The following is a 142,567-nucleotide window of genomic DNA, read 5'->3' as shown; positions in this document are numbered from 1 at the left end:
CATCCTGGCTCACGTCCTGCCTGCACCAAGTGAGCAGATATGGCACAAGTTACTTAGCTGCTCCCATCTCAATCTCGTCTAAAGCACTGACAGGCTCAGCTTCTGCCTCAAAGGCCGCCCTGAAGGCTGAATTGAGACAAGACCTGTAAAACGCCGGGCACAATGCCGGCCCCTGCGGGGCGTTCAGTAAACTGCGGGCCGTTACCCATTATCCTGATGGTCGCTGCCGTATTTGGAAACTGGGAGCAAAGCAGTGACCGTGTAAGGAATATTTTCCTAAGGAACATTTTCCCGTGCTGTGGTTCAGAGGAACCCCCCACGGGGCCTCCAAGAGCGAAGAGGACAATGTTGGCACTTTCATACGCAAATGGAGGGAATGTGAAAGGGGGCACCATTCTGCAGAACTGCCTGGCAGTTTCCAATTGAGCCAACCTGACCCAGAAACATACCAGAGTCCGTTCCTCACAGAAATCAGTGCCTCTTGGCACTGAAACACATGACAAGAATATCCTCGGCAGCAGGAAGTTGAAAACAACAGCAATGCCTGTCAAGAGGGGAAGGGATAAAGGGCAGTTTTTCACACAATGAGACATCACACTGTATCGACTGTGAAAAACTCCAACTATATGCAACCACATGAAAAGAATCTCACAGACATAATGATGATCAAGAGATAGATATACCGACAGCACACAGTGGGTTCAACACTCAGATCTATGCTGATGGTCTAAACAGGGGCTACCTCACGGAAGGGGCTGTCGAGGGCATGAGACCCTGATAAGGTGCTGGAGATATTCTACAGTGGCCCCCCTTATCTGCGGGGGATTTGTACCAAGACCTCCCGTGGATCCCTGAAATGATGGGTAGTATCAATCCTGTATATACTATGTTTTGTCCCTGTACATACATACCTAAAGTTTAATTTATACATTTGGCACATAAGAGATTAACAAAAAAACTAATAATAAAATAGAACAATTTTAACAAACGCTGGAATAAAAGTTACACGAATGTGGTCTCTATCCGAAAATATCTTATTGTACGCCACTCACCCTTCTTGTGGTGCTGTGAGATGATAAAACGCCCACATGAGGAGACGAAGGGAGGTGAATGACGCAGGCGTGCGACACAGCATTAGGCTACTATTGACCTTCTACTGATATATCAGAAGGACCATCACCTGCTTTTGGACCGTGGTTGCCCACGGGTAACTGAAACCGCAGAAAGCGAAACCACAGATCAGGGGCACTGTGGTATATATTAGCGTAACGGTGGTGATGTGGGTTTATACGTATACAAAGATTCGTCAAGCTGACCTCTTAAGGCTTTTAAGCAACACAGCATATGAGTTATATCTCATTCAAAAAGTTCAAGAAAATAATCATTAATGGGAGGTATGGAGCAAAAATGTAGACATCTCTCGCAAGAATGAGACAACTTTGGGGCACCTGGGTGGCTCAGTTGGTTAAGCATCCGACTTTGGCTCAGGTCACAATCTCACTGTTCATGGGTTCGAGCCCCATGTCAGGCTCTGTGCTGACTTCTCAGAGCCTGGAATCTGCCTCAGACTCTGTGTCTCCCTCTCTCTCTGCCCCTTCCCCCGCTCGTGCTCTGTCTCTCTCTCTCTCTCAAAAAATGAATACACATTTAAAAAAAAAAAAAAAAAGAATGAGACAACTTTTCCAAGATTGGTTATACAGGGAAAGTGGAGTTGATGCCAGTGTGCAGACACGGGAGAGGCATAAGCCTTTGTAATTTACTTTCCCTAAGTGTGAGGCAACCGAGCATATTTTTATGTTGAGCAGAGATTAGATAAAGTTGAAGAGGCAGAAAATACGTGAAGAAGCAAGTGCCCTAAAAAGGTGTGATCTGGACTTAGTGCAGGAACTAAGGTCGAGCTCCACGAGGGGGCAGGATGGGGAGGTTCACACAGAGATTTCTATCCATGTATAAGGGTTGGAGATCAAGCAACAGAAGAACACAGACGACTTTCACCATGAAAATGTGCTGAGACATCACTGGTGGGTGGGGGGGCCGGTGAAGGTCTAGAACAAGGTCCAAGTGGCTGGGGGAGCCAGTGTGGGAGGCAGCACAGATCAGAGGCATGCAGCAGACGTAGGGAGACCGGCTGGACTTAGGTGTGTGGGGACAGGTCAGCGGTAGCAGGGGAGGCAGTGGAGACGCGTGCGTGAAATGGACAGGATGTCTGGATGTGGGGGCTGGTGGAGACGGAAGGGTTGAGGAGTGACTTAAAGTGGCACCCAGCCTTCTGACCTGCACGGGAGGTGGGAGGAGAGGGAAAAATCAAGAGCTCCCTCTCAGGCATGGTGAGCTGAAGTGTCTTGTGCACATTCGCAGACGTGAGACCGGGGACACGGGCGAAGGTGTGGAACAGACTCTGAAGGGCTGAACGGACCAAGGGACCACGAGAGGGGAGAGCCTGGCTCTGCGGTGGCACCAGTCAGCACACCTGATGTCCCGAGGGCCTCAGCGGCCCACGTTTGGGGAAGAGGTGAAGTGTTGGCGAAGTGTTACCTTGACGCTTAAGCGAACAGGAGGGGTGCTAAGATATGGAGCCCAGGAGTGCTTCTGAGTGTCTAATGGACCCTTGGAGAATGGTGGAGAAGGTGGCAAAGGGTGAGACGCAGAGGACAGCTAGTCTCCTCGCGCTTCAGAAGACAGCCTGAACTACTATCATGATTCACGAGGACGCATACTGTGACGTGAGCAGCACTAACAGCTTACCTTTGCTGAGCCATTCGTGCCCTGTAGGTCAGGGCCAGTGTGAACCAGCGTCACATGCAATCTGGTACGTCCTCAAACAATCCAGTGATATAGAAACTATTATTGCCAGCAGTTTTCAGGAGCAGACTACACTCACCAAACCATTGGCTCCTCTCCACGGACACACAGCTCAGCCTCATTTCCCAGAGCCAGGCACCGAAGTGCAGCCAGATCGAATGTGATGAGAAATAGTGGGTATGACCCCTCCCTTTCTTCTCTGATTTCCCCTCTGCTAGCTGGAAGGAGGCAGGACAACCCGGAAGTCTCATGTTGACGACAGGAGGTAGCTGGGTCCCTGAGTAACTGTGTGGCACACAGCTACAGGTGGACCCACACAGTCCTTCGGTGAGAAAAGTACTTTTCATATGCTGAGCCCCCAAGATTCTGGAATACACCTGTTAGAGCAGCTGAGTTACAGTGGCTGAACTTACATGAAGGCACTGTGAGATGACGCACCTTTCTTGTGGCCACAGGGTTGTGGCATGTCACAGCTAGTTTTTAAGCCCGAGCAACCAGAGCCAAGAGCCCGAACTTCTTACTTAATAGGCCCCACACCTCCCCAGGAGTGCTGGACATTGTGATGGGGTGCCGGGAACGGGTGGAAAGACCTCAGATTACAAGGCTCCGTGCATCCTAAGCCTTGAGAGAGGCCACAACAGTAAAACTTCCACAAACTCCAGGGACAGTCTACTCTGCCGTCTACAAGCTGCCAGGACCCCCACCTGGCCAGCTGTTGGCACCCACCTGGGCAATTGCTAGAGGAGAGGCCTCTCTGCAGTGTCCATAACTCTGGGCTCCGCTCCAGTGGGTAGATCTGCTCTGGTTTGGGTAGAGGACAGCCTGTTTACGGAGAAAGAAAGAGGACGTGGAGATTCTGGTGAGAAGAAATAAATCTAGACTGGGACATCAGAATTTGGAGAAGGCCTCAGAATGAAGCTGCTCCCATCCATGCAAATAAAATGATGTGACCTGGAAACCAGCTGCATAAAACACTGTCATTGGGCCCCATAGCATCGGCATTACCATAGCATCGGTAGACATTAGCATCGGCTCCACAGAATGCACCAATTCCCTTTGATCCCCATCCTGTAGAATCGCAATGCTGTTTAGACCTATCTCCTGAAGGTGCTTTCTAATTAATCCAGTCAGGGGCCTCGACCTCCCTGTGCGTCAGCCAATACCTGGTGAGCTTTGCTGCTACTACTGCCTAATTGACACAAAATATCTGGGGTGAGGCCTGGGCATCAGGAGATTTTAAACACGTCCCAGGATGATGGCACCCCACCTAGTAGGTTCATTTCACCAGTGGCATCTCTGATCATAGACAGTCAGGTAGGCAGAGTGGCTGGGTACTCTGAGCAGAGAGATAGGTTATTCCAGGCAGAAAGACTAGAATGCAAATACAGGAATAAGGACAACAAATAGAATACAGTGACAGATATGGTAAATATTAACCCCTCTGTATCAATATCACTTGGATCGTCTGGTTTTTTTCTAAATGCTCCAATTATAAGACAGAGATGGTCAGAATGGATAAAAAAAATAAGACCCAACTATAGATCGTCTATAAAAAACCCACTGTAAATAAAAAGATACATGTTGAAAGTAAATGGATGGAGGAAAATATACTAATACGTTATCAGAATACGCTAACACTAGTCAAAAGAAAGCAGGCAGACCTGTATTAATTTCAGACAGGGCAGACCTCAAAGCAAGGAAAATTACCAGGGATGAAGAAAGCATTATGTAATGATAAACGGGTTAGTTTGCTAAGAAGACATAAAATTCCTTAATCTGTATGTGTCTGCCATCAAACTATATGAGGCAAAAACTGATAGAATGACAAGGAGAAATAGATGAATCCCCTATCAAAGTTGGAGACTACACTACTCCTCTACCAGAAATGGACAGATCCGGGGCGCCTGGGTGACTTAGTTGGTTGAGTGTCCGACTCTTGGTTTCTGCTCAGGTCATGATCTCGCAGTTTCAGGATTTTGAGCCCTGTGTCAGGCTCTGCGTTGCAGTGTGAAGCCTGCTTGAGATTCTCTCTCTCTCCCTCTCTCTCTGCCCCGCTGTCTCAGCAACCTCAGCCCAAGGAGGCTGAAACAGTGACAGGGGGATGTGAGCAGGAGGCCTCAATCCTCAGGAAACACGGGCCAGAGAGAGAGACAGACTTGATGACGCTAGACGGCGCTTCAGGAACCACTAAAAACAAAAAACTGGGACTCCCACTCAGTTGTGTGGTCAAATAGGGATGCTTGCACAGACATAAATGGCATCTACTCTCCTCAACATTTCACAAAAGAACGAACCTGTGCCACCAAAAACTGCAGGAGAGCTTTTCGCAACAAAGAGGGGTCTTTGAAACTGAACAGATTAAGCTTTAGAGGGACTCGTTGCAGTGGCCCTATTTTCTCACTTGCCGAAGATGGCATGTCGGCAGAATTAAGCGAATGAAGAGGAACAGTATCTGCATACAAGAAGAGCAGAGACACGGAACATGGGGCCTCACACCGCAAGGACTGGGCGACCGCTTCCTGCTGCCAAACAGCTGTGGCAGAAAAAAACCACTGTGAAAAGACAGAGACACAAGCAGACCCACGGAGAGGTCAGGACGAAAGCCCCGGAAGCCAGGGCATAATCGTGCTTCTCAAAGTTGCTGGATCAGTCCCTCAAGGGGCCCAGCTGGCATTCCTTCCTGTGGGTTCCGTGAGACACCTCCATTTCCTCCCAACACACCCTTCTTTGGCTGTGACCAAAAGCCAACTATGTTCTCGCCTCACCCTCCCTCCCACACAGAAGCCCAGGCAGGAAGAGGGGAGTCTAGAAAATCACCGAAGCTGTGGGGAGGAGGGAGGCAGGCTACAGAGGCCTTGTCGACCAGCCAGGCCTGGAGCCAGAGAGTGGAGGGAAGGAGGTGATGGGGCTCCCACACGGCAGGAGGAGGGAGGCCTCACCCAGAGAGACCAGGAGCCTGCAGGTTTCCAGCATCACCTCCTGGTACAGGGTCCTCTGGGCAGGGTCCAGCTGCCCCCACTCCTCCTGGGTAAAAGTCACAGCCACATCGTCGAAGGTCACCAGCATCTGAAAAGTCAAATAGAGGCAGCTGTGTTTGTCCTAGGGCTACTGACGGGAACCAGAGCCCATCTCTCTTGATGGCGAGGGAGCAGAGAGACCAAACGGCCACTGAGGGTTGAGCTCTGTGCTGGCCTCAAGGACTCCGAGATGCTGCTTTGCCTTGATTACAACAGCGCGGGAGCCAGGAGCCTCCCACGTGGGAGCCCAGGGAGAATGACGCAAGGTCAGGACCTTCCTGTGTGGACTGTGAGACACAGCATGGCAAGGGCTCTGAGACGCCAGACGAATGGGAGAGCATTGAAAATAGCAGCAATGATAATTACAGAATAATCCCCGAGACTTACTGGTCTCCACAGTGTGCCTGCCTCATGCAGACGCTCTGCCTGTCTCCTTAAAGGGAACAAAAGTCATACTCCTGAGGTGTGAATCCTCTTAAAATCAACACTTGCCTGGCAAGTGTTACTTGGGAGCCTCAATTCCTGGGTCAATACAGTAATTATCACTCGGTGGTAGTAGTTTTGAAAATTAATGAAAAAAAGATATTCGTAAAAGAAGCACTGGACGACTGACCACAGCCTGAGGTCGTATCATTATCACCCTCATGCCAGTCAGGGCCCTAAGTTTACACGTGGTATGAGCAGAGGCAGGATTTGAATTGAGGTCCCTCTGGTCTACGGTCTAACTGCACAATCTTGACACTCCTCCATTAGCAAAGGAGTTAATGCAGATGTGAAGGATTTCACATAAATACCCAGTCACACTCATTTTGGCAAACATTGAACATAATTTCTGTGGACAAGGGCAGAGGAGCGAGCTCATCATCAGCCACCTTACAGGACAGTCACCTGAGGTGGTGGCACCTGCTTGGGAAGTGGCAGGGCCTGGATCAGGTGCCAATGCCTTCTGCTCCTCAGACTGCCAGGGAGAATCCACAATGAGCCATCGTTTCTTTTTCCTACTGGAATCTTCTTTCCTTTCCTTTGGCGACTCTGCCGGAACTCAAACCCGCCTGCCTGGGTCCTCACGGCACCCATCCCTGAGGAAAGATTACTTCAGGCCCAGAGAACGGAAGCTGCTGAGGACGATGCAAGCAGGCTGCGGCCATGAGAACAGCCTCCGATTTACCACTGTCTGTCCTGGCAGAGTGTATGATGGAACGGTCAGCAAATGATCACAGAGGCTGGCCCTCCCAGGGTAGGTCTCGACAGATGGGGACGGGGGGCCATGGAAATCACACAGGTCTTCTGGGGACTCCTGAAACAAATATACCTTTTTTTGTCCACACGCTTCTACCTGCTGAAATGCCATATTCCCACCTTCCGCCCAAACTGCCTACTCCAAGGAAGCCTGCTTGGCTTGCAATGTTTCCGTGTCACTGCCAGGTATCCCTATATGCGTTTTGTACAGAAGGGGGTAAAAATACAGGCTGTGGTGGCTGACACACTGATTGTTTCTGCTACTTAAGAGCAGCAGTGAGGGGCGCCTGGGTGTCTGCCGGTTGAGAGTCTGACTTCAACTCAGGTCATGATCTCAAGGTTTGTGAGTTTGCACCCCACATCTGGCTTGCTGCTGTCAGCGCGGACCCCACTTCGAATCCTCTGTCCCCCTCTCTGCCCCTCCCTGGCTCGCACTCTCTCTCTCTCTCTCAAACATAAGTAAAACATTAAAAAGAAAAAAGAGCTGCAGTGAATTTGGGCAAATAACTGAACTCTCTAAGCCTCAGCTGTTTTCATGCAAAACAGCAATAATAACAGAACTTAACTCAGAGGAGGTGAGGATTAAAAGAGGTGAAATGTTAGGTGTGCCCTTCAACCCACAGCAAAAATTAACCAAGGCCAGCGATTATGGTTCCTCTGCCACTGTTTTCTCTTTGCTCCCACAACATCCCAGACATATTCCACCAGGAACCCTTATTTAATTTTGCCAGGTTTCCTACACAAAAATGCCAGATGATGGGCAAGCAGGGAAGGGGCCACTTCGGCCTGAACTGCTGGGACAGTTCTGTCCAAATGCGTGACATCTGAGCAGAGGCCAGAAGGATGTGAAAGGAAGACCCCCCCCCCCCACCCCCCGCCAGAGTCAAAGGGGCAGAATCGCGGGCACAGGGCAGGGCTGGGGGATGAACTCAGCATGGTCAGGCTGGTGTGTCCGGAGAACCGCGCCCCCGGGGAAGAAGGCAAGGTCGAGGAGGTCGGCGGGAGGGCCGGGTGGGCACCTGCAGGTCCCCGGGCGGGCTGGATCTGTGAGTGACGGACGCCCGCGGAAGGAAGCATCACTTTCACCTTCCAGGCACTGACCAAACACTTGTCGGAACTCCGGCACTGCCGCAGGACTACGGACAATAAAACGGCAAGCTAGCGACGCGCGCTGTACACAAACGACAGGGAGAAAAGGCAAGCGAACGGCTTCCTAGCCTCCGGCTGCCCAGGAGCCCTCTCTGCAGCAGACAGGCTGCAATACCCACAGCGTCGTCCACTCACCCGCGCAGGGGCCATCCACGCCGCCGCCATCGTGGGACCCTGTGCACAGAGCGGGGCCCGGGGAGGGGGTGGCGGCCGAGGGGCCCCAGAGCGGGGCGACCTCGGCTGGCGGTCTCACTCCCAGCCTCAGCTTCCCCGCTGTGAAGCGCGCTCGAGGCCCAGGGCTGCAGGGACAGCAGGCGCTCACGTGACACCCCGTTATAGAGAATGAGGGGCGGGTATCAGGCTCGTACAAGGACGCGGAGGTAAGACCCACGCTCCACACCGCCTTCTCCGCTCGCGCCTCATAAAGGTGCCCTGCACACCACTGCTCGAAGCCGCACAGACCGGTACGACCCACCCGGCACCGGCGGATGACGTTCGCCTCCACGGAGCAGGAAGTCCTGCCCCCGCCGGGGCGGGCCGCAGGAAACGCCCCTGTCCTGGGCTGTCATTGGCCCAGCTCGCGCGCGGACACGCGGTGTACAGCCTTCTGGGAATTGTGGTTTTGTCCCTGAAAGCAGCGGCGGTGGGAAGCTTCCCGAGCCTGTCTCCTCCAGTGGAAGAGTGCGCGAGGCCGAGTACCGCCTCAGACCTGCATCTTCACAGTGGGGCCGAGGGACGGGCGCGAAACGGTCCCTCACGTGCCCGGGGAAATCGAGGCTCCGGGGGCCGGGACGTCCGCATGGGGTCGGGGCACGTGACACGTCGGGGACCGAGGTCTTCGGCTCAGCTCGGGACTTCCCCGTGTTCCTCACCTCCTCGCGATCCTCCTGGAGGGAGCCGGGCACACAAGCCTTAAGAGTAGCGAGCGCCAGGACGCGGACGCCAGAAGCCCTCCCTCCCACGCGGCGCATGCGCATCGCCTGGCCCCTCGCGGGCTCTGTCCAGCACCAGCTGCACGTGCTGTGGGGCCTTGACGCCCGCTGGTGAGCGAGGCCGGAGGTGGACGCAGGGGTCGAGCACCGGCACTTTCACCTGTGTCTCATCGCTGGCCCAGGGGTCGTGCATGGATCTGCAAATTCGGGAGTTGTTAGCGAACAGGGTTATCTCCAGTCTCAAGAAAAGCCTGAGAATAGAGAAAGGAATGGGCAGGGGCGAACCCAGAACCAACCTGGCATTAAATAGGTGCAGACAACAAACCAACAGTCATGTTAGGAATGCTAACAATACTTCGAGAATATATTACAAAAAACTTAAAAGTCATCGTTGGTTACTTATTTGTGTGTGTGTGTGTGTGTGTGTGTGTGTGTGTGTGTGTTTTCTTGTGACAAGGTGAGAAAATAAAACTCAGCTTCCAATGAATATACACACAGTTATAAAAATGGAAACAGACCCTGCTGTTCTGTCACAATTACTAAACACATCACCAAGGAGTAGACCTCCACATTATTTTTCCCCCATGTGTAAAAAAGGGAATCACAACACACAGATTTCTTTCTTTTTAAATGCTTGTTTACTTTTGAGAGAGAGAGAGACAGAGCAAGCAAGGGAGGGGCAGAAAGAGAGAGAGAGAATCCCAAGCACCCTCTGTGCTGTTAGCCCAGTGCGGGGCTTGATCTCACGAACCAAGAGATCGTGACCTGAGCCGAAATCCAGCCAGAGACTTAATCGACTGAGCTACCCTGGCACCCCAACACACATATTTCTTGTAAGTACTTATGTTTATTTGTTTTTTAAAGAAACAAGAATCAGTAGTGCTCTTACATAAATGGGTACAGGGAGATAAGAGAAACCTTCCTACAGAATTCCGAGTAACATATAGATCGCCTTATTTCAGATGGTGGAGTTTGATTCCCTTGAATTGGCTGGACTTAGTGACTAAGGATGAAAAGAAGAAAAGGGTAAGTTGACAGCAGAGGAAATGGGTAGACACCACCCTTACCGAGTGAGCAAGGTTAGCAGCATTAGTGATGTCCTGCTGACACCATGTACCACATAGTATGATGCAACAAAACTGTTCACTACTGTGATGTCCTTCCCCCAGACTCACCACTTTACTCATAAAAAAATCAGATAAGTGCAAATTGAGGAACATTGTATAAAATATCCAACGAAAACTCATCAAAAGTGTTGGGATCGTGAAAAACAAGTGTAACAAAGTAACTTGATTAAGTGCAACCTGGTGTCCTGGAATGGGATCTTGCAACACAAGGACATTAGTGGAGGAAAAAAAAATGGTAAAATCCAAATAATTTGTAAACAATGTTATATGAATGTCAATTTCTTAGCTTTGACAAATGTACCATATATCTGCATAATACATGAGGTGAAGCTGGGGTGGAAGTTATATATAATGGGAAATACATACTTGCCACTTTACAGTAAATCTAAAATTATTTAAAAATAAAAACTTAAAAATAAAAAAGAGCAAGGAGGGACTTCTAGCTTGACAACAGGAGTAGTTATGTGGACTCATTCCCTAGTGAAACTGGTGGAAAAAATTTAAGCGAACAAAAACCAAAACATACAAGATTTAATATCTCTGGAAATGGATGTACAACAACAAGGTTATACAACGAATGAAGAACATTTATTCAAGATGATCTGTAATTCTGTAAAAACAGTGCGAGTCTGCGGTTTTTGAACTGAGACATTTAATCTCCTTCAACCTTCCCAGTTCAGGGAGATAGAAAATCCACTACAGTGGTGCAGATGAGAGCGCAGGGATCCCTCACTCCCAACTCCCACTCGGAGAGTTATCTTCCAGGAGGGCCAGGAGGTCAGCATCTCTCATCCTGCCCCCAGCTACTTGTTGTTAAGGTGAAGTTCCTGGCCAGTATGGTCCCCAGAGGTCTCTTTTAGCAGGTCGCCACTTCTAGGCTGGAGGTTCCGCCTTGGGCACCATGCCTCTGAGAATACTGGTCCACTCTCATTTTTGTGCCAGCTGAATGGAAGGATTTCCACACTCCAAGACGGCAGCTGAAAAGAGTTGAGGCCTCTTCCCACTCACCCCACCTCAAATGGGGGTGTCAGACAGAAGTGGGACATTGTCCCCACTCCCAGTTCAAGAGTGCTGACTTAGTCATTTTGCTCTGGGGAAGCAGAGAAACTGGGAAGAGAAATTTGGGAGTAGCCAGCCTGGGGAAGAACAAATATCCAACAACATAGGAACCCAAGAAGCTTGAATACTTTTGGTTCAGGCTGTAGAGCAATTTCCCCCAGAACTTTGCTGAAAGCAGTTCTGGAACTCTGTCCTTGAACCCCGTGAATGGTCTCTGTAGCTCTCTGTCGGTGGGAAAACTCACCAACTCCCAGATTTTTCCTGTCCAGGAATGTGTTATGTGCCATGACCCTGGAATTCTGTAATCTGCTTCGTGTTCGTCCCCTGTCATTTTAGGGGGAATAGTCCTCTAACAGGTGTCCACTCCAGTCAGCTCTTCCTTCCATTCCTTGTAGAATCTCTCCTGTTCTCTTGAAACCAGGAGCACAAACATATCTTTTTTTTTTCCCCCAATGTTTATTTATTTTTCAGAGAGGACAGAGAGAGAGGGAGACACAGAATCCAAAGCAGGCTCCAGTCTCTGAGCTGTCGGCAGAGCCCAATGTGGGGCTTGAACTCACAAACTGCGAGATCATGACCTGAGCTGAAGTTGGATGCTTAACTGACTGAGCCAGCTAGGTGCCCCAGGAGCACAAACATATCTTACTCTCAAACAATGACTCTTACCCAGGGACTACAGTTCCCTGTGAGTCACAGGCTAGTTCCTGGGAGCATAGAAAGGGAACGAGTAGATCAACAACCAATAGTCCTAACAATGGTGCCAAGGGACCAGGAGCATTTAGTAGCCTAATGGTAAAATCCACTCAACATTTGCTCTACAGATACTTCCAAGAGAAGGTGAGAGAAGGCACTTTGCAAAATGCTGTGAAGGATATAGTGTTGAGTCACTCACACCTGGATTGTAGACAGATGGTCCAGGGCGATGAGACTCAGTTCATGTCAACCATTACCTCCTCACAGAGGTTTCTCCATATCTCTCAAATTTAAATTAGTCCTCCACCCCAACATCACTCTTCTCTCTTGTCCCTCATAACGATTTGAAAAAAAATATATATATAGACATATATTTGATCAATATTTATTGAGTGCCCATTTTTTGGACAGGCACTGCCCTACACAATGGGGACACATATATACCAAAAAATAATGCATTCCTGTTCTAGAGGATCTTTCATCGTAACAACTAATAGTTTAAAAACAAGAACAATGAAAAACCTAAACAATATAGGTTGGACGGGGGGAGTGCTGTGGAAACAGGAAAGTGTAGAGCAGATGAGAAATCGTGGGAGAGTAGAATGAAAGCAGTTTTGCAGCACTAAGTAACATGGTTGGGACAAGTCTAATGAGACATTTATTATCTAAGCACAGACTCTGAGGAGGGAAGGAGTCCTTATCTGAAGAAACAGGGTGTCACACAGAGAACACCTACGACAAGGAAATTGAAGGGGGAGAGCCCTGAGAGCCTGAAGAGGGGCAAGAATGTGGCCAGAGCTGCACCTGCAGGGGTTCGAGTGAGAGGAGAGGAGCCAGAGAGAGAAATGGAGACGCTGGGGTGCCTTGGACTACACAGGAGGTTGGAATACACTTCCTGCGTGCTCTAGAATGTACCCAGGGACTGGTTGATCTCGTGCAGTAGCATACACAGACCTGAAAATGATTATCATGAAGGAAGTTTATTCCTACAGATCCATAGGCTCAGGATGCAGGGCACATGATTCAGGGTCTCCTGGAGACCAGGATGGGTCAGGAGGCAGAAGTGGAGGACAAAATGTGGTTCCGAGCTTTTGTATTTTGCACAAAGGAAAGGCAAGGCAGGGCAGGGGAGACAGCTTAGGATTGGCTAGTTTGAATACTACTAGCAGGCTTTAGAGCAGGAGGGCTGTCCTGATTTGTCTGGTCCCAGGATCTGGGATGATCCACACAGAATACTGTTTCCTGAAGTGAAAGAGCCAGAAGGAGGAGGTGGTTCCCCTTAGTGTCTTTGTATTGTCTAATTTGCATATGAAAGGCAAGTCCACACCAGTAGTTTCCTACTTCTAAGGACTGGTTATCCTGGGAGGAGGCCGCCTGCCTGCCATGAGCAAGGCCCCAAATTTAGAGCATCAAGAATACAGACAAGCAAATCCCCGCTGTGAAATGGGTAGTTATGGCAGGGTTTTAAGTAAAGTATTGATGTCATCTGATTCATGTTGCAAAAAGATTACTCTGGGTGCTGCATGGGAGTTAGGCTATGGAAAGGGGAGGAGAGGGGGAAGATCTGTTGGAAAGTTCTCACTGCATTCCCCCGTGGGTAAGGATGATGATGTAAGGTAGTGACAGCGGGGGTTGTTTATCACACACACTTGATCAGAAAGGAAAAGTAACCAAATTAGTACAAAAATATGGACATGACAAAACTACCCAAAACAATCTACATATTCAATGCAATCCCTATCAAAATAACACCAGCATTCTTCACAGAGCTAGAACAAACAATCCTAAAATGTGTATGGAACCAGAAAAGACCCCGAATAGCCAAAGCAATCTTGAGAAAGAAAACCAAAGCAGGAGTCATCACAATCCTGGACTTCAAGATGTAATACAAAGCTGTAATCATCAAGATAGTATGGTACTGGCACAAAAACAGACACTCAGATTAATGGAACTGAATAGAGAATCCAAAAATGGACTCACAAACATATGGGCAACTCATCTTTGACAAAGCAGGAAAGAATATCCAATGGAATAAAGACAGTCTCTTCAGCAAGTGGTGCTGGGAAAACTGGACAGCAACATGCAGAAGAATGAAACTGAACCACTTTCTTACACCATACAGAAAAAATAAACTCAAAATGGATGAAAGACCTAAATGGAAGACAGGAAGCCATCAAAATCCTCGAGGAGAAAGCAGGCAAAAACCTCTTGGATCTTGGCCGCAGCAACTTCTTACTCAACACATCTCCGGAGGCAAGGGAAACAGAAGCAAAAATGAACTATTGGGACCTCATCAAAATAAAAAGCTTCTGCACAGCAGAGGAAACAATCAACAAAACTAAAAGGCAACCGACAGAATGAGAAAAGATATTTGCAAATGATATATCAGATAAAGGGTTAGTATCCAAAATCTATAAGGAATGTATCAAACACCCAAAAAACAAAAAATCCAGGGAAGAAATGGGCAAAAGACATGAATAGACACTTCTCCAACGAAGACATCCAGATGGCCAACTGACACATGAAAAAATGCTCAACATCACTCATCAGGGAAATACAAATCAAAACCACAACGAGATACCACCTCACACCTGTCAGAATGGCTAACATTAACAATCCAGGAAACAACAGATGTTGGCAAAGATGCGGACAGAGCAGATCTCTTTTGTACTGCTGGTGGGAATGCAAACTGGTGCAGCCACTATGGAAAACGGTATGGAGTTCCTCAAAAAATTAAAAATAGAACCACCATATGACCCAGCAATTGCACTACTAGGTATTTATTCAAAGGACACATGTATGCTGTTTCAAAGAGACACATGCACCCCAATGTTTATAGCAGCACTATCAACAATAGCCAAAGTATGGAAAGAGCCCAAATGTCCATCGATGGATGAATGGATAAAGAAGATGTGGTATATACATACAATGGAGTATTACTTGGCAATCAAAGGAATGAAATCTTGCCATCTGCTACTACATAGATGGAACTAAAGGGTATTATGCTAAGCGAAATTAGAAAAAGACAAATATATGACTTCACTCATATGAGGACTTTAAGACACAGAACAGATGAACACAAGGGAAGAAAAAATAATATAAAAACAGGGAGGGGGGCAAAACATAAAAGACTCTTAAGTATGGAGAACAAACAGAGGGTTACTGGAGGGGTTGTGGGAGGGGAGATGGGCTAAATAGGTAAGGAGCATTAAGGAATCTACTCCTGAAATAACTGTTGCACTATATGCTAATTTGGATGTAAATTAAAAAAACTTTTTTAAAATATGGACATGAACATAATGGTTTCACAGTATGGATTGTTATTTTAATCCATCCATACCCTACACTGCCTCCTTCAAATGGTTATTAGCACATTTCTGATGACACTACCGTTTTCCTGTCACAGAAATACTTCACTACATAGAGATGCTCAGGCTGATAGCACCGTTTTGGTCACAGAGCCTAGGCCAGGGGCCAGCAGGGCGGACTGAGCAGAAATGCGCCAACTGAACAGGCTTTGGCTGCTCAAGTGCTACACATCCCAAAGGACCGGCCCCTGCCCAGCTCTGGGAAGACAATCTAAGTGCTTGACATCTGGCCTGGGAAGTGATCTTACGCCTGAATCTGCAGGCCCCGCTCGCTGCATCCGTTTGACCAGATGATGGACGCGGACGGTGCGACTCACGGGAATGGTGGCTTTTGTAGGCCTGAGGCTCTGGGACACACTGTATCTCTGCCTTCTGCAGACCCCCGGAGTACCCACGGTCAGTCGCGAAGGTGCGGCGTGCCTCAGTAAGAAACCCCGGCATTAAAGCTTCGGTGAGCTTCCCTCATTGGCGATGCCTGAACATACTGTCACCTTTGCCGAAAGAATTAAGCCTTGTGAGACTGTGCCGGGACGGGACACCTGAACGCTGGTGCTCAGTCTCCCTGGACCTTACCCTTTAGTGACCTTGGCCTGTGTCCCGCGCTGTCACAGGCAGGAACCGTGTTACAGCTGTTCTGAGTGAAGCACATCCTCCTAGCACACCATCAAGCCTGAAGGTGGCTCTGGGGAGCAGAGAACAGTATGGACCCGTGCCATGATCTAGAAGCACGTTCCGGTCAAGGCTCGCCGAGGAAATGCTATTTGAGATGAGAGGTGAGGGATAAGCGTGCCCTCGCTGGGCAAAGTGGGGAGGAAGAGCCCATGGCAGGCAGAGGAGTGAAGGGAGGCAGGGAGTGAAAAGAGGCCAGCGTCGTGCAAGAGGTAGGAAATGAGGCCCGTCCCCCACCAGGGAAGGCCCCGTGGATCGGCCACGTGAAGGATTCGGGGTTTACCCCAGGAGTGGAGGGGAGTCGTGGAACGTTTTAGGGGGAGGGGGCGGGTGAGCGGCCCGTGACCAAATCGGAGCCGGATCTCTGGCGTCAGTGTGGACAACGGATCGCCGAGGACACAGGTGGACCCAGCTGGAAAAGCAGGAGCCGAGGTGTCAGGTGACGTCTGCAGGCAGCAGGCAGCAGGCAGCGGATCGCAGAGCCACGAGCTCCCGGGCGGGAAAACTTCACAGCGCAGACACGCGCTTGACACACAGATACCAGAAACGGAAGCGGAATAAATAGGGACTCGAAACTAGTCACCCAGCGCTAAGAGCGAGGTCAGGAGGCACAGCAGGCAGTCCTACTAGAGGGCCCAGGCTCTGGACTCCGCTCCAAGAGGACAAAACGACTCGCCCGTCTACAGTCTAGCGCAGACCCTTCAGTTGCGACACGTGTAACCTACCTGTGAGCAAGCAGGTCGTTAGCCCTCACAACTCAAGGGTGACATCGTGGAGCGTTCCAGAGGCACCCCCGCCCCGCATCCCACAGCGGAGACAGGAAAGGCCGCCTGTGAGAACAGAGGGAGCCGCACACGCCCCCGAGGCCAGCTTCCCAAGGTCTCCAGCATCACGCCTGTAGGGCGCCCTCCCAGCTGGAGCCCGAGGCTCCCACCGCCTCCCACTCACACGGACACATACGTCACCTTGACGAAGCCTGCCAACACCACAGTCTTTAATCTCAAGTTATGCACATTTAATGATGCAGAGATCATGACCACATAGTTGATTTGTTTTTTGAAGCCAAAGGCTACAAGTTTCAACAGCGGGAACAAAGAATAAATATGAAATCACTGACATATGTGCAATAGAAATACATAGCATTGACCTGGCCATTATGTCTTTGTTGAAATCAAGGCAAAAGAGGGAATATTTGTAAGTCATATCACCTGAGGCCATATCTATACGGAGACAAGAGCCTTTCTCACCAGTCTCTGTACTTTGTAATCACTAAATTAAACCCTCCTTTGTGAGAATATCCACTGTGACTTCGTTTATATGTATATAAGTCTTCAACTCAAAGCTAGGACTTCATTGCAGCACACTGTATTTGTTTAATGCTTATAAAAGGTATTTGAGTTTACTCAGCTTTTTAGTACCATTCATGTCACTGTGAAGAAGAGTTAATAGAACAGGCCCAAGGCCACTGTCCTTTAGTCAAAGGACAACTTTGCCAAAGTTTGCCCTTGACTGGAGCTTGGGACCTTGTATTTCAGGAGGTTTCCTAGAATTTGCAGAAATGACAGGTGGCTCAGTGTGCCTGTGGTTGGTGTAAACAATGTGGCTTATGCTGGTGAACTGCTATCCTTCTGCAGGTCTAGAATTCGGGCTACATTTTAGAGAAAGAGTGCCCAATGAAAACCCTAGGCATGGACTTTCTAATGTGCTTCCCTAGTAGACATTTCACAGATGCTGTCATAACACATTGATGGAATGAACGTGAGTGCACTGGAACTCCCGAGGAACTTTAGTCCTTCTCCCTTGTCTGAGTTTGCTGTATATCCTTTTGCTGTAATAAACTGTAGCCGTTGAGTATATGCTGAGTCCTTCCTAATAAATCATTACCCCCGGGGTAGCCCGCAGGACTTTCAACACCACCATTCGTTCAGACTTTTCAAGTCTTAGAGATCTGGCCATAAAGGCCCATGTGGGTTCTCTCCGAGGTCAACGTATGCTATATATTGTGCCAACTATACACACAGCTTTGCATAAACACTGTGTGAGGGACCCAAACACTGTTAATAAAGATACACTGCTGTGTGTGACCATTCACTAAGACACACGTACATTAAATGTCTACTAAGGAAAATAAAAGGTAAAGACAACAAAAGGAGACACTGGCTGGACACTGGGATGATGAAAGAAAAATGGCTACAATGGAAGCAGCTCGGGCAAGAGGACGGAACACAGTGGGATTCACAGAGATATTTCGCAGGCACCTGAAACACGATGTGCAAAACTAAGTGCCTCCCGTAGCCCTCTTCTACCTCCCTGCTACCTCAAACCCAGAGGTTTTCCGTCATTTCCTAGAATAGGCTATGCAGCCGATAAGAATAAGTTTGGTTTATCTCACTCAACCTGAAGGGATGGCCAAGGTGTACAGTCAAAAGAGAAAAGGGGATTTTGAGCATAATTTGATCCATTTAGTAAAAATGATGACCAGGAAAACAAAGACTTATCCTGTAAGAAGGAATATAGGAAAGGATATGGACATGGACCCTACAGACACCCTAACTGACCTCAAATCTCTAATCTCATACTTCCTACCTGAATGTAGAACTCTGGGTAAATTCCTTCACCTTTCTGTGCCTTAGTTTTCTGATCTGTAAAATGGGGAGAACATCACCTACCACGGAACTGTTGCAAAGGCTAAGAGTTGCTGTGTGTCAAACACTGCCAACGATGACTGATACACAGGAACACACCATGTCTGCTTGCTGTCAGGATCATTATGGGTGCATCCTCGTGGTGACGGTCACAGCCGCGTGACACACGCACACAGGCTCAGTAGGTAGGAATACCGACAAGGTGTGGAACGATGACCAGAAACATTCAACCTGGAGACAAGGACGTGGGGGAACTCTGTGATCACTGAGAGTAAAATGCCTCGGGGGCAGGGGATTAACTCACTCAGGGATCCTCTCACAAGTGAGAAAGCAATGGCAACGCACGGATCCTGAGAAGCACAACTGTTTAATAGACGGAAGAAGACAAAGGGCCTCTGAAGAAGGGCAGGAAGTCACAGAAACCAGGAAAGTGCCTTCAAGTCAAAGAGGTGGGCAGCAGTAAAAGGCCCAATAACAGACTGGGGGCGGGGGGAAGCGTGGGAGCACAAGAGGGAACTCTGTGAGACTTGCTTCAGTCAGGTGCCAGTGGTGGAGGCCAGACACCGGACAGAACTGTTGCACAGGGTGTGTCTGGGAGAGAGAAGGGCAGAACTCACCAGGCACGTGGGGCAGGAAGTGTGTGTGTCGGGGGGTGAGACTAGAGACTGGAACACAGGCATGGATTAAGAGGATAGAAAGGGATTAAGAGGGAGAAGTTAAAGACCAAGCGGTGAGGGTCTAAATTCGAACAGGTCCTAGACAAGCTGGGGATTGGGGGATGTGTCCAACCACGAAGAGCAAGAGTGACCCCTAGAGAGAAGAGACCTCTTTCCCCTTTGAGGCTCTGCAGGTATCTCCTGCTTTTCAGAAGTTCACTTACACTGCATTGCTTTTACAAAGACCTACATTAGCAACCTGTTTTCACTAAGCGAAAGAAACCCAACAAGGATTTTCACTTTTACCGGAAAAGGTGAAAAGCATTCGTTTATGTAGAGACAGCACACACCCCGAGCAGCAAGACTGGAACCACCAACCTCCTTCCCCAGGAACTATGCCATCTCAGCATTCAGCCACCATAGCTGTGAACTGTGTCTGTGAGCATTCCGGCTTTATCTCGATTTATTTTGTGCATCTGTGACCAAGATGTCCTAAGAAAAGCCTAAGAGGAGTTATTGTTGGGGTCTGGGAATGCTAAAAATGTTTTTCCATATAAATTAATGGTAATTGCTTCTTCACATTATACAGATCACTCACTCTTATGTTTCAGTGTCTGTTCTCAGAAATATTTATGGAAACCAGCACAGAAGACTGCAGGCCTTTCCTTCCTCCATACAGTTCGAGATTTCTATTCCAACTCAAGATAAACCACCAGAAAATATGACTTTGGACTACACAATTTTGCCTATTTTCTCAGAGTCCTTCTTTGGTACTACAAACTAGGCAGAGAAATAGAAGACGTATAAAAGAAACAAAGAGAAATGAAAACAATTGAAAAATTCAAAAACCAAAATGAAAATTCACTGGGTGAGCTCAATACTACATTAGATAGGAGAGAGGAAAGATTCAGTGAGCTCAAAGAGATCAATGGAAATTAATCAACCTAAGCAACAAGGAGAAAGCAGAGTGGGGTGAGGGAGTAGGAGTCCGAGGACCTTCTGGGACAAGAATAAAAGATCTACCACTCATGTTATTAGAGTCCTAAAGGAGAGGAGAAAGTGTGTGGCTGAAAAAATGTTTGAAGAATTAATACCTAAAAATCTCGCCAACTGGCAAAGGGCATATACGTCATTGGATTCAAAGAGCTAAGCAAACACCAAACAGAATAAACCCCTCAAAATTTCATGCCAGGTTATATCATGATCAAACTTCTGAACTCTATATGCAATAAAAAACCACTCTGAAAACAGCTTGACAGAAAGATGCATTACAGACAGAACAATGGGTCAAAATGGCAGACTTCTCATCTGCAACCAAGAACAGAAGGAAATAACATGCTTTTCAAGTACTAAAAAAGTGCTGACTCCAAATACTATATCCCACAAAAATATCCTACTAGAATGAAGGAGACTGAGACATTTATAGAAAAAGGAAAACAAAAACATTTGTCATTAGAAGACCTACCTGATTACAGATGATCCCTGACTTACAATGGTTTCATGATTTTTTCACCTTATGATATTGTGAAAGTAATACGCATTCAGCAGAAACTGTACTTCCAAATCCAAATTTTGATTTTTTTTCTCTGATTAATAAAATGCAGTGTGATACTTTCTTTTGGTGCTGGGAGCAGCCACATCTCCCAGTCAGCCCTACAATCACAAGGGTAAACTACTGAAACTCTACATCATACTGTGTTGCCGGCGTTTGGGGACATTGTGTTTTGTGTTTTCGCATCCCATCATGTCTACAAAACACCCATCTGTGTCTCCTTCTTCTGGGAAGCAATTACTCTACGAGAAGAGGAAGGCAATTACTCTTGAGATGAAACTCAATTGCCTAGCATGAAGCAAGTCTTCGTATGTGTTAGGACTTTCTCAATCAACAGTCAGCCATGTTAATGGTCAGTATTGGTTAAATCCATTGTCATCACAAAGAAAAGAGAGGGGCCAACTGGTAACATGGAGAAATTACTTGTCACATGGATAGAAGACCAAATACAGAAGCGCATACTGCTGACATTGCCAATCCAGGCTAATGCAAGAAGTCTTTTCAATCCACTAGAAGAGCATGCTAATGGTCCTACGCATGCAAATGTTCACAGAAAGTCATAAGAGTTCCAATGCTTCAAGAGTCACCATAATTTTCATAATATTTAGGTCAGCAGTGAGGCAGCAAGCGCCACTACTCACGGTGCTGAAGCTTTTAAGAAAGAGCTGCATAGGATACTTGTGGATAAGAAATACTTGCCAGAACAAATATTTGATGTCAGTAAAACGAGCTTGTTCTGGAAGTATATGCTGGGGCACACATACATTCGTCAAAAGCCCGAGACAGTGCCAGGATTCAAGGCACTACAAGGCCATGTAATGCTGCTTTTGGGTGTTAATGTTGCATATTTCAAATTAAAAGCCTTTTCTACTCTACCACTCAGAGAACCCTAGAGTATTCAAGAATGTGAGCAAGTATATGCTTCCCATTTATTATCACCATAACAAGAAAACCTGGATCACATTAGCAGTGTTTAAAGACTGGTTTTTGAACTGCTTTATTCCACAGTCAAGAGAATATTGTAGGCAAGACAACATCGCACCCATTCAAGATTCTTCTGATCTAATACTTGAGGTCATCCCCGGTATTTCAGGGACATGCATCCTGGTATAAAGATTGTGTATCTGCCACCAAACACAACTGCAGTCAATCAATGAACCAAGGTTAAACAGCTATGTTCAAAGTATACTATTTATGTCATTTATGCTGGCTGTTGAGTGACTGAATCTAGCCAAGTTTGGGGAAGGTTTTTCACATTCTAAATGCTATCCAGAACATCACTACAGGAAGAGTCACATAGCAATGCTCGAAAGAAGAAAGTTTTGAAGATATGTGAACACATTCAAAGACTTTAAAGATTCTGCTGTTGAAGAAATAATAAGTAACAAGGTATTAGTGCTTGGGTAACAGCCAGAATTGGACACTGAAAATGAGGATATTCCTGAGCTTGTTGGCATTGAGGCTGAAAAGCTTTCTATTCTTTTTTTAAACTTTTTTTTAATGTTTATTTATTTTTGAAGAAGAGCGTGAGCAGGGGAGGGGCGGGGGGGAGGGAGACACAGAATCTGAAGAAGGCTCCAGGCTCTGAGGTGTCAGCACAGAGCCTGACGTGGGGCTCGAACTCACGCAAGGTGAGATCATGACCTGAGATGAAGTCAGATGCTTAACTAACGAGCCACCCAGGCGCCTCAAGGCCGAAAAGCTTTCTATTGAGAAGCTAATCAGACTGGGGGAAGAAAGAGACGTTTAGGCAGAGTAAGTTACGCATGAAGCACCAAGAAAGTTCACAGCAAACAAACGGATAGAGGTAACTGCTACTATCAGCAGTGGGTAGGGATATCAGAAGAAATGGATGTCAGTTACAAGACATTAACAAGAGCTGACAGGCTGATACAGGGTACTCTTGCTTGCTGCAGAGAAATATATAATGAAAAGAAACAAACTGCACAGTCAAAACCTGCTATCTTCCTAAGGAACACGATACTGGCTACACCATCAACAAACGCTGATGCCCTGGTGCCTTCTGCCAGCTACTCTCTTTCATAAGAAAAAGAGACTGATGATCCCGTCACCTTAGCACCCCCATTACCCAGCCCAGCAATTAATTTTAGTTCCTCACTTCACACATTCTTTAGGCCTGGTGTACTTTGGGCTGTGTATGTTAAGTACCCATACAATCACTGTTTTTCACTTTCAGTATAGTATTCAATAAATTACATGAGATATTCAACACTTTAGTATAAAACAGGTTTTGTGTGAAATGATTTGCCCAGCTGTAGGCCAACGTAAGCATTCTGAGTATGTTTAACAAAGGCTGGGCTAAACTGTGATGCTTAGTGGGTTAGGTGTACTAAATGCATTTTTAACCATGGTATTTTCAACTTACGATGGGTTTACTGACATGTAACTCCATCATAAATCAAGGAAGATCCGTATAGGAGTTTGCAAAAAAAGAAATGTAACATAAAATATCTTGAGATTTCAAGAAGAACAATGGAATGGATAAAAATATAGGTAAACACGTTACACTTCTCATGGGTTGTGTAAAAATTGTTTGATAGTTGAAGCAAAAACGAACATCATCCAATATGATGCTCAGTGTATGAAGAGGAAATACTTCTGTAAAAGGACCCAATGAAAGTTAAGGTTTCTACAATCAAAGTGCTAAGATGTTGATACTGTAGGCTGTGATAAATTACATATATAAGAAACAATACCTAAAAAAACAGTAAAATACAAAGACTTATACTCAAAGTCATCACAGATATATCTATTAGAATTCTAAAAATTAAAGTAACCCACAGGAAGGCAAAGCAAAAAACAAAACAAAAAATAACCCCAAAACAACTGAGGAACAGTAAACAGGCAACAAAGAAAAACCAAATCATAAACTAGCCGACTTATGCCCTAACATATCAATAATCATTTTAAATTTAAATGGTCTAAATATAGCAATTAAAAAAAGAAGTCAGGAAAATGGGTAAAAAGAAAGCGTTACCCAAATACGTGCTATTCACAGAGACTCACTTCAAATGTAATGATATAGACAAGGTTGAAAATAAAATTATGGAAAAATATAAACCAAAAAATGCAAAATATTAACCCAAAAATGCAACAGTGACTATATTAAATCAGATAAAGTATATTCCAAAGAAACGTTAAAGGGGCAAAAAGAGACATTACATAATGATAAAAGGGTCAATACACTAAGATGATTTAGCAATCCTAAATGTGTATGCACCTACAACAGACCTTTCAAATACAGCAAAAACTGATAGAACTTAAAAGGAGAAAGACAATTCCAGAATTATACTGCAGGACTTCCAACATCCCTCTCTCAGCTCTTGATAGAAATACTAAACAGAAATCAGCGGGGACCTAGAAAATCTGAATAACATCATCAACCAACAGGATCATGTGGACATTTATACAAACTCCACCTAACAACAGTAGAATACACATTCTTTTCAAGCCAACTTATATAACATTCACCAAGATAAATCATATTTTGGGTCATAAAGCAAACCTCAACAAATTTAAACAGCCAAATCAAATATAAAACAAACTAGATGTGATTAACAAAGAGAGCATGAAATACTTCAAATGCTAGGAAATTAAACAACATACTTCTAAATTATTTATGGGTTAGAGAGGAAGTCTTGACTAAAGAAATTCTTAGAACCAAATGAAATGATATTAAAATATATTAAAACTTGTAAGGAAAGTGCTGTGAGGGAACTTTATAGAATGTAATGCTTACATTAGAAAAGTAAAAAATCTCAAATCAGTATTCAAAACATCCGTCTCAAGAAACTACAGAGGAAAATACCACCAAAGCAGGTGGAAGAACAGATATAATAAAGATCGATACAGACATATCAGTGAAATTAGGAACAAAAAGATAATAGAGAAAAAACAGTGGTATAAAGTGCTGCTTCTTTAAAAAGATTTAAAAAATTTGATAAACATCTGAGATTCACAAAAATAAAAATAACCGGCACATTTTCAATATCAGGAATATAACAGGAGATATAAGTACAGATTCTTCCATCATAAACAACATAATAAAGGAATACTTGAAACAAAAAAGAAAATTTAGATGAAATGGAACAATTCCTAGAAAAAGACAACTACAAAAATTCATCCAATGTGAAATAGATATTCTGAACAATTGTATACATATTAAATAAAATAAATACATAATTAAAAAGCATCCAAAAGAAAAATCTCCAGGCATAAATGGTTCACTGGAGAATGCTACCAAACATTAAAGGAAGAAATAAAACCAATTCTATGCACTATCTTCCACATAACAGAAGAAAGAACACTCCCAATACATACTGGGAAGCCACTATCATCTAGACACCAAAACCAACGACAGTACCAAACACAGACAAAAACCAAAGAAACAAAAATGAACAAAAGAAAGAAAACTACATATCATTATCACTCATGAAATTAGAGGAAAACTTTCTCAACATACTAGCATATTGAATACTGCAATACAATATATAAAAATAATTACACTCTACAATCAAGTAGGACTTGTTTCAAGAATACAAAGCTGCTTCAACAATCAAAACTCAAATCAATGTAATACATCATATCAACAAGCTGCAGAAGAAAAAAACATATGATTGTATCAATTGGCAGAGAAAAAGCGTATGACAAAATTCAACACCCATTCACAATAACAACAACAAAAAAACCCCACACCAAATTAGGAATATGGGAAAATTTCTAAACTTGATTAAGAAACTTCTATGAAGAAAACCTTATACTAACATCATACTTGACAAAATACTGAATGTTACCCCCCTAATATCAGAAACCAGACAAGGATAGCCTTTCTTACTACTACTATTCAATATTGTATTGGAAACCCTAGCTAGTCCAGGAAAAGAAAATGAAGTAGACAGATGGTAAGGAAGAAATAAAACTACCTCTATTTGCAGATGGTATTTCTATGTAAAAAAACCCAAGCAGTCTATCAAAACAAATAAATGCCTACAGTTCAGAAAGATTGTAGGATACCAAACTGACATCTAAAAATTAATTACAATTCTGTATACTACCAAAACTTGGGTGGAAACTTAAAGTTAAAAATCAATCCATTTATCATAAAGAAAAAAGACCACCTAGATATAAACTTTATAAAAATCATTCAGGACCTATTATTGAAATTTATAAAACAGTGATGAAATAAATCAAGCAATACTTAAATAAGTGTACAGACATACCATGTTCATAAACTGGAAGATACAACACCATAAAGAAGACAATTCTTAACAAACTAATCTGACAATTTAACTCAATTTCTATCGAAATTTGATGCTTTTTTTCATAAACAGACAAGCTTCTCCAAAACTTTATGTGGAAAATCAGAGTAATGAGAGTGCTAAATCAGTTTTAAATAAGAAGAATAAAGAGAGATCATTTTATGCAACTAAAATATTTACCACCTAATTACAGCAATCAAGTAAACTAATAGTACAGGACCAAGAAAATGTCTGAGTATCAGCTCCTTAAAGCCGCATGAAGAAAATGTTTGTTTTTTAAAAATCAAAGCCTTAAACAGTCTTAACTGGTAAAATAAAATGTGCCCATTCATAGGTGTATTCTTATCTCCTCAAATATAAAAGTGTTTGATGGCTTTAGCCATTACATTTCTCACAAAAATTAAGCTCCTTATGAACAGAGACAATGTTTTAGAACAGAGAAGACATTCATGAAAGTTTCCAAACCTGCCCTCAACTAACTCTCTTGACACTGGACAGCAATGAATGTATATACAAGACATATAAAAAGTCTAAGTCCTTTCCCTCTCAACAAAACCCTCCTCCTGCCAAGTAAACTAAGGAATCCATGACAAAGTGCCAAAGGCTTGGCAAGGAAGTCTGAAAGAAAATGTGTTTGCAGTTCATTGTCTAAGTCTCCTTAAAAAAAAGAAAAAGGAAAAAAAAATTCCTGAGATAACACTGCAGTGTAAATTAAGGAAAAGATACAGCTGAAGGTTTTCCTACATGCACATAACCGCTGGGTCTCTCTCTGGATGAGTTCTCAGTTGTAGAATAAGGCTCTAGGCTGGATGAATTTCCAGTATGACTCATTAGGTGACAACAGATATCCTGCAACAGAAGGGTTTCTCACAGGGAAGAAAACTGAGGGGTTTCTCTTTGGTATGAATGATCAGATTCTGAGTAAGAGGTTTCCTCAGTGGCTACATTCAAAAAGTCTTTCCCCAGCAGGAGCTCTTGGAGGTTGACCGAGGACTGCCCGCTCGTGAAGGGTCTCCCCACTTCTGCTGCGCTGCCCCTGACGGGGTGTCTCCCAGTATGAATCCTCTGATGCTGAGTGAGGGAGGAGCTACGACTGAAGGCCTTTCCACACTCGCTGCATTCATAGGGCTTCTCCCCGGTGTGGATGATGGAGTGTCGAATAAGGTTTGTGCTCCAGCAGAAGGTTTTCCCACACTCGACACATTCATAGGGTTTCTCTCCACTGTGAATCCGCTGGTGCCTCGTGAGCCCCGAGCGGCGGTTGAAGGCCTTCCCACACTCCATGCACTCGTAGGGCTTCTCCCCGGTGTGGATGCTGAAGTGTCGGATGAGATCTGCACGATTGCTAAAGGCTTTCCCACATTCTTTGCACTCAAAAGGTTTTTCTCCAGTGTGGGCCCTTTTGTGCAAGATGAAAGTGGAACAGTGGGTGAAGGCCTTTCCACACTCAGTGCACACATAGGGCTTCTCCCCGGTGTGGATCCTCTGGTGCCTCTTGAGGTAGGACCTGTGGTTGAAGGCCTTCCCGCACTCCAGGCACTCGAAGGGCTTCTCCCCCGTGTGGATGACGTAGTGGTGAATGAGGGCCGCGCTCTCACAGAAGGCCTTCCCGCACTCGCTGCACTCGTAGGGCTTCTCCCCAGTGTGAGTCTGCTGGTGCCACATGAGGTAGGACCTGTGTTTGAAGACCTTGCCACACTCGAAGCATTCGTAGGGATTCTCGCCACTGTGGATTATGTAGTGACGTATGAAACCTGGCCTATCTCGGAAGGCTTTTCCACACTCTTTGCACACAAAGGGTTTCTCTCCAGTGTGGCTCCTGTTATGCAAGACAAAAGTGGAGCGGTGGGTGAAGGCCTTTCCACACTCGTTGCACTTATAAGGCTTCTCCCCGCTGTGAATCCGCTGGTGCTGTGTAAGGTGTGACTTGCGGTTGAAGGCCTTCCCGCACTCCATGCACTTATAGGGCTTCTCCCCGGTGTGGACCATGTGGTGCTGGAGGAGGTAAGTGCTTTTACTAAAGGTTTTCCCACACTCAGTGCATTCATAGGGCTTCACTCCAGAGTGAATTCTCTCGTGTCGAGCAAGGAGGCGTTTCTTGTTAAAAATTTTCCCACATTCGTTGCATTTAAAGATATTTTCTTCTTCTTGAATCATGGGATCTTTACCTGATCCACACGAGTCATGGTCATGGACAGCACCTCGCAGAGGGACTGGCTCCTGTACAATTCTTGAACACACATTATCAGCTGTCCCTATGTTGCCATCTTCAGAGCTTGATTTCCCAGGGAGTTTCTCCTTCTGGGGATCTATCTCTGGTCTCAAATGTCCTTCTTGCATTTCCAATGACCCATCCTGATCCTTGGTTTGGCGCTTCTGGGAGTCTCCTGCAACTCCTTGTATTAGTTGTTCCTGGACGGGGACGCCCTCAGACAGGGCTGGCTCACCAATGGCAGATACTGTGGCCTTGGGTTTTCCTTTGTCACCTGAAAGAAATCCAATACACAAATAGGTCTGTTGGTAATGCCAACACAGGAGAAAAACGAGCATTTCAGTGAAATGAACAGAAAAAAAATGAAGATGAAAATAGTGTCTTTGTGTCTTGCCACCTCTGAATCCCAGGATAACAATTTCTTTCCTGGTCCTCGGACTGTTGACACCATGAAAGGGAGAGAGACCCAGGGGAATGGCTAGATTAGAAGACAAAGTGCTGGAGGGGAGACACAGTCAATTCCAGATTGGATATTTATGCAAATGGATAACTTATATAGGACCTCAGATAGTTCGCTTAAGAGATGATTCAGGGCAATGCTTGACCACACGAGAAAAGCCCAACCATGTAATTAGAGGATTTGTGTTTTGGGCTAGAAGATAGCAACTAGGCCTCTGGAAAGAGATGGGGAGGGGCAGGAGTCAGGTAGGAAATGATCCAATCAATTATGTTTATGTAATGGCAGTGAATAAAACTCTGGACCCTCAAGCCAAGTGAAATTCCTAGGCTGCCAATACTTCATGCATGTATTGCCCTACATCAATGCCAGAAGGGTAACAAGTCCCCAAGGACATAGTAGCTCATGTTTGGAACCCCTCCCAAAACTGGTCCTAAAATATACCTGATGCAGATGTACTGGACATGATTTACAACAACTATGTTAAAGAAGCTCAAAGAGCTAAAGTAAGATATAGAGAAAGTCAAGAAAACCATATATAAACAAAATGGAAGTATCAGCAAAGAGCAAGAAACCTAAATAGAAACCAAAATGTACAATAACTGAAATGAAAACTTCACTACAGGGATTCAAAGGAAGATTACAGTAGGATGAAGAAAGAATCAGCATACAGGACAATGGAAATTATGTCCAAACACAGAAAAAAAAAAGAAAAACATTTAAGAAAAGTGAAAATACCCTAATGGAACTGTGATAAACCACTAAGGGAACCAATACACTCACTGTGGGATTCCCAGAAAATAGTGAAAGAAAATATTTGAATAAATGGCTGAAAATGTCCCAAATTTGATGAAAGACATCAATTTAAATATCCAAAAAGATCAATGCACTCCAAGAAAAATGAACTAAAATAGACTCACACCAATAAAACTTATAATCAAACTTGTGAAAGCCAAAGACAGAGTATCTTGATAGCAAGCTTGAAGACACTTGTCACATACAAGAAATTCTCAATAAGATTATCAGCAGAGTTCTCATCAGAAACTCGGGAGGCCAGAAAACAGAAAAAAAATCTGTCAACCGAGAATCCTATATCCAGGGGCACCTGTATGGCTCAGTCAGTTAAGCAACCGACTCTTGATTTCAGCTCAGGTCATGATCTCATGAAGCCTACTTGGGAATGCTCATTCTCCTTCTCTCCTTCTGACCTTTCCCTGCTCTCCCTCTCTCTTGAAATGAATAAATGAACTTAAAAAAAAATCATATATCTGGCAAAACTCTTTTAACAGTGATGAAAGAAATTAAGTCATTCCCATATATAAAATCTGAGAAAGTCTGTTATCACCAGACCTGTCTTGCAAGAAATTCTCAAGGAAATCCTACAGGGTGAAATGAAAGGACACTACGGGGCGCCTGGGTGGCTCAGTCAGTTAAGCATATGACTTCGGCTCAGGTCATGATCTCGCGGTCCGTGAGTTCAAGCCCCGCATCAGGCTCTGTGCTGACAGCTCAGAGCCTGGAGCCTGTTTCAAATTCTGTGTGTCTCCCTCTCTCTCTGACCCTCCCCTGTTCATGCTGTCTCTCCCCGTCTCAAAAATAAACAAACATTAAAAAAAAAAAAAAAAGAAATGAAAGGATACTAGACAGCAATTCAAAGCCATATTAAAAAATAAAGATCTCAATAAAGGTAAATATGTGAACAATTATAAAAGCTACTATTATTTTAACAAGGGTTTATAACTACACTTTTTGTTTTTTACATGATTTAGGAGACTAGTTTAAAAAAACTGTATTAATCTAAAAGGTAGTGTTACTATAACTTCAGTTTATAACTCCACATTTAGTTTCCTACATAATTCAAGAGACTAATGGGTTTAAAAGAGTTATTAAGATTGAGGGCATACAATATATAAAGACGTAATGTGGTAACATGACCAACTAAAAGAGGTGAGAACAGAACTGTAAAGAACTTCTTCTCCTGATATAAAATCAAATTAGTGTTATAAATTTAAGATATTAAATGTAATCCCCATGGAAACCACAAATAATCAGCTAGGGATAATATACACAAAGGAAATGAGAAAGGAATTTAAACATTTCACTACAGAAAGTCAACTGAACACAAGAGAAGACAATAATGAGAAACAAATGAGACAATAATGAGAAACAAAAAAAAAATCTATAATGCATATAAAAAGCCAATATCAAAATGACAGAAATCTCTCTGTATTAGTAATTACTTTAAATGTAAATGCATTAAACTCTCCAATTAAAAAATAGAGATTGGGGGTGCCTGGGTGGCTCAGTCAGTTGAGCGTCCAACTTCAACTCAGGTCATGATCTCACAGTTTGTGAGTCTGTGCCCCACATCAGGCTCGCTGCTGTCAGGGCAGAGCTTGCTTCAGATCCTCTGTCCCCCCCACTCTACCCCTTCCGTACTCATGCACTCTCTCAAAAAAATTAAACATTTAAAAAAGTTTTTAAATAATAATAAAAAACAGAGATTGGCAGAATTGATAAAACACGTGATCCAAGTATATGTGTCTACAAGAGACTTACTTTAGATCTAAAGACACAAATAGATTAAAAGTGAAAGAACGGAAAACGATATTACATGGAAATACAAACCAAAAGCAAGCAGAAGTGGCTATGTTATTATCAAACAAAATAGACTTTAAATCAGAAAAGATTACAAAAGACAATAAAGGACATTACATTTTAATAAAAAGTATAATACAGCAAGAAGCTCTAACAATTATAGACATATACTTAATGTCAAACCATCAAAACGTATGAAGCAAAAAGCGACACAATGAAGGAAGAAAGAGACAATCCTACGGTAATACATGGAAACTTCAATACCCCATTCTCAATAATGGATAGCACAACCAGACAAACTAGAAGTAAGGAAATAGAGGACTTAACATAATAAGCTAAGTAGAGCTAACAGACATATACAGAATATTCTACCCCACAACAATAGCATACACATTCTTCTCAAGTGTACATGGAACATTTTCCAGGACAGACCATGTTAGGCCACAAATTAAGTCTCAATAGGTTTAAAAAGATAACACATAAACTATGATTCATTTCTAATGAAAATGAAAATTTAACATATCAAAACTTATGGGATGCAATGAAAGCAGCATTAACTGGGAAATTTATAGCCACAAATGCTTACAAATTGATAGCTTATAAATGCTAAATAACAAAAGAGATCTCAAATCAAACTAAAGACAACTTAAGGATGTAGGAAAAGAACAAACTGAAACCACAGCTAGGGGAAGGAAGGAAATAGTAAAGATTAAAGAGAACTGATATAGGGAATAGGAAAATAGAGAAAATCCATGAAACAAAAAGTTGGTTCTTTGAAAAGATAACAAAATTGGCAAACTTTTGGCTACTGAAAAAAAAAAGATTCAGAGTTCTAAATCAGAAATGGAAGTGGGGACATTACTATCAATTCTGCAGAAATGTTTAGTTTTTTTTAATGTTTATTTATTTTTGAGACACAAAGAGAGCATGGGAGGGGCAGAGAGAGAGGGAGATAGAGAATCTGAAGTGGGCCCCAGGTTCTGAGCTGTCAGCACAGAGCCCAATGTGGAGCTTGAACCCGCAAACCTTGAGATCATGACCTGAGCCAAAGTCGGATGCTTAACTGACTGAGCCACTGAGGTGCCCAAGAGAGTACTATGAACTGTGCATCAACAAACTGTTTAACCTACATGAAATGGACAAGCTCCTAGAAACACAAAAGCCATGAAGACTAAATCAGGAAGAAACATAAGATCTGAATAAACCTATAACCAGTAAGGAGGCTGAATTAGTAGTAAAAAAAAAATCTACCAACAAAGAAAAACCCTGGCCCTGATGGCTACACTGATGAATTCTACCAAACATTTTAAAAGAAGAATGAATAGCAATCCTCAAACTCCTTGAAAATATTAAAGAGAAAGAAACACTTCTTAACTTATTAAGGCCATTAGTACCCTGACACCAAAGCCAAAGACATTACAAGAAAACTACAAACTAATATCCCTTATGAACAATGATGCAAAAATTCCTCAACAAAATATCAGCAAACTTCAGTATATGAAAAGGACTGCACACCATGACCAAGTGGGGTTTATTCCTGTAATGCAAGAGCAATCTGACATATGAAAACTGATAAATGTGAATACACCACATTAATATAATGAAGGGAAAAGCCCACACAATCATCTCGATGCTGAAAAGCCTTTGACAAATTCAACATCCTTTCATGATAAAAACACTCAACAAACTAGGAATACAAGGAAACTTTCTCAATACAATGAAAGTCATAAATGAAAGACTCCTAGCAAACATGATACACAATGGTGAAAGACTGAAAGCTTTTCCTCTACTAAGATCAGGAACAGGGCAAGGATGTACGCTATCACCACTTCTATTCAACGTAACACTGGAAGTTCTAGGCAGAGGAATTAGTCAAGAAAGAGAAATAAAAGGCAGCAAAATTGGAAAGGAAAAAGCAAAATTATCTTTGTTTGCAAATAATATGATCTTATATGTAGAAAACTATAAAGATGCCACACACAGTAACTGTTAGAATGAGCTCACCAAAGTAGCAGGATACAAAGTCAACACAGAAAAATCAGTTGCATTTTTATATACTAATAATAAACTATCTGAAAACGAAATTACAAAAAAGGCCTGCTTACAACCGCGTCAAAAAGAATGAAATACTTGGGAGTTAATCTAAACGACAATGTAAAAGAGATACAATGAAAACTACAAAATGTTGCTAAAATGAATTAAAGATGTAAATAAATGGAAACGCATACCATATTCTTGGACTGGAAGTCTTAGTATTGTTAAGATATGGATATAAGTGTCTGACTCGGCTCAGGTCATGATCTCACAGTCCATGGGTTTGAGCCTCACGTCAGGTTCTGTGCTGACAACTCAGAGCTTGGAACCTGCTTTAGATTCTGTGTTTCCCTCTCTCCCCTCCCCTGCTCACACTGTCTCCCTCTCTCTCTCAAAAATAAATATTAAAAAAAATTTTTTAAAGATATTGATATAATCCAAAGTGATCTACAGATTCAATGCAATCCCTACCAAAATCCCAGGCATTTTTGGCAGAAACAGAAAAATCCATCATAACATCTATATAGTATCAGAATGGACCCTGAATAGCCAAAACAATCTTGAAAAAGAACAAACCTGAAGGACTCTAAATTCCTGATTTCAAAACTTACTACAAAACTACAGTAATCAAAACAGTATGGTACTGGCATGAAGACAGACATAGACCAAGAGAACAGAATCAAGATCCCAGTAACGAACTCTAGTATATATCATCAAATCATTTTTGATTAAGGGTGTCAAAACCATTCAATGGAGAAAAAGACACTGTTTACAACAAATGGTGCTTGGAAAACTAAGTATCTACATGCCAAAGAATGAAATTGAACCCTTATCTAACATCATATACAAAAATGAACTCAAAATCGATCAGAGACTTAAATGTGAGACCTACAACTATAAAATTCTTAGAGAACATAGCACAAAACCTCCATGGCACTAGATTTGGCAATGATTTCTTAGATATGACACCAAAGGCATAGGCAACAAAAGAAGAAACAAATTGGAGCTCATAAAAATTAAAAAACTGCATCAAGATATTATCAACAGAGCAAGATAACCCAAAGAATGAGAGAACATATTTGCTCATCATATATCTGACAAGGGATTAATATCCAGAATATACAGAGAACTAAAACTCAAAAACAAAAAAATCCCAATGACAGAAATGGGCAAAGGACCTGAACTAGACATTTCCCCAAAGAAGATACACACACGGTCAGTAACCACAAAAGATGTTCAACACCACTAATCATTAGAGAAATGCAAATCAAAACTATAATAAGTTATCATCTCGACTTCATTAGGATGGTTATCAAAAAATCAGAAAATAACAAATACTGGAGCATGTAGGGCCATGGGAACTCTTGCGCAATGTTGGTGGAAATGTAAAATAACATAGTTTCTGTGGAAACGGTACGGTAGCTCCTCAAAAAGTTAAACAGTGGAATTATGAGACAATCCAGCATTTTTTCTTGACATCTGCCAAAAGAATTAAAATCAGATTCTCAAAGATACTTGTACACCCATGTCACAGCAGAATTATTCACAATAGCTAAAATATGGAAGCCACCAAGTGTCCAACGAGTGATAAATGGATAAGCAAAGTGTGGGATGTGGAATGTCACTGAGCCTTAGAAAGGAAGGAAATTTTGACACACGCTACAACATGGATGAGATTTGAGGACATTACGCTAAGTGAAATAAACCAGTCATAAAGACACACACACACTGTATCATTCCACTAATATGAAGTACCTACAGTAGTCAAAATCAGACACAGAAAGTAAAATTGTGGTTGCCGGGGGCTAGGGCAGAGAGATTGGGGGCGGTTATTGTGTGATGGGGAAGGACTTTCAATTTTACACAACGAAGAGCTCTGGAGATAGAGGTGGTGATGTTGCACCACATTATGAATGTGCTTGATGCCACCACTGTATATTTAAAAATGATAAAATGTTAAGTTTTATAAAAAGGATAAAATAAGAAATATACAAAAAATCCCTAAAAATCAAAAAGAAAATGCAAACAAGTTAATAGAAAAATAGGTATTTATCGTGAAAGGACATTTCAAAAAAAATACAGATTGACCAATAATCCTATAATCAGGTGCTAAAGTTCCTCTGCAACGAAAGAGAAACAAATGGAGACCACAGGAGACATAGTTTTGCACTCATCTGAGTGTCAAAAATTGAGGAGCCTTAGAGAATCGGGTCCTGGGCAAGGTGTGGGTGGAAGGAGCTTCCATGTGTTCCCGGTGGAAGTGCCCTTTAGAACACACTGGCAATTATCCAGGAAAAACGTGGAAGTTGCATAGCCCGGAATCCATCAACCTCACTCCAGCAGACATCAAAGATGCCGTAACCACAGGCAGGAGGACCACTGGGGGGACGACTCCGGGGACCTGGACGGCTCTGGACAGCGCCTGTGTGAGCAGTGAGCACGTGAGCGCGCAGGGAGCGGACGGGAGCCAAGCGAGCCGGGAACTTACTGACCTTCTTCAATGGTAAGGAGCTTGGGTCTATTTTTACACGGAGTACAGAAAGGATGAAGTTACCTTACACAACAAACAAAACGAAGGAGGAAATAATTCCCCTGGAAAGGTGCTCTGGACTCTGGTTCAGGAAGCGGCCCTGGGGCCAAGGGCAAGACCCCCTCTGCTAGACGGAAGGCGCAGCTGCAGACTCGAGAGCCCGAGTGGGTGTGGAAGGGTCGAGGCTCAAGAGGGGGAGGAGGCGCAATGCACTGTCAACGCCGCGGTCGCAAGGGGACATGTCCGTGGCTGGGGAAGTGCTAGCCGTCTGGAACAGAGTCTGAGCACCTGGGGAAGCGCAGGCAGGACCTGGAGCCGAGCCGACCAGACCAGAGGCACCACGCAGACGTGGAGAGCGGTGGGGAGGCCAGCGGCCCCTGCAGGGAAGATGATGGGAGTGAGCAGGGAGCATGGAGGCGGGGCTTATGGAGGCGGTGGCATAAGGAACCGAGTCGGGAGATACACCGGGCAGGACACGGCTGCACAGGACCTGGGGACGCTGGCCAGAGAGAGGCACTGAGGGCGGGGGGAGGCTTGAGCGGCTCTCTGAGGCCGTGTCCGGTCCCCAACCTGCCACCGAAACTTGGCAGGTGGACGGAGGGAGAGACATTACGGGTCCCTGGCCGGGCACGCGGACTCTGGGTCAAAGGGTTCCCCGGCTTCCGAACCACCAGAGAGGCCAGAACGAGAAGCTTCCCGGGGAACCAGGGCCCGCGGTCCCCTCCTGGTCTCCAGCCTGCAGGGTCTCCCGCGTGCCCGCATCCTGGCTCCTACCTGGATAGGTGTTCTGGGAGAGGCCTCTCTTCGCCGTCCACGGCTCCTGCCCGCGCTCCAGCTGGCAGATGAGCTCCGGTCTGGGGACGGGACACCCTGGTCATGGAGAAAGAAAGAAGGCACTGGGATTTTTGGGAAAACAAATTAAACCTCTCAATCTAGTCTGTAAAGAAGACCTTAGAATAAAGCTCCTTCCATCCACACAAAACGCTAACATGCAAACCCAGAAACCAAAAGCAGGCCATACTGCCAGGGAGATTTCTTTCCCTCACAGTAAGTCAAAAACCAATATATAGAGTTTAATCATAAATGTCAAAATATAAAGTGTAATCACAGATAAACATAATCATAAGGGGCTGTGTCAAGCATCTCAAATGGATTATGTCATTTCAAAACTGAAATAAATTTACGGAGTAATTGAAACAACTGACATATTTAAAATATTGACTTATTCGTTCAAAACAAGCTATTTGTCTTCATTGATCTAGGTCTTTTTCTAAATCCTAAGCAAAGTTTTGTATTGTTCTTCCTATAGGCCATGGACCAAATGAGGATTCTATCTCAGGATTTCCTCACAGCATTCTCAGCAAGTACAAATTGCAACCAGCACCACTTTGTAGATGAAGAAACTAACGCTCAGGCAAATCATGGGATTTGCCAGAGCGCACAGACCTGGTGAATGGCTGGGCCAAAACGGACACCCAAGTCCAGCCATATCCGCTCTCTATGCCGTTTTACCACAAAGCTACACAACACCGTTCCGGAAGTGCTGAGTCCCCGTGTGAGGATGATGAGGATCACAACAAGAGATATGACACTGTCAGAGGGGTTCTTAACTGCTAACCTGCACACCACCTGCTCACACCAGGCACTGTTCTGAGCTCTGTTCAAAAGTTACCCATTCATCCTTGCTACAGTCTGGGGAAGTACATACATGAGTAACTGGGGAAGTATATACATGTTACCAGCGAGCACACCCAGGTGCAGTGATGTGCCTGCAGCCACAGCTTTAAGGGGCAGAGCTAGGATTGAACATCAGGGGTCTGGTTCTGGGCCTTTGTCTCCTAAACACGACACTAAGGAGGAAACGGCAACACCCTTGTGTGTGGCCAGCAGCCCCAGACCAAGTGGGGGGTGGAGGTGAGGTCGTCCTCAGAGAACTGGGGCCAAGGGAAGGACAGACTCAGGGACTCTAGACTTCAACATTACATGAACTACTCAAAAATAATAAAACTGAAAATCCTATGCAGTGATACTATTACATATGACCTTTACAGAAACATCAAATATCATACACTGTCATCGACATTAAACACAAAAAGGATTTTTACTACAGAAAACAACAACAACAACAACAAGAACAACAACAACAAAAAATGGAGAACAGCTCAAAAATCAACTACTGGGACCCCATCAAAATAAAAAGCTTCTGCACAGCGAAGGAAACAATCAGCAAAACTAAAGGGCAACTGACAGAATGGGAGAAGATATTTGCAAATGACATAACAGATAAAGGGTTAGTATCCAAAATCTATAAAGAACTTATCAAACTCAACACCCGAAAAACAAATAATCCAGGGAAGAAATGGGCAAAAGACATGTATAGACACTTCTCCAAGGAAGACATCCAGATGGCCGACACATGAAAAAATGCTCAACATCACTCATCATCAGGGAAACACAAATCAAAACCACCATGAGACACCACCTCACAACTGTCAGAATGACTAACATTAACAACTCAGGCAACAACAGATGTGGCGAGGATGCAGAGAAAGAGGATCTCTTTTGCACTGTTGGTGGGAATGCAAACTGGTGCCGCCACTCTGGAAAACAGTATGGCGGCTCCTCAAAAAACTAAAAATAGAACTACCCTATGACCCAGCAATTGCACTACTAGGCATTTATCCACGGGATCCAGATGTGCTGTTTTGAAGGTACACATGCACCCCCATATTTATAGCAGCACTATCAACAATAGCCAAAGTATGGAAAGAGCCCAAATGTCCATCGATGGATGAATGGATAAAGAAGATGTGGTGTATACACACACACACACACACACACACACACACACACACACACACACACTGGAGTATTACTCGGCTATCAAAAAGAATGAAATCTTGCCATCTGCAACTACGTGGATGGAACTGGAGGGTATTATGCTAAGCGAAATTAGTCAGAGAAAGACAAATATCATATGACTTCGCTCATATGAGGACTTTAAGACACACAACAGATGAACATAAGGGAAAGGAAGCAAAAATAATATAAAAAAAAGGAGGGGGGCAAAAACATAAGAGACTCATAAATATGGAGAACAAACTGAGGGCTACTGGAGGGGTTGTGGGAGGGGAGATGGGCTAAATGGGTAAGGGGCATTAAGGAATCTACTCCTGAAATCATTGTTGCACTATATGCTAACTAATTTGGATGTAAATTTTAAGAAATTAAAAAAAAAAAATAGACAACAGCTTCATAAAATGAAGTTCGTCCAGACTGAGTAAATTAAGCTGTCTGAGGGACTCATTGTAGTGGCCAAGACTTCCGGAGGACTGCGATGCCATGAGATTGTGTGGGTGAAGCAGGAACAGTGCCGGGGACAGCGCTCCAAGGACCTGAACAGGCTGTGACTATTATTATTCACTTTTCCTAAAAGTGACCCACTTTTTATTTTGCTTAGATTCCTTCAACAAGGGAATCTGTATCACTCTAGTAAGTGGGAACCGGAGTCACTGGCCTTGAAGGCAGGTCACCCTGAAGACGCAGCAATGAAACCAAAACCATCTTAATTCCCAGTGAGCTCATGCTGCCTACTCGAGGCTGCATGCTCACTCTGTTGAAAAGGGAAATGAGTTTGGGGCGCCTGGGTGGCGCAGTCGGTTAAGCGTCCGACTTCAGCCAGGTCACGATCTCGCGGTCCGTGGGTTCGAGCCCCGCGTCAGGCTCTGGGCTAATGGCTCAGAGCCTGGAGCCTGTTTCCGATTCTGTGTCTCCCTCTCTCTCTGCCCCTCCCCCGTTCATGCTCTGTCTCTCTCTGTCCCAAAAATAAATTTAAAAAGTTGAAATAAAAAATTTAAAAAATAAAAAAAAAAAGGGAAATGAGCAACAATTGCAGGTAAGGTATTAAGATTCAGCACTGAACCCAGATTTTTCTTCAACAATAATCAGGAGGCATTAATCATTCCATGAAATGATTATGTCAGGGTGTCCCTCAATGTCAGCTGATGAAGTGTCCATGCACCCTGTGACCACAGGGTTTTCAACCTCCAATGGACATTTAGGTCAAGATACTTTTTTTTTTTTTTAGTTTATTTATTTTGAGAGAGAAAGCATGAACATGAGAGAGGGAGGGAGGGAGGGAGGGAGAGTGAGACAGAGAAAGAATCCCAAACAGGCTCTGCACTCTCAGCGCAGAGCCCGATGTGGGGCTTGAACTCATGAACTGCGAGATCATGACCTGAGCCGGAACCAAGAGTTGGCTACTTAATCAACTGAGCCACTCAGGCACCCCAGGTCAAGACACTTCTTTGCAGGGAAGACATGGAGGAAACTGTCCTGTGCGTTACAAGAATGTTTGGCAGCACTCCAGGTCTCTACCCACCAGATGCCTGTCTCAGCCCCATCCCAGGGCGACAACCAAAATGTCTACAAGCACTGCCCAGTGTCCCTCGGGGACGACATCGTCCCTGCTTGAGACCGCTAACCTAGAAGGCCACAACCGGGATGATGAGAGAAAGCGACAGGGATGGGGGAGGGCCCTGCATAAGATCTGGTGGTCAGGACACTGCTGGCGAGGGGGCGGGGACCGCGCACAGAAGGGTCACCGTCTGAGAGGCTGAAATGTCCACGAACACTCACCAGGCAGACACAACAGCAAGTTGAGGCCCGAGCCAGGTGTGTGCGCAGGAAACCACCAGACGCCCCGCACAGCCAGGGCAGGGGGAGCTCAGGGAGAGCACGGAAGGGGAGAGAAGAGCTCAGCAGGGCCAAAATGCGCTTTCTATTTGTAAACGTTTTGTTACAAAATATTTAATCTATCAAACTTCTCTAATTTTGTTTTTGCCTCTTCTCACTGAGACCTAACTCCAGTTCTCCAAAAATCGGCACGTCGTCCCCTAAGCTCTGGGGTCTCAGATCGAATGGCCTCGTGGTGACTAACCTCAAGCAGAGAAACATCTAAGCTGGCGTTTCTCAACTGGGCACCCTGGATTCTGCAGGCGGGATAATTCTTGCTGAGGGGCCCGTCGTGTCCATCGAAGGAGGTCTCCAGCATCTCCGGACTCTAACCACCAGATGCCAGTTCCACCCGCACCCAAGGCGCGACAACCCAGAGTGCCCACAGACGTTGCCAAATGGCTCCTGGGGGCAAAACTGCCACCCGCCGAGAAGCACTACTCTAACCGCCTCTCTCGTCCCGGCAGATGATCCCGGCCCTGGAAACAAGTGACAACCACGAGGGCACGTGAGCACAGAGAAGCCCCGTCACTGGGATCCCCTCGTTTACAACAATACCTGTCGGTGCTGAAGGCAAAGGCCTCCGGGGGGCCTGACTCCCTCCCTTCCCGGAGAACTTCCCATCACTCCCTGCCCTGCTGGCCCTGCTGAGGACACCTGAGCCAACCAGGCTCAGCCCGTCAGCTCCCCCTCTGGAATGTGAAATGAGGACCTCAGATGGAGACCAGTCTGTCCCGGGCACTGGGGCGAGAGGTCCAGAGGAGCTCGGGCTCAGGTGGCCATTTCTGCCTCAAGGACACCCCACACAGCCCCGCAGCAGAGTAAGGAAGAGAAACAACAGAAACAGGCAAAGACGCAGAGGTGCGGAATCTGGGGGCCACGCCTGGAGACAGAAGGTCCTCTGACAACGAGGTGGCAGGTCCCCCCCTAGGGTGGAGTGGGGAGCACTTACCCAGAGACACCAGAAGTCCACAGTTTTCCAGCATCACCTCCTGGTACAGGGTCTTCTGGGCCGGGTCCAGCTGCCCCCACTCCTCCTGGGTAAAAGTCACGGCCACATCGTCGAAGGTCACAGACACCTGGATGTCAAACAGAGGTAGCAGCGTGTTGGTGTTGGGGTGTTGGATGGGATCGGGCCTCATCCCTACATCCCTGATAAAGGTACAGAGTGATCAAGGCTCGAATCGCCAAGAACCTCGTGAGCGCCAAGCTCCGTGCCGGGCTCAAGGTGGGGGTGGACACAGCAGTGTAAGGGAGAAGCCTCCTCCACGGGAGCCACCGGAAGGTCACACAAGACAATGGAAGTGACGGGTAGACTGGGAGATGCAGACACCATGGGCCCCAGGACGTCAGAGGAATGAGTGAATAATGACAATAACAGCGTTGGTGACAACGGCAGTACCTGAGCCTCACTGGTCCTGCTCGCTGCCTGCCCCATGCTGAGGGCTTCACATCTTCGTTAAGGTGACTGTAAGTACCCTGTTCTTTTTTTTAATGTTTATTTATTGGGGGGGCGGGGGGGGGGAGTGGCAAAGAGAGAGAGAGAATTCCAAGCTGGTTTCCTGCTCAGCGAGGAGCCCAACACTGGGCTTAATTCCACGACTGTGAGTTCACAGCTGATATCAGGAGTCAGACACTTAACCTACTAAGCCACCCAACTGCCCCACCTTTTTAAAAAAATTTTTTTTCAAGTCCCCAGTTCTTAACTCACCTTGTTTCCACTAATGTGGTCTTGTGACTTAAAAACACCGTATATGGAGGGACGCCTGGGTAGCTCAGTCAGTTAAAGTGTCCAATTTCAGCTCAGGTTATGATCTCACAGTTCGTGAGTTGAAGCCCCACGTAGGGCTCTGTGCTGACAGCTCAGAGCCTGGAGCCTGCTTTGGATTCTGTCTCTTTCTCTCTCTCTCTGCCCCTCCCCCACTAGTGCTCTGTCTCTCAAAAATAAATAAATCTAAAAAAAAAGAAACAAATAACACTGCATATGTAGTTTGCCTTGTTAATGTTACTTACGTCACCATATCCTACAGTCTTCTGAGACATTCAACACATACAAGACCACCTTTCTGCGTGTGACCAGATCAGATCCATGAATTAAATATAAGTAACACAGCTACTCCACTCTCAGATGGACAGCCCCACCGCTGTAGGTCTGTAACTTAAACGCTCCAAGATCTTGGCTTAGGGTTTTCCATCTGCACCTCCAGAGACCACATCTCTGTGCTTTCTAGCTTTGTCCACTCTATCAGTGCTCTTGAATTAATATTTCAATTAAACATCTGGAAAGTCCTAATAAACTAATTGGTTGGTACACAGGAACCCTGCATCATGACTCGGTTCTGGTGCTGGATAAACTCACATCACTGGGAGCATGTTGGGCAGGTAGACACGCACAGAATGGTTAACTACGGCCTCCACATTGATTCTCAAGTGATATATGCGTGAGTTACGAAAACTTTCCGACATGCAATCACATAACATCGTACGTATATGGTTGGTGAGAGGCAAATATATGGTTTTTCTGGTCGGTCTGAAGTTGGAAATGCAGAAAAAATTAGAGAGCGTCACTTATTAATCACATCCTGGCCATTTAGGGCCGACAGTTACAGAAATCATTGTTCAGCTTCCTGGATGGTCACTAGAGCTAGTAATCTGGCTTCCGGCGAGTGTGACTTCGAGCGGGCCGGTTTACTGGGTTGTTTACGATGGATACGGGGTTAGTTCCCTGGGCAGGTGGCTGCAAGTTTGGGTCAAAGTTCTACTTTTACGTACGTTCTGCCACTTGTCACTCTGTATATTGTCTCCCATGTTACAAGGCTGGAGATCAAGTGAGTGACAAGCCCTCTCCACTCGTCCTACACAAACACAGCTGCAAACAGAAATCGAGTTCTCCCTCCACTTCCAGCTGCCCAGGAGCCCTCTCCGCAGCAGAGAGGCAGCAATGCCCAAAACATCGTCTACTCACCTGCGCAGGGTCCATCCACGCCGCCGCCATCATGGGACCCCGTGGACAGAGGCGGGTCCCGCGGGCTCGGCCGACCGCCACCTCTTCCCTGTCCTGGGAGGGGTGACCTCGGCTGACTTTCGCACTCCCCGGTCACCGCGCGGCTCACGGCCCGTTCAAATGCGCGGAGGTGAGTCGCAACCCCCCTTCTCCTCTTTTTGGTTGAGCTGCACTGGAAGCGGCCACAGAACAGGGACCCCTCCCCACAGCTGGCGTGGACGGAATCGTCGCACACAAATGACGTATGCCTCCAGGAGGCCGGAAGCCCCGCCCCCACGTCAACGAGCCGCAGGAAATGCCCCCGTCCTGTCACTCAGTGGCCCCGGTACTGCCGCGGACACCCCCTTGCACAGCCTTCTGGGTAATGTAGTTTTTGCTCTAAAAACGAGTCCCAGAAGAATGCGTTCCAGAGCCAGTCTTCCTCGTGGTAAAACACGGATTAGGCCCAGATTCCCCTGTCAGGCCCGCCTCTTCACCGTGAACACAACGCAGGGGGGCCAAGGAGAATGGATCCCCATCACATGCCTCGGGAAATCGAGGCTCCGAAGGCGGGAGCGTCCGCCTGGCGTCAGGGCACGTGTCACCTGTCCGCCTAGGGTCAGGCCCTAGGCTCGGCTCGCGACTTCCCCGTGCGTCTCACCTCCTCGCGATCTTCCTGGAGGGAGCTGGGCACACGAGCGGTAGGAAGAGCAAACGCCAGGACACGGACGCCGGAAGCCCTCCCTCCCACGCGGCGCATGCGCACCGCCCGGCCCCTCGAGGGCTCTATTCCAGCATCAGCTGCACGTGCTGCCAGGCCTTGACGCCCGCTGGTGAGCGAGGCTGGGGGAGGTCGGGACTCCGGGGTGGAGCACGGGCGCTGCATCCTGTGTCTGATTGCCGGACTAGGGGTCCTGTGTGGATCTGCATGTTGGGGAGTTGTTAGCGAACGGGGTTATCTCCAGTCTGAAGAGAAGCCTGAGAATAGATGGAGAAAGGAATGGGCAGGGGCGAACCCTGAACAACCCGGCGTTAAATAGGTGCAGACAAGGGGCACCTGGGTGGCTCTGTTGGTTAAATGGCCAACTTCGGCTCAGGTCATGATCTCGAGGTTCGTGAGTTCAAGCCCCACATCGGGCTCTGTGCCGACAGCTCACAGCCTAGAGCCTGCTTCGGATTCTGTGTCTGCCTTTCTCTGCCCCTCCCCTCGCTCTATCTCTGTCTCTCTCTTTCAAAAATAAGTAAACCTTTAAAAAAAAAATAGGTGCAGACAAGAAACCAACAGTCATATTGAGAATCCTCACAATCTTTTTAGAATTCTATTACATAAAGTCTCACAAGTCACCATCAGTGACTTTTGTTTTCTTCTCATAACTGTGAGTGTGAGAGAATAAGATCTCGTTTCTAATGAGTTCAGAATACATATGGTTATGCAAATGGGAATGTAGTGTGCAGAAAATGCCCTCAAAAGATTTAGTTTTATGGTATATTACTCAGCCATAAAAAAGAATGAAATCTTGCCACCTGCAACAATTCGGATGGAGCTAGAGAGTATTATCCTAAGCAAAATAAGTCAGTCAGAAAAAAACACAAATACTATATGATTTAACTCATATGTGGAATTTAAGAAACAAAACAAATGATTGTGCGGGGGTGGGGGGAGAAGAAAACTAAGAAATAGACTCTTAACTATGGAGAACACACTTATGGTTACCAGAGGGAAGGTGGAGGGGGGCGTTAAATAAGGGATCACTTGTGATAAGCACCAGGTGTTGTATGAAGTGTTGAATCACTGTATTGTACACCTGAAACTAATATTACATGGTCTGTTGACTGGGTTTTAAATAAAAACTAAAAAGAAAAAGAGAGATTTAATTTTAAAAGTGGAGAAAAGCGTAGTAACAGGATGTTAATGGAATCAAGGATTAAGGTGGAGTTAATTTTCTAGAGGAAGATGTTTTTTATAAAAGGTTGTGGAAGGGTGGTTGGGTGGCTCAGCTGGTTGAGCATCGACTCTTGATTTTGGCCCAGATCATGGTCCCAGGATCCTGGGATCAAGCCCCACATCATGCTCCATGCTGAGCAGGGGATACTGCTTGGGATCCCTCTGCCCCTTTCCCTCTCTCTGAAACAAAATAAATAAAAATTCATATTAAAAAAAAAAGGGCGGGGGCACCTGAGTGGTTCAGTTGGTTGAGTGTCCACCTTTAGCTCAGGTCATGATATCATGGTTCCTGAGTTTAAGCCCCACATCAGGCTCACTGCTGTCAGCCTGTCAGCACAGAGCCTGCTTCAGATCCTCTGTCCTCTCCTGTTGCCCCTCGCTGCTTGTGCTCTCCCAAAACTAAGGAAAAATTTTTTTAAAAATTTAAAAAAAGATTGTGGAGAAATATGGCTAAATTAGCGTGTGATCCATCATTGGCCATAATAACTTGACCAAATTGGAAACAGCATATTTCTCTTCACATGTAGTTGACACAGTTAAATGAAGTGATTTGAGGCTAGAATGTAAGTCAGATATTAAAGATTTTTATATTCTCTTTGTCACGAGAGGCAGAATGTCTGGAATCAGTGGTGGGGAAAGCTATATAGCTATTGGAAATCCCTGCTGTAAAGCATGTCAGAGAGTTTGCGTGATTTAGACACATATCACCGGGTAGTCAACGTGGAAGCCCTAGTTTCCTTTCCTATGCTTATCTTACCTACTTCCCCCAAAATGCACCCAGTGATGTGAATTTGTCTAGCACCAGAACCGAGTAATATTGCAGGGTTCCTATGTACAAACCAGTTAGTTCATTAGGAATTTCAAGGTGTTTAATTGAAGTATTACTTCAAGAGCACTGATAGAGAGGACAAAGCTAGAAAGCAGAGATGTGGGCACTGGAGGTGCAGATGAAAAGCCACAAGCCAGTGTCTTGGAGCCTTTAAATCATACATCTGCAGCAGGGGTTGGGGGCTGTCCGTCTGAGTAGCCGAGTTCCTTGTATAATGGGTCTGGTCACACATGGAGCCGTGGTCCTACACGTGCAGGACATTTCACATGAGGAGACTGCATAGAATACGATGAAGGGAGTAACATGAACAAGGCAAGCTCCATACGCAGTGTTTGTAAGTCAGGTGACACAGCGGGGAAAGCGATGCCTGCAAAAATGAGCAAAAACCATGTTTTGAGCTCCCAGCTGTGTCTAGATGTTTATTCTGGGGCAGTCAGCTTATTGTGGATAGAGGGAGTGGCTGACACATGACAGTGGGACAGAAGGATACAGGGGAAGGTTGGAAGAGCCCTAAATTGCTCCAAGTGGAGGATGTGATTTCAGAAGAGGTGACGGTCCGTCTATTATTAGGGGTGATTTAGTTGATGCAATCAGAATATGACACATCACAGAGATACTGGTGAATCCATTTGAGAATTGAGCGGCAGTTGATGTTCAGTGAGACATGTTATCAGACAGTAGCATGCTCGTGTCAGTATAAAGACAGTGGACCTCTGGGTTGACCCGTGTCCTGTTTTATAGATCCATGCTCCTGAGAAGATGGGAAATAGTAAATTGAGTCTAGAAGCAACTGTGATGGGGGATAGGGTATGCACCAAGGCGGTTATCTGAATGAAAATAGGAACTAGTTTTGACGGTGAGTGGTTGAGTCACCACCCTGGGGACCCGGAGGGACATCATCTTGGGACGCTCTCATGGGAAAGAGTTTCTACAAGAAATAAAGATTCTACCCCATCAGACACCAACTCACAGAACCATAAAGACCTGGTAAAAAAATGACTCAGCTTTTATTCATTAGTATCTTGCATCTTAGAAGAAACAAAAGACAGACCAGTTAGTAGAGCCAGGAGAGCTCCCTGGACAAATGCAATGAAACAGGTGCGGACAGGGCTCAAGAATTCATCTGAACAGATGGAGGCAGCACCCTCCGAGAGTGGGCCCGGACCCAGGGGTGCTCCAGGATCTGTGACAAAGGCAGCCGCTCCAAAGGCTGGTATCTGAGAAGCTTGGAGATCAAGTCCCGGGCCCCCAAAGGTATTGACGGAGGAAACCTGATGTCCACCTGATGAGGCCAGACAAGAAAAAAGAAAAGGATGGTTAATTTCTGTGCTCCATGTTTTCTGTTCCTTGAGTCCCTTCCAGGCACTCTTCTGGATCTTATTCGACAACCTTTATGTGCAGCCCAGACTCTGTAGCACCCCGCCCCCACGAATTCCCAGAATGTGACCATCCCACCTTGAGGATACGTCTGTACGTCTCATTATGGGAATGGCTCTCAAAGGGTGGATTCCCCACCAGCAGCTCATAGCAGAGCACTCCAATGCACCACAGATCAACCGTCTCATTATATGTTCTCCTTTCTATCATTTCTGGGGGCAAGTAGTCCAGAGTCCCACACATGGTCTTTCTCCTAGAGGACAGCAGAGAAGGGAGGCCTGTGTAGAGGCCCCACACAGGGCAGCCCTCCTTTTCTAGATTCCAGTGAGATGAGAGATGCTAGAAAGGCCTGAGCAGTCCCCTCCCAAGCCTGGAAGTCTGGGAACACCAAGTTTTAATAAGGATCGAGGTTTAGGGAAGGCAAGTTCTGGGACCCACCAATTCCATACTTTGGAATTACTTATACATTTAGCTCACAATCCAGGATGTTTTCATAATATTCTGGGCATCAATAGAGATTTGGAACAAACTGAAGGTGCATCAACAGAGACCAAGTAAAATTTCCGGAATTATGGAGCAATGATTCTTACTTACATGGAAACTTACTGGGGAAAGTTATATGTTAACAGAGATCAAAAGATAAAATATGTGGTTCAGCCATTCTTTCCATCTACAAATGCACATTAAATATATACATATGAAAAAAGACAGTGCTCAAATACAAACCCGGGGTTTTATCCCAGTCTTACACGTGCAATGGGTTAAATTGGATCATTCCTTACTAGCACCCAGGGCCCATGCCACCACCACGTGACCTACCTCAGAGATGGGGTGTGCACAGACCAGCCAAAGTCTGCAATCTTCACCTCACCCCTGAACCCCAGCAGCAGATTCTCCGGCTTGATATCCCTGTGAATCACCTTTTTCTCATGGCAGTATGTCAGAGCATCTGCTAATTCCTCCATTATCTGAGTGAGCAAAGAAAAAGCAGTCTGGAAATGAAGCCAGCCAGTTTTCCGTGTGAGATAAAATACTCCTCATACATTTTTATCATTGTAGTGGAATCTTTTTTTTTTTTTTTTTAATTTGAAAGAGCACACAAGCAGGAGAGGGGCAGAGAAAAAGGAGAGAATCCCAAGCAGGCTCTGTACTGTCAGTGCAGAGCCCGATGCAGGGCTCCAACTCACAATCGGAGAGATCATGATCTGAGCCAAAACCAAGAGTTGGACGCTTAACTGACTGAGCTATCCAGGCGCCCCTGTAGTGGAATCTTTTATGTCCTAGTTACCAACCCCATTACTTCCTTAATGGCACAATTAATTACTGGTGGGGGAGGAATTCCTCTCCCCATTTTATGTGGTCTTAAATGAGTGATGCTAAAGTGGACGGAGCCTCTCTTTTGCCCTAGCACAGCAAGGAGCTGGACCAGGGCCCATGCTGAGCCAATCAGAGGATCGCCCACAGGACTGGAGTCCTGAAGAAATGATACAAAAATAGGAGGAAAATTGGAAGATCACTTATTCTGACAGCAAGCTGACCCAGCCCTTCCTGCTGGGATAACTGAGGCTCTGATTCCCCATCTGAGGCTCTGTAGAAATCTCTTGCTTTCTATTTCTAAGCCAGTTCTACTCATAGGCTTTCAACATGCTTCTTCACATAAGGTAGTGGAGATTCTGTTGCTTACAACCAAAGAATCCAAATTCACACACACTAATTATTAATATTCTGGGTAACTAGGGTATCAAAATGTGAAGTTATAGGATGTATGTGTCACTACGTAAAAGGTAACAGAATTCAGAAATAAAAAAAAAAAAAGAAGCTGGACACTAATGACAGCCACAAGCAGTGATCCCCACCAGCCCAGAGTAAACCCACAGGCCCAAAGCCGCCAGCCCTCCCATCTCACCGTGGCTGTGTGCTGTTCATCCAACGTGTTGCTCTTTTGCAGCTCCTTGTAGAGCTCACCCCTTGGAGCATATTCCAGAATCAGGTACACCCGGCGTGCATCATGGAAGTAGTTGTATAGGCGTAGGATATTGGGGTGCCTGGAGAAAAGATGGAGGAAGGGTCAGACTCATGAGACCCAACTCCCGATGCTACTAAAAGTGATTGGTCGGACAAAGGACAAATTGCGCTGGGACCAGAATAATGGTCTGATACTGGAGTGTGTGAGGGGAAAGCAAGAGGAGGCATCAGGATTTGGGGGTCTGAAACAGGGAGGAGGTTTACACGGTGTAAGTGGAGTGAACTGCAGAAAAAATCTTCAAGGTGGACTCAAGGTGGCCTGTTGGAGGGTCATTTGGGGGGAGTGCTGGGTTCAGATGCCAGAGATGGAAGAGGAAACAGATGAAGAGGAAGAAGCTGGCGCTGGATTCTCCTGCAGCCCGTCCTTACTGTAGATGCGCCTGGATCTCAATTTCCCGGCGCAGCTGGTGCTCCAGTCCTTCCTTTTCTATCTGGGACTTGAAGATGACTTTCAGGGCCACAAGGAAATGGCTTTCCTTGAGCCGAGCCAGGTACACGTTCCCAAATTTTCCCTTGCCCAGAGGACGCCCGATTTCAAAGTCCTCAATCGTGAGGCGCCTCCTGAAAGTTAGAACAGAGCCTCAGTTTGGGGAAGAAGATGGCGGGCAGTGACGGACTCGAACCTCCTTCACCTCTCGCCTCCCGCCCCCGTGCCCCTTCCCCTTGTCAAGGGCGCAGCCAGGCTGTTTGGTTGGCCCACGAGCCAACACTTCCCACGTGCAGCTGGTCTTCATTTCTCGTCCCGCTCCGCTTCCTTCCAGAGACACTCACACGGGGGGCATGCCGAGCTCCACGAGGCCTGCTGCAGCTTCTTAGACAGACAGGCAGAGGTCAACACGCGCTTCTTGCACCCCACCCCCGCCCCAACAACTGACACCAGTCCTTCTCCACCTGTTCTCTGGTCTCGGGTCTGCTCCTCTTCTTCATCTGCGGGCTGCACGCTGCCCGACTGCATCGCAGCGTTTGAGTGGCTCCCCAGGAGACGGCACGGCGGCGACAGGACGCCTTCCCGAGCCCTTTGGAACTGTCCTCAAAAGGGGTGAGGGTAGGCAACAACCAGGCTGAGGCGCTTCGGACGCCGACGGCCCCCCACGAACCCTCACCGCAGCGCACGGAGCTGCACCTCCGAAGATCAAGGAACTCCCGGGAAGCCAGAGCTGGGGCCTTTATGTCTGCGCCCCCTCGTTGGCTGAGCCACAGTTCCTGACCGGCTCCCATTGGTTGGATCTTCTGGGCGCGCAGGCAGCGTGTCCAATAGAAAAGACAGAAATGGGAGCTTCCGCCCACGCTGAGCCAATGAGGTGGCAGGGCGCGGAGACCCGGGCGCTGCGGCGGGGCAGACTAAGGGGGGGGCCCCCGTGAGCTGGGGGATCTTGGGGGAATGGGAGGCGAAGCAAAGGGTCTCGGTGAACCAATTCCTGCGTGAGTCTCCGAGAGTGCGCGAATGCATTAATGAACTGACACCGCGTGCTTGTGAATGATGAAACACCAACCACAGGAAGCTGCGGGGGGTGGGGGTGGCTCTAAGGTCGGCACACTCCCAAGCTACGCACCAAACCGGCCCCCGCTGGGAGATCGTGTCCCGTTCAGGCCACTCCCCAGGGGTGTCCTTCGTCTTGCTTCCCGAAGTTTCTGCCTCTGCCCTGGGGTGTCCTGCAGCCCCTGCTCTCCCCACTCCACCCCACAGCCCTTGGAGCCTCCCCGAGCCTGGGACTGTAGGCCCATTCGGCGCAATGGCACAGACCGCTCGCCCTTTGCCTCCATGAGCTGTGTATTTGCTGGACTCTTGACCTTAAAAATACAATAATACATTCATTGTATTTAACATTCGGTTATTTTTAACCAGCAAAAAAAAAGAAAAAAGAAAAAAGGGCTTATCTGGAAATACAGAATTACAATATAGGGACAAGGAAGATGCAGGAAAACGCTGTTTTATGGAGAAGGAAGTTTGGGAGGGCTTGTTTTGAAGGAAAGTCCATTGGAGAAAAGCAACAGTTTAGTAAAAGACACCTTCTCATTGGTTGAGTTGCCGGGGTGGTCAATTTCTTGTAGGAAATGCAATGTATATCTTTTCTCCTTGGGGCCTATAATTGATGATTCTTTACTGTTGAGGATTCTTCTGCCGGCGTCTGCAATTGACATCCCTAGTCAGGATGTGACAGCCCCCGTCTGGCCTCCTGGCTCCATCTTACTGAAGCTTCCTTTAATTAATTTTCACAGACACTGTCTGCAGTTTGCATTTGGGAGTCTCAAATAGTAAAATCAGCCCACATGTCTGTTTGTGTGGCATATACAGGCGTTACCAAAAATTTAAATTGCATTCTTTTAGACAGGTAATGTAGCAGGATTCTTGCAGAGAGTCTGACACTGAGGCTTTTCTTTCCAGGAAGCAACTTTATTCTTGCCAGCACGGCTCAGTTGGGTTCCTATCTGAAGAATTGAGCCCTGAACAAATGCCACGTGGCATCGTTTTTAATACATTTTCTATTTCTCTGTCTCCCATATAATGATAACACACAAACATGGAGTCTGATTACGTGGTCTCATGTTACAAGGTCGAGAGGGATGTCGTCACATGTATAGCCAGGTTGCTTGAGGTTTGTTTTTTTTTTTTTTTTTTCATTCCTTATGGAGGGGACCCTACCACAGTAACAATATAAATTCTTGGAGGAATGTAATTTAGAAAGAAAAAATCTTCTCCCAACCCAGAAAACCTCCTCACAAAGATAGTAAAAACATAAATAAAAGTTTATTACTGAATAAACCTTAAACTGAATGCGATGCCGTATCACAGATAATTGCTAAGAGATGGAAAGTGAGAAAGATGCCATTTCGTAAAGCCAAGCAGACACTGGCTTTCCCAGTGTCTCCCATTACATAGCTTCATCACAAACAATAATTAGTCCTCACATAAGAAAACATAACAGCACCATTTGTTACACAGAGTCATCCTAAATCTACCTGGTAATTGGGGTGGCTGTCTGCTCCTACATTGGCTTTCCATAAAGGAAAACAAACGTCTCATTTCTTGAGGATAGAAAGCGGTGTTAACCTTAAAAATAAGTCACTTATTTTACCCACAAAAAAAAGTGTCATTTGGAAATAGCACAGAATTGCCACAGAGACACGCAAACTACAATAAAGCCACAGGCAAATCCAACAAACAAAAGTTATTTTATGGAGGAGGAGGGAGTTGGCAGGGTCGTTTTGAACAAATTCCATTGGAGGACAGCAACAGTTCAAGATGATGGAAGTCTCTCATTGGTTGAGTTGCAGGGATGGTTGATTTCTTGCAGGAGATGCAGGGTCCATCTTTTCCAGTTGGGGCCTGGAATTCACGATTCTTCCTGTGATTGCCTTGGAGTGGTTTCCTGAGAGTTCTGCCTTCTGGCCTCCCAACTCTGTTGTAAATTAACGAGGCTTCCTTCGTGAATCTTCCCTTTTGCAACTTGGAGCCAGATGCCCACCAGAGAGGCTGTCTTCCCAGAGAAGCTGAGTGATAGAGATAACATCTCCCTTGATTTCTGCATTTCAAAGAGATGGCTCCAGAGTCTTTTAAGACATTCCTGGGGGGGGGGGGGGGTCGGAGCGCACCGGGGGCCTGAGGAGAAGGCTAGTGGAGCTAGAACTGTGTGGCAGGGGTTCAAGCAGGACCAGGGGAGTTAGATAAATGGAGATAAATTGCGTAGAACCCTGTCAGCCTTTGTAAGGAGGCTGTAATTGGCTCCAGCACGTGTTCTAAAATGTACCTGGGATTTGTTTCCTCAGGTGTGGTAAGGCAGCAGATCTGGAAGGGACTGTCACAATGGAAGAAGTTTATGCTCACATCCCTAGCAAATGGGAATTATGGCATGTTACCCATGGGAGACTCTGCGCCGTGTGGATGGAGGTCTCGGTTCTCGGACTCCCCACAGAAGGTTTACGTGAGGACCGGCTCTCGGGGAAAGGCAGCCAGAAGGAAGGTAGCAAAGCACAAAGCCCGTTAAGGACAGGCCGTTCTCAAGGTGGGAAAGCGAGGCACTGCCCTGAAGCTACAGGGCTCTTTTCTCTTCATGGGTCATAGACGGGGTGGTCTCTCATAGAGGCTCCTTCCAGTCACTGGTCGGGAGGGGAGTCTCTGATCAAGCCCACCGTGTTCCTACCGGAACCATCTTGGCAGCCTTCCCATGGGGGAGGGGGCAACGCTGCAGCGCACAGGCATGACCTTGGGCACGGATGGCCCTGCGGCACAAGCGGGAGCCTGTGTGTTCCGCACCGGGGCTCCTGGTCTGTCAGCCCTGGCGTGTTGGAAGGCGGTCAGCATGTGTGACCCCAGGCTTCTAATGTGTAACCTACTTATCAGCACCCTAGCCTCCAGCTCCGAACTGCCTGTTCTACCAGACGTACCCGGCGGAGCGGAGGAGCCGGGGAAGCACCAGGGTGGGTCGGAGCCAGCAGTGATGGAGAAAGCACCGCCCACCACATGTGTCGTGTCTTCGGCAGGAAAAGGCAAGGCGGAACAGGTAGACAGTTTAGGATTGACTGGTTTGAATAATATGGTAGGGCTTTGGAGCATTAAGTGTCACTCCCTTCTAATACGGGGCCCTAGAGCTTTAAGGAGACAGACAGGTGGGTCATTTGCATGTGAAAAGCGAGGTCCCCGGGAAGTTGTTAGTGGTCTCTAATAACTGGCTGGTCCTGGGAGGGGCAGAATCTCCCCAGTCAGCAAGACTCCAAATGCCAGAACACAGAAAATTAAAAATATATAGTTAGTAAACTGTGAAATAGATGACCACCTGGGGAGGTTTTCAGGTGAATGGTAATATAATCTGATTTGTGAATTAAAAGGATCAATCTGAGTAGTGTGTGGAAATCAGACTATAGGAGGGACAAGACAGAAGATCTATTCGACTGTTTTTCCGGACTTAAAACGAAGTTAGTGACAGAGGGAAGTGGTTTATCACAAAGTACAAACAGCTGATCAGAAGGGATAGTAATCAAATTAGTACAAAAATATGAACATGAATATAATGGTTTCACAATATGAGTTGTTATTTTAATCAACCCATAACCCACTCTGCCTCATTTAAATGGTAACCAGATTTTTTTTTTTTTTTTTTTTTGAGAGGTAGACAGAGACAGAGAGAGAGAGGAAGACACAGGATCTGACGCAGGTTCCAGGCTCTAAGCTGTCAGCACAGAGTCTGAGGCGGGGCCCGAAACCACGAACTGTGAAATAATGACCTGAGCCAAAGTGGGACGCTTAACTGAGCCACCCAGGCGCCCCTTAAGAGGTTAGCACATTTCTGATGACACTACCGTTTTCCTGTCACAGAAATACTTCACTACATAGAGATGCTCAGGCTGATAGCACCGTTTTGGTCACAGAGCCTAGGCCAGGGGCCAGCAGGGCGGACTGAGCAGAAATGCGCCAACTGAACAGGCTTTGGCTGCTCAAGTGCTACACATCCCAAAGGACCGGCCCCTGCCCAGCTCTGGGAAGACAATCTAAGTGCTTGACATCTGGCCTGGGAAGTGATCTTACGCCTGAATCTGCAGGCCCCGCTCGCTGCATCCGTTTGACCAGATGATGGACGCGGACGGTGCGACTCACGGGGAATGGTGGCTTTTGTAGGCCTGAGGCTCTGGGACACACTGTATCTCTGCCTTCTGCAGACCCCCGGAGTACCCACGGTCAGTCGCGAAGGTGCGGCGTGCCTCAGTAAGAAACCCCGGCATTAAAGCTTCGGTGAGCTTCCCTCATTGGCGATGCCTGAACATACTGTCACCTTTGCCGAAAGAATTAAGCCTTGTGAGACTGTGCCGGGACGGGACACCTGAACGCTGGTGCTCAGTCTCCCTGGACCTTACCCTTTAGTGACCTTGGCCTGTGTCCCGCGCTGTCACAGGCAGGAACCGTGTTACAGCTGTTCTGAGTGAAGCACATCCTCCTAGCACACCATCAAGCCTGAAGGTGGCTCTGGGGAGCAGAGAACAGTATGGACCCGTGCCATGATCTAGAAGCACGTTCCGGTCAAGGCTCGCCGAGGAAATGCTATTTGAGATGAGAGGTGAGGGATAAGCGTGCCCTCGCTGGGCAAAGTGGGGAGGAAGAGCCCATGGCAGGCAGAGGAGTGAAGGGAGGCAGGGAGTGAAAAGAGGCCAGCGTCGTGCAAGAGGTAGGAAATGAGGCCCGTCCCCCACCAGGGAAGGCCCCGTGGATCGGCCACGTGAAGGATTCGGGGTTTACCCCAGGAGTGGAGGGGAGTCGTGGAACGTTTTAGGGGGAGGGGGCGGGTGAGCGGCCCGTGACCAAATCGGAGCCGGATCTCTGGCGTCAGTGTGGACAACGGATCGCCGAGGACACAGGTGGACCCAGCTGGAAAAGCAGGAGCCGAGGTGTCAGGTGACGTCTGCAGGCAGCAGGCAGCAGGCAGCGGATCGCAGAGCCACGAGCTCCCGGGCGGGAAAACTTCACAGCGCAGACACGCGCTTGACACACAGATACCAGAAACGGAAGCGGAATAAATAGGGACTCGAAACTAGTCACCCAGCGCTAAGAGCGAGGTCAGGAGGCACAGCAGGCAGTCCTACTAGAGGGCCCAGGCTCTGGACTCCGCTCCAAGAGGACAAAACGACTCGCCCGTCTACAGTCTAGCGCAGACCCTTCAGTTGCGACACGTGTAACCTACCTGTGAGCAAGCAGGTCGTTAGCCCTCACAACTCAAGGGTGACATCGTGGAGCGTTCCAGAGGCACCCCCGCCCCGCATCCCACAGCGGAGACAGGAAAGGCCGCCTGTGAGAACAGAGGGAGCCGCACACGCCCCCGAGGCCAGCTTCCCAAGGTCTCCAGCATCACGCCTGTAGGGCGCCCTCCCAGCTGGAGCCCGAGGCTCCCACCGCCTCCCACTCACACGGACACATACGTCACCTTGACGAAGCCACTAATTTCAAGTTAAGTGCACTGAATGATGCGCTTAGTTTTCTGTTTGTTGAAACCAGAGGTATGAACAGCAGGAATAAAGAGATTAAAAACTGTTGCTGTGTACTGCAGAAACACACCATGTCAATCTGGCCCTCACATTTTTATAGATAAAGTTAAGTAAGTGGTACATTTGCAACTCAGACCACTGGAAGGCATATATCCTGACACACACGTATAGGTAATACACGTACCTCTATTAGGCATATACATACATGTGGAGAGAGTCCTAAGTGATGTGTACATGTACGCATACACACACACAAAACACCAGTGTTTGGAAGAAGCAAAGTCCTTTCTCACCAGCATCTCTGAACCTGGTCATCACTAAATTAAATCCTGGCTAGTTTCTTATTTTTTTTTAACGTTTATTCATTTTTGAGAGGCAGAGACAGAGCACGAGCAGGGGAGGGGCAGAGAGAGAGGGACACAGAATCCGAAGCAGGCTCCAGGCTCCGAGCTGTCAGCACAGAGCCTGATGCGGGGCTCGAACCCACGAACCGTAAGATCATGACCTGAGCCGAAGTCGGATGCTTAACCAACTGAGCCACCCAGGCGCTCCAAATCCTGGCTAGTTTCTAAGTTCTACTGTGACTTGGTGATTTTTTTTGGTTACAGTGGTTCTGCTTATATAAGCCTTCAAAGTTGTGACTCTTGAAGTAACTGTATTTGCTTTATGTAGAGAAATTTAACCAGCATTTTAGTACCTTTCAGTCACTGTAAGGAAGTTACACAGCAGGCCTGGGAACTCCCATCCTTTGAGCTTGCAGGGTTTGCCCTTGGCCGGGGTTTGTGACCTCGGATGATGGCACGTTTCCCACCACTTCCAGGAACGAATGGCTCAGAGTGCCTAAGTTTCTTGTGTAAACAATGTGGCTCACACTGAACCTGCTATCCTTCTGGAAATCTAGAACTTGGTGTGTGCTTTTGCACATACATATTCTCTCTCCAAAAGACCCAGGGTCTCTGATGAACTTCCCTAGAATTGTTTAAAATGTGTTTATTTACTTATTTTGAGAGAGCGAGCAAGTGGGGGTAGGACAGAGAGAGGGAGAGAATCCCAAGCAGTTTGTGCTGTCAGTGCAGAGCCCAGTGTGGGGCTTGAACTCAGGAATCGGGAAATCATGACCTGACCGAAATCAAGGGTTGGACGCTTAACCAACGGAGCCACCCAGGCGTCCCCTAGTAAACTTTTAAAATCATGGTCTTAACTCCTTAACGGAGCTTAAGTTAAATGTGTCCCGTGTGCGTTCCCAGAAACAGGACTCTTGAAGCTTGTCTCTGATGGCCTCTGGCTTTCTCCATTCCTGGTGCCTCTCCTCGACTGCGTTCCCTGTGATCAATCACAGCCTGCCCCCGAGTATGACAAAATGTGGAGTCCTGTGAGTCTTGCTAGCAAAACACTGAAACAGGATGGTCCTGACGCCCTTAACCATCTGGCCATACAGGCCTGTGCAGATTCTCTTCAAGAGCCACATGCCACACACTGTGTCCCTCCGCATAAACAGCTCTGTGTGAGCACTCTGAGAGGGACCCGAACTAGAAGACACACATATACTGAGGATCTGTAAGGGGGAGAGAAAGGAGAAATGAACAAAATGGCTGCAAGGTGTCTGACGTGGGTAAGAAGGCAGACGACAGTGACCTTCAGGGAGATGTGGGGCACCTCACACACACAACCCCAAACCCCAACCCCTGCCTTAGCCATTGTCTACCTCTGCGCCACCTCAAACCCCTCGTCTGTACTCTCCGTACAGTTGCAACAGATTATACAGCCGTTAAAAAGTGAGTGTGGTTTGTCTCCTGTACTGTCACATGAGAAGGTAACTTGCAGACAAACGGTAATGGCCCGCTCTATGGCACAGTGGTGCACAGACCGGCCTATGGGAGGTGGCGAGGTGCTCAGGGCATGGCTTCTGCAGCCAGCCCACCTGGCTCCAATCCCCAGTCCCGCACTTCCTGATCAACTGTGAAGCCTTGGGCAGATGTTTTAACCCTTCTGTGCCTCAGTTTTCTGATCTGTAAAATGGGGAGAACGTCACCTACCACGGACCTGTTGCAAAGGCTAAGAGTTGCTGTGTGTCAAACACTGCAAACGATGACTGATACACGGGAACACACCATGTCTGCTTGCCGTCAGGATCATTATGGGTGCATCCTCGTGGTAACGGTCATGGCCGCATGACACATGCACACAGGCTTAGTAGGTAGGAATACCGACAAGGTGTGGAACGATGACCAGAGAGAAACATTCAACCTGGAGACAAGGACGTGGGGGAACTCTGTGATCACTGAGAGTAAAATGCCTCGGGGGCGGGGGGTTAACTCACTCAGGGATCCCCTCACAAGTGAGAAAGCAATGGCGACGCACGGATCCTGAGAAGCACAACTGTTTAATAGACGGAAGAAGACAAAGGGCCTCTGAAGAAGGGCAGGAAGTCACAGAAACCAGGAAAGTGCCTTCAAGTCAAAGAGGTGGGCAGCAGTAAAAGGCCCAATAACAGACTGGGGGCGGGGGAAGCGTGGGAGCACAAGAGGGAACTCTGTGAGACTTGCTTTAGTCAGGTGCCAGTGGTGGAGGCCAGACACCGGACAGAACTGTTGCACAGGGTGTGTCTGGGAGAGAGAAGGGCAGAACTCACCAGGCACGTGGGGCAGGAAGTGTGTGTGTCGGGGGGTGAGACTAGAGACTGGAACACAGGCATGGATTAAGAGGATAGAAAGGGATTAAGAGGGAGAAGTTAAAGACCAAGCGGTGAGGGTCTAAATTCGAACAGGTCCTAGACAAGCTGGGGATTGGGGGATGTGTCCAACCACGAAGAGCAAGAGTGACCCCTGGAGAGGAGGGACCCCTTCTCCTCTGGGGCTCTATCTAACAAGGCTTACAGAGCTGGGAAATTTTACACATGAATCTTGGAGACTATAACCCTGAATAATCTGCAGATCTTCAGTTTTAAGATCCATTTTTAGAAATATCTGTGGATAACAGGACTTCCATTTCTCTAGATACTTTAGGCTTTTTATTCCAATACCAAGATAAGCCACCAGAGTACCAGGACTTTGGACTACATAGTTTTGCCTGTTTTATTTCTAAGAGTCCTTCTTTGGTATTGTAAACTAGGCAAGGAATTAGAAAACGTAAAAAAGGAGCCAGTAGAAATTAAACTGGAAAAACACAAAACAACCCCAAAACCCCAACACCACAAAAGCCAAAGCGATAACTCACTGAGTAAGCTCACCAGGAGATGAGATGAGAGACAAAACAATCAGTGAGCTCAAAGATCAACAGAAACTGATAAATCTGAGTAACAGAGAGAATACAGACTAGATAAACAAAAAAATCTGAGGAACTCATTTAATTCGAGTCCCTGAATGAGATGAGAAAGAGTAGGACTGAAAAACTATTTGAGAACATAATTACTGAATCCCCAGATTTGGCAAAAGACGTAGGTCTTTAAAAAGTTAAACAAATACCAAACAGGGAAACTCCAAAAATTCTGTGCCAGGACACATTGTAATCAAACTTACAAATACTATAGATAAAAACACCCTTCACGGAAAGGCAAAACTACAGACAGGGCAACAATGGGTTGAACGGCAGTAAGTAGGTTTCACATCTGAAACCATGGAGGACACAAAAGAGGTATATGTTTTTCTTGTACTAAAAGAACCATAAACCTCAAATCTTTTATCCCATGAGAACATCCTTCAGGAATGAAGGGGACAGAGAAACACTTTTAGATGAAGGAAACCAAAATCATTTGTCAACAGCACACGTACCCCAGAAGAAAGACTACAGGAACTTTACCAAACAGAAGGCAAATGTTAACATAAGGTCTGGAACTTCAAGAAAGGAGAAAGAACAATGGAGATGGAATGAGTAAAAGTAGAGATAAACAGACCACTCTTTTCATGAGTTTTGTTTAAAAAAATGTTTGACAGCTGAGGCACAAATTACAACATCCAACATAGTGCTTGGTGTAAGAAGGGAAATACTTAGTTAGATTTAAAATGGAAAATGCAAAGGAACCTAATGGAATTAAGGTTTCTATACATCAAAGTGCTTAAAATGCTGATAATATCAGACTGATAAGTTATGTATATACAATGCCTACAGTACAAAAATTAAGACAACACTCAAAACATCATAGGTATATCAAATGGAATTCTAAAAATTGTTGGGAGTAACCCACAGGAATGCAAAACAACACAAAACAGAACAAGAAAATAACAAAAACAACCAGAAAACGAGAAACAATGTGAAGGGAACACAGCAAAAAATAAAAAAATGGAACACTTAAGCCCTAACACACCAGTAATTACTTTCAATTTAAGTGATGTGACTCTACCAATTAAAAGACAGAAAGTAGAAGGGATAAAAAAGCATGACCCAACTATATGCTGTTATAAGAAACTTCTTTCAAATGTAGTGACACAGATAAGGTTCAAAATAAAACTATGGAAAAATATGAACCATGCAAACATTAATCAAAACATGCAATAGGGAGGAACGCCTGGTGGGCTCAGTTGTCTGACTTCGGCTCAGGTCATGATCTCAAGGTTCGTGAGTTCCCTGTGTTGGCCTCTCCGCTGTCAGTGCAGAGCCTGCCTGGGATCCTCTGTCTTCTTTCTGCCCCTTCCCCACTCTCTCTTAAAAATAAACATTAAAAAAAAAACATGCAGTAGGGACTATATTAATATTACTGAAGTATGCTTCAAAGTCAAGAAAATGAACACGGGCAAAAAGGGACATTAAATAATGAAAGGGTCAATAACCAAGATAACATATCAATACTAAATGTGAATGCACCAAACAAAAGAGCTTTAAAATACCTGAAGCAGAAAATAATAGAATTTAAAGATGAACAGACAATAATGCTTTAGGACTTCACCATCCTCTCTGTGCAACTGACAGAAACACTAAACAGAAGGTCAGTAAGGATACAGAAAATTTGAATACTACTACCAACCAAGAGGATTGTGCAGGCATTCACAGAAATTCCACCCAATGACAGAACACATTCTTTTCAAGCGGCCTTTTAGAACATTCAAGAAGACAGACTGGGTCATAAACACACAACAAATTTAAACAGGCCAAATGTGAAACAAACTAGAAATCCAATAACAAAAGATAAAGAAAATACTCTACTAGAAAACTAAACAATAATTCATGAACCCAGTAGTCTCTTAAGGAGCTGAATAAACTGGAATTAAAATTAGCTGCGGTGGGGGATGCCTGGGCAGCTCAGTCAGTTAAGCATCCAACTCTTGATTTCAGCTCAGGTCATAATCTCATGGTTGGTGAGTTCAAGCCCCACATTGGGCTCTGCACTGACAGCAGAATTGGAATGCTCTCTCTCTCTCTCTCTCTCTCTCTCCCTCTCTCTCTGCCCCTCTCCTGGGCACACATATGCGCGTTCTCTCTCCCTCACACAAAATAAATAAATAAACTAAAAAATAAACTAAAAAAAAAACACTTGTGGGATGAAGCTGTCACAATGCTATAAGGGAACTTTATAGTACTAAGTGCTTAAATCAGAAAAGAAATGAGGAGCAAAAGACAACCAAAACAAGTAGAAGAAAGGATATAATAAAGATCAGATGTTAGTGAAATTATATAAACAACAGAAACAAATGAAATTAAGTGATGGTTCTTCAAAATGATCAATAAAACTGATAAATACCTAAGAAGATGGACAAAGATAGAGAGAGAGTGGACCTATTTCCAAAATCAGGTATCAAATGGGACAGAAGTATAGATCTTGCTGCCATTAAAATGGTAATAAGGAAATACTACAAGTTAGAAAATTTAGATAAAACGGAACAATTCCTTGAAAATGCCAATCTTAAAACTATCCAATGTATCCAATATAAAAATTATTCTGAATTCAAGAAATTAGAGGAAAATTTCCTCAACAAAATATAAACAAATGGAATGTTTCAATACATAATACGTAAAAAAAAAATTATACTCCACAACCAAGTGGGATTTATTCCAAAGATGCCAGACTGGTTCAATATTCAAAACTAATCAGTTAATACACAATATATCCATAAACTATAAAAGAAAAATCAGATAATCACATCAATTGATGGAGGCAAAGCATTTGGCAAAATCCAATGCTTATTCATAATTAAAAAAAAAAAAACAACTCAGTAAATTAGGAATAGATGGAAATTTTCTAAACTTGATAAGAAAACTCCAAAAAGAACTTTTAACATCGTATTTGATGAAAAACTGAAAGTTTCCCGCCTCATTTGAGGAATCAGTCAAGGGCATCCTTTCTTACTACTCCTAGCTGATATCACATTGGAAGTACACCTAGAGCAGTAAGAAAATAAAGTCATAGATAAACAGATGGGAAGGAAGAAATGAAACTCTATCTGCAGCTGATGTACCTTTGCAGAAAATCCTAAGGATTCTGCCCAGAGAAATGGCTAGAAATAATGTGAGTTCAGCAAGGGTGCAGGTTACCAAAATATCATCCCCCAAACCAATGATCATTCTGCATACTACTGAAGATCATATGGAAAATCAAAGTGTAAAAATCAACGCCATTTACACTCAAAAAACAAAACACCTAGTTACAAATCTTAACAAAAATATACAAAGCCTGTATTGAAAATTATAAAACAGTAATGAAGTACCAAGAATTAAACAAATGAAGTATCATAGGATGTACGATGTTCATGATGCTGCTTTTCAACAAACAGATCTACAAACCAATTCCTATAAAATGCAAACACGATTTTCTGCACCCTAAAATTTATATGAAAAGTCAAAGGAACTAGGAAAACTAAATCAATTTAAGTAATAGAGAGAAATCACTTTTACCTAATTTTGAGGTTTACCGTATAGCTACGGAAACTAAGTAAATAGATGGGATCAAGAAAAAGTCTGGGTGTTTGGGGTTTAAAACCAAATAAAAAAGTTTGTTTTCTAAAACTGTTAAGTCTTAACGTCTTAACTGGTGCAAGACAATGTGCCCATTCTTATGTGTGTATTTACCGCTTTGAATACCTGCCCTCTCATCTGTCTAACTCTCCTGCCACTGAACAGCAATGAATGTATATACAAGACACATAAAGGGTCAAGGCCCGTGGCCTCTGAAACACCCCCCCTGCCCCAAGTAAACAAAGGAATCCATGACAAAGTGCTTGACAAAGCTTGACAGAGAAGTCTCACAAACTTTTCATTTCATTTGCCCTTCTAATCTCCACCTTCTTTTTATAAAAATTCCTGAGATAACGCTGCAGTGTAAACTAAGAAAAAAGTAGCTGAACATTTTACTTCCTGCATAATCAACACCGGACTCTCCCGGATGAACTCTCAGATGCACAGTAAGGCTCTGGGCCGGGTCAATCTCTAACTGCATCTCTACACGACTCCTGATGGCCTGGGATGGATGATTTTCTCACAGCGAAGATACCTGGGAGGTCTCTCTTTGGTATGTTCGATCAGATGCCATGGTAGATGTTTTCTCTGGCAAAAGGTTTTCCTCGGTGGTTACATTCAAGAAGTCTTTCCCCAGAAGGAGTTCTCGCAGGGTGACCGAGGACTGCCCACTCGTGAAGGGTCTCCCCACTTCTGTTGTGCTGCCCCTGACGGGGTGTCTCCCAGTATGAATCCTCTGATGCTGTGTGAGGGAGGAGCTACGACTGAAGGCCTTTCCACACTCGCTGCACTTATAGGGTTTCTCCCCGGTGTGGATGATGGCGTGCCTGATGAGGTTTGTGCTCCAGCAGAAGGATTTCCCACACTCCATGCACTCATAGGGCTTCTCTCCACTGTGAATCCGCTGGTGCCTCGTGAGCCCCGAGCGGCGGTTGAAGGCCTTCCCACACTCAGAGCACTCGAAGGGCTTCTCCCCGGTGTGGATGCTGAAGTGTCGGATGAGGTCCTTCCTAGTGCTAAAGGCTTTCCCACATTCTTTGCACTCAAAAGGTTTTTCTCCAGTGTGGGCCCTTTTGTGCAAGATGAAAGTAGAGCAGTGGGTGAAGGCCCTTCCACACTCGGTGCACACGAAAGGCTTCTCCCCGGTGTGGATCCTCTGGTGCCTCTTGAGGTAGGACCTGTGGTTGAAGGCCTTCCCGCACTCCAGGCACTCGAAGGGCTTCTCCCCCGTGTGGATGACGTAGTGGTGAATGAGGGCCGCGCTCTCACAGAAGGCCTTCCCGCACTCGCTGCACTCGTAGGGCTTCTCCCCAGTGTGAGTCTGCTGGTGCCACATGAGGTAGGACCTGTGTTTGAAGACCTTGCCACACTCGAAGCATTCGTAGGGATTCTCGCCAGTGTGGATGATGTGATGTCGAAGGAAACCCGGCCTGTGTCGAAAGACCTGCCCACACTCTTTGCACACAAAGGATTTCTCACCAGTGTGTCTCCTCTTATGCAGGACAAAATTGGAGCGGTGGGTGAAGGCCTTTCCACACTCGTTGCACTTATAAGGCTTCTCCCCGCTGTGAATCCGCTGGTGCTGTGTAAGGTAGGACTTGCGGTTGAAGGCCTTCCCGCACTCCATGCACTCGTAGGGCCTCTCCCCCGTGTGGATCATGTGGTGCTGGAGGAGGTGTGTGCTCTTAATGAAGGTTTTCCCGCACTCAGTGCATTCATAGGGCTTCACTCCAGAGTGAATCTTTTCATGTCCAGCAAGAAGGTGCTTCTTATTAAAAGTTTTCCCGCATTCATTGCACTTAAAGGCATTTTCCTCTTCTTGAATCATGGGATCTTTACCCGATCCACATGAGTCACAGTCACGGATGGCACCACCTAGGGGGACCAGGTCCTGTGCAATCCGCGAACACACTCCATCAGCTGTCCCTAAACCACCATGTTCAGGGGTCATTTTCTCAGGGAGCTTCTCCCTCTGGGCTTCGAACCCTGGTCTCGAGTGTCCTTCCTGCATTTCTGACGGTCCACGCTGATCCTTGGTTTGGCCCAGCTGACAGTTCCCTGGGTCACCACGTCTTAGTTCCTGGAACGAGGCCCCCTTAGGCAGGGCTGGATCACAAGTGGTGGGTTCCATGGTCTTGGGTTTGTCCTTGTCACCTGAAAGAAACCCCATACACAAAAAGCCCTGTGAATAATGACGACATGGGAAAAATAAAACTAGCATTTCAGCGAAAGAGATGAAGATGAAAACAGGGCCCATCTCTGTTATGTTTTACTACCTCTGAATCTCAGGATTTTTACCCCTGGATCTTGGACTGTTGACTTCTTGAAAGGGAGACCCAGGAGAAGCCAGGCGAGGGGACAGGAGGTCTGAGGGGAAATACTACCACAATCCCATTGTGCATGCGTCTGCAGTCTAATTATGGTGCTGTGTGCTTCAAGATACCTCTATGCGTGGACATCCCGCATGGGCACCTAGGAATGTATCCCTTACTTTGGGACGGCAGGTAACTCATTACAGGCCTCCAGTTTGTACTAAAGAGATAACTTGAGGCAAGGTCCAGCCACATAAGAAAAACCTACCATGAAATTAGAAAGTTGGGACTTTGAGCCACAAGATACCAGCTGGACCTCTGGAAAAGGAAAAAGAGCTAGAGACTGAGTCCCACGGAGAGTAACTCAATTGCGCGTATGTAATGAAGGCTCAATAAAAATAGAAATAGTGACGCTCTGGCGAATCTCCCAAGTTGGCCATATCTGTGCACGTTATTGTCATACACGGATGCCAGGAGGGAACAAGTCACTGAAAACATGGAAGTTTTGTGTCTGAACACCTCTGGCCCTGCATGTAAGCTGTATCCTTAATCTGTAACAAACACTGAAGGCAGGGGCACCTGGGTGGCTCAGTTGGTTAAGCTCCCGACTTTGGCTCAGGTCATGATCTCGAGGTTTGTGAGTTCAAGCCCCGTGTAGGGCTCTGTGCTGACAGCTCAGAGCCAGGAGCCTGCTTTGGATTCTGTCCCCCTCCCTCTCTGCCCCTCCCCTGCTCAAACTCTCTCTCTCTCTCTCCCTCTCTCTCAAAAATAAACTTTAAAAAAAAAAAAAAAAAACAGGCAACAACAGATATTGGCGAGGATGCAGAGAGAGAGGATCTCTTTTGCACTGCTGGTGGCAATGCAAACTGGTGCAGCCAGTCTGGAAAACAGTATGGTGGTTCCTCAAAAAACTAAAAATAGAACTATCCTATGACCCAGCAATTGCACTACTAGGCATTTATCCACAGGATACAGGTGTGCTGTTTCAAAGGGATACATGTAATCCCATGTTTGTAGCAGCACTATCAACAATAGCCAAAGTATGGAAAGAGCCCAAATGTCCATCGATGGATGAATGGATAAAGAAGATGTGGTGTATGTATATGTAATGTGTATATGTATATATGTACGTGTGTACATATATATATATATATGTATATATATACGTATATACATGTGTGTATATGTACACACACACACACATATATATATAACGGAGTATTACATGGCAATCAAAAAGAATGAAATCTTGCCATGTGCAACTACGTGGATGGAACTCGAGGGTATTATGCTAAGCAAAATTAGTCAGAGAAAGACAAATATCATATGACTTCACTCATATGAGGACTTTAAGAGACAAAACAGATGAACATAAGGGAAGGGAAACAATAATATAAAAACAGGGAGGGGGACAAAACAAAGGAGACTCTTAAATGTGGAGTATAAACAGAGGGTTGCTGGAGAGGCTGTGGGAGGAGGGAAGGGCTAAATGGGTAAGAGGCATTAAGGAATCTACTCCTGAAATCACTGTTGCACTATATGTTAGCTTAGATGTAAATTAAAACAACAACAAAAACCTAAACAAACAAAAAAACACTGAGGGCAGAGTAAGAACAGATTTTAGGAAGTTTTTCTAGTTTTTCTAACAATGTGTCAAATCTAAGGATAGTTGTGGGAAATCTCTGAACTCCCACTGGTTTCGGATGACCTGGGAAGACTTGGCATTCTCGGGAGTTCTGTGTTCTTAGCCTTGAGCTTGGCTGTGTTCAGAAAGACATCAAGAGAGTTTTCCAGTAGGAGGTGCCCACGATGGGGGTCCCACTGGCAGCACAGGAGTCGCCCCAGAGAGGAAGTACCGAGGGTACAGTAACCTCAGGGGACAGAATGTACAGGGGACCAAGAGTTTGAGGATGGTGTTGATGAGAACGCAGGGACAGAAAGGAGACAAGGGAACAGGATTCCCAAGGTTCTTGGGGGGGGGGGGGGGAGCGGGTGGGAAGGGGACAGTGAAGACTCCCAGGACACGGCAGGAGGTAAGCAGGACTGGGCTGCACGTACTGAGTCTGGGGAAGAGACCAGCAAAATACACATGGATCTAGAGGAGAAAATGATAATACTTTACTTGAAGACATGAAGAAAGAGCTGGGTCAATGAAGAGTATGATGTGGGGGTCAGAAGAGTCAGAGGAAGGTGTGTGGAAAGGGACAAACTTCCAGTTCCAAGGTTAAGGGCTAGGAACGGGACGTACCACACGAGGGCCCTAGCTACTCCTGCCGTGACACAGAGCAGAGATGAGAGAGTAAATTGCAACAGTTCTCACCACAAGAAGAAACCTTTTTTCCTTTTTAATTTTCCTCCTTCCTTTACTTACACTGACATCAGGACCTGTTTCTACTAACTGAAAGAAATTCAAAGATTTTCACTCGTACGAAAACCACAAAAAGCAAAAATGGTGTTCAGCATCTGTCGCATCGAGCCGTCAGAGGCAGTGGGCCCCCTGGGTGGCAGAGGTGGCCCACCGAGCTCCTTCACCAGAACAGTCCCTGACATTGGGCCGCCACAGCTCTGAACTGTGTCTGCGAGCACCTGTGCTTTCTCTCCACTTATTTTGGGCATCTGTCAGCAAGATGTGTCCTAGGGCATCAGAAAACCCTGAGAGAGATGATTTTTAAGTATAGAAATAGTAAAAAAAAAAAAAAATTTCCATATAAATAAATGCCGTTTTGGCTAATGAGAAGTTTCACAGGAACACTCTACTTTCACATGGTGGGGAAACCCGTACGGTGATGTGGGTCCATTATTACTTGACAAAACCAGGGCAATAAAACTTAATCACATAAAACTGACCATTCTACCCAAATGAGTAAAAAAAAAATTTCAATACAATTCCCTATAAAATGCCAACTGGGCCATCAAGGAACTTCACAGTCTGATGGTAGGACTTGTATGAAGGGTCAAACAGGCAACAATAAAGAGAAGGACACCTACCATCTCAGATGACAGTACTGCCACGGAATCACAGACTCACACACTGTGGTACCGGCACACAGAGAAGACAAACGAGCAATGGAAAAAGAAGAGACTTTGGGAAACACACGCAGGGAGCTTTGGCGGACAGCAGAGAGGGCAGAGAAGCTGCGAGGCTGAAGAAGGGGAAACACAGTAAATGGAGCCAGAAAGACAGGTGTCACACTGGAAATGCAAAACTGTACTCGTATCTCACAACAGACTCCAGTTCCACTTTGGATCGAAAGGTTAAATGTCAAATGTCTCTCTCTCAAAATAAGCAACAAACATTAAAAACATTTTTTCAGGGGCGCCTGGGTGGCTCAGTCGGTTAAGCGGCCGACTTCGGCTCAGGTCACGATCTCGTGGTCCGTGAGTTCAAGCCCCGCATCGGGCTCTGTGCTGACTGCTCGGAGCCTGGAGCCTGTTTCAGATTCTGTGTCTCCCTCTCTCTGGCCTCCCCCGTTCATGCTCTGTCTCTCTCTGTCTCAAAAATAAATAAACGTTAAAAAAAAAAATTTTTTTTTATAAAAACAAAAAACCAAAAAAAAATATTTTTAAATAAAAAAAAAGAACACAGTGGCAACTCTCCAGTAAAAAACTTTAAAGTTTGCATAGTCTGGAATCCATCTACCTCACTCGAAGAAACATCAAAGACGCTGTAACCACATGCAGGATGACCTTCGGGGCGGCTCCGGGCAACGCCTGCCTGAGCAGTGAGTACGTGAGTGCACGGGGAGCAGATGGGGGCTACGTGAGCCGGGAACTTACTGACCTTCTTTAACCATAAGGAGCTTGATATATGTATTTTTTATGTTTATTTATTTTTGAGAAAGAGACAGAATATGAGTGTGAGCAGGGGAGGGGCAGAGAGAGAGAGAGGGAGACACAGAATCTGAAACAGGCTCCAGGCTCCGAGCTGTCAGCACAGAGCCTGATGCGGGGCTTGAACTCATGACCTGTGAGATCATGACCTGAACTGAAGTTGGATACTCAACTGACTGAGCCACCCAGGCGTATTGAGCATATTTTTATGCACCTTGAGCATATTTTTATGTTGAGTACAAAAAAGATGAAGTTACGCTACACAACAAACAAAACGAAGGAGGAAATAATTCCCCTGAAAAGGTGCTCTGGACTCTGGTTCAGGAAGCGGCCCTGGGGCCAAGGGCAAGACCCCCTCCTCTGGACGGAAGGCGCAGCTGCAGACTCGAGAGCCCGAGTGGGTGTGGAAGGGTCGAGGCTCAAGAGGGGGAGGAGGCGCAATGCACTGTCAACGCCGTGGTCGCAAGGGGACACGTCCGTGGCTGGGGAAGTGCTAGCCGTCTGGAACAGAGTCTGAGCACCTGGGGAAGCGCAGGCAGGACCTGGAGCCGAGCTGACCAGAGGCACCACGCAGACGTGGAGAGTGGTGGGGAGGCCAGCGGCCCCTGCAGGGAAGATGATGGGAGTGAGCAGGGAGCATGGAGGCGGGGCTTATGGAGGCGGTGGCATAAGGAACCGAGTCGGGAGATACACCGGGCAGGACACGGCTGCACAGGACCTGGGGACGCTGGCCAGAGAGAGGCACTGAGGGCGGGGGGAGGCTTGAGCGGCTCTCTGAGGCCGTGTCCGGTCCCCAACCTGCCACCGAAACTTGGCAGGTGGACGGAGGGAGAGAGATTACGGGTCCCTGGCCGGGCACGTGGACTCTGGGTCAAAGGGTTCCCCGGCTTCCGAACCACCAGAGAGGCCAGAACGAGAAGCTTCCCGGGGAACCAGGGCCCGCGGTCCCCTCCTGGTCTCCAGCCTGCAGGGTCTCCCGCGCGCCCGCATCCTGGCTCCTACCTGGATAGGTGTTCTGGGAGAGGCCTCTCTTCGCCGTCCACGGCTCCTGCCCGCGCTCCAGCTGGCAGATGAGCTCCGGTCTGGGGACGGGACACCCTAGTCACGTAGAAAGAAATAAGACACTGGGATTTTTGGGAAAACAAATTATACCTTTCAATCTAGTGTAGGACTTCCGGATACGGATATGACTTCAGAACAAAGCTGCTCCCATCCACATGAACACTGACTTGTCACCTGGAAACTGGTACAAACACCAATGCTGGGATCCAAAGACTTGAGACAGTAGTGCTGGCTATGTAGACAGCACCTGTTTCCTTTGACTTCCAGCTCACAGAATCCCAGGGAAGAGGATCCCCTCCTTCCAGAGAGTGTTTTCTCGTTATTCCGAGCAAGTGAGTCTCACCCACGTGTGCATCCACACCTCCCGGCACGTCCGCCTCACATCCAACGAACGCAAACCTCTGTAGGCGAGGCCTGGGTATTGGGAGATTTAAAAACCTTCCCAGCGGATTCTGGCATCAAAGGAAGGTCGAAAAACCACTCTCTACCAACCTGCAAGTGGCTATGCCCCATCACCAATCGTTAGAGGTACATAAGTACACAACCTGGTAGGAGCCAGGACGGCTGAGTGGGTGGCATCCTGGGACTTTTATGAGGGAACCTGCCTCAAAGCCCTAGACCAGAGAGGGGGTAAAGAAACACACAGCTGGGCTGTCACTCGCCAAGCGGGGAGCTGGGATCACCTCTGAACTTACGAGACGAGAGAATGAACGTCCCTCAGGGTGAAGACTGAGCTGCCCTGTCATGTAGCTACTCACAGACGCAGGGAAAAGACACAGGACTGCAGAGAAGTCAATGGCAGAGGCACCAGGACCCACGGAAGGCTGTGCTGACAGATACAGAGCCACAGCCGGAGAGTATCAGTTGTCACTACGCAAACCTCACTTGCATCTGCTGCAGGCTCAGCTCGGGTGTCAAAACGGGAGTAAGACTTCCCTTCAGCTCTCAGGAGCCATGCCTCCTGTGACCCCAGGGCCTTTGCATGTGTTGGCCCTACTACCTAGCAGGCTGTTCTCTTCCCACCTTGTGCCTCTAGAGAACTCTAACTCTTCCGGTCTCGGCTCCCATGTTACTTCCCGACAGGACTTCGCTGAAGCATGGCTTCATTAATCTGCCATGTTGTTGTGGAGTTTCTCATCCTAACAATAAATGAAAAACTAGCATTTATAGGGTATAACCATATCCCAGGGACTGCGGCAAGCAATTCAAATACGTTATGGTTTTTTTTTTTTTTAATTTTTTTTAATGTTTATTTATTTTTGAGACAGAGAGAGACAGAGCATGAGCAGGGAAGGGGCAGAGAGAGAGAGGGAGACTCAGAATCTGAAGAAGGCTCCAGGCTATGAGCTGTCAGCACAGAGCCCGACACGGGGCTCGAACTCATCAACCGCGAGATCATGATCTGAGCCTAAGTCAGACGCTCAACAGACTGAGCCACCCAGGCGCCCCTCAAATACGTTATGTTTAAAGTGGAAATAAATTTATGGGATAATTTAAAGAACTGACATATTTAAAACACTGACTCTCTCCATTCAAAACAAAGTTTGCATCTTTACTGACCTGAGTCTTTTTTTAGATCCTAAGCAAAATCCTTCTGTAGTTTACAGGTGTGATAACCTAGGTCTGCAAGGGCTAATTCCCTAGTTGCCCCTGTATCGGCAAAAACCCATCTCATCCATCTGTTTTTCCATGGTCAAGTCTCTGGGTGGGTGCCCCAGGGACAACTAGGGTAAGTGGCTGTCGTGCAAGGCCAAGGTCCCCCCAGACTACCGCGCTGGGGTGCAGGTATGCCCAGTGAGCCAGCAACACTCAGTGCTGGGCTGCTCAGCTAGGTTCCCCGAGGGACTGATTGCACAGGCTCGCCCTTTTCAAGGCGCATCTGGTGGAGTCCCAGCACTGGTCCCCTGTGTGATATGAGGGATCTACTGGCCACACAGCGTGGGGCGCCCTCCTCAGATGATGTGGCACAAGAGCCTTCAACTGCTTCGAGGGCAAATCCTGCCATTGTTGCCGGCCTTACTGTTGTAGTCCGTCCCCCAACCCAGCAGGGATGGGACATCCCATTCTTGGAGACCCATGGTTCAATGTATAAGGGAGAAAAAAAAGCGTATGGGGTATCTTGTTCCTGCGAGGACACCTCAGGACGCATCTCCCCTTACGCCAGATTGCACAACCAATGTCAGCGCACCGGCCAGTGCATCCGGGCTCCCCCGACCGCAGCTGCCCAGCAGCATGCCAGAGTCTCCTTGTTAAAATCACACTGACCCAATCAGAATGCCGATGCCGCCACCATGCTGCCCTAGACGTAAGCCCCGGCCCTCTGCGGCTGTCAGGGCACCCTACAGGTGGGACTGCCACTCAACAGGGGCCACCTGGGACTGCCGGGAGCTCATCAGGTAAATACCCAAAGAAAAGGAAAATGACCAGGGACAGAGAGGTGACAACAAACAATTATGCTGGGGACCAGGGCCATCCTAGGGAGGCTGCTGCCCAGAGACCCCATGCCCTCCCCACCCCTCTCACCAGCAGGAGACAAATTCAATATGGGGCTGCAGGCAGCTAAAAGCCCAAGAAAATGAAGCGGGAGTAGGAGGGGTGCCTTAAAACTTATGTACCAAGCGAATACCAGGTTTAGAAAACAACACTCATCCTAAACTACTGACTGATTTAAAACCAGTAACAAAAAGAAACCCCTAGATACACAGGAAGAAAATAAAAAATAACTAAATACACAGTATACAACTAAAATTCTGCCTACAGTTTGGTGCGATTAGAAATCCAAAATTTATATGCTAAAAGTTAAGATAACAAATTATAATAATAATGTATAGCATAATTATTCTGTATAATAATTCTGCATAGCATAACAAAATTTATATTCCAAAAAAATTATATTACCAAAACAAAACCGGGCACTGATTGGTTTTTCTGACTCTACAATATAGGTTCTGAATTAACTTCAGGATTTGCTAAAACACACCAATTGACAAAACTTCTTAAATTTAACCAATACTGGGGCTCAAATCCTAGTTATACCTGGAGATTCTTCTAAATTTAAACACAGCGCTGCCCAAACTTCAGTAGCTAATACAGGGGAAGAACAGGTATGTCTCACTTTAACTGCAGATTTGCCTACAACTCCCTGCGTCCCAGTGCCCACTGTCCTAAATTATGCCCTATGGGCACGGGTGCCCTGACACATCACAGAATTAAAATATATTTTTGGCGCTTACAAACTGGCTTGGTAAAATGGGGCCCGCAGACACCAATTAAAATAGTTAATACAGCCCAGTGGAAGCTGATCAATAAAGGAATGACCGTCCCACTGCTGCTCCACCTGACAGCCCAGTTGTGTCTGTGCTTGAACCTGGGACAAATGAAGGGCACCTCATGGGGGTGACTACAATCTTAATACTCTGGTCCACCACTGAGGGTCCCTGCTAGGAATGCAGCGTGTCCTCCCCTCAATGTCATTATGCCCCAATTCCCAATGTGATCGTATCTGGAATTCCAGATAGGATCTTTAAGGAGGGAATTAAGGTTAAATGAGGTCAGGGGATGGGCCCCAATCTGGTAGGACTGGTGTCCTTTAAAGAAGAGGAAGAGACAGCCTTTCTGAGCCCGAGGAAAGGACACATGAGGACACAGCATGAAGTGGCAGCTGGGAAGAGATTGCCATCAGACACCTCTCTGCCAGCACCTTGGGTCTGGAACGTCCAGCCTCCAGAATGATGTGGAAATAAAGCTGTTGTTTCAGCCACACAGTGTGGCAGCCAGAGCGGACTCACACGATCCACACACCCAACATCCAACAGAAATCAAGGACATCATTCAATCCACACCCCGCTGATTCTGGGCTGAGAGCTCTGGCTAACCGTGCTGCCCGGTGCCTGCTCCGCCCCTTCTCTGCCAGCCTGCCTTTCCCCCGCAGGGAAACCCTTCTTCTCTCCTGGGCTGCGGGGAGGGTGGCTCAACAACTCTGACCCACACCCATCTCTGCAGACGAGATTTTAAGTGCCCCCACTTTCTCCAGGAGCACACGTGTGACGGTACATCGAGGACAATCTTGACCACGGAAGGTCATCTGACACACTCGGTTATGGATACATAAACACAACCCAACATCTTTTAGTCCCTTTGTGGGATTAGTTATATTATAGTTTATTTATGTAACTATAAAGAGAGCACACACACACACACGTGCACGCAAGCACAGGTAAGTGGGAGAGGGGTAGAGAGAAAATCCCAAGCAGGTTCTGAGCTGTCAGCTCGAAGCCCAATGTGGTGTTCAAACCCACACAAACTGTGAGATCATGACCTGAGCTGAAATCACGAGTCTGACACTCAAACGACTGAGCCACCCAGGCGCCCCTGGGGGATTAGTTTTAGATAATAACACTACTTAGCATTATCTGGGGTCTGGTTACTACATTCTTCATTTACACATTTTATTTAACCTCACCGGTGTTGACAGTTACAGGTCAGCCCACCTTAAATGAGGCTTCCTCCAACCAAGACTCCAAGATCTGTTCACAATAGTGTTAACAGACGCTCCACGCTCCGGTAGGTGCCCTCAGAGACCCCTTCACTACAGAGGCTTTGGACAACCTCTTTCTCCTCAAGCCTCCTGGAGTCTCTGAATGACCAACGATGGCCACAAGGGCTTCTGATGGGACAAACCGTCCCCAGTTCCAGCCTTGAGCAATACACTGGTAAAACCACAGCGACTGACCACACACTAGGCCCTCCTGAAAACAGCCGCTCTCACAGACAGGAGCCTGCAACCTCCACGCCCAGCTGCCCACCGTGCCCTGGGTCACAGAAACAGCATGGCACAAGCTTGGCACCGCCACCGATGACTCCCTGAGATAGGCTGGAGCCCAGCCTGGGCCCCGTGGCATCCTCCCCTTGTGGGGCGGCTTCTCCTGTCTGCAGTTCCCAGCCACATGCTCTGCTGCTGGAGGAGGTCACCTGTCCCCAGGCCCCCAGAAAACCCCTGGGAGTAACAGAGGGAATAGTTAGGGGAGTTTGGGGATTGTAAAAGAGAGACTGCTTTCCATCACACCCGAGGGGGCTCAGTGGAGTGTTGCTGCTTTCTAGCCCTTAGCCAGAACGTTCTAAATAAAAACGGGACCTAAGAAACATCGCTTGGCCAAACTTCAGGGGGTTATTTTCACACCAGATGCCCTGATCAACAAACGGTCCCATCTCCACATTCATTATAAACTGCTGGGCCACTGCCCAAAAGTGGACTCCTTCAGGGGAAAGAACTTCAAGACCCTCCCATCTCACAGACACCCCCAAAATAAGTCAAAACCATGCATCTCTACACATACAAGGGCCACGATACAAGGCATGGCCAGGCATTCCTTGTTCCCTTCAGAGCTGCAAGCGATACTAGTAATGGACACACTCCTCACTTCTCCAATTACACAAGGCTGGGCTCTGGGAAGAGAGAGACATTCAAGAGCTTTCGCAGCCCAAACATGCCCAAAATTGCTGGCTTAAGTAGAAGACATAACTATCACTTTGAATAACTCCTTTTCAAATCCCAGTGTGACAAATAAACCCGAGTGGGCCCCTAGCTTGCCTTACAAAAGGCCTCTTGGCCTAACACCCCACACTAACACCACTGTTTCAACCAAACGCGGCCAACACAGGAGGCGCCCATCAACTTGAGCGGGCATTCACTCTCAAAGGATACCCCAGTCCCACACGTGGACAACACCGACCCAGACCAACACTCCAACGATGACAACTCCACGCCAACACTAAAACCTTCACCCCAGCACGTGTCCAGACTGCCTCTCCTAAGACCGAAATTAGACACAGAACCTTTTTGCTTTCTTCTATTAGGAATTCTATTATGTTCTTGAGGTGACTTTTTGGAACACTCCTAAGGAGGGGCCAGGGGAACCAAACACATGCTTATAGCACTGGAATGTTCAGTTCCATCCCCCAACCTCTGGGCAGGCAACAGGGGCTGGAGATGGAGTTCAAACACCAATGGCCAGTGATTTCCTCCATGATGCCGATGTCCTGAAGCTTTCATCAGCAGCCCTAACTAACGTGGTTCAGTGAGTTTCCAGGCTGGTGAACACATCGAGGTGCAGGAAGGGTGGCAAGCCTAGACAGGGGGCATGGGAGCTCAGTGGCCTGTCCTACACACCTCGTCCTCTGCGTCTCTTCCATTTGGCTGTTCCTGAATTTGATCCTTTACAATAACTGGGTAATATTAAGGTGCTTTCCTAAGTTCTGTGAGCCACCCTAGCAAATTATCAAACCTGAGGAGGGGGTCATACCTGATTTATAGCCAGGTGATCCAGACAGGTGATGACCTGGACTTGTGACTGGCATCTGAAGTGGATGTGTGGGAGGGGGAGGGGCTGTCCTAAGAGACTGAGCCCGTTTTAACCTGCGGGATCTGTGCGAACTCCAGTTAGTGTGTGGCAGAATTGCGTGGGGTCAAGAACAAGATTTTCATGTCAGAAGTGTTACTGAGTAGAGGAAAAAGAGATTCTTTTCGTTTACACACAACTAGCACACACATGGGCGAGTATGTACAGACGTGCACAGGTGTGTACATATGTATGTAAATGCACACATAGAAACATGTAAAATACATGACAGCATTAAGCTCTCTACATCATCTGTCACTAAGTCACCTCTACAAATGCAAATCTTGCAGGTGCAAATTCATACGGGGGGAGGGGGGATGCTGTGACAATTTACATGAGTGGAGCATGAATAAACCTGAACAGTCCCGCACAGTCAGTGCTCAGGGGATCTGTGATTGTTAACTGCTTTTGAACTTTTGAACATGACCCATTTTTTTTAAATTTTTTTTTAATGTTTTATTTATTTTTGAGACAGAGAGAGACAGAGCATGACCAGGGGAGGGGCAGAGAGACAGGGAGACACAGAATCCGAAGCAGGCTCCGGGCTCTGAGATATCAGCACAGAGCCCGACGCGGGACTCGAACTCACAGACCGCGAGATCATGACCTGAGCCGAAGTCAGACGCTCAACCGACTGAGCCACCCAGGCGCCCCAAACATGACCCATTTTGAATTTTTCTTATTTTCTTCAAAGAAAGAATCCTGCATCATTCTGGTAAATGAGAAACCTAGAGTCTACCCTTAGTGGAAGATCACCACAAAAACTCAGCAATGCCATCAAAATGCTGTTAAGTCCCAGTAAGCTCATGCTGCCTATTCATGGCTGTGGGCTCAAGGCTCCTTCTGTTTTAAAGGGAAAAGTGCCAACAACTGGAGGGTGGGGGTAGTAAAGAAGATGTATTAAGGTTCAGCACTGGGGGCACCTGGGTGGCTCAGCGGGTCAAGCATCCGACTCTTGGTTTCAGCTCAAGCCATCACCCTGGGGTTCGTGGGGCTGAGCCCAGGATGGGCTCTGTGCTGACAGTGGGAAGCCTGCTTGGGATTCTCTCTCCCTCTTTCTTTGCCCCTCCCCTGCTTGTATTCTTTCTCTCTCCTCCGCTATTTCTACCCCCCTCTCTCAAGATAAATGAGTAAACACTTGAAAAAAAAAAAAGACTCAGCACTAAATCCACCTTGCCATCAAAAGCAATCAGAGGCAGGAAAAGAGAAGAAATCACGCAATCATCATATCAGGGTGTCTCTCAATGCCAGTTCATGTTCCTACACTCTCTGAAATAAGGTTTCTCAACCTGACATAATTATGTGGGTTACGGGCATGATTATTTAGGTCAAGACACTTCTTTGCAGGGAAGACAGGGAGGAAACTGTCCTGTGCGTTACAAGAATGTTTGGCAGCACTCCAGGTCTCTACCCACCAGATGCCTGTCTCAGCCCCATCCCAGGGCGACAACCAAAATGTCTACAAGCACTGCCCAGTGTCCCTCGGGGACGACATCGTCCCTGCTTGAGACCGCTAACCTAGAAGGCCACAACCGGGATGATGAGAGAAAGCGACAGGGATGGGGGAGGGCCCTGCATAAGATCTGGTGGTCAGGACACTGCTGGCGAGGGGGCGGGGACCGCGCACAGAAGGGTCACCGTCTGAGAGGCTGAAATGTCCACGAACACTCACCAGGCAGACACAACAGCAAGTTGAGGCCCGAGCCAGGTGTGTGCGCAGGAAACCACCAGACGCCCCGCACAGCCAGGGCAGGGGGAGCTCAGGGAGAGCACGGAAGGGGAGAGAAGAGCTCAGCAGGGCCAAAATGCGCTTTCTATTTGTAAACGTTTTGTTACAAAATATTTAATCTATCAAACTTCTCTAATTTTGTTTTTGCCTCTTCTCACTGAGACCTAACTCCAGTTCTCCAAAAATCGGCACGTCGTCCCCTAAGCTCTGGGGTCTCAGATCGAATGGCCTCGTGGTGACTAACCTCAAGCAGAGAAACATCTAAGCTGGCGTTTCTCAACTGGGCACCCTGGATTCTGCAGGCGGGATAATTCTTGCTGAGGGGCCCGTCGTGTCCATCGAAGGAGGTCTCCAGCATCTCCGGACTCTAACCACCAGATGCCAGTTCCACCCGCACCCAAGGCGCGACAACCCAGAGTGCCCACAGACGTTGCCAAATGGCTCCTGGGGGCAAAACTGCCACCCGCCGAGAAGCACTACTCTAACCGCCTCTCTCGTCCCGGCAGATGATCCCGGCCCTGGAAACAAGTGACAACCACGAGGGCACGTGAGCACAGAGAAGCCCCGTCACTGGGATCCCCTCGTTTACAACAATACCTGTCGGTGCTGAAGGCAAAGGCCTCCGGGGGGCCTGACTCCCTCCCTTCCCGGAGAACTTCCCATCACTCCCTGCCCTGCTGGCCCTGCTGAGGACACCTGAGCCAACCAGGCTCAGCCCGTCAGCTCCCCCTCTGGAATGTGAAATGAGGACCTCAGATGGAGACCAGTCTGTCCCGGGCACTGGGGCGAGAGGTCCAGAGGAGCTCGGGCTCAGGTGGCCATTTCTGCCTCAAGGACACCCCACACAGCCCCGCAGCAGAGTAAGGAAGAGAAACAACAGAAACAGGCAAAGACGCAGAGGTGCGGAATCTGGGGGCCACGCCTGGAGACAGAAGGTCCTCTGACAACGAGGTGGCAGGTCCCCCCCTAGGGTGGAGTGGGGAGCACTTACCCAGAGACACCAGAAGTCCACAGTTTTCCAGCATCACCTCCTGGTACAGGGTCTTCTGGGCCGGGTCCAGCTGCCCCCACTCCTCCTGGGTAAAAGTCACGGCCACATCGTCGAAGGTCACAGACACCTGGATGTCAAACAGAGGTAGCAGCGTGTTGGTGTTGGGGTGTTGGATGGGATCGGGCCTCATCCCTACATCCCTGATAAAGGTACAGAGTGATCAAGGCTCGAATCGCCAAGAACCTCGTGAGCGCCAAGCTCCGTGCCGGGCTCAAGGTGGGGGTGGACACAGCAGTGTAAGGGAGAAGCCTCCTCCACGGGAGCCACCGGAAGGTCACACAAGACAATGGAAGTGACGGGTAGACTGGGAGATGCAGACACCATGGGCCCCAGGACGTCAGAGGAATGAGTGAATAATGACAATAACAGCGTTGGTGACAACGGCAGTACCTGAGCCTCACTGGTCCTGCTCGCTGCCTGCCCCATGCTGAGGGGCACATCCTGGTTAAAGCGACTACAAGTCCCCAGTCCGTAAGTCAGTCTCCTGTGGCTGGAATCCAAACTCTTGAAAGCCGACACTTGCCAGCTGTGTTAACCTTGAAGACATCACTTCATTTCTCTGAGCGTCTGTTTCTGGATCAATACAATAATAGTTCCCGCTTCACTGGTCACAGCCGTGAGACTTACATGGAAATGACTCAGCTCAGCTTCTTTGGGTTCTCGTTTCTCCCACAGCCCCCCCCTCCCTGGGCGGGGGAAACATCTCATCACCTCCAACCAGTCCCCGAAAGGCTAAGGGAGTTCCCCAAATTCACCCGAAGCCTTGCCTCTCACAAACCAGAGGCAACATGTTAACCGCTGCTTACTCTTGTACAGGGAGGAAGAGAGGGCATCGGGAATTCCTCCGTAATCACAGTGATTACAATGTACTGACATGGGGAAGCATCTGCCCCAACTTTTGACGTTAAATACATTTCCATCAACCCTGAAACGATTTTCGTGAACGTGCGCAGAGGAGCAGAGCCCTCAGCACTGACCTCACAAGAACGGCACCTGGAGGGCTGGCGCCTCCCTGGGTAACCCGCAGGGACCGGACCTGCGCCGCCCGCTCCCCACCTCACTCCCGGGGAGACTCCACCAGGAACCATGAGCCTCCTTCTTCCTGAGCTCTGACAGCACTTGCCCCGAGGCCAGGACACTGCGGGACCAGGGAGCACAAATGGCTACGGAGAACACAGGCTTTGGCCACGGGAAGAAGAGCCTCTGACTGGCCGCCAAGTCGGTGCTGGCGGAGGAGGGGTGGAGCATCCCGCCCCCCGCCCCAGCAGCTGGGACCACCGCAACCTCACTGCCCCTCCCGGGCCCCCTGAACTCGTCTCTGCCCGGAAAGCGGGCCCCCTCCGCCCGACGCCCAAGGTCACCTGTTAGAAGAGGGCAGGTGGGGCAGCGTGCGTCCTCCCAGGTCCCGTTGGGGGCGGGATTTACCCTAAGACTGACGGGAGTCCCAGGCGGAAGCATCATTCGTTCTTTCCACAACTTACTGGCGAGCCCGAGACCAAGCACTCCACGGAACAGGGGGTCAGTTAAGCCGCAAGCCAGCCCCACCCTCCACACCCCGCGAGTGCGGAGATCGGCCCAGCGGACGTCGGGGCTCCCGGGCCACTGGGGGCCCGTCTCCGCCCTCGCACAGACGCAGCAACTCCGACGCCAACGTCCACTGACCTGGGTCGGGCCGGTCGGCGGCGCCGCCATCGTGGGCCCCGCGGGTCGAGCAAGGCGAAAAGAGGCGAGCGCCCGGGCGGCCTCGGCGTAAAAGACACCACGACTCGGGGCACCGCCCTCGGCGACCGAGGGGAGGAGGGCGGCCGAGAGGCCGCGGCCCGGCGAGCGGCCAGGGGGCACACCCGCTGCAGGGAGTCGCGGCCCCTGCGAAGCGCGAAGGTGAAGCCTAGCCTCCTTCCCTGTTTGGGCCCCACGAAAGGCCTAAGGAGCGGCGCTGGCACAGCCCGCGGTGGGTCAAGGCCGTCCCAGGGCAAATGGCTGAGGCAAATGGCGGCGGCAGTGAAAACCCCGGAAGCCCCGCCCACGTACGTGAGCCGCAGGAAGCGCCTCTGTTCTTGGCAGGCATTGGCCTCAGATGCCTTCTGGGTAATGTGGTTTCCCTCCTGTGAATCCGACCGGGCAGGATGAACTTAACCAGGCGTCTTCCTCCGAGGGGAAGGAGCACAAGCAAGCAAGCAACCGATCTGCCTTTTTAAGTGGCCACAACTCGGAGGACCAAGGGGCAGGGGTGAAGCCTCCATTCTGTGCCTGGGAAGTTGAGGCTCCGGAGACGGACATTTGTCAGGGTGGAGGCATATGAAAAGGCGAAGAACTGGCCTTCTGCCCCAGCTGGCCTGGTGACTTCCTTTTTTCGGTACCACCTTCCTCGATCCTCTTCTAGGGGAAAAGACCAAAAAGTAGCTTAAAAATCCTCCCAAGGAGGGGGCGCCTGATCAGCTCAGTTGGTTAACCATCTGACTCTTGATGTAGGCTCAGGTGATGATTTCACACTCTGCCGACAGTGTAGAGCCTGCTTAGGATTTTCCCTTGCTCTTTGCCCAGTCCCCACTCGTGCTGTCTCAAAAAAAGAAAAAACAACCACCACAAAACCTCCCAAGGAGGACACTGAAAGTCCCCTTTCACAAGTTGCACACTCTCCAGGGACTTATTTCGCCTAGGGCCTTTTTCATAAGATGAATGAACTTCTGAGTCGTGTAGTTGGCCCAGATTACGAAGAATGGATTTGGCATCCTGTGAGGTGGGGAGGAGCAGACACAGGAGGCTTAGAGGGAAACTTAGGACCCAGTTTCCAGCATGGTCAATTTGAAATGTCCATGAGACCACGAGGCATGTGTTACATAGGCAGTTCAATGACAACATTGGAAAAGAGTTCAGCTTTGATAAAGGAAATTTTCAGCTTTTCACGTTTGTGGGCTTTGCTCTTGGGCTCCTGGGGAAATTATACTTTAACATTTACCAAGGTCAAAATGGCTTGGCATGGGCTCTGTTTCTGCCCCAAGCACATGTTGTACATCTGCTTCACTGAAAATAAAAATAAAAATAACAGGGGCACCTGGGTGGCTCAATCGGTTAAGCATCTGACTCTTGATTTCAGCTCAGGTCAAGATCTCATGGTTCCTGGGTTTGAGTCCCACATCCAGCTCTGCACTAACAGTGCAGAGTCTGCTTGGGAATTCTCTCTCCCTCTCTCTCTCTCTCTCTGCCCCTTGCCCACTCGTGTTTCTCTCTCTCTCTCTCTCTCTCTCTCTCAAGATAAATAAATAAACTTGAAAAGAAAGAGAACCAGAATGTAGCATTCCAAACATAAGAAAAAGAAAAAAACCTCCCTGGTTCCCCTAAGATTAGTCATATGTATTTGCACATACTAAAAACATAAGACAAAGTCTGAATTTTTGGAATGTCCTGGGTCATAATGTTAATTAATAAAGAGTTACAATTCATCGTGTGTGTGTGTGTGTGTGTGTGTGTGTGTGTGTGTAGCAGTGTACCAACCGTTCCTTCCCCAGAGCACCCTCTTCTTTGCTTTGTGAAGACTGTGTATCCTAGGTAGCTGTCTTAACATGAGCTCAAATAAAACCCCCTTCCTTTCTCTTTAAAATTTTAAAAAAGGTTTTTTCATTTTTGTGGACACTCCCATGTATTTGAGAGTTGTTAGCTTACACTGCTATTCCAAGTCATGACACTAGGTAAGACCAACAGAGGAATGAGTGTAGATTGGAGAAGAGAATGGACACAGCATGAACCCTGGGCCAACCTGACTTTGTTAAGTTGTTGATGTCAAGAAACCAACAAACTCACATTAGGGGTTCTAATGTCCACCTAGAAGTACGTTAAGCAATCTAAGAAGTCACCATTGGTGACTTTTTTTTTCATAACTGTGGAGCTGAGAGAATCAAATGCATCTTTGATGATTTGAGGATGGGTACAGATTCAGAACTGGAATCAGAGAGTATAGAAATGCCCTTCAGATTTAATATTTCTAAGATGAGACAAAAGCATAGCAATAAGTTAATTAGGTCAAGGAATGAAGAACGTATGAAGAGTTCTATGGAGAACTAGTAAGATATGTTTTATAAATATTGACATGTATACATCTTTTATAACTATGTGTATGGTGTATATGTGTGTATTGCATATACATATGTAGTTGTAATATGTATATATGAGATTTGTTTCAAGAAATTTGCTTATGTGATTGTGGGGCATAGCAAGTTTCAAATCCAGAGGGCAGAGGGTAGGCTAGTAAGTGGCCTGGAAACTCTCCAGCCAGAGCTAATGCTGCAGTCTTGAGGCTAATTTCTTTCCTTTTAAAAATTTTTCAGGGGCGCCTGGGTGGCTCAGTCGGTTAAGCCTCCGACTTCAGCTCAGGTCACGGTCTCACGGTCCGTGAGTTCGAGCCCCGCATCGGGCTCTGGCCTGATGGCTCAGAGCCTGGAGCCTGCTTCCAGTTCTGTGTCTCCCTCTCTCTCTGCCCCTCCCCCGTTCATGCTCTGTCTCTGTCTCAAAAATAAAAAATAAATAAAATAAAAATTTTTCATATTTGTTTATTTATTTTGAGAGAGAACGAGAGAGCACTTATGCACACATGAGAGCAGGGCAGGAGCCCAGCGAGGGAGAGAGAGAATCTCAAGCAGGCTCCACACCCAGTGCAGAGCCAGCAGAAGGGCTCCATCCCATGACCCTCGGACCACGACCTGAGCTGAAATCAAGAGTTGGATGCTCAACCCACTGAGCCACCTAGGCTCCTGGAGGCTGAACTTCTTCCTCAGGGAACTCTTACTTAAATCCTTAAGGCCCTTTCACTGATTGGGTAAGACCCACCCACATTATGAAAATAAAATCCTTTGCTTAAATAAGCCAATTGGTTGTAGATGTTAAGCACATCTATAAAATACCTTTACAGCAACACCAAATTAGTGTTTGATCCAATAATGACTGGCTAGTATAGCCTAGCTGAGTTTACACATAAATCTAGCCATCACATTCTACTTCTTGTCAACTTGGCACTCAGATGCATCTCCTTAAACCATACATAATTTCCAAATAAAAATGGTGAAAAAAAAGACATACTTCTGTCTAACTAGATCAAATCTGGTATTGGTCCATTGGATTTTATATGATGAATGCAATATGATCTAAATTAATCTATTGATCTAATTTGTGTGTTTGTGTATATGAGACGTAGGGGGGAGAGAAAGCATGAGCAGGGGACAGAGGGAGAGAGGTGGTTGGGGGGGAGATAGGTAGAATCTTAAGCAGGCTCCACACTGAGTGTGAAGCCCAATATGGGGCTCGAACCCACAACCCTGGGACAATGACCTGAATCAAAATCAAAGAGTCAGATGCTCAACCAACTGAGCCACCCAGGTACCCCTGTATTGATCTAATGTTAACTTCTCTGACATTAGAAATTGTCTTCTGGTTGTGTAAGATAATATCTTTGTTCTCAGAAAATACAAATATGAGACATGAAGTTCTCAAATGGTTCAGAAAAGTATAAATTGATGGATAGCGGGCAGGGAAACGGATGAATGATAAACCAAATGTGACAAAAATGGGAATTGGTAATTTCTGTGTGAAGAGTATACAGAGTTTCTTCATGCTACTCTTGCAACTTTTCTGTAATTTTGAAATTATTTACAAATAAAAGTATGTATGTTTCTGTGTCACTGATTAACTTCTGATACTTTGTTTATTTTAACTATTGTTTATTTCCTATTTTTCCCTCTAGCTGTTGCTCCATGCGTGCAAAGGTCTTCGTTTTCTTCACTGCTCACTGCTGTATCCCCTCCCCCAACTTCTAAAAATGTCTAGCACAAAGCAGACACATCATAGACGTTTCGGTAAGATATAATGGAACATTGAATCATAATCTTGAAAAGTTATGTTTTTTAAAGCAATGCAGTTGATTTTTTAAACTACAATTTGTTTTTGAATAGGAAATGGATGCATATGGCACAAAACCAAAATGATAGGACAAGATTAGCAGTGAGAAGCTTTATTCCTACCTATTCCTTGATTCACAGGTAAGCAATTGAATGGCTTTGCTTTAAACAAAGACAAATGTACATCAGAGTTTTCCCCATTTATTAGCCAAAGGGTAGCATGACATATTCAGTCTTGGGCTTTATGTATTTTTGCCTAACACTATATCCCAGAGATAGTTCCATACCAGTATATGAAGGGTGTCTACATTGTTCTTAAAAGCTATAAGCCCTTTAAACTTCTGCAGAAGGAGTCTGCAAGATAAGAAGCAGACAATATTCTCTGGTTTCCCGCAGCTGCAAGGGAAGCAGATGTAGTCATAGCTAACTTTGTAGAAGCAAATGTTTAGAAAAGAGTTACATATGAACTGGAAAAATAATGCCTGACCTCTGAAAAGTCTGTTGTTCTGATTGATTTCTCTATTTAATATGCATGGCTATGGTAACAGTATTTAATTGTTTTTCTTTTCTCATAGGTATAAAGCCCTAATACATTGGAGTGCCTGGATGGCTCAGTCGGTTAAGAGACTGGCTTTGGCTCAGGTCACAATCTCACGCTTTGTGGGTTTGAGCCCCACATCAGGCTCTGAGCTGAACGCTTGCTCAGAGCCTGGGGCCTGCTTCAAATTCTGTGTCTCCTCTCTCTGCCCCTCCCCCACTGGTGCTCTGTGTCTCAAAAATAAATAAATGTAAAAAAAACTTATACAAAAAACCCAAAGCCTTAATAAATCTGTTAGCCAGAAGTGCATCCAGGGAGTTCTACCTGTACACAGCCACTATGAAAAAGGACTCTAAAGACTGCTCAGGTAAACAAAGACCATGACCATTATTGTTCATTTAAGTGAACAGCAAATATCTTTTGGGTTTTACAATTTGCCATGATCTTTCTTTTTGCTAGACCTTCAATTCCTTTTTTAAAAAAAATTAGCCAAATTGGTTTTTTTAGAGCAATGTTGGGTTCACAGCATGAATGGAAAGTAATATTCCCATGTATCCCATCCCCACACGTTCAAAACCCCTCCCACTAACATACCCACACCACGGTGGTACAGGTTATAACTGAAGACTATACATCATATCATTATCATCCAAAGTCCACGGCTTACAATAGGGTTTACTCTTGGTGTACATTCCATGGGTTTAATAAATGTTTAATAACATGTATCCACCATTATATCATACAGAATAGTTACATTGCCCTAAAAAAAAAAAAAAAACCCTCTGTGTTCTACCTATTATTCATGCCTCTCTCCCCTTAATGGCTGGTCTGACTTACTGCTGCCATAGCCAAGCCCACTTGAGCCTGGAGAGACTAACTCTGAATAATGAGCACCAAAATGATGACAGAAATGGATTATAACACATTAGATAAAACATGGATTCTTGAGTCCCTGTGTCATCCAAGTGAATTAACTAATTTCAAAAGGGTAGGGTGGGAGGGAAAAGTTCTTTACAAAAGAGTACCAACTCAGAAATGTGCAATGGAGTAGAATGACAGAAATAGAATGTTCACATCATACTAATTGTAGATTCAGGCAAGAATCTATAATTCAGTGGAGGCTGAAGCCAGTAGTTGAAGTGTGGTGGGGGAACTGGGTATTATTGAGCTATCTCAAAGAATGGCTCCACATTAATTGCCGAGAGGAAAAGGTGGAGAGATCCGGCAGGTACCACTTCAACCAAGCAAAGTTCAGAGTCTCCAAATGTGAAGAACTGATATTCAGGTGCCTCCTGATAGGAAGACACAACATCACTGCTATGGGGCTTCTGCCAAACTGTAACCAGAATCAAATGAGGAAACATCAGACAATCCAAAATTGAGAGACATACGAACACACACAGATAAGAGATTAAAAATTAAATGTGGCAAAATCTAAATAATAAATCTAAATAATAAGAATCCAAATAATAATGATTCTGGGGGAAAACTAATGTGTGTTCCCCGAGCTGTTGTTGGAACTCTGGAATAGGTATAAAGTTTGTTAAATTCAAAACATGGCCCCCCAAACTCCAATTTATTGACTGTCTGACCTTGTGCAAATTACCTATCTTTCTGGGTCTGTTTCCTAAAACGTTAAAAATCTGGGAATAATACTAGTACCTGCCCTACTCAGTTGTAACAAATACAAAATGAGAATATACAGTTAATAACTTAGTTCAGTTCCGAAGGTATAATCAGGGCTCAATAAATGTTAGCTATTACAAACCCACGACAATTTACCTGCAATTCCAAAGGAAGAATGGTGCGAGAGCTGAAAGTTTCCTCATAAATTTGGAATAAAAGGTTTTGGTAGAATGAACTAACCAGAAGCTACATAAGGTCTCTCTTCACCTGGCTAGCATGAAGCTACAAAGGCCTGAGGAAAACACTAACATGTTTGATCACAGGATATTTTTCATGCCACGGTTTTGGATAAGAGTCTGGATGTGTATTTCATTATTATCCTGGCCACATTGACAGAGGGAGGGGGACAAGGAGGAATTAGACATGGGAGGGTGAATGTGTAAAGGGGAAAGCTGGCCCAGTGATGGAGGGGGTTCAGATAATTTTCTTAGCTGTGGCTGTTGCCTCTTCTTTTTCCTGAAAGGACCAGTGCTCATTACCTTCTCCAGTCCTGCGTTATCCTTACTCAGCCCAACCAACATTTGGGTCAAATCCCCCCATCCTTACACAGTCGCTCATGCTCTCAGGAGATGGAGACATCACTGAAGTCTTCCTGTGTTTGGGCACCAGGGTCATGGACAGATTCTGGCCCAGAGAATTACCCTGCGATCCTTCCTGGGGCACCAGGCTCCACCCAGATGACCCACTGAGGGGCCTAAGATTGGAGCTCTGTGATTCATTGGGAAGAGACGCGGAGAAAAAGTGAAGGCGTGAGAAAGGCACAGAACCAGACCCTGGAGGCCGGCGCCCTCCTCCGCATCAACATCGGGAGACCACCAGGAGACGACCACGCGGCCCGGGGCCACCTGGGACCCGGCTATTCCCGCCCTGCCGGCCAGTTTCAGGCCATGCCACACAAACGGGTCACAGCCACGGGAGGAGGTCCCCGACGTCCGTGGCCCCCCAACCCGAGCACCAGCTTGCCCCTTAAGCATCTCGGACGCGTTCCCTCCCGCCCAGGACGCCCACGGGGAACGCGGGCCTTCGGAAAGGCCCTGCCCAGACGTCTGCCTCGTACACCCTACTGTGCACGCGCCGCCGCGCCCGCTCCAAGGCCGGATCCGCCCCGGCGAGCGCTGAAGTTTGCAAAACGGGGGCTACGGCGGCGGCGCAGAACGCGTGCGCAGAGGAGGCTGCGCTCTGAGTGTCTGGAGACTGCCGCGCGGGGGCCCCCGAGGGGCCTGGAGAAGACGCGGGAAAGAGGGCAAAACCGCGGGAAACCGTCTGTGTTGAAAAGTTGAAAGCGAGAAAACGGAATCCCGCTCTTCATTAAGAGGAAGCATAAATAAATAAATAAAAAATAATCCCAGGGCGGGGGACACCGGCAGAGTTTGTTTGTATCCTTGACTTGTCCAACACAGGTATATTCATGAATTGTACAAATGTCAGAAAATGGATAGCAGGAATTTAAAAATGTATTACTTCTGATTGCTGCCTCTGGAGGTGACCACTTTTCACGTGCTACGTAGCACGTAGTCCTCACGGCTTAATCCACATTTTTTTTAATGCTTATTTTTTTTATTTTTGAGAAAGAGAGAGACAGAGCACGAGGGGAGAGAAGGGCAGAGAGAGAGAGAGGGAGACACAGAATCCAAACAGGATCCAGGCTCTGAGCTGTCAGCACAGTGCCCGACATGGGGCCTGAATCCATGAAACATGAGATCAAGACCTGAGCAGAAGTCGGACGCTCAACTGACTGCGCCACCCAGGCGCCCCACGACTGAATCCACATTTTTAGGTATAAGTATTAAGAATTCCCAATATATAGTGGAAAATGGGATCATAACGGTGTTTCTTGATTAAAACTCATTGCATCTTATAAATAAATAAAACAAAACTCATTGCATCTTCTTCTCCATTTTCAAAAATTATACTTCTTCCTTGTCATTAACCAGCATCAATACCTTGACCATGACCAGTACCTTGACCAGTTAGAAAATTAAATTGGAAAAAGAACCAATTGAGAACAGTATATAGATATAAAACAAAAGGATTAGTTTAAAGTAATGAATTCAGAAAATGTACTTGCAAGACATAGGACAAATGTAGCTTAATGTACAAGTTATTAAGAAAAAATGTTGTACCTAAGACGCAAAGGAGCTCAGAACAGCCCTCTCCCCGCCCCCCCTCCCACCATATGCCACTTTGGCATAAGGATTGTTTTGAGATAAAGGGACAAGAAAGGCCCACTGACGTCCCCTTTTACTCCCGGAAAATAGAAGGTAAAACTCCCATATGAAAAGGGCACCTGGGGGGCTCAGCCAGTTAACCAACCAACTTCAGCTCAGGTCATGATCTCACAGTTCGTGGGTTCGAGCCCCATGTGGGGCTCTGCTGACAGCTCAGAGCCTGGAGCCTGCTTTGGATTCTGTGTCTCCCTCTCTCTCTCTCTCTCTCTCTCTGCCCCTCCCCCACTCACACTCTGTCTCTCTCTGAAAATAATAAACTTAAAAAAAAAAAAAAAACCTCCCATATCAAAGATGCCCTTTCTACACTAGGAGGAAAGAAACATTCTTATCACCGGAGATGAGGAGCCAAAACTAAGAAAAAATTCTGTGCAAGCAAACCTTGTTAAGATAACTTTTATCTTCCTTTAGTTTCCACATGTATTTTAGTTACTTTTCTAAAATCGCCTCTCTTCGTTCAATCTAACATGTAAGCACTTAGGTTTTGCTACTTTTTTGGGTCTTCATTTCCTTATGAAGCTTCGTGTATCACGTAAAACTTACATTAAATAAATTTATAAACTTCTATCCTGGTAATCTGTTTTATATCAATTTAATTCTCAAGCCCAGCCAGAGCTCCTAAGAGGGTAAAGGTAAAATTTTGCCTCTTCTGCATAAACCAAGAATCTGAAAATATCATCAAGGAAAAAAAAAGAAAAATATGGACAATTTATAAAAATTTATTAAAAATAGAGCCAAAACATTTAGTTAAAAGTGTTCAAACACACTAGTTCTCAAACAAGTTACAAATAAAGCAACGAGATACTATTATTTCCAACTCTAAGATTTACAGTGATTGAAAGACTGATAACGTAGTGTGTGAGCAGGTATGAGAAAAAGAGAGAAAATATGAACAAAATGGAAGTTGCATATTACATTTTTCCTGAAATTAAATGGGAAAATTTTAAATTAAAATCTAAAAACAATGAATATGACAATTTGTTGAAAGAAAAATATACTGATCTGGGGCCAGGTGATAGGGTGGTTCAGTCTGTAAAAATTTATCAAGCTTTATACTCACACTATGTGTACTTTTCAACATTTACATTATACTTCAATAAAAAGTTAAAATACTGGCAAAGAGGCATTCTATGAGAATGCAAGAAAGAAATCCTTCTTATAAGCAGTAATAATATGCTTTTAATATAGCCACAGGGACATAGAATTTGATTAATCATAATCATTGATTATGTATCTGATTGATACATAATACACTGAGTACAGAGCCTGCCTGGGATTCTCTCTCTCTGACCCTTGCCTGCTCTTTCTCTCTCTCTCAAAATAAATAAACATGTTTTTAAAATAAAAAAAAATAAAATATGTGTTTTTTAAAAATATACTGAGCACCTGGGTGGCTCAATGCATTAAGCATCCGACTTCGGCTCAGTCATGATCTCGAGGTTTGTGAGTTCGAGCCCCGCTTCGGGCTCTGTGCCGACGGCTCAGGGCCTGGAGCCTGTTTCGGATTCTGTGTCTCCCTCTCTCTGCCTCTCTCTCTCCCTCTCAAAATAATAAATAAACATTAAAAAAATTTTTAAATGCATTCAAATTGACCATTTAATCAGTGATGCTTTTCAGAAGGCTATCAAAAGTTCAGTAATTTTTCCAAAGTCATACAGAACTTAAGTAGTAAAGCTAATATTCAGAACCATGTGTCTGGCTCCAGGATCTATATTCATAACCACTTTACTATATTGTCTCCCTAGCGTTACAAATATTTTCCCATAATTATAAAATATTTTATTTTTATCTTTAAATTCCAAGGATTTAAAAAACTTTATTACTGATATGGATGGGATCTGTTTTTATGTGATATATTGTGAGCTAGTTTTATGAGAAAGCTATTAATATTGTAGAAATACATATATATTATTGTAAGAAAGCTATTAATATTGTACATATATTTATTGATAATAAGAGTGTTCAATATATTGATATATGAAAAATAGCTTAGCAAACTATATACCTATCTAGTGAGAACTACAGAACTCCCAGCAAACAAACCCCTGCACCAAGAGACTTGACCAAACTCTTAGCACAGCTTCTGGTAGATAAGACCTGTGTCCTCAGCATGATCCCAGTTCCCCCCTTAAAATGCCTGCCTGGCAAAGGTCAACACTCCTAGGAGAACTTACTAGCCAATACCTGAGACAGGCCCCTAACCTCCCTTTCTTTGAGTATTTACTAAAAAGGGCTTATAATTTTGAATTCTTCCTCTGTCCCTTTGAGATGTGTATGTATTTCCTACAATTCTGGGTGTCTTTCTTTTTTTTTTTATTTTTTTTTAACATTTATTTATTTTTTGAGAGACAGAGAGAGACAGAGCACAAGTGGGGGAGGGGCAGAGAGAGAAGGAGACACAGAATCGGAAGCAGCTCCAGGCTCCAAGCTGGTCAGCACAGAGCCTGATGTGGGGCTCGAACCCACGAACCGTGAGATTATGACCTGAACTGAGGTCGGCTGCTTAACCGACTGAGCCACCCAGGAGCCCCTGGGGTGTCTTTCTTAAGGATCTAAAAGCCATTTCTTGGGGCACCTGGGTGGCTCAGTTGGTTAATTGTCTGACTTCAGCTCAGGTCATGATCTCAGTTTGTGGGTTCGAGCCCCTCTTTGGACCCTGTGCTGACAGCTCAGAGCCTGGAGTCTGCTTTGGATTCTGTGTCTCCCTCTTTCTCTGCCCCTCCCTTGCTTGTGCTCGCGCTCTCTCTCTCTATCAAAAATAAATTACTAAACATTAAAAAAAAAAGAAAAAAGTAATGATATTGACATATTAAAACAAATAAAATAAAAACCATTTCTTTGAAATGTCATCTTCAGGAAGCTTAGGGCCTCTGTCTTCCAGTCTCTGTGGAAGGACAGAATTCTAACTTTGATAACTGCCAGCTATCAGACACAGCTGGCCTGACAAATTGTTGTAATTTTTCACTTCCCTGCTCTACTTGAGCCCTTCCCGCTCCTCCCGGCTCGGCTTGGCCCCTGCCACCCCAAGATCCAATTACTCTCCTTGCATTTAAGTTTTCCAATTGAGTGGCTACAGTTCCGCCTGTAAGGTGTGGCCGACAGAGAAGAACGATCATGGAGCCCTTCAAGGATACTGGGGCCTCTCTTACAACTGTATTTCCCAAAGTATTGGTGAAAGGTTATCTTACGGCCCCTCTGCCTAGTGTGGGTAAATAGATCTTAAATGACAAACACTCTCTAACATCCAAATCTCCCTAAGCTTTTGAATCCCTTGCTCTATAGTAAACCATGGGAAGTTGGGCTTTCCCAGTTCTTTCCCGGTAGGCCACCTTTTGGTCCATGGTTCAGCCACCAACCAAGCAACCAACCAACCAACCAAATTGTTAGAGGGCTAACTCCTTGAGTTACAGATGCAACTCAGAAGCAATTAGATGTAGAATCTCTGTTTTATGGGCCCATATCTAAAAATTCTACCTGACACAAATTTATGATCCCTCCACCGTTATTCCACACCCTTAGTTTTCATTCCCACACATGTTCCCTTGATTTCCGCTTGTGTAATTTAGAAAACTTAAGCAGTTCTCTTGGAATGTAATACACCGCCTCTTGGGTGACATTTTGTCATCTTACCTTTAGGAGCCTGCTGACATTTGAGTCTAATTATGAGTCTAAAAGCAGAGAGGTGGGTCCTGAGGAGAGTCAGCGTTGTCTCGCATGGCAACGGCCTCAGGGAAGGCCATCACCATTTCCTTAGGCAATGCTGTTAATTCCCTCAGAGGTGGATACCACTGGGGGTGGGGATGCCACTGCCCCTGCCACTTCCTCTAGAGGAGAAAAGACCTCTACAACTGGCAAAGAAGACTCATCCGAATTTAGGATCTCAGTGATAGCATTTTCATCAAGGTCTTCCCACACATCCCATCCCAACTTACAGGACCCCATTCTTACCCTCTCAGTGCCCTCAGTTTGACAGAAGACGCCCTGTGAGGCTGGGAGTTCAATTTGTGTTGTAACTCAGCCAATTACAGGATGAGGTTTTGTATTTGATTTTTTGGCAATTTTAGCCCTGTACCTACAGGAGATAAGGGTCTCCCACAGGGCACACATGGAAGGTCTTGGGTCATTTATGTGATGTGTGAGCTGGGAAATCAAATTCCTGAGCTCCCCCTTTTCTCTCACCACTTTGTCAAGCAACATTAGGAACAACCAACCAACATCACCATGGTCCTTAATTTTCCAAAAATGTTTGGAAGTATCATATGCAGGATCACTTAGCTCCTTGCTTCCTCTAGGTGATTGAGTACCAAAAACCAATGTTTTGCATATCTACTAAACAGTTCACCCCATAGGCTATCTGCTCCCTTTACTACTGGAAATATAGTCCTTAGTGAATTTAAATCTAATCATACCCAGGTACCCCCCCCCTCCTTAAAAATCTTTTAAGATCACACAAACATATATGGGTAACAAAACAAAACTTTCCTAGGGGCGCCTGAATGGCTCAGTTGGTTAAGCCTGCCACTTAGGTTCAGGTCATGATCTCACAGTTCGTAGGTTTGAGCCCCACATAGGCCTCTGTGCTGATAGCTCAGAGTGTGGAGCCTGCTTCGGATTCTGTGTCTCCCTCTCTCTCTGTTCCTCCTCCGCTTCCTCTCTCTCTCTTTCTCTCTCTGTCAGAAATAAAGATTAAAAAAAAACTTTAAAAAAGCAGCAAAACTTTCATTTTTATCCTGTAGTACTGTGGATTACAGCTGTGAACAATTAAAAGAATCTGTCGACTTCCATCAAGGCTGATTAATGACCCGGAGAGGAAATTGCCAGGGAGAGACCCCGAGAGTCACTGCACGTGAAACGTCACCTGAAACTGCTCCTGCCAGTGTGGGGGCAGGATCTTGTTTTTAGCTACATTTTTGTATCTTATAAATGTGGACTTTTTGCAGTTAATTTTTATTTGTTTAAACATTGCATTCAAATATTATTTATTTTGATCACAGCAGTTTTTGCACCCCCTTAAATAGCTCCCGTGGTGAGAGCTTCATCTTCCTCACCCTAATCCTGGAACTAATTAAAAAGAACTCTTTTGGGGGCTCCTGGGTGGCGCAGTCGGTTAAGCGTCCGACTTCAGCCAGGTCACGATCCCGCGGTCCGTGAGTTCGAGCCCCGCGTCAGGCTCTGGGCTGATGGCTCGGAGCCTGGAGCCTGTTTCCGATTCCGTGTCTCCCTCTCTCTCTGCCCCTCCCCCGTTCATTCTCTGTCTCTCTCTGTCCCAAAAATAAATAAAAAACGTTGAAAAAAATTAAAAAAAAAGAACTCTTTTGATTTTTGTTTGTTTTTGTTTGTTTGTTGTTTAAAGTAAGCTCTACGCCCAACATGGGGCTTGAACTCACAACACCGAAGAGTCGCACGCTCTACCGACTGAGCCAGCCAGGTGCTTCCCAAGAACCCTTCTAGTATAAGTAAAGGCCACCACTTCCAAAGATAAGTGTAGAGCATTAAAAAAAAAAGCAGTTAAAAAAATACATAGGTATAGAAAAAACACTGAAAACAAGAAGATGTGTGAATACAGTAGCACTCAGAAGTGCTCTTGTGATGTTTTTGCGGTAGAGATTAGTAGAAATTATTAAATCTATCAATGGAAGAACGGGCGGTTTATCTAGCCCTTCCTATATTAGGAGGGTCTGTTTGTAAGAAGTGATGCAATTGGTAAAGATAAAACTTCAGAAGCACGCAAGATTGAACAAACAGGTGGGGCCATCCAGGCTGATGATATAAAACCGTCCTTGAGGCAGACTGTTTCCCGAATTAACCCTAAGACCTCGGGACTCCACCAACATGGCTCAAGATAATTCTCCAAACAGTAAGTTCCCCGCACACCTGACTGAGGTTTCTGTTTCGTTGGTTTGGGAGGAAATTGACTACAAACTTACGGGCTTGCCACAACTTGTAGGAGTTCCATCTTAAACCTTTTTTTTTTTTTTTTTTTTAACGTTTATTTATTTTTAAGAGGGGGGTGGAGGAGAGAGAATCGCAAGCAGGCTTCAGGCTGCCAGCACAGAGCCCAACTTGGGGTTCAATCTTACTAATTGTGAGATCATGACCTGGGCCGAAATCAGGAGTCAGATGCTTAACTGACTGAGCCCCATTTTTAAATTTTAAAATAACTGTATTAGGATTGGGAAAAATTTTCTCTCATATGATATGAAAATATGCTGTTTTCTGTGTATTGTGCATTGGGAATTTCAGAAAGATACAGGCAATCATGAATTAAACAAAATAGAAGATTTTTGCTTCAGGAAGGAGAGGGAGAGAGATACATTTAAAGAAACTGTTGTAAAAAAAAAAAAAAACAAAAGAGGGGGGCACCTGAGTGGTTCAGTTGGTTAAGCATCTGATTCTTGATTTCAGCTCAGGTCATGATCTCACAGTAAGTGAGTTTGAGCCCCACATCGAGCTCCAAGCTGCTGGTACAGAGCCTGCTTGGGATTCACTCTCCTTCTCTGCCCCTCCTCCGCGTGCTTTCTCTCTCTTGTTTTATTTTTTATTTTTATTTTTTTAACGTTTATTTATTTTTGAGACAGAGAGAGACAGAGCATGAACGGGGGAGGGTCAGAGAGAGGGAGACACAGAATCTGAAACAGGCTCCAGGCTCTGAGCTGTCAGCACAGAGCCCAACGCGGGGCTCGAACTCACGGACCGCGAGATCATGACCTGAGCTGAAGTCGGCCGCTTAACCGACTGAGCCACCCAGGCGCCCCGCTTTCTCTCTCAAAATAAATAAATAAACTTAAAAAACAACAACAACAACAAATTGGGGCACCTGGGTGGTTTAGTCGGTTAAGTGTCTGACTTCGGCTCAGGTCATGATCTCACGGTTCGTGGGTTCAAGCTCTGTGTCGGGCTCTGTGCTGACGGCTCAGAGCCTGGAGCCTGCTTCTGATTCTGTGTCTGCCTCTCTCTCTGCCTTTCCCTCCCTCACACTCTGTCTCTCTCTGTCTCAAATATAAATAAAAAACATTAATTAAAAAAACTAAAAAGAAATTTTTATGTTTATGTATTTTTGAGAGAGAGAGCCCACGCGCACGTAAGTGGGGGAGGGGCAGAGAGGGAGGCAGACACAGAATCCGAAGCAGGCTCCAGGCTCTGAGCTGAGCTGTTAGCACAGAGCCCCTTCGGATTCTCTGTCTCCCTCTCTTCTCTGCCTCTCCCCCACTGCTGCCCTCTCTCTCAAAAAGAAATGAACATTTTTTAAAAAGTTTAAAAAATCCAGTTGACATATGTATCTTAGTATAATACAGCATACAACACAGTTCACTGAAATGGTTTCAGACTCCTCGTGGCAGCTAATATCTAAGAAAGTTTATGCCACTTGTTATAGTGGGTTTTTAATTTGGTGGAGTTTTAATTATCTGAAAGGCTATTAAAGTACAACTCTGTGCCCAACTATATACACCTGTCTGAGGCTGTATATGTCATGATTGAGCTAAAAAGAACATATCACAAGAGATCAGATGCAGCTATAAGAATCCAGCTCTCTTCTATGTGGCTAAGTATAGACATCAAAGTAATTTCCATAAATGTAAAGCAATGCCACTTACCTCAGTGATCATTTTTATTCCAAGGTGATAATTTTTTAATAAAAATGTTATTTTTGTTAAAATGTAATGGGTTTGTTGACATTTGAAAATGGATTAATCAAGGGGTGCCTGGGTGGCTCAGTCGGTTAAGCATCTGACTTCAGCTCAGGTCATGATCTTGGGGTTTGTGGGTTTGAGCCCCATGTCAGGCTCTGTGCTGACAGCTCAGCTCAGAGCCTGGAGCCTGCTTCAGAATCTGTGTCTCCCTCTCTCTCTGCCCCTCCCCTGCTCACACTCTATCTCTCTCTCTCAAAAATAAATAAACAAAAAAAATTTAAATAAAATGGATTAACCAATGTTCTCACTTTTAATTTTTAATTTTTAATAAAACAAACGGTCTTCGGATATTCAGTTTTAAAAGTGCAAATGGGTCCTGAAGCCAAAAACACTGGGATTTAGTGATCTAGGAATACTTTCTAAAGAAAAAAAATTGTGCAATAATTTTCAAGTTTTTTTGTTCTTTTTCTTGTCTTCTTAGTAACGCACAATTGATAGGTTACTGCTCCTCGGCAACACACACTTGCTTCCCCTCCCCGTGCATAGCTGTCCATCTGTTCCATGCAGTGCATTTCATGCCATTTAGAGATAGGTGTCTTGTGATATGGGTATATCCTTCACAAATACACAACATTGTTTTGGTGGAACGTAACTTATTTAAATTAGTTGATCTTTACTGGAATCACTTGATTCTGTCCAGCTTTTTATTGAAGTACAACTGCACATGGTAAAATGCAAATCACAAGTGTACAATTTGATTTAATTTATGTGTACACCTATGTAGGTATATACATAATTGCTACATAGAAATATTATGTCTCTGTATAAACTCCATTTTGTGCCTTCCTTTCTTGACTTAATTCTGTGCCTTTGAGACCTATCGATCTTGTTTCCCTTGTCATTTTTTTTTTTCTCATTATTTTGGTCTTAAGGCATAAAATTCCATCACGGGGATATTAGCACATTTTACTTACCCATTCGTGTAGCCATGGGCATTTAGGTTGCTCCAACTGTTAATATGAACAGCATTCTGAAAAATATGTCATGGAGATTTGAGTGGGAAATAAATGATGGCATTACAATTACTGCACATAATTTAAACAAGCATAGCCCAATTGCCCCACCCACTATCTAGAATAAAGTACATTCCAACCAGCTCTCCAGAAGGGTTTCCATCTCCCCACCCCACCCCCATCATTGCAAGCATCTGACTTTATCTGATTTTCTAACTTTTGAACTGCAGTTTTCAGTTATGTCTTTGGTTCCAGAAATTTTTCCCATTGTATTTTGGGAGGATTAAATAGCTTATTTAACTGTTTTCTATCTCAATGTGACAAGGATTCTTTCGACATGATTTTCCATTTACTTTTACATTTCACAGGTCTTTAATTTGGCATTTTGAAATATACTGTGTATCATGACTCAACTTCATTTTTCTTCATACAGCAAGCCATTTTCTTTACCCAACACTACCCTTTCCCACTGATTTTGGAGGCTCTGGCTGTCCCAAGTTCTGTATAGAACAGGCTTTCTGTTCCTCGGCTTTCTGTTGGGTTCCATTTGTCTACTGGTCTGTTTCTGCATGAGTACTGTAAGAAAAAGCTTTTACTACTCTATTTTATCTGGATAATTAAATGCATCATCTTTATCCTTTTTAAACAAAATGTATAATCTACTTTGTGGGCTTTTATTCTCCCTGTATGTTTTAGGTGGCCCTCAAAATCCTGTTTGGTCTCTTCTCAGAAAACAGCCATATTCTCATCATGAGAAAAACATCAGATAAACTCCAATGAAGTTCTACAAAACACTTGTTCAGTACTCCTTAGAACTGTCTATATCATGAAAAACTAAAGTCTAAGAAACTGTCAGGGCCAAAGGGAGCCTAAGGAGATCTGAGGACCCATTGTAATATGGTACCTTAGATAGCATCTGAGAACAGAAAAAAGATACTAGATAAAAACTTTTAGATAAAAACTTGGAAAATATGAATAAAGTATGGACTTTACTTACCAACAATGCAACAGTATCAATTCCTTCATTGTGAGAAATGTACTGTGGTAATATGTTAATAATAGGGGAGGGGTACCTAGTTGGCTCAGTTGGGAGAGCATGTGACTTTTTTTTTTTTTCTGAGAACTGGGGAGAGGGGCTGAGGGATAGAGAGAAAGTGAGAGACTGAGCAATCCTTAAGCAGGCTCCTTGCTCCATGCCCCACTCCCCCTTGGCGGGGGCACGGAGCCCTCTGTAGGGCTCAATCCCATGACCCTATGATCATGACCTGAACTGAAATCAAGAGTACAACGCTCAACCAACTGAGCCACCCAGGCGCCCTAAGTATGTGGCTCTTTTTTTTTTTTAAAGCTTATTTATTTTGAGAGAGAAAGAGAGAGAGAGAGAGAGCGAGCACAAGTGGGGAGGGGCAGAGAGTGGGAAAAAGATAGAATCCTAAGCAGGCTCTACACTGTCTGTGCAGAGCCTGATGTGGGGCTCAAATTCAGCAACTGTGAGATCATGACCTGAGCTGAAAGGTGGATGCTTAACTGACTGAGCCACTGAGGTGCCCCAAACATGTGATTCCTGATCTCTGGGTCATGAGCTCGAGCCCCACATTGGGTGTAGAGATTACCTAGAAAAAAGTACAATGAATAATAGGGGAAACTGGGAATGGAAGATATGGGAACTCCTCATACCAGCTTTGTAACTTCTCTGTAAATCTGAACATCCTAAAATAAGGTTTACTTCAAATATCCTGTTGGTATTTTTGTTTGGAAATGCAATTCCCTGTTAATACACAGAATGTTCACTACTACCAACGAAATGGCAGTGAATATCCATGTGTGTTACCCAGACGTACACGTGTCCGTTCCTCTAGGATAGAGACTCAGGAAGGGAATTACCAAGCTGTAACGGTCTGGAGCTTTGTGCCCCCCAGAGTCAGAGATGAACCATCTTGATACTGATCTCTAGGAACCGTTAGCTTATTGGGCTATAACATGCTCCTAGGTTGATAAAAGAGATCTTCCTCAGATTTTTCTCTTTGCTTTCCTCCTTTCTTATCCTTCATCTTACTTTAGCTCTTCATCTCCTGTTCCTCCCTGCCCACCCTCTACCTGTCAGTGTAGGAATTAGGCAGGAGGCCCTAATTTGCTTATCCCCGCCCCCCATTCCCTAGGGAGTTGATCTGGGTTAGTTAGAAGTTCCTCTATATCTACTTCAGGGCTTAAGCTTTCCTTTGAGCTTTTTACTGTAAAGGAATTTTCCTTTTAAGAATGTATACAGTCAAGGATCTGTGCACAGAGAAGAACCTACTTGAAGGTATAAGATGGGTAGGGTCCTGTGAGGGCTTTTTAACCTAAGGCCAACCTCAGAGAAGATTACTTTGCCATCAGAAAAATTCAATCATGACTATTTGGAGCACAGAGTGTGGGCCTTAGACTGGAGGGTCAGGGAAGGACTCTGAGAAGGAGGTGCTCAAGCTGGAACCTGTCATAAAGGAGCAATCTAGTCCCTCATCACATGAAGGGCATTGCAGGTAGTGGCTGGAGGACACATTTATTCCAAGGTATAAGGCCAAGGAAGTCATTATATATGACTAGGTCAAAAATATTGGTGAGGGCCTGATCAACATGGTAACATTCAAGAGGACTTGAGAATGATAGTAAAGTTAACCTTCTCCTTTCAGGGTGCCTGGCTCTCTCAGTTGGTAGATTATGTGACTCTTGACCTCAGGGTTGTAAGCTGGCCTCCAAGTTGGGTGTAGAGATTACTTAAAAAAATTTAGAACTCTAGGGACACCTGGGTGGCTCAGTCAGTCAAGCTTCTGGCTTTGGCTCAGGTCATAATCTCACAGTTCGTGAGTTTGAGCCTCGCATCGGGCTTCCTGCTGTCAGCACAGAGCCCGCTTTAGATCCTCTGTCTCTGTCTCTCTGTCCCTGTGCTGCTCAGGCACATGCACACACTCTCTCTTTCTCTCTCTGAAAAATAAACATTAAAAAAAATACAAAAATTTATAAAATAAATAAACAAACAAATAAATAAAATTTTAGCCTTCTTTCAATTAAGTACAACAGACCAGGAGGTAGTAGACTGGTATGCCAATGAAGATTTAAACTTGGAGGGACAAACATTCAGGGATCAAAGAAAAAAAGACATCCCTGTGGTCTGGGAATCTCAATGAATTCTTTATTTTGCTGTAGTTAAGAGTTTTGACTGGATTTTTTTTTTTTTTTGCATAAATGCGGAGTTTGACTTTTTTGAGTCTTGTTGTTCCCTTAGTTGTTAATTTTAGTCACTCTGACCTGTGTGAGGCGGTATCTCAATGTGGTTTTGATTTGTATTTCCCTGATGAGTGATGCTGAGCATCCTTTCATGTGTCTGTTGGCTATCTGGATGTCTTCTTTGGAAAAGTATCTATTCATGTCTTTTGCCCATTTCTTCACTGGATTATTTGTCTTTTGGGTGTTGAGTTTGATAAGTTCTTTATATATTTTGGATACTAACCCTTTATCTGATATGTTACTTGCAAATATCTTCTCCCATTCTGTCGGTTGCCTTTTAATTTTGTTGATTGTTTCCTTCGTTGTGCAGACACTTTTTTATTTTGATGAGGTCCCAATAATTCATTCTTGCTTTTGTTTCTCTTGCCTCTGGAGACATGTCTAGTAAGAAGTTGCTGCAGCCACAGTCAAAGAGGTTATTGCCTGTTTTCTCCTCTAGGATTTTGATGGTTTCCTGTCTTATGTTTAGGTCTTTCATCCACTTTGAGTATTTTTGCGTATGGTGTAAGAAAGTGGCCCAGGTTCATTCTTCTGCATGTTGCTATAAGAACCAAATGATCCTCCCCATAGTGTTTTTAAAAACATTTTGGAAAGTGATCCTATTTATCTGCTATTGAGGGCAATGGACTTTACCCGGAAATTAAACCAGAAAAACTGAAAGGGACTTAATGGTACTTCATTTGCTCTTCATTTCTATGGTTTCGAGTATTCGTGATTGTAATGACCTATTATTACATGCCTTTTCTTGACTCATTCTTCTTAATCCATATGAACAGAACACATAAATTTTTCATGGGTTTTGAAAAATAGAAGACCTTGCCTCCCAGTCATGGCATTCAGATAAAATAGAGAAGTTCAAGAATCACCTTTGTGTGGGGCGCCTGGGTGGCTCAGTCGGTTAAGCGTCCAACTTCGGCTCAGGCCATGATCTCGTGGTCCATGAGTTCGAGCCCCATGTCAGGCTCTGTGCTGATAGCTCAGAACCTGGAGCCTGTTTCAGATTCTGTGTCTCCATCTCTCTCTGACCCTCCCCTATTCATGCTCTGTCTCTCTCTGTCTCAAAAATAAATAAACGTTTAAAAAAAAAAAGAATCACCCTTGTGTATTTAAGGGATTTATAATCGTGTCAGAGTTCTTTCCTACTGGTTTCTGGTGGATTACAAAGGAAAAGAGGAAATCAAACACTAGCTTGAGGCTGAAGTTTGAAATTTATAAGCTGGCCTATTAAATGCTTCGTCTTTCCTAATCTTTCCACAGAGACCACACCAGTGAACCACAGACGCAGCCGCACCAAATTCACACAAGATCAATTGAAAATCCTCATCAAAGCATTTGATAAAAACCCTTACCCAGGTTATGCTACCAAACAAAAACTTGCTTTAGAAGTCAATACTGAAGAGTCTCGAATCCAGGTAAGTTACAAATTCTGTATCTCCAAGACTAAAAGTAGACAAGGAGGCAAGGAAACTGTTAATCGAGCACATTATGTGCCAATGTGCTAAGGGCTTTGCGTGAAGTAACTTGACACCCAGAATGAAGTCACAAGGATGCTGCTCTTTGTCTCACTTCACAAATGTGAGTACTGAGGGTGAAAGAGTGTCTAGGAGTGGCAACGACATGTGCAGGTTCTTCTTCAGAGAAGAGGAAATACTTGAGCTGGTTGATAAATGCATAATAATTGCAGCATCTATTTATTAACTTAAAAAGATTACTATAGTCATGTTGGGAACAGATTGTGAAGATGCTAAATGCCAAACCTTGACCTAAGACTTAGTCGGATGTGACAGGTATCTGTAACAGTACTGAGCTTAGACCTATAAGAATCATACCCTTTGAAGACAGGCAGTAATAGGGTGAGATGACCTAGACATACTTAATTCTCTCATTTTCTTTTCCTCACTCAAGATTTGGTTTCAGAATCGAAGAGCTAGGCACCAGAAGAAATCAGAACCCGATGAGGACTTAGAATCAAGCCAAGACCAAGATCACCTTGAAGAGGAGATTCAAAGTAAATAGTCTGTTCCAGTCCTTCCACAACAGAGCTTCTTGGGTACACAAGGTCCTCTCTACTTGGAGCTAACTACTACTCTGAGTGGGAGAGGAATGTTCTTTCTCTCAGGGCCTCCTGTTCAAGGTCTTCTGGTAGCAATGGGTCCAATATGGCCCCTGGAAATTCTTTCCTGCATGGTTCATGGACCTTTTGAGACTTTGCTCTGCTTACCTTCTTTCCACTGGAAAGAACCAGCAACCTAGCCATATACTGTGTCTCTTCTAGAACCTTCTGCCTGGAATAAGCCAGGGCAAGGCCCTCTTAAGGAGATGCAATGTATTAGATGGAGACAGTGTAGGACAGGTGTGGGTTCCTTGTTTGGGAATATGTCAACTGACCTCTGAAATGTTCCATGACCCTCAGTCTTACACCTATCCTAGGTAGAGAAGACAGACGGAGTCGTACCAACTATACGTCCTTGCAATTACACGCCCTCATTGAGGCATTTTCGAACAATCCTTATCCTGGCTTTGATTCCAGAGAGCAACTTGCTAAAGAAATTGGTGTTCCCGAGTCAAGAGTCCAAGTAAGTGATAAAGAATTTGCCCCATCTCCTAGGATGGAGATGTAGGAGATGGGGAGCCCTGTGGATGGACATGTGAGGCACATTCCCACCCCAGGGCCTCTCATGAGCTATTCTCTCCATCGAGTAGGTTCTTGAGGCTTATTTATTTAGAGAGAGAGTGAACACGAGTAGAGAAGAGGCAGAGAGAGAGGGAGAGAGAATCCCAAGCAGGACCCCTGCAGACAGCACAGAGCCTGATGTGGGCCTTGATCCCACAAACCATGAGATCATGACCTGAGCTGAAACCGAGAGTCAGACGCGTAACCACCTGAGCCACCCAGGCGGCCCTCCATCTGGTTGCCCTAGGGCCAGCTATCTCACCCCCTTCAGTTCTTTCTTGCTGTAACCAGTGTTTTATTTTTTGTTTTCTTTCTTTATTTTCACTGCATTTATTACTAATATTAAAAATATTTTAAATAATTCTTTCTCAGTTCTGCAATGGCCCTCTTCCCTCCTTCTTGCCCATACTCCTGATGCATTTCCTCAGGACAGGTTGAAAAACGAACCTGTCTGCTGTTATTTTCACAGAAAGCAACCAGTGCCAGGGATGTCAGGGAAGAAGGTTGGAAGAAGGCAACAGTACTGTCCAGGTTCCATCCTAAGGTTGGCTGGGTGGAGAGTCACAGAATTCAGTCAAAAAGTCTGGTGGCCTTGCAGTGACTTAGTCTAAGTAAAGTGGGCTGGACAGGAGAATAGGGTAGCCCACCAGAGGCTTTAGAGAACACCTCAAAATCTTGTGTCAAACCCAGAAGAACTGACACCAGGAGAAGAATGGGGAGGACCAGGGAGGCAGTCTTGTGGAAAGTTCTACAATTCTCCCATGTTGGGAGGTTACAGGAAGTCTAGAGGTCACCAAGAGCCTCACTCATTTTGGCAGAAAAGCTCAACTCTAGCATTAGGACATCAAAAAGAGACCAACCACATTGAAAAAGGCTACAAAGGGATGCACAGTTTCATAAGCACAGGGATCACAGACCAGAGTGGTGGGGATCATGCTGCTGACACACAGAAACTACAAAATCCAAAAGCAAGGAGAATGGCCTTTCAGGGGTAACTCCACCTATCATTCAGACTTGACCCCAGGTCACACAACCTGGTGAATTTCGCAGAGCTGCTAGCAACACTAGGGGCAGAGGGTGTCACGTAAAAAGGACTTAAAACAAACAGCTGGAAGGAGGGAATGACAGGAAACTGCTCCAGGGAATCGAGGGCAGTACTGGGGGCTGGGTGGACAGGTGCCCAAGCAACAGCACCAAAGAGGTTTCCTGTATAGCAGCCAGCTGGCACAGGGGATGAGGACCCAGGAGGCAGATGAAGGGAACAAAGATGGGGTCCTGAACATGAGTCTCTGGAGGCTGGATCAGAAGAAAGACCATATACTGGGCACCAGTGATGACACACAACTCTGGACCAAAAGGGGGGGTGGGTGTCCCTGACTGAGGGTGGTGGGTGGAACAGCTTCGAAGTAGCCATCACAGAGCCACAGGGGACTATGTGGCCTTCAGGTCACAGGAGGCTCCTCCCCGCCTGGATGGGAAGATACAGTCTCACAGGGTGGTCTGTTGATACCTGGGTGATAGAAGACACAGAGGTCCTCATATTGACACTGGCCCTTTTTGGCAAAGTGTCTGCATACAGGACAGTTGGATTTGTCTCCCCATAACCTGGAGTCCATCCTTGGGCAGGGAGGTATTCTTGATAAGAGACCAGCTTCTGAGCTTCAAGAGTTTCTCTGCTCTTTGTTGGAAGCCTCCCCTGGAGGGACTCCCATGGCCTGGTCTGGGAGAACAGGGTTCAGCATTGCCCATGCCCTCTCCCATGGGGAGGCACAACTATTTGGGCCTCATCTGGGGCCTGGGCCTCCCCGAATTGGGCCTCTGCCCAGGGGAGGAGGTGGGAGACTCAGCATTGTGGAGTCATTGGTCTTCTTGATTCTGGAGGACCTCCATGAAGAGCTGATTGGGGTCATCAAGCTTTCCATTGGCCAGAAGGCCAGGTGGTCTAATGGGACTCCCATCCTTCTCATTTCTGGTCTCTTTCCTCCTGCTCTGGCAGGGGGAGCTGTTGCTTGGGATTCTGCATCTTGCCCTTTGGCATTATGGCGGCAATGGCTGCAGTGGGATTTGGAGAGCAGTGACTGAGGAAGGGATTGTTTTCTACTCTTTGTCTTCTGAATAGTGCCTGACACAAGGAGTAATAATTTGTTGAATGAAGGAAGGAATGTTTCTTTACACGCAATATGAGCCAGGCATTTGCCTAAAGTCTTTACATCTATCACAGTTTTCAGCCTTTCTAATTATCCCATGAGGTTGGAATTATTATGTCTAATTTAGAGATTTAACATTTAACTCAGAGAAATGTAGGATCCAGATGGAATAGAATTCTGTCAGAGTGGTGTGCTCTGTGTGTGTATTTAGACCAGTGCTCCTTGGGTGCCTGGGTGGCTCAGTCAGTTAAGCATCTGAGTCTTGATTTTGCCTTGGGTCATGAGATCGAGCCCAGGTTGACTCTGTGCTGACAGCAAGGAACCTGCTTGGGATTCTCTTTCTCCCTCTGCCCCTCCCCCACTCATTCTCTTTCTCTCTCAAAATAAATAAATACTAAAAAAAAAAAAACCACAGTGTTCTTTCCAGTAATCTGATAATTCCAATAGTATGATTAAATGTCACACAAATTTACCTCCTAGACAAATAGGAGCAAACAATGTGTTTGGTGTTTGGTCAGAAACGGTTTCACAGAGGAAAACTTGATCTGGGGCTTGCAAAGCAGAGAGAGATCCCATGGGGGAAGACCAGAAGAGAGGGGGTTAATAAGAGCAGCAGTTGTGGTAGACTGGATTCCTAGCAGCAGTCCTGTGGCTTCCAGAACATTGTGAATTGTCTATGGGCTGGTGAACTAGGGTGACATAAATATACTTAAGGAGGCCTCAAGTCTAGACCAATTGTGACCAGTTGATTAAGCTGTTGTGTTCAGGTTTTGTGGACACCATCTTCCATTAGCCTGTGAGCTGTGATAGGGGGCCCATCTCTGATTAACCCCTGTATGCTGAACAGAGCTCAAAAGTCTTGAAGTGGATTAGACACTTGGAAATACTTGCTATAAGAGTTTATATTTTATCCTTTGTGTGGTAGAGACATGCTCAAAGAATTAAGACAGAGGAGAAAGCATGCTCTAGTTTCAGTTTGAAATAGCTCCTCTTCCTCCAGTGAAGAATGGACTCCACTATGGAAACAGGAAGTAAGTTTGACAATCAGTGAAAAGTCAAGGAGGCTGAGACATGGAAATGAGTGCAGTGTGAGAAACAGCACGGACACAGACTGATAGCAATGCATAGATGGGGTGTGGAGGACAGGGGTGGGTGTGGAGAGGGAAAGAGATAAGATAATGAGGAAGACATGGTGGGTCTAGCTTGGATGGGTGGCTAATCTTGGTGTTATCCAGCAGGAGGATTGGGTTCTAGAGGAGGATGTGCCTCGGTGAGGGTTGGGAGATTCTATGGAGAAGATGGATATAAATGGAAGACTGATTTTTTTGAGTAAATGGTTTGGTGTGATTCTGAAGGAGCATGTGAGTTGGGAGAGAAGAAAACAGAAGCTGGTGATGAAGTACGAAGTTAATCTTGTCCTAATGTAGCCATTCCAATATTCTTTGGGCGAGTTTTCTCCTCAGAATTCAAAGCCGAATACATTTTTCCTTAAATTCAAGATATTGTGGGGCACCTGGGTGCCTCAGTCGGCTAAGTGTCCGACTCTTGGTTTTGGCTCAGGTCATGATCTCGTGGTTTGTGAGATCAAGCCCCGTGTAGGGCTCTGCACTGACAGAGGGGCGCCTGCTTAGGATTTTCTCTCTCCCTCTCTTTCTGCCCTTCCCCTGCTCTCTCTCTCTCAAAGTAAACATTTATAAAAAATAGATCTTGGTAGGTGCAGAAATAATGAGAAATCTCTGAATGACTTTATCAACAGGGCACTGGTTCTCATAGGTACCACAAACAAGGCAAATGGAGAAAATTTATGATTCAGGTGTAGAAACCGAACACAGGGTTGCATATGTGCAGTTCCTCCAAAACAATCATTCACCTGCAGAGTGGTCTATACCTTCAGGAAGGACATGAAAGTTTTCATGGTATTACGTGACTTTTCCAAAGCCTGGTTTTTGGACTCCAGATCTGTGCCTATTCTATTTGCAACCTCTGTGAAAACCAAACGTAGTAGTTGTGGAATGTGAGTGTGTGTGTGTGTGTGTGTGTGTGTGCGTAGTATATAAATACATATACGTTTTTCTAAAGTAATGTTATTATAAATAATATATACATATACTTGAGATATATATATATATATATATATATATATATATATATATATATATATATAATGTGCATGTATGTGTGTAACTTATGGGCAGAGGCAAGGGGTAACAATTATGTCTTGTGGTATGAAAAATATCTCCCTAGACAGACAATATACTATTCTCGGTCATGGAAGAAACATAAGCATTTTGAAGAGGAAGGAAAAGAAAGATGGGAAAAGAATTCCAGGCAGAGGGAAGAGTGTCAGTATAGGCATGGCACTTTAGGGAAAACCAGCACTGGTAATGAGGCGACCGTGGGGACTTAAGGATATGAAACCCATCATGAAGGCACTAGGTGTGAGGTTCTGAATTTTGGGCTTTATCTTCAGACTTGATAGACCGTCCTAGCTGTCATATGGAAGGCTGGTGATTTTGGAATTAGGCCTAGAACCAACCCCCTCTCTCTTCCTTTTGCCTTGTGAAAGCAATGGTGAAGCTTGCATGACATCATTTGATTGAATTAATTCTTGATGTTTTACCCACTTAGATTTGGTTTCAAAATCGGAGATCCAGATTCCATGCCCAGAGAAAAAGAGAACCTGATGATGGAGACTTAGAACAGAGACAAGACCAGGAACAGGATCTCTGAGATGAGAGAGTTCAAGGTAATCACTCTGTTGTTCTCATGTTGGCTCACAGAGCAGAGCCTACTGAGTGCCCAGTCCTTCCACATGATGGAGTCAACTCCAACCATCTCTTGGGATACCTCCTACTCAAGTGCCTTATCAGGCTCCATGGAGTAAGGGGATTAGTTATAGTTCCTGAAGACTCTTCCCAAGTCAGTGGTCCCCCAAAAGAATTCCACTGGCCACTTTCTAGCTGGAGCCCATAAACCCCATTAGAATGTGAATTTGGGGGGGCGGTGTCTGAGTTGCTCAATTGAGCCTCCAACTCTTGAACTCAGCTCAGGTCTTGATCTCAGGGTCATGAGTTCAAGCCCCACATTGGGTTCTGTGCTGGGCATGAAGACTACTCGAACAAAATTCACATTCTCTCTCTCTCTCTCTTTTTAATTGATGTCTTCCCGATACCTGGTACATAGTAAACAATCTGTTGACTTTGTGGAAGGTATGGTTGAAATAATGGAGGAATCAGTCCTTAGGTTTGTTCTGCCAAAGGCCAGCTAGCGCATGGCTTTCCCAGGAGGTAGTAAGTTCCACACTGGACTAGAAAGGCGGGAACGAGTTTACTTCCATGTTTGAATGTACAAACTGGCTTCTTCCATTTTTCTTTCCTCCTTAGGCATAGAAGCTACACAAAATGGCCCCAGTCTTTCTATCAGCTGTCTTATTTCTGCAGAGCCAGAGCAAGATAGACAGAGACATTCAGTGTATTTGATATCTTCAGCCTGGGCTCTACATTTCTCTCCCTTGTCTTGGAAACATGTTTTCCTAAATATACCTCAGCTTTTCCAGAGCTGAACCTGCCGGAGACACTCAACAGGACTTTAGGAGGCGGAGACAGACACATGGTGCCACACCCTACCGACCGATCCTGGATCCAGAGTTCAGCGGATCTTGAGGACAATGAGAATAAACTTATTAATATCATTTTTCAAGCATCATAGTCATTGTGACTTTTAAGAAAGATTTTGTTTTTAAGTAATCTCTACACTCAACATGGGGCTTGAACTCACAACTCCCAGATCAAGAGTCGCACGCTCCACTAACGGAACCAGCTGGGCATCCCAGTTGTGCTTTTTAATAAGAGACATTTACTTTGTCTTCATCCCCCTTCCCAGCACAGAGCTTCTGAAACTTTTGGAGTTTCCTGTGATGACAGAAATTAGAGGATTGGCATTTTCAATCCTCCTGAACCTCTAAGAAGGAGAGAGGGGGTGAAAGTTGAGTCAATTGCCAATGGCCAATGATTTATTTATTTTTTAATTCCATTATAGTTAACATACAGTGTTATTAGTTTCAGGGGTACAATTCAGCGATTCATCAATTCTTTACATTATTCAGTGCTCATAAGAAGTATGCCCTTAATCCCCTTCCCCTATTTCATCCCCCCCCCCCTGCTGCCTCCCCTCTGGTAATAAACAGTTTGTTCCCTATATTTAAGAGTCTGTTGTTTCTTGGCTTGCCTTTTTCCCTTTGTTCATTTGTTTTGTTTCTTAAATTCTACGTGTGAGTGAAATCATGGGATTTGTCTTTCTCTGCTTTATTTTTTACTTATTTTTAATTTTTTTAATGTTTATTTTTGGGAGCAAGAGAGACACAGCAAGAGTGGGGGAGGGACAGAGAGAGAGAGGGAGACACAGAATCTGAAGCAGGCTCCAGGCTCTGAGCTGTCAGTACAGAGCCTGACACGGGGCTCGAACCCACAAACCATGAGATCATGACCTGAACTGAAGTCGGACACTCAACTGACTGAGTCACCCAACTGACTGAGTCACATTTTAACATGTGATTAAAAAAAAATTAATGTTTATTTTTGAGAGCGAGAGAGAGAGCACAAGCAGGGGAGGGGCAGAGAGAGGGAGACACAGAATCTAAAGCAGGCTCCAGGCTCTGAACTGTCAGCACAGAGCCCCACGCGGGGCTTGAACCCAGAACTGTGAGATCATGACCTGAGCCAAAGTTGGGTGCTTAACTGACTAAGCCCCCCAGGCACCCCTGAATGTGATTTTTTAAAAATTTATTTTAGGAGTCTCTACCCCCAACATGGGTTTGGAACTCACAACCCCAAGATCAAGAGATGCACCAACATGGGGCGTCTGGGTGGTTCAGTTGTTTAAGTGGCTGCCTTCAGCTCAGGTTCGTGAGTTCAAGCCCCACGTTGGGGTCTCTGTTGTCTGCACAGAGCCTGCTTCAGATCTTCTGTCCCCATTTCTCTCTGCCCCTCTCCTGCTGTCTCATAAATGAATGAATGAATCAATAAGTAAGAGTTGCATACCCTACTGATTGAGACAGCCAGGCACCCTTTGATTTATTATACTTAGCATTATACTCTCCAGATTCATCATGTTGTTGCAAATGGTAAGATTTCATTCTTTTTTAAAATGTTTTTTAATGTTTTTATTTATTTTTGAAGGAGAGAGAGAGACAGACAGAGCATGAGTGGAGGAGGAACAGTGAGAGAGGGAGACACAGAATTCGAAGCAGTTTCCAGGCTCTAAGCTGTCAGCACAGAGCCACATGTGAGGCTCAAACTCACAAACTGCGAGATCATGACCTGAGCCGAAGTCGGACACTTAACCAACTGAGCCAGTCAGGTGCCCCAGATTTCATTCTTTTTAATGGCTGAATAGTATTCTATTATACATATATACTACATCTGGTTTAACCATTGATCCAAGGATAGACACTTAGGTTACTTCTATCTTTGGGCTATTGGGAACAATGATGCTATAAACATAGGTTTATAAATATCTGTTTAAATCTCCATTTTGGGGGCACCTGGGTGGCTCAGTCATTTAAGCATTGGACTTCAGCTCAGGTCATGATCTCGCAATTTGTGGGTTCAAGCCCGGCATTGGGCTCTGTGCTGACAGCTCAGAGACCGGAGCCTGATTTGGATTCTGTGTCTCCCTCTCTCTCTGCCCCTTCCTTGCTCATGGTCTGTCCCTCTCTCTCTCAAAAATAAACAAACATTAAAAAGAATTAAAAAAAAACCCTCTGTTTTCAATTCTTTGGAGGTATATATCCAGAAGTGAATTGCTGGACCAAATTTAAAGAATTTTTAAATAGATATTATGAAGCAAGTATTTTTAAAAGTAAACACTATGACCAAGTATGGATTTCTACAAGGAGTGTGGTAATTTTATTTTATTTTATTTTATTATTTTTTTAAATTAAAAAAAAATTTTTTTTAGTGTTTTTATTTATTTTTGAGACAGAGAGAGCATGAGCAGGGGAGGGGCAGAGAGGGAGGGAGACACAGAATCTAAAGCAGGCTCCAGGCTCTGAGCTGTCAGCACAGAGCCCGACGCCGGGCTCGAACTCACGGACCGTGAGATCATGACCTGAGCCGAAGTCGGACGCTTAACCGACTGAGCCACCCAGGCGCCCCAGTGTGGTCATTTTAAATATTCTAAAATTTCATGCCCAGTTAATAGTTGCATTCCATAAAAATTAAAAGTAAAGAACTTATATACTAGATGGAAAACCTTTAATTGATGTATACACATACACATGAAGATGTTGGCTGTACTTTATTTGTAAATAAGTTCACGTTCTAGGTCAGTACAATCCAATAGAAATTTCTGCACTGATGGAAATATTCTACATTGGTGTTGTCCAATATAACAGCCGCAGGCCACAGTTGACTACTGAGTAGTAGAAATATGGTATGGCCAGTACGACAGAGGAACTGCATTAAAAAATTTTTTTTAATGTTTACTTATTTTTGAGACAGAGACAGAGCACGAGTGGGGGAGGGGGAGGGAGAGACACACACACAGAATCCGAAGGAGTCTCCAGGCTCTGAGCTGTCAGCACAGAGCCCGATGTGGGGCTCGAACCCATGGACCGTGAGATCATGACCTGAGCTGAAGTCAGACGCCCAACTGACTGAGCCACCCAGGTGCCCCAGAGGAACTGCCTTTTAAATTTAATTTATTTTAATTCAAATGTATATAGTCACATGTGGCTAGCAGTTACCCTATTGAATGGTGCAGATCTAGAAAGTGTTTTGTTACCTATTTCACTCAACATGACATTGGTAGCATCTTTTCAACCTTAAAGATGTGCTCCTCCAAAAGTAGCACCTATTTATTTGACGGTATTGTAGGTTAGAAGGTATAATAATGTAAAACTGTCTTTATCACAGCAAAACTGAAACCATGCCCCATGTGTTAATGAGGCTAAAACTAGAAGAAAGTGTTAATCTTGGTTTTTAGGGAACTCCCCCCCCCCCCGCCCCAGTCAGGTATTGAGCCTTTTCAGACCCCGCTCACAAATCACTAGTTGTTTCTACAGAAGCCTGGGCTCAGGGTCAACTGATATGGATGTAGCCTGGGAACAAGCAAGGCCCTGTGTTCCTCACTCAAGAAAACGAGCCCAAAGTCCCATCCAGTTTATGCCAGCTCCTGGAGCATGCCCACAGCTGCCTCCCCTTATCCTAAGATACACCTGACATCACGTGCTGGGTTTTGCTTCGTTCCAGTGTTAAGTCTTTACTAAGAAATGAACATGGGATGTATGTGCTGTATATGTTTGCTCGGTACACACACTCCATCTTTCCTCATGAAAAGTCATGTTTCCCCACCCTTTCCATCAATATGTATGTAACCTCACCCCGTGATTATAAAAAAACTTGTTCTCCCTTGGGGCGCCTGGGTGGCTCGGTCGGTTAATCATCCGACTTCAGCTCAGGTCATGATCTCACAGTCTGTGAGTTCGAGCCCCGCGTCGGGCTCTGTGCTGACCACTCAGAGCCTGGAGCCTGTTTCAGATTCTGTGTCTTCCTCTCTCTCTGCCCCTCCCCTGTTCATGCTCTGTCTCTCTCTGTCTCAAAAATAAATAAACGTTAAAAAATTAAAAAAAAAAACTTGTTCTCCCCCTTGTGGGAGGCAGATTTGAGGCTTGCCCTCTTGCCTCCTTGTCTCATCTCACTGTGTCTGGAATAAATCCTTTCCTTGCTGCAAGCCTGGTGTCTCAGTAACTTGCTGCACACCAGGCAGACAGACTTGGGTTCAGTTACAGAACCCAAACTATAAGGATACATTTTAAGAAAATGTAATCTACGACCCAGCAATTGCACTACTAGGTATTTAGCCAAGGGATACAGGTATGCTGCTTTGAAGGGGCACATGCACCCCAATGTTTACAGCAGCGCTATCAACAATAGCCAAAGTATGGAAAGAGCCCAAAAGTCCATCGATGGATGAATAGATAAAGAAGATGTGATTTAGGGGTGCCTGGGTGGCTCAGTCGGTTAAGCGTCTGACTTCAGCTCAGGTCATGATCTCACAGTCCATGAGTTCGAGCCCCATGTCGGGCTCTGTGCTGACAGCTCAGAGCCTGGAGCCTGCTTCAGATTCTGTGTCTCCCTCTCTCTCGGCCCCTCCCCGGATCACACTCTGTCTCTCTCTCTCTCAAAAATAAATAAACATTAAAAAAAAAAGAAGTGGTATATATATACAATGGAGTATTACTCAGCAATCAAAAAGAATGAAACCTTGCCATTTGCAGCTACGTGGATGGAACTAAAGGGTACTATGCTAAGTGAAATTAGTCAGTCAGAGAAAGACAAATATCATATGACTTCACTCATACGGGAACTTTAAGACACAAAACAGATGAACACAAGGGAAGGGGAGCAAAAATAATATAAAAACAGGAGGGGGGCAAAAACATAAGAGACTCTTAAGTGTGGAGAACAACAGAGGGTTACTGGAGAGGTTGTGGGACGGGGGATGGGCTAAGGGGCATTAAGGAATCTACTCCTGAAATCATCGTTGCACTATATGCCAACTAACTTGGATGTAAATTAAAAAAAAATAAATTAAATAAAAAATTTTAAAAACCTATGGGATTACAAGGTGAAAAAAAAATAAAATAAAATGTACATGACCCAAATGAAAAAAACCTAAAATATTGCACTAAGGCACCTAAAAAGAGGACATGAATATTAGGAACGGTGGGGCTGGCATAGAACCCAGAAGTCAGAAAACGAACTAACTAAATAAAGCAAAAGCATAAACACTTAATAAAGATCAAACAACCTGGGTGGTTTGGGGGCAGGGCCTCCTTAAAATAATTGAGTCAGAAAACACTCCTGGTGAGGTGATATTTTGAGCCAACATTTATGGGAGGAGAATGCAGGGATTCTGTGAGGGTCTAGAGGAGAAGATTTCAAGACGAAGAAGAAGTTCAAGAGTTCTGAAGTGAGAAGGAAGCAAAGTGTCCAAGGGCCGGGAGAGAGGCTATCTGATAAGATGCTGCTGAGGAAGGCGGTGATCAGCGAGGTGGGGGAAAGAAAGGGGAAACAGTGAGCCATCCAAGGGTTTCCAGTCGCCCTTGGGTTTAAAAGGGCATTGATCTGGAAAACAGATAGCGCCAATAAGTGTTGAGAGGCTCGTGAAAGAGAAGTGGGGCCGTGTGTTAGGGGATAACACAGTCCTGGACGCTACAGGGTTATGACGAATGTGGAATTTCCCCTCCCTTGTTCGCTGTGCAACCCCTGAGCTGGGGGACAGCAACTTCCGAGACAAAGATAATATGCAGTTACTTTGTGCTGGGCGCCCTGCTGCATTCTTTCCGTGTCTTAGACCATCTAGTCCTCACTACGTTGTGACTCCCTTCACTGCGACCATGGTAGGTGATATGAGGTAGCTGAGGCCTGCGGTGATCATGTCATTCGTTGGTGGTCTCACGGCCGGTACAAGGTGGAGCAGAAGTGTGGCACCAGAGTTCGCTTGTTTAACCACTTAACCCAGCTCCTCCCAGCCTGGTGGAGATTTTCTGAGTAGGTAGCCTTTCGTTCAGAGAAACGCTCGTGCTGGAGGGGCAGCAGCCCGAGGACCGTGAGCTTACACATGCCATGGGAAGGACACGCAGGGGCATGTTCCTCAGTCACGACTCTAAAGTGTTAGGATATAATTACTTTTCCCATTGTTTTTATTTATTTATTTATTTATTTATTTATTAATTATTTTCAACGTTTATTTATTTTTGGGACAGAGAGAGACAGAGCATGAACGGGGGAGGGGCAGAGAGAGAGGGAGACACAAAATCGGAAACAGGCTCTAGGCTCCGAGCCATCAGCCCAGAGCCCGACGCGGGGCTCGAACTCACGGACCGCGAGATCGTGACCTGGCTGAAGTTGGACGCTTAACCGACTGCGCCACCCAGGCGCCCCTCCCATTGTTTTTATTTATTTATTTATTTATTTATTTATTTATTTATTTATTTATTTCAACGTTTATTTATTTTTGGGACAGAGAGAGACAGAGCATGAACGGGGGAGGGGCAGAGAGAGAGGGAGACACAGAATCTGAAACAGGCTCCAGGCTCCGAGCTGTCAGCACAGAACCCGACGTGGGGCTCGAACTCACGGACTGTGAGATCATGACCTGAGCCGAAGTCGGTCGCCCAACTGACTGAGCCACCCAGGCGCCCCAAAGAAAGATGCTTTGATTCCGGCACCTGGGTGGCTCAGGCAGTTGAGCGTCCTACTCTTGATTTCAGCTCAGGTCATGATCCCAGGGTTGTGGGATCGAGCCCCACGAGCACAAGACATCACGGTCACTTTCAGGGAGCGGATTGGGGTTAGCAGAGATATTTTCGAGTGAATTTCCATGCAGACAGTAAACCAGCATTTGACGCTTCTGGACGAGGGGGACAAGTTCAACTATATCACCACTTCTACCATTTAAATCGATCTGAAATTCCTGTTCTTGCCATGTGGCGATAACAAGGATGCTGTTGAATTAGATCTCCAGGCTCTAAACTCCACATTGGAATATGTCTGCAGGCTCCGCCCCCATTTACTTTTCAAACCATTGTCTTAAGAAGCCCTGCCCGCTAACACTGAACCCACATCCTAACACTTGTGAAGGATGACAGAGCAACTTTCCCATGCCAATTCTCACCTTTGCCATAGTTACGGGGCAGGGAAGGGGGGGAAGTGATGTTAATGGTACCTTTCATTTCACCCCCCAAATCAGGGCTGATAGTGGAATCAATTCATGTTTTAGAAAGACAATTTTTTTTTTTACGGTTTGGTAACATTTTCCTTTTTTTAATTTAAAATTTAATTTATCGGCTAAAATCAACAACACAGAAAAAAACAGGTGTTGGCGAAGATGTGGAGAAAGGGGAACCCTCTTGCACTGTTGGTGGGAATGCAAACTGGTGCAGCCACTCTGAAGAATATGGAGGTTCCTCAAAAAACTAAAAATAAAGCTACCCTACGACCCAGCAATTGCACTACTAGGTATTTACCCAAAGGATCCAAAAATACAGATTCAAAAGGGCACATTCACTCCAATGTTTATAGCAAGCACTATGAACAATAGCCAAACTATGGAGAGAACTCACATGTCCATCGACTGATGAATGGATATAGAAAGATGATTTTTTTAAGATAAGTTTTAGATTCACAGCAAAACTGGTAGAGAGGTACAGAAGGTTCCCATATACCCCAATCCCCCCCCCAACATACCCTTCCTCCATTATCAATATGCCCCACCAGAGCAGTACATTCATTGCAATTGATGAGTCTACATTGACTGATCATTATCACCCAAAGACCATCACTTACATTAAGGTTTGTCCTTGGTGTTGTACATTCTCTAGGCTTGGGCCAGAGGGATGGGAAAAATGCTTCCCACCCATATAGCATCATACAGGGTTTTTTTCATTGCCCTAAAAGTCTTCTGTGCTCTGCCTCTTTATCCCTCCCCTTCACAGTCAAGATGGTTTTACAAATAGCCATCTTCGGGTATGTTTGGGAGGATATCAAGTCCCTTGAAGCCTAGCTCATAAAATCTGCTGTAATCTTTCAGAATTCAGTTGGAAAGTTGCTATGTGTCTAGGCAGAGGTTACATAACAAGGATTTAAATTCAAGACCCAGACAATGGTGTAATCAATTGGTATCTTGGTTTCATTTTGAGAGCATCAGGACAGCTGAAGAGCCCTTGCTAGGAGCACGTACCTTCCATAAGGGTGGAGGACACTCCTTTTTTCTTTATCTGTGGCCCAACTTCACCCCAGGGCTGTCATCTGCTCTCTTCTGCTCCTCTTCCTGCTTAAAGAAATTCCAGTAAAGCATTTTCAGTTTGCAAATTATTTTCAACCAGAAGCAAAGATAGTTCATGCATGTAGAAAGTTATTTTTGACATTCATTTTTACAACAAAGTTGACGTGATGTTGAGAAGGTTAAAAAATATAACTTCTTATAAGATATTTTTGTTGCTGTTTTATTTCATGGGGTCTTCAGGTATTTTTTTTAAGCTTATTTATTTTGAGAGAGAGAATGAGTAGGGAAGGAGCAGAGAGAGAGGCGGGGAGAGAGAGAGAGTGTGAGCAGGAAAGGAGCAGAGAGGCAGACAGAGAGAATCTCAAGCAGGCTCCATACTGTCAGCACAGAGCCCAACTTGGGGCTCGAACTCACAAACCGTGAGATCATGACCTGAGCTGAAGTTGGACACCCAACCGACTGAGCCACCCAGGTGCTTCTCAATAACTTTGTTTTTAAATTTTGCTTTGCAACACCCTCCTTTTCAACTCCAGAGAAAAATGAAAGATGAAAATAAAACATCTTCAGAAATCGAAGTTACTAAGGCGAAGGGTATTTTTTTAATGCTTATTTATTTTTGAGAGAGAGAGAGAGACAGAGACAGAGAGAGCATCTCAAGCAGATTCTGAGCTGTTAGTGCAGAGCCTGACTCAGGGCTGGAACTCATGAACTGTAAGATCATGACCTGAGCTGAAATCAAGAGTCCGTCACTTAACCGTGAGCCACCTGGTGCCCCAAAGGATATTTGTTGTTCTCATCCAGGCTCCATTTGTCTGGATTCTTGCCACCCTTGTGAACCCAGCCTCTGTAGGTGATTGTGTTTCAAGTACCTGTTTCCTGCGTGTTGCTTCTGTAGCTGGGAGAAGACTATGGTTTGGGAGACTTTTGGAACAGCTCAAAGTAACACAAGGACCATGCCTTTCCTGATGAGGCAGGAATTTCAGAAAGACACCATCTCAGAACAGTTCCTTCTTGAGTCTCCCCTGAGCCTGAGTTTGGGTTCTGAGAGCGTGTGGCTTCCCATCCCACCCACATCGGCAAGTTTACAAGGACAAGTGGGAATCAGTCAGGCTGAATTTTCACTGAGAGACAACTGTGCCTTTGAAAACACATGTGCCTTTGACACACATGTGAGAAACACATGAAGCAGATTCCTGGAGCATGTGGTTGACATTTTGATCCCCCTTGAACCCTAATTTCCTTAGGTGACCGTTTATCATTGCACATGTTGCTTTCAGTTGTGAGATGGGAAAATGAGTTGATCATGAAATGTCTTGTACTTGACTTTTTTTTTTTTTTTTACACTTTGGTAATTATTCAAGGCAAATTGTGAGAAGTGGAATTTTAGGATCCAAGAGCTGCAGGAATTATGAAGAGTCACGGGAACCCCATACATGTGTAGCACTGCATGGAATACAGGGACATGGGCAGTAAAGTCAGCATTTGTTCAGATAGGGACCACCGAGGTAGAAGTGTGGGCTCTTGGGTAAATTGAGTGCACGGAACGGTCTATGCTGGATGACCAGGCAGCTCCAGAGAAATTACGCTTTTTCATGGCTCTTTTCCATTTCCCCTCAGACCTTCCTTCCCAAGACTGTCTTGGCTCGAAATGGACAGGAAATGAACGATTTCCAGGTGTGTTTGGTAAAAAACTTAAAATCATCATAACAAACAAAATATGTCACCCATATTCCCATCACTCAGAATTAACCTCTGCTAACATTTTGCCATATTCTCCTCCTACATGCCTTCCTTCCATACCTTTATTAAAAGGTACAACACACTCTGATTTTTCCTTTCCTATCAAAACCAAAACATTTCAAGGAAAGCGAAAACATCTCTGCACAGAGCCTGACGGGGGGCTTGAACTCACAAACTGCAAGATGACTACCTGAGCCGAAGTCAGATGCTCAACCAACTGCACCACACAGGAGCCTGCACATGTGCTAAATTTACGGAGCCCTCAGTGTCAGGGTTGTGTACATACTGCACAAATTTTTAAATTGTATGGGGCGCCTGGGTGGCTCAGTCAGTTAAGCGTCTGACTTCGGCTCATGTCACGATCTCGCAGTCTGTGAGTTCGAGCCCCGCGTCGGGCTCTGTGCTGACGGCTCAGAGCCTGGAGCCTGTTTCAGATTCTGTGTCTCCCTCTCTCTGACCCTCCCCCGTTCATGCTCTGTCTCTGTCTCAAAAATAAATAAACGTTAAAAAATAAATAAATAAATTGTACTGGGGGGGGGGCCCTCCCTCCATCCTAATCTTGGCTCTGGTTTCTTGAAAAGCTTGATCCTTTAAGGGAAAAAAAGCATTTCGTGGTTGTGTTTGGATTGACTGCTCTGGGCGATCCTCGAAGCTGGGTATTCCCCATTCACCCTTCAGGCAGGGGCGTATACGCACACTCCCACACACGACACTCATAAACACACACACATTCACAGGGATATCCACACACGAATACAGAAACACACAAATACCCACATGCAACAGTCACGCTCACATGTGCAAACACACACAGCTCTCGCCGACATCAAGCTCCATGGTGGTTTCCACGAACGGGAGGAGAAAAAACCCTCAAACCCGATGTCATCTTGAGATTGGAGATAGGAGAGGAGCCACGGATGGTGGAAGGAGTGGTGCTGAGGAGCTCAAATCCAGGTACATGACCCGGGAGAGTGTGGGTGGCCCAAAGTCGCATGGAAGCCAGTAAGTTATATATATAAATTACATAAATTAAAAATTATTATATATATAATATATATTAATATATATTATATATTTATATAATATATTATATTATACATATATTATATTATAATATATATTATATATATAAATAATTATATATATATATAATATTATAGAGTTTTCTATGTTTAACCTGAATTTCCCTTTCCAGATAAACTCTATTTCTTCTCTCTCTCACTAGTGTCCTGGGGCTCTCACCTGCTCCAGGTGTGCGTGTACTAGATCTGCTTCTAGAGCAGTCTTCCAAAAGCATTGGCTCGTTTCTTTCAGTTATCCTTTCTCCTCATGGTAAGAGATCTGACATCCCCAGTCTCGCCCCAGAGCCTCTCCGTTATCCTGGCCATGAAACTGGCCAAGAGCAGCCGGCCTGGACGTGATAACTGGCCACGTGTGTGGATAGGTTGAGGTGGCTTGAAGTTCTAAGACCCTTTATCAGAACATGCACGGACTAGAGTTTTAGGAAATTTAATGTCGCTTCAGGATATGGGGAGCCAACCTGAAGGGAAAGCGTCAATAAGGGATGGCTAAGGATCATTCCACGCGTGTCAGCATGAACCCTTTATTTATATTTTTATTTATTTAAAAAAAATTTTTTTTAACGTTTATTTATTTTTGAGACAGAGAATGAACGGGGGAGGGTCAGAGAGAGGGAGACACAGAATCCGAAACAGGCTCCAGGCTCTGAGCTGTCAGCACAGAGCCCGACGTGGGGCTTGAACTCACGGACCGCGAGATCATGACCTGAGCTGAAGTCGGCTGCTTAACCGACTGAGCCACCCAGGCGCCCCCTTTATTTTTTTTTTAAGTTTATTTATGTATTTTGAGAGACAAAACTTAAGTGTGGGAGGGGCAGAGAGAATCCCAAGCAGGCTCTGCACTGTCAGCATGGAGCCCACCGTGGGGCTGGATTTTCCCAACCATGAGATCACGAGCTGAGCCCAAATCAAGAGTCAGACGCTCAACCGACTGAGCCACCCGGGTGCCCCACAAACACTTTAACTCTGAGGTGCAGTGAAACCTAATCTGATTGGTGATAGGGTCGCATACCATCAGTGTCTGTTCACCTAGAACTCTTGTCAATTTCACACGCTTCTTTAATTCCTTTGACACTTGCTTCTTGTTGATTTTCTTTTCTTTTCTTTTTTTTAAATTTTCTTTTCTAAAATGTATTTTTGTAGTTTTTGGTCACTTGAACCCATACATGTAAGCTTCCAGCCCACAATTTCTTCAGAAATAGTTTTACTCTCATAGCCCCTGGCCCTGGGATTTCTTTTATATTTGGATAGCTTGAGGAAACAAGAAATGGAGACCCAAAGGAACATGCCAGTTCATAAATATAGAATTAGCTACATTATTTAGGGGGAAAAAAACCCCAGAATACACACACTGTAGGTAACCTCCAAATGACTATACATCTACAGTGGATGTTAAGCCTTGTTGATCTGAGATTAAACCTACAGTTGTTACACAGCATCGTATTTTTAGGAAGTATTTTATCTTAAGCTCACTCTGGCATCCTGTTTTCGATCATTCTTGATCAATACCACATGAAATGGCTTCTATTCCTTCAGTATCACTCAATAGGTTAGGTTACGTTCAGTTACCCACAGAATGATCACTGCAGTGGATTATTCCTGACATTTCATTTCAATTATGTGAGTGGGATAATTCATGCAGGACATTTCTTCATGTTCTGCTTTAGAAAAAGACTGGGACTTGGGGCGCCTGGGTGGCGCAGTCGGTTAAGCGTCCGACTTCAGCCAGGTCACGATCTCGCGGTCCGTGAGTTCGAGCCCCGCGTCAGGCTCTGGGCTGATGGCTCAGAGCCTGGAGCCTGTTTCCGATTCTGTGTCTCCCTCTCTCTGCCCCTCCCCCGTTCATGCTCTGTCTCTCTCTGTCCCAAAAATAAATAAACGTTGAAAAAAAATAAATAAAAAAGAAAAAGACTGGGACATTGGAGAGCGGATTTGGAGATTCCAGCATGTGGAGCAGAGTCTCAAGAGGGGCGTTGCATCAACCAACAAGGAAATCTTGACGAAGCAAAAAAGCGTTGAATTTAAGAAAAGTGTTGAATTTAAAGAAATATTTCTACTGAGTACAGACAATGTTCCTTTAAGACTCAGACTCCTTGGGTCACCTGGGTGCCTCAGTCAGTTAAGCATCCAATTTCAGCTCAGGTCATGATTTCATGATCTATGAATTCAAGCCCTGCATCGGGCTTAGTGCTGACAGCTCAGAGCCCGGAGCCTGCCTCAGACTCTGCATCTCCCTCTGTCTCTGCTCCTCCCCTGCTTACATTCTGTCTGTCTCTCTCTCTCAAAAATAAACAAACATTAAATTTTTTTTTAAAAAGACTCAGACTCCTTGAATGGGACCCATTTGGAAAAGATTTGAACATAGTTTATGAAAAGCTAAAAAAAAAAAAAATTCATTCTTATATACAGAAAATTAGGTGGCTATAATGCACCCAAATTTATGGAAAAATGATTTGAAGGCAATGCCTCTTGAAAGTTATTCAGTCCTGGGGCGCCTGGGTGGCTCAGTTGGTTGAGCGTCCGACTTCGGCTCAGGTCATGATCTCACAGTTCATGGGTTCGAGCCGCATCGGGCTCTGTGCTGACAGCTCAGAGCCCGGAGCCTGCTTCAGATTCTGTGTGTCTCTCTCTCTCTGCCCCTCCCCTACTCATGCTCTGTCTCTCTCTCTCTCTCAAAAATAAAAAAACATTAAAATTTTTTTTAAAAAGACTCACTCCTTGAATGGGACCCATTTGGAAAAGATTTGAACATAGTTTATGAAAAGCTAAAAAAAAAATTCATTCTTATATACAGAAAATTAGTTGGCTATAATGCACCCAAATTTATGGAAAAATGGTTTGAAGGTAATGCCTCTTGAAAGTTTTTCAGTCCAAAGTCATGCTTTCTGTGTTACTTAAGAATGTACACTGGTGGGAAATCCTTTGAATATGATAAATGTGGAAGAGAATCCAAGGATGAGTTGAGGATCAATAAATGTCAGAAAACTGATAAAGAAAATCCTATAAATGTGATAAATGTAGAAAAGTCTACAAGCAGAAGCCAAATCCCATTCAACTTCAGAAAACTCATACTGATGAGGAATCCTAGGAACGTAAAACATATGAAAAAGCCTTTTCCAGGAAATCATCCCATATTAATCATGAGAAAATCCATGATGTAGAGAAAGCCTATGAATGTACTGAATGTGGGCGATCATTCAAACAGAACTCAGTCCTCATTCAACGTAAAAAAACTTCACTCCAGACAAAACCCCTCTAGCCTGCTTCGGATTCTGTCTCCCTCTCTCTCTGCCCTTCCCCTGCTCGTGCTCTATTTTTTTCTCTCTCAAAAATAAACATTAAAAAAAAATTAAAAATATGGGAATACCTTCACTTATAGGTTAGCCTGCAATGGTCACCCAGGAATTCATACAAAAGGGCCTATAATTTGAAACCTGTAGCTGAGGGCAGTGAGGTCTTAATATATGGAGTTTCCTTTGAAGATTGATTTGGCTTCTTCAGAAAATATTTATTAAATGCCGTTTATATACCAGGAACATTTTTTTTTCTTTTTAAGGTTTTACTTTTAAAGGAGCAGAAGGTATTTGTTGGGAATAAGAATGTTTAAGGGGCACCTGGGTGGCTCAGTCGGTTAAGTGTCGGACTCTTGATTTCATCTTGGGTCATGATCTCACAGTTGTGGGATCAAGCCCCTAGTCAGGCTCCGTGCTGGGCTCTGCCCCTTCCCGGCTTGCACACATATTCTCTCTCTCTCTCTCAAATATAAAAAGGAAAATAAAAAAAAGAATGTGTCAGCTTATGTGTATGGTGTGGACCCAGGTGACAGGAGACTGGGTTGCCAGGCCACTGTCTCTGGCCTTTATCTCTCATATTTGCCGCGTTGGCGTGAACTAGAGGAATTGTGGGTTTGAGCTAGAGAGAGAAATTATCGCTTTGTACGTCGTCGACAGCAAGAGAAAATAGAAGTATGAGAAACTTTGAAGTCTAGAAATGAGATTCTGGTCTTTAATGTTCTCCCAGTTAAAGGAAGCCAGATGTGGGAACCAGTAAGTAAAAAATATTGTTAGGAGTGGGGCAAGTTGTATGGGGCAAAAGAAGAGTATAGACCCACCAAAGACAGTATGTCAGAAAGTTTCATTTCACAGCATACTGGTTGGTGGGAAGATTCACAAGTGATGAATTCTGATTTCCATTTTGGGACGTGACGGGGTGATGCAAACAAAATAGAGCTCACCAAGAAAATAAGGAGAGGCATTTGAATCAAGCGAACTTCATCGATGATAAAACACCTACTAAGCAGAAAGGCTATGGATATGAAGCTTTTGCAAACATATTTAATCTCCACTCAAACGTTATTCTATCAAGTCAAAAACTATGAGCACGTTTTAAGTGGAAAGAGTTTGAAAAATAACTCAGATTTATTTAATTGTAGAGGAAATCTATGAACTTAATGGAGATGAAAAAATCAGTTATGATTAATTTCCAGTGAAGCATGAGAAAACTCATACAGGTAAGAATACCCAGGAATATGATGTATGTAGCTGTGTGCTGTCTAAAGTCACACCTGACTGGACACCAGAGAGTACATTCTAGAGAGAAACCCTATGGATGAAATGGGTATGGGAAAGCCTTTACTGATCTGTTGCTCATCCCTTATTAAACATCTGAGATCTCACACAGGTGAAAGACCCACTGATGCTTATAAATTCTGCCAGAAAGCCTTTAGGAGAATTCACAACCATGAGAAACCCTCTAAATATAACGAACGTGGGAAGCTATCCAGAGGGTGGCATTTCATTATGTAACGCCAACAGGCTAAGACATCATCATTTCAGATAATCTTCAAATCATCAAAACACTTGGGCAAGAGGGATTCTGAGACTTTTCCTCTTTTCTAGATTTGCATCAGTTAGGACTCCTCGTGTTGGAAGTGACAGAATATTAAAAACCAGCTTCAGCAATAAAACAGAGTTCATTGGTGCATATCACTGAACAGTCCAGGATACCTCCTGGAAGGGAATAGAAAGAGACAAGGTTTGGTGATTGAATCACTATTTAGAAAAGCAAAGAGAAACAAATAAACAAATAAAAAATGAACTCAGTAAGATGGTCGAATGGACAAGAAAGATCTTTTTTAAAACCAGTGACATTGGGGCACCTGGGTGGCTCAGTCGGTGGAGCGTGTGACTTCGGCTCAGGTCATGATCTCACAGTCCGTGAGTTCGAGCCCTGCATCGGGCTCTGTGCTGACAGCTCAGAGCCTGGAGCCTGTTTTGGATTCTGTGACTCCCTCTCTCTCTGACCCTCCCCCGTTCATGCTCTGTCTCTCTCTGTCTCAAAAATAAATAAACGTCAATAAAAAAAATTAAAAAAAATAAATAAAACCAGTGACATTGCAAATGGCCTCCAGGAGTTGATTAATATAAAAATGGGCAAGTATTCTATTCACAATAATGTTTATATAAAATACTTAGAAGTGAGTGCAACCAAAAATAAACAGTGTCTTTATTACTGGACAGAGCAAAACTGACAGTAAATACTTCAGTGTCCTGAGTTCAAATAATGTTAGAAATAAGTGAGTAAGAACCTGAAGAAAAAGAGGCTCACAAAAACGCTATAGAGATGATGGGGGAAACCCCCATCATTTTGACACTAACAGGTTTCTATCAAATACCACTGAAATTAAAGTCTGGTTCTTTACTGTTTGCACTGCTGATTAATGACCTGGTTTACACACACGTTGATGAAAACCAAGCAGCATTACTGTTATCACCAAGGAAGGCTGAGAACAGGGTTTCCCCAGGTACGGGAATTGGTGGGAGACAGACATCCAGATCTCGTCTGAATGCGGACATTGGAGGGTCTCGCAGCCACCCGGAAGTGATCGAGCAACCCCAGGTGGGTCCTGGGAGACACAGGAGTCAGAAGGAGGAACAGAGAAGATCTGGACTTAGAATGGGCGCGTTAATCAATGCACGTGGTTACTGAAACTCCTGGGTACTGTCCCCCCTCCCCAACTCCCCATGAGGTGGTCGGTCCGTGTAAACAGTAAGGGTGAATACTTACATCGTTCTCAGCTTATTCTAAGTACTTTCCACAGACTGAATTAGTTCATTGAATCACTGCAAGACCCCACGAAAGAGATTTCATGCCTAAGCCCTTTTACAGATAAGGAGGTTAAGTAATTTACCCCAGGTCACACCCGAGCTGAGAGACAACGCCCAGATTTGAACCCTGGCGATCTGGTCTGGTGTCCTAGCTCATCTATTTTGGCTGGTCATGAGGTTCGGGGTCTGGGGAGTTCAGTCATCGGGGCTGCAGGAACCCCGACAGCCATCAGCTCCCTTACTGTAGTAGCATTACTAGGGGTATCAGTTTTTTATTGCTGCATTGCAAATCACCACAGACTCAGCAGCTGAAAACAACCCTCACCCAGGAGCCCCGGCTGGCTCAGTCAGAGGGGCGTGTGACTCTTGATCTCAGGGGTGTGAGTTTGAGCCCCACGCTGGGTGTAGAGATTCCTTGAATAAATAAAACTTAAGGAATGGGGCGCCTGGGTGGCTCAGTCGGTTAAGCATCCGACTTCGGCTCAGGTCACGATCTCACAGTCCGTGAGTTCGAGCCCCGCGTCAGGCTCTGGGCTGATGGCCCAGAGCCTGGAGCCTGCTTCCGATTCTGTGTCTCCCTCTCTCTCTGCCCCTCCCCCGTTCATGCTCTGTCTCTCTCTGTCTCAAAAATAAATAAAAACGTTAAAAAAATTAAAAAAAAATAAAACTTAAGGAAGCTTTTTTAAATGAAAAAACAGCATTCATCTATTAGCCCACAGTTCAGTAGGTCACAAGCCCCCGGGACGGTGTGGTTGACTTTTCCAATGCTGGTTCTCACAAGGCTGAAATCAGGACGTTGGCAGGAGCTGCATTGCCTCTGGAGCGCAGGGACCTCTTCCAGATTCATTGTGGTCGTTGGCCGAATTCTGTTCCTTGGTGGATGGTGGCCGGGGATCACGCCCAACTTCCAGAGACCACTCTTAAGACCTTCCTACATGGTCCCCTCAGTTTTCAAAACCAGCAACAGAAAACTGTGTCAAATCCCCCTAATGCTTTGAAGCACTTGGATTTCAGGAGAGGCTCCATGACTCTTTGAAGTTTATTTATTTACTTTGAGAAAGAGGGAGGGAGAGAGAGAATGAGCCAAGGAGGGGCAGAGAATCCAAAGTGGGCTCTGTGCTGACAGCAGAGAGCCAGATGCGGGGCTCAAACTCACTAATCGCAAGATCGTGACCTGAGCCGAAGTCCTGTGCTTAACCAACTGAGCCACTCAGGCGCCTCGGGCTCCATCACTCTTAAAGGCTTTCATGATTAGACCAGGCCCACTGAGAACAATCCCTCCTTTTTAAAAACATAAAATTATATGTGCCACGTAATGTAACCGGATCAACGGAGTAAAATGCCACATTCACAGTCCTGGGGGTTTTACGGAACATATTCACCAGGGAGTAGGGATCTCGGCATCTATCTCTCTGGTTTCTGCCCAGCATGCTACGGAACACTTATTGAATATTTACTCTGTGCCAGGACCTGTTCTGAGCACTTGACATGTGTCAGCTCACTGAATCCTCACAGTAGTTCTATGAGGTAAAGATGAAAAATTATCCCCATATCACAGATGGGAAAACTGAAGCACCAGGAGGTCATAAATGTGCCCAAGGACACAGCTAGCACACTGCAAAGCTGGGATTCAAACTGGGCAATAGGACTTCAGAGCCTACGCTGTTAACAATAAAGAAATGAGTCCTCTCTGGCATGGCCACCATGTACAGTTGTGCAGTCTGTGTACTGCACAAAAGCTCCTGCCCGGGACAGAAGTAGGAAATCCAGCCCTCTGTCTGCTCACCATGCCATGGTCACTACTTTCCTGCTCACTGTACCTGGAGGAAGGGATTGTCCTTTTCTTCCCACAAAAGTGTCATCCATAAGCCCAGCCATGAATCTTTGGGTCTGTCTGACCAGAAGGTACTTTTCCCCTAATTTGCATACATTTATTCTAAATCCCAGGAGCAGCTTGGTTTACGGGCTCTGGACACACTGGTTTCCCAGTAAGTAGGGCTCTTCCTTATCTTCACCCAAATCCCACCTTGGCTCCCAGATCGAGGATTTCTTTTCATCTTGGAGCTTTCAAGCTTCCTAGGCCTCAATATTTTCCTAGCAGCCCATGGTAGGACGTGACCCAGAAAGAACACACCTTTCAGTGGTTCAGCCACCTGTGCCCATCACTGTCGGGCCGTCCGTTCACTGCTCAGTGCAGAAAGAGAGGCAAAAGAACAAAGTTGGGTTCTTGTGGGGAAGACAAGATTTGCACATAATAAAATATTTACCAATATTATTTTACATAAAATAGCTTTTGCAGGGGCGCCTGGGTGGCTCAGTCGGTTAAGCGTCTCGTGGTTTGTGAGTTCAAGCCCAGTGGCTGGGTTCTGCACTGATAGTGTGGGGCCTGCTTGGGATTCTTTCTCTCTCTCCCTCCCCCACTTGTGCTTTCTCTCTTAAAATAAAAAATAAGAGGGGCGCCTGGGTAGCGCAGTCAGTTAAGCGTCCGACTTCAGCCAGGTCACGATCTCGCGGTCCGTGAGTTCGAGCCCCGCGTCCGGCTCTGGGCTGATGGCTCAGAGCCTGGAGCCTGTTTCCGATTCTGTGTCTCCCTCTCTCTCTGCCCCTCCCCCGTTCATGCTCTGTCTCTCTCTGTCTCAAAAATAAATAAAAACGTTAAAAAAAAATAAGAAAACAGCTTTTGGCAATTTTTACGCCCCCCCATACACATACACACATGCACATTTTATATAACACATATTATATATATAATTTTATATATAATATATGCATAAATAAGTTCTTTTACTGTTTATTTATTTTTGGGAGAGAGAGTGTGCAAGTGGAGGAGGGGCAGAAAGAGGGAGACAGGATCTGAAGCAGGTTCTTCACGGACAGCACACAACCTGACGTGGGGCTCAAGCTCACAGACCGCGAGATCACGACCTGAGCCAAAGTCGGACACTCAACAGACTGAGCCACCCAGGTGCTCCTATGTATATAAAATTCTATATATATATCTGTGATTAAAATGTCACATTTTATATATAATATAATTTATATTTATATATAATATATATAATATATACACATTTATATATAATATATAATATATGTAATATATATAATATAATATATCTCATAGATAGATAGAGATTTGAAGCCAAAATACCCCCAATAGCCAGAGAGATGTGCTGTTTGAGCGCATAATACACACATACACATCCATGCGTTCAAATACCACATCTCTCCGGCTATTTGAGCGGCACCTAAATTTCAAGAATCCAATATTTACCGCAGGACTCTCCTGTCTCCTCCTCCCTTCAGTGGGTTGTAAAACCAGATAGCTGGGAGCACTCTCATGGATCCCCCTTCTCTCGCATCACCCGTGAACAGCTGCTGGCCTGGCCTGCAACTCTATCACCTCAGGACACACTGCTCATCCAGAGCACCACCTCCTTTGTTCAGTGTCGCCTAAGTGAGCTCAGACTGGCTTAAACAATAATAGGAATTCATGGGTGCACGTAATACAGATGTCAGAGGGAGGGCTGATAGGTGGGAATCAGGCGAGGCTCTATCCAGCAGCTTAAATAATGTTGACAGTAACCCAGTTTCTCTATCTGTCCATGCTACTTGTAGTATGTTGACTTGATCCTCAGTCTCTACCTGGTGGTCTCCCATGTGCCCCAGGCTCTATCTTCCGAGCAGCAACATACCATATTATCTAGGGGACAAGAGAACAAGCATCTATTTTCCAGAAACCCTAGTAAATGTCTCCTGTGTTCTCACTGGCTCTGCGTGGGATATGTACCAACTTTGGTGGTTACAATGGAGGGGGGGGGTGCACTGACTAGTTAGACACAAGAACATTCTTAGAGTTAATCAGAGAGGGAGGCAAACCATAAGAGACTCTTAAGTGCAGAGAAAAAACTGGGGGTTGCTGGAGGGGGGATGGGCTAAATGGATGATGGGCGTCAAGGAGGGCACTTGTTGGGATGAGCACTGGGTGTTACACGTAACAGATGAATCACTGGGTTCTACTCCCGAAACCAATACTACACTTTATGTTAACTAACTTCAATTTAAATAAATTTTTAAAAATCAAAAAGAGAAAAGAACATTCTTAGGTGTAGGGTCAATTCTATCCAATTCAATCCTATCCAAAGAGAAAGGAGTTCTAATGGAAAATTTGCGCAATCTTATATTCTCCTTGAACTGGTCAGCAATCCAGTGGCTCCGTTTTCAAAATATCCAGAATCTGATCACTTTTCCACACTGCTCTTGATCTGAACCACCATTTTCTCTCCCTTGGATTTTACACAAGTCTCACTACATCCACCTTTTCCCCCTTACAGACTCAGAACAAGAACAGTTACAAGAAACTAGAAACAAACCCAATGGCAATCAACTGGCGAATGGACAAATAAATTGTGGTATAGCCATCAAGGAAATACTCCTTCAGCAAAAAAAGGAATGAACCACTGTTACTTACAGCAACATGGATGAATCTCAAAATCATAGGATGCAGAAAAGAAACCAGACACAAAAATGTAAATATTGTATGATTGCACTTATATAATACTTTAGAAAATGCAAATGAATCTGTAGCAACAGGGCACATGGCGGGGGACTTTTAAAAAGGGGCAGAAGGAAACTTTTGGAAGTGATGGATAGGTTCACTGTCTTGATGGTGGGGACAGTTTCACAGGTATACATCTATCACAAAGCATCAAATTGTTTGCTTTAAGTATGACTCATCTATTGTAGATCAACTTTTTAACGTTGTAAAATTTTTTTTAAATCTAGGAAGAAAATATAAGGCAAACATCACCAATAAGTATAAAAGCAGCAATCAGGTAAGCAGAAGATAGAAAAGAAGAGGCATGGATATACAAATATCAGAGACTGAACCTCGAAAGTAGTCCAAGAGTCGGCAAGCCTTACGAGGGAAAAAAGACAGAACACACACAGGATCAGAGTCTTGAATGACCAAGAAGCAGCTACATATACCCATTAAGTTCCCAGGGTATGCTAATTTATGGTAATATATTTGAAAGACAGTGTATGCTAATTTATGGTAATATATTTGAAAACCTCAGATGAGTGCTTTTCTAGGAAAGGCTGAGCAGAGTTCTTTGGGTAAAATTTTCAAATACTTGAGAAACATGTAGTTAATAGAAATGTTCCAGAACATTAAAAAAGCAGACTAGTTCTGATACCACAGAACACCCCTAGTGCACACCCTATAACCTGCAGGGTCCCCGTTCTGTCCATCGTACCCGAGGCCGGGGATAGGACCCTGCGCCTTAACCTTGGCTTCTCCCACATGCTACTTCCTCACTGCCAGAAAGTCCTGGTTATTCTCCCTCAAAGCTCCTCTCTCGTTAGTCACCCCCTCTCGCTTTCCATTACCAAGTTCCGATCATCTCTTGTATGGACCTTTTAAGTTTATTTATTTGAGAGAGAAAGAGAGAGCGTGAGCACAAGCAGGGGAGGAGGAGGAGGAGGAGAGGGAGAGAGAGAGAGGGAGGGAGGGAGGGAGAGAGAGAGAGAGAGAGAGAGAGAGAGAGAGAAAGAGAGAGAAATCCCAAGCAGGCTCCACACTGTCGGTGCAGAGCCTGACATAAGGCTCAAACCCAGGAACCATGGGATCATGACCTGAGCTGAAATCAAGAGGCAGACGCTCGACCAACTGAGCCACTCAGGTGCCCCAGCATGAAAGCCAGCTTAAGGCCATATACGGACAAACCATATAGTATTATTAAATCATATTAACTGCATCAAAAAGAAGGCTCAAGCTGGTGTCAGTATGTTGTTAAAATGTCTAATAATTACCCACTTAGTATTATTTTCCATTTACTTGTTATTATTCCCTTTCACGGACAGTGCCGAAGGAAAACGGCCCCTTTCTGGGAATCTTCTAATAGCATGCTCCCCTCCCCCTCCCTCTCCCCCTCCCTTCCTCACCCCCTCTTTCTGGCTTTAATCTTGTATTTCTCAGAGGCGCTGTCAGCTCCCCACTGAAAGTGATGTACAGCTTGCATTAAAATGTCTATATTTGAAAATGCATTGAAATCTACTTAAAGAGGGGCGCCTGGCTGGCTCAGTCGTGACCTTTGATCTCAGGGTTGTGAGTTCAAGCCGCGCACTGAGTGTGGAGATTACTTTAAAAATAAAGTCTTTAAAAAATCTATTTAAAGAAAAGCTGTCAGGCAGAGCTGGATAATGTGGAAAACCTTGCGGCGGTGGAACGGGAGTGTCTCAGTACTGGGTGTTCTTGATTTAAACGGGGAATGTCTCCTTAAAAAGGCACCACCCCACCCCGCCCACCCCCCCCCCGCCCCGCCCCGCCCGAGCCAGAATCTAGTTTCTGCGGAGATTGGGCGGGAGCGACCATTTTATTACTTGGCTTCCAGCGCCATCTAGTGGCGATACGTAGCAACTGCCACAGGAATTTACAGGCACACGCTCGCAGGTGCACAGCAAAGTCCCGAAACAAACCCAAGGACGCCTTTGTGTCCCTAGGAATGCAGAGTCATTGCTCCCTCATGGGCTGCACGTACCTTAAGGCTTAACACAATGCAAACGTCCCGCTGGGCTCGCCACTCACTCACTCCCATGTGTGTTGATGGCGTTAATATTTCCCTGCAACGTGAAATAAATCTTTACGTCAAAAAAAAAAAAAAAGAGGAGGAGGAGGAGAGGGAGGAGGAGAGGGAGGAGGAGGAGGAGGAGGAGGAGGAGGAGGAGAAGGAGGAGGGGAAGGGGAAGAAAAGCCAAAGAAGAGTCAGAGAAATCTTGCTTATTTAGAGCAGGGGCTTCTCCAGGTATGGCTCCCAGACCTCCTAAACCAGAAACTCGAGAGGTGGGGCCCAGACGCGCCCCCGCCCCCTTCCCCCACCACCTCCCTGGGATTCTGTCGCAGGCTCAAGGCTGAGTCCTTCCGTTTAGAGCAGGGGTTCTCAACCAGAGGTGACTCTGCCTCCTAGTGGACGTTTGCAGATGTCCTGAGACATTTTGGTTGTTGTCACGACTGGTGCGGGTGCGTGGTAGGAGGTGGTGCTATTGGCATCTAGTGGGTAGAAGCCAGGACACAGAACATCCGGCTACAACAAGGAATTGCCAACCTTCAAATGCCAGTTGTGCCCAAGCTGAGAAACCCCACGTTACAGTCTGGCATTTCCCCCACTGCCCCCCGACCACCCCTTCCTTCCCTCCTCCAGCTTGACTCATCCCTGTGCTCCTGCTCCCTGTGCCCAACTCTGGCAGGCACGGTAGATATTCCGAGTATTTAACTGATAGGGCGCCGGCCAATCCCAAGGAGACCCTGACCAATGACCTAGGCTCCAGCTGGGAGCGGTTGGTACAGCTGCTCTATCAGCTCTTGCTGCCCAGACGCCCAACCCCCGGGTCTTTGCAGCTCTCACTCAATTGTGAGCCGGTCTCAGGCTGATAATTTTATCATGGTCGTTGTTTCAAGTGTATCTATTTATTTTTTTGTGACGTCTATACCCAACGTGGGGCTTGAACTTACAACCCCAGGACCGAGAGTCACATGCTCTTCCGACCGAGACAGTCAGATGCTCTGATTTATAGTAATTTTCCCTCTAGATTTATAGTTTTGTTTTATTTTAATGTTTGCATTTATTTTGAGACACCGAGAGAGTGCGAGTGAGGGAGGGGCAGAGAGACACACACACACACACACACACACAGTCCGAAGCAGGCCCCAGGCTGTCAGCAGAGAGCCCAGTGCAGCGCTGAAACTTACACACCATGAGATCATTACCCGAGCCGAAGCCAGACGCTTCATTGACTGACTGCCCAGGTGCCTGGCATATTGATTATTCTAAGTTAAAAGTTCTTAAGCAACAGCAGGTGTAAAAAACAAAAAAAGCCCAAACACTCTGACCTCCCTCTATCTCCAGAAAACAGGAAATAAATCTCTCATGTGAAAGGTACCCTCCGTCTGCCAGGGGGTAAAGAGACATCCTTATCACCAGAGTTAGAAAACGTAGAGCCAAGAAGTCTGTATATAAACCTCCCTTATTACTTTTTACTAATTTACTACCTCAGCTCAAATCCTGTTTAGAATCCCTTACTAATTGAAACTCCCAAACATAAGTTTTCTCGGTCCTGCCGATTCCCCACAGATTTATTGTCACTTTGCCTAAAAAGCATAAAAACCGCTTGTTTTGGTCATTTTGGGGGGAGGTCTCAGTTTCATGACGGGGCCTCCTCTGTGTGCACATAATTAAACTTCGTGTTTTTTCCTCCTTTGACTCGTGTCAATTCCATTCTTAAACCAGCTGGAAGAATCTTGAAGGGTAGAAAAAAAATTTTCTTCCCCAATATCACCATGCTGTACATTAGATCCCCAGAACGTATTCACCTTAAGACTGAAGGTTCTTACCCTTTGACCAACATCTGCCCGTTTCCCCCAGCTCCAGCCCCTGGTAACCACCATTCTGTGAGTTTGACTCTTTCTTCTCCTTCTTCTCCTTCTCCTTCCTCCTCCTCCCCCTCCTCTCCCTCCTGCTTCTCCTCTCCTTCCTCCCTCTTCCTTCCCCTCCTCCTCTTCCTCCCCGCTTCTTCGTTTTAAATATTCCACATAAGTGAGATTTTGTGGTATTTGTCTTTCTCTGACTTTTCTCACTTAGCATAACACTAAGTTCTTCTGCGTTGCTACAAATGGCAAGACTCTCTCCTTTCTCCTGACTAATATCCCATCATATGCTTTATTTTTAATCATATAAATAATTATACCTCCAGCCACTGGCTCTTTCAACAGTGCTGACTAGAACCTGGGGTTTCTGTAGGCGCCTGCAAAAGACCACAGAGCCATTCTCTTTCTTCGTCCTTGTATAAGGACTCTCAAGTTTCCACTTTAATCCCGGCAAAAACGTACCTGACAGACTTCTTGGGGCAACTGGAGGTTGGAGCCCTCGCTCAGCCCTTCCTTTGCCAGCCACACTGGTCTGGCATCCGTGCCTGCAACGGACAGAATGTCTGTGTGTCCCATACTCATTTGTTGAACTCTAACCCGCAGGTGATGGCTCTCGAAGGTGAGCCCTCACACGGGGACCAGTGCCCTCATTAAAGGGACCCCAGGGGGCCCCCTCCCCCTCTCCCCCACGCGAGAACACAGAGAAGACTCAGTCTGTGAACCGGAAAGCAGGTTCTCACTAAACACCAAATCTGCCAGCGCCTTGTTCTTGGACTTCAGCCTCCAGACTGCGAGATGCAAACCGCCCCATCTGTGTAATTCTGTGACAGCAGCCCGGTGACAAAGACACCCTCGCCCTTCTTCCCTTCACAGGGACTCCCACCTGTGTGAGGAAGGAGGCGGCTCAGGCTGTTGCCATGGAAACGGAGGGGGGTAGGGCGGGGTGTGTGCAGGGCTGGGGGGGGGCGGTGGCGGGAGAAGGGACAGTGCCCAGAGGCCGAGCTCTCCCAGGCTTTGCCGTCGCCCGTGTGTGGGATCCAGATTCCGACCCAGCCGCACAGGAAAAAACGTGGAAACTGGGCTGGTGATCTCTCCTCTCCACGCCCCAGTCTCTTCTTCTAGAACACCAGTTATAAGCACTCCTGGACCACAGGGTTGGCGAGGACATAAAGCACATTACCCTGTAAAATGCTCACCACCAGATCTGACTTCTTCCGGCCTGTGTTTCTCAAAGCGGGGCCCAGAGGCTGCACGCCTCAGAGTGCCCGGCTGGAGGGTCTTGTTAAAAACACAGAATCTCGGGGCCCCAGAAACTAAGGAAGCAAAACCTTTGGACTTCAGTTCACTCTGAAACATCACCCTGCCTCGTTTTCTTCAGAGTGTGTGTGTGTGTGTGTCCATATCCGTAATGATTTTTTAAAATCTGCTAATGATCTGCCCCTCTGTCCTGTAGTGTGAGCTCTCTCTGGGTCTGTCTGTCCTGTAGTGTGAGCTCTCTCCGGGTCTGTCCCTCTGCCCTGTGGTGTGAGCTCTCTGTGGGTCTGTCTGTCCTGTAGTGTGAGCTCTCTGTGGGTCTGTCTGTCCTGTAGTGTGAGCTCTCTGTGGGTCTGTCTGTCCTGTAGTGTGAGCTCTCTGTGGGTCTGTCTGTCCTGTAGTGTGAGCTCTCTCTGGGTCTGTCCTGTAGTGTGAGCTCTCTGTGGGTCTGTCTGTCCTGTAGTGTAAGCTCTCTGTGGGTCTGTCTGTCCTGTAGTGTGAGCTCTCTCCGGGTCTGTCCCTCTGCCCTGTGGTGTGAGCTCTCTGTGGGTCTGTCTGTCCTGTAGTGTGAGCTCTCTCTGGGTCTGTCTGTCCTGTAGTGTGAGCTCTCTGTGGGTCTGTCTGTCCTGTAGTGTGAGCTCTCTCTGGGTCTGTCTGTCCTGTAGTGTGAGCTCTCTGTGGGTCTGTCTGTCCTGTAGTGTGAGCTCTCTCTGGGTCTGTCTGTCCTGTAGTGTGAGCTCTCTGTGGGTCTGTCTGTCCTGTAGTGTGAGCTCTCTGTGGGTCTGTCTGTCCTGTAGTGTGAGCTCTCTCTGGGTCTGTCTGTCCTGTAGTGTGAGCTCTCTGTGGGTCTGTCTGTCCTGTAGTGTGAGCTCTCTCCGGGTCTGTCCCTCTGCCCTGTGGTGTGAGCTCTCTGTGGGTCTGTCTGCCCTGTGGTGTGAGCTCTCTGTGGGTCTGTCTGTCCTGTAGTGTGAGCTCTCTCCGGGTCTGTCCCTCTGCCCTGTGGTGTGAGCTCTCTGTGGGTCTGTCTGTCCTGTAGTGTGAGCTCTCTGTGGGTCTGTCTGCCCTGTGGTGTGAGCTCTCTGTGGGTCTGTCTGTCCTGTAGTGTGAGCTCTCTCCGGGTCTGTCCCTCTGCCCTGTGGTGTGAGCTCTCTGTGGGTCTGTCTGTCCTGTAGGGTGAGCTCTCTCCGGGTCTGTCCCTCTGCCCTGTGGTGTGAGCTCTCTCCGGGTCTGTCCCTCTGCCCTGTGGTGTGAGCTCTCTCCGGGTCTGTCCCTCTGCCCTGTGGTGTGAGCTCTCTCCGGGTCTGTCGCTCTGCCCTGTGGTGTGAGCTCTCTCCGGGTCTGTGGCTCTAAGGAGGGCAGATCCATGGGATGCCAAAGTCAAAGGAGGGGAGGGGGAGGCATGGAGAGGCGGAGATCTGCAGCAGAGCAAAGAGGGAGGGGACGGAGCCTCCTGTGGACAGAATGTCTCCATCCAAACCGGAACCAGCCCGGTGGGGACAGCAGGTGGGGAGATGGACCATGGGAGGTGCCGTCCTCTGTGGGGTGAGCTCACGGATTCTCGGTTACCTCTGGGGGGCGGGGCAGGAACTACGTGTCAAAAGGCCCGGGCTGGCAGCTCACAGACAGAACTGCCCTCTCCCCATCTCTTGGTTCAGTTGCTTTGGGTTAAGACCTCGCACGCGGTTGCCAGAAGTTCGCCAGCGATTGAGGCCAGTTGCCAAAAGATGGCGCTACTGGAACATTGTCTGAAACGTCCTCAGTCGGGGAAGAAAACGAAGGCTCTTGTTGCTTCAGATTCATTTCAATCCACTTTTTTCCCCAAAGAGGGAACTACCTCCCCAGAGGGGAAACGGGTGAATTTGGAGAGGGGGAAGGCAGGGGAGCAAACTGCACCCACGCCCCAGCGTCCTGGTCCCAACCCAGCAGCCGGGCTCGGGAGCAAGAGCTCCCAAAGTCGGCTTCACAACCGGCTCCACGGCGTAGTGACCGTGTGCCCTTGCCCAGATGCGCTCGTCAAGCCGGTCACTGTGCCAGGCAGAATTTCCGCCCTCTAAGAATTTGCGTTCTGATGGGGCGACAGACGGTGACTATGGTGACAGGGTAAAATATATAGGGTGTTAGTGTCAAATACTAAGGAGTGTCCAGGAAGACACCTTGGGTTAAATAGAACGGTTTGGTTTGAAATGCGGGAGAAGACACACCGCAGGAGGCCAGCGCGGAAGAAGGTGCGGTAGAAACTGGTGTTGGGAGGGGCGCCTGGGTGGCTCAGTCTGTTGGGCGGCCGACTTCGGCTCAGGTCATGATCTCGCCGTCCGTGGGTTCGGGCCCCGCGTCGGGCTCTGTGCTGACAGCTCAGAGCCGGGAGCCTGTTTCGGATTCTGTGTCTCCCTCTCTCTCTCACCCTCCCCCGTTCATGCTCTGTCTCTCTCTGTCTCAAAAATAAATAAACGTTAAAAAAAAAAAATTAAAAAAAAAAAAAGAAACTGGCTTTGGGAAAAACCTATTCTAGAATCTGGATTTGCTCTGGGGGTTTCTGGGGAAGAGTCTCAGGAAGCTGGGCTTTGTTCTAGGTTGGATGTGGCCAGAAACGGAGGGTGATGCGGTGACCGAGAGTCCCTGTCCATCATCCGGAGCAGGAGCAGGGCTGAAGCTGGGACTGGCGAAGAGCGCTGGCCAGGACAGAGGACTTCTTGGTCGTTTTTGAGTCTCGGGCGACGTTCCGGTCTGGGTTCGGACCTGATTAGAAAGTGGGTTGCCGGAGTCGAGCTCCAGCAGGTCCGGGGGTTCCGGAAGGAAGAACGGCGTCGGGGAAAATAAAATAAAAATAAAATAAAAAACTAAAACTAAAATAAAAATGGACACAGACAACAGCAGTGTGTTGAACTGGCCGATTTATTGCAGTAAATGTGACATTATATTTGCTAGTGATTTCCTTGTAACATACATCATCTATGTTTTTCTAACATTTCCTAATTTTGAAAATGTTCTTATGTATAAACGACCTTTAAGAAATGACATGGTGATTTTCCCCTAACTTTCCCGCATACCCTTTGATTATAGATTAATTTCTTACATTATTCCATCATGCATCTGCGTTTATCTATAATCTACAAAACATTTGCTTTGCTGTTCTCGTGAAAGGCCCTCCGTTTCTCAACGCCTCAAGTGGGAGAGTTACAGGGACATGACCTCCTAACCACATGAGGCCAGAAGAACAATGTGTCTGCCTCTGTCCGAGGTGCGAGAAAGGGGCCGAAAAAGCCTTTAGAAACCCATGCCTCACACATTCTCAGAGAGACCATGCACCTAGGAACCAATGAACCATTCCGTAGCTTAACCGACTAGGTTCAGTCATCATCTGGAATGCCTCCGGGGGGGCCAGGTGGGCCTAGGGGCTGAAGTCACCTGTGCCCAGAGATACACTCCTTAGTTGCCAGAGTGGGGCTTTCAAATCCATATGTCTCTCCTTTACAGGCCCTCTTTGCTGGCAACTGCATGAGGCTATCCTTCCTGTAAGTACAGGAGTCTCCAAGGGGAATGGCAAGGGCTAAACGGAAGGCCGCTCAATTTCTTGCAGAGCCTTATTTTCTTCCCTAATGGTTCTTTTCCCAGGGGGTCTGCCGAGGGCAATTCCCCAGCAGACAATACCCCAGGTAGTTTCAAGGCCGAATTACCTAAAAGTGGGAGTACAAGGAGCTTCACTGTCAGTGGGCCTCCCTGCAGTCACCAATGCGTCCTCAGCCCGGGCCCTGCCACTCAGGCTGGGACAGCTCGGCTTCCAGCAGTGGGTGTGTTCTCGTCCCGACCCGTCGGGATCTCTGAGTGGCCTCTTCCGAGGCGGACGTTCTGCGAGGACACCATTAAGGGTTGACGTGTGACAGAACGCGGAGGCTGGGCTTTCTGGGCTCACGACGGGCCCTCCTGGAGCCAGCGCTGCATTCCTCCTCCCCAGGAGCAATGACTGGAAAGCACGGAAGGGGGACCTGGGGTGCAGAGGGGATGACACTGCAGGTGGGGGTCTAGGGAAGGCGTGGAACCTCGCTGTGCTCCTGGGAGAGGAAGGGGAGGCGCGCAAGATGGTGCCCACCCTGCTGGAGGCCCGTGGAGAGGAGGAGAGGGCGGCGTGTGGAGAGCCCACATGGGAGGGCACAGAACGCAGAGGTCTCAGCCCTCAGGGCAGCAACCTTCACCGTGAGCAAGACGGGAACCATGGGAGCATCTTAACCAGGAAGGACGTGCTCTAATTTACGTTTAGGATAGTAGGGCTAACGATGCTGTGTGGAGACTAGTCTCGGGGGCAAGGACGGGGCTTGGGCGAACGGATCGCAATCACTCCGTTGAGGGCTATTGATGGCATGCACCATGGGCACGGTGCGAGGTTGTTGAAGTTTCATATGTATTTTTTAAGTTTATTTATTTATTTTGAGAGAGACAGAGACAGCATAAGTGGGGGCGGCACAGAGAGAGAGGGAGACAGAGAATCCCAAGCAGGCTCCGTGCTGCCAGCACAGAGCCCAACGTGGGGCTCAAACTCACAAAACCGTGAGATCGTGACCTGAGCAGAAACCAAGAGTCAGATGCTTAACTGACTGAGCCACCCAGGTGCCCTGAATATATATCTATTTTAAGTTTATTTACTTGAGAGAGAGATTGTGTGGGAAGGGCAGAGAGAGAGAGAGAGAGGGAGAGAGGGAGAGAGAGGGAGAGAGATACTGTTTATCAGGTTTCTCTCCCATAAAATTACTCTTTTTTCCCCTTCCCACACTGTACTCTATAGACAGGGCCCACCAGGCACAGCCCACACCTGAGAGTAAATAAAGTTACGCTCCAGCTACTTGAGGGCAGAGCATCTAAAAAAAATTGCTTGGAGCTTTTCTGTATGGGAAATTTCTCTTGTTTCCCCCTGCACAACTAATAATTGTTTTATTTAATTTATTTATTTTTTTTAAGGAAGC

At 45.8% G+C, this 142,567-nt stretch overlaps 5 protein-coding genes, 2 long non-coding RNA genes and 1 pseudogene across 11 annotated transcripts in view; 2 read left to right on the top strand and 6 right to left on the bottom strand.

The window, feature by feature from the left end:
* Positions 1–8,725, bottom strand: part of LOC106989516 (zinc finger protein 543) — a 15,063-nt gene extending 6,338 nt beyond the window's left edge. The window contains 3 exon segments of the mRNA XM_027037433.2: positions 3,529–3,624; positions 5,742–5,868; positions 8,343–8,725. Of these exon segments, the coding sequence (XP_026893234.2) occupies positions 3,529–3,624; positions 5,742–5,868; positions 8,343–8,372 (253 nt within the window). The 5' untranslated portion in view covers positions 8,373–8,725.
* Positions 8,726–25,830: 17,105 nt separating this feature from the next.
* Positions 25,831–44,258, bottom strand: LOC113598042 (zinc finger protein 805). 2 transcript variants are annotated; one of them, XM_053210770.1, is made up of 4 exons: positions 43,718–44,258; positions 41,705–41,831; positions 36,793–36,888; positions 25,831–28,673 (listed from the first exon to the last, which is right to left on the bottom strand). In XM_053210770.1, exons 1-4 carry the CDS (start codon positions 43,748–43,750, stop codon positions 27,055–27,057), a joined length of 1,875 nt encoding a protein of 624 aa, XP_053066745.1. In that variant the 5' UTR covers positions 43,751–44,258; the 3' UTR covers positions 25,831–27,054. The 2 variants fall into 2 exon arrangements, with proteins under 2 accessions (XP_053066745.1, XP_053066746.1); XM_053210771.1 differs by lacking the exon at positions 43,718–44,258 and adding an exon at positions 42,464–43,690.
* A 3,239-nt stretch (positions 44,259–47,497) lies between these two features.
* AURKC (aurora kinase C) lies at positions 47,498–51,127 on the bottom strand. 2 transcript variants are annotated; one of them, XM_027037511.2, is made up of 7 exons: positions 50,803–51,127; positions 50,683–50,722; positions 50,281–50,472; positions 49,793–49,931; positions 48,706–48,854; positions 47,965–48,139; positions 47,498–47,791 (listed from the first exon to the last, which is right to left on the bottom strand). In XM_027037511.2, the coding sequence occupies exons 1-7, from the start codon at positions 50,864–50,866 to the stop codon at positions 47,621–47,623; spliced, it is 930 nt and encodes a 309-aa protein (XP_026893312.1). In that variant the 5' UTR covers positions 50,867–51,127; the 3' UTR covers positions 47,498–47,620. The 2 variants fall into 2 exon arrangements, with proteins under 2 accessions (XP_026893312.1, XP_014939556.1); XM_015084070.3 differs by having other exon boundaries at positions 50,683–50,719; positions 50,803–51,126.
* Positions 51,128–60,760: 9,633 nt separating this feature from the next.
* LOC106985875 (zinc finger protein 264) lies at positions 60,761–82,154 on the bottom strand. 3 transcript variants are annotated; one of them, XM_053210767.1, is made up of 5 exons: positions 81,814–82,152; positions 80,542–80,724; positions 80,092–80,218; positions 70,914–71,009; positions 60,761–65,922 (listed from the first exon to the last, which is right to left on the bottom strand). In XM_053210767.1, the coding sequence occupies exons 2-5, from the start codon at positions 80,575–80,577 to the stop codon at positions 64,289–64,291; spliced, it is 1,893 nt and encodes a 630-aa protein (XP_053066742.1). In that variant the 5' UTR covers positions 80,578–80,724; positions 81,814–82,152; the 3' UTR covers positions 60,761–64,288. The 3 variants fall into 3 exon arrangements, with proteins under 3 accessions (XP_053066742.1, XP_053066741.1, XP_053066743.1); XM_053210766.1 differs by lacking the exon at positions 80,542–80,724 and having other exon boundaries at positions 81,577–82,154; XM_053210768.1 differs by lacking the exon at positions 80,542–80,724 and having other exon boundaries at positions 81,814–82,151.
* A 119-nt stretch (positions 82,155–82,273) lies between these two features.
* On the top strand, positions 82,274–86,181 carry LOC128313258 (uncharacterized). Its single transcript, XR_008293702.1, has 3 exons — positions 82,274–82,507; positions 85,886–85,997; positions 86,094–86,181. It is a non-coding gene; the product is annotated as an uncharacterized LOC128313258 (long non-coding RNA).
* Positions 86,182–101,635: 15,454 nt separating this feature from the next.
* On the top strand, positions 101,636–110,025 carry DUXA (double homeobox A). The gene is made up of 5 exons (XM_053210118.1): positions 101,636–101,651; positions 103,654–103,808; positions 104,302–104,404; positions 104,827–104,972; positions 109,846–110,025. The coding sequence occupies exons 1-5, from the start codon at positions 101,636–101,638 to the stop codon at positions 109,945–109,947; spliced, it is 522 nt and encodes a 173-aa protein (XP_053066093.1). The 3' UTR covers positions 109,948–110,025.
* Positions 106,513–107,108, bottom strand: LOC106985863 (proline-rich protein 3-like; annotated as a pseudogene).
* Positions 110,026–131,056: 21,031 nt separating the features above from the next.
* Positions 131,057–136,988, bottom strand: LOC128313201 (uncharacterized). Its single transcript, XR_008293547.1, has 3 exons — positions 136,821–136,988; positions 134,476–134,557; positions 131,057–131,636 (listed from the first exon to the last, which is right to left on the bottom strand). It is a non-coding gene; the product is annotated as an uncharacterized LOC128313201 (long non-coding RNA).
* Positions 136,989–142,567: the final 5,579 nt, after the last annotated feature.

This window comes from Acinonyx jubatus, chromosome E2, assembly GCF_027475565.1.
Source record: "Acinonyx jubatus isolate Ajub_Pintada_27869175 chromosome E2, VMU_Ajub_asm_v1.0, whole genome shotgun sequence".
NCBI lineage: Eukaryota > Metazoa > Chordata > Mammalia > Carnivora > Felidae > Acinonyx > Acinonyx jubatus.
The sequence above is the reverse complement of the archived record's forward strand: the minus strand, read 5'-3'. Positions and strand labels throughout refer to the sequence as shown.

What these genes read in the sequence shown, in the direction of transcription:
- AURKC (XM_027037511.2), bottom strand. Translation starts at nt 50,866, where the DNA reads ATGCAGTCGGGCAGCGTGCAGCCCGCAGATGAAGAAGAGGAGCAGACC. An exon ending in GACCCGAGACCAGAGAACAG is followed by an intron (nt 50,723 to 50,802) that starts GTGGAGAAGGAC and finishes TGTCTGTCTAAG; the next exon opens with AAGCTGCAGCAGGCCTCGTG. An exon ending in CGTACAGACGTATCCTCAAG is followed by an intron (nt 47,792 to 47,964) that starts GTGGGATGGTCA and finishes TGGCCTCATCAG; the next exon opens with GTGGACATCAGGTTTCCTCC.
- LOC113598042 (XM_053210770.1), bottom strand. Translation starts at nt 43,750, where the DNA reads ATGATGGCGGCGGCGTGGATGGACCCTGCGCAG. An exon ending in CGTGGATGGACCCTGCGCAG is followed by an intron (nt 41,832 to 43,717) that starts GTGAGTAGACGA and finishes TTTGACATCCAG; the next exon opens with GTGTCTGTGACCTTCGACGA. An exon ending in TGGACTTCTGGTGTCTCTGG is followed by an intron (nt 36,889 to 41,704) that starts GTAAGTGCTCCC and finishes CTCCATGACCAG; the next exon opens with GGTGTCCCGTCCCCAGACCG.
- LOC106985875 (XM_053210766.1), bottom strand. Translation starts at nt 81,843, where the DNA reads ATGGCGGCGCCGCCGACCGGCCCGACCCAGGTCAGTGGACGTTGGCGT. An exon ending in GGACTCCCGTCAGTCTTAGG is followed by an intron (nt 80,219 to 81,576) that starts GTAAATCCCGCC and finishes TTTGACATCCAG; the next exon opens with GTGTCTGTGACCTTCGACGA. An exon ending in TGGACTTCTGGTGTCTCTGG is followed by an intron (nt 71,010 to 80,091) that starts GTAAGTGCTCCC and finishes CTACGTGACTAG; the next exon opens with GGTGTCCCGTCCCCAGACCG.
- DUXA (XM_053210118.1), top strand. An exon ending in CCTTGAAGAGGAGATTCAAA is followed by an intron (nt 104,405 to 104,826) that starts GTAAATAGTCTG and finishes CACCTATCCTAG; the next exon opens with GTAGAGAAGACAGACGGAGT. An exon ending in TTCCCGAGTCAAGAGTCCAA is followed by an intron (nt 104,973 to 109,845) that starts GTAAGTGATAAA and finishes TTACCCACTTAG; the next exon opens with ATTTGGTTTCAAAATCGGAG.